At 38.3% G+C, this 144,179-nt stretch overlaps 1 protein-coding gene across 1 annotated transcript; it reads right to left on the minus strand.

The window, feature by feature from the left end:
• Window positions 1-11,384: 11,384 nt before the first annotated feature.
• LOC137725742 (uncharacterized) lies at window positions 11,385-77,410 on the minus strand (the record flags this gene model as incomplete). The annotated part of the gene is made up of 5 exons (XM_068464519.1): window positions 11,385-11,518; window positions 69,169-69,770; window positions 75,575-75,591; window positions 75,807-76,010; window positions 76,919-77,410. Coding segments are annotated over 5 exons (1,449 nt in total), but the record flags the coding sequence as incomplete, so codon positions are not given.
• Window positions 77,411-144,179: the final 66,769 nt, after the last annotated feature.

A 144,179-nucleotide genomic window follows, 5' to 3' on the forward strand; every position in this document is an offset into this window, starting at 1 on the left:
AAGAGACATGCCACGGCAGCAACAAAGTGTAAATGAGGTAAGTGCAATTTCCGACATTCAATCACAATTGGCTAATCTTACTTCTCTTGTGTCTCAGGTTGTCATGGGGTCAAAACCACAAGAAAACCAAGTGTGTGGCGTATGCTCAATGCAAGGGCATCCATCCGAGACATGCCCTCAATTGATAGAGAATGGAGGATGGGAATCTGCCAACGCCATTGGTTTCCAAGGCCAAAACCAACCCAAATATGATCCGTACTCCAACAACTACAACCCCGGATGGAGAGATCACCCTAATTTCAAGTGGAGAGAGCCCCAACAATCTGCACCACAAAGGGGAATTCAACAAAACCCCCCTGGGTTCCCACGGCCATACCAATCCAACCAACCACCATTGTCCCAAAACAACTCAGGTTCGTCCTTTGATTATTCTCAAGTTATTCAATTACTAACTACATTGGCGCAGGGGCAAGAAAAACAAGCAAAGGACATGCACAATTACGCCAATGAAGTGCAAAATCAAGCTCGAGAGGTGACTAAATTGAAGAGACAAGTGGGACAAATGGCTGAGTTCATGGGCCAATTTAGAGAGCAAGGCAAGTTGCCTAGCTCAACCATCGTCAATCCAAAAGGAGGTTTTGAAACCGCTAAGGCTATCACCTTGAGAAGTGGCAAACAAGTTGGAACGGCCTCACAACCCTCTAAATCAGCCCCAACGGAGGACGAAAAGTTGCAATTTGAGGAGGGGGAGCAAGAGCAAGCCACGGCAAGGGTAACACCACCCATGCCGCAGCCACCTAACCTGCACCATTCGGCTTCCAAGGGTAAGGAGGTTCCAAATTCGATTATTTCTAATGTTATTCCTCCAAATGCACCCTTTCCTCGTAGATTCATGCAAACAAAGAAGGAGGAAGCTGAAAAGGACATCTTGGAGACATTTAGGAAAGTACAAGTCAATATACCACTTTTGGATGCAATTAAGCAAGTTCCAAGGTATGCTAAGTTTTTAAAAGAACTTTGCACTACTAGGAAGAAAATTTCGAACAAAGAGGTTGTAAAGGTAAGTGAAAATGTCTCAGCCATCTTGCAACGTAAATTGCCCCCTAAATGCAAAGATCCGGGTAGTTTTACAATTCCTTGTGTTATTGGCAATAATCGTTTTGAACATGCCATGCTAGACTTAGGTGCATCTATTAATGTTATGCCTTACTCAATTTATGCATCTATGAACCTAGGTGAGTTAAAAAATGATGGTGTGGTTATTCAATTGGCCGATAGATCTAATGCCTATCCAAAGGGTGTTTTGGAAGATGTTTTAGTGCAGGTTAATGATTTAATCTTTCCGGCTGATTTTTATGTACTTGAAATGGAAGACTCGGTTCATTCTCCACCCTTGCCACTCCTACTTGGAAGACCATTCATGAAAACAGCTCAAACGAAGATTGATGTGGCCAAGGGAGTATTAACAATGGAGTTTGGTGGTGATATAATTAAATTCAATGTTTATGACTCTATTAAGAAGCCTAATGATGTTCGTTCTTGTTTTGCCATTGATGTGCATAAGGATATAGGGCAGGAACAATCCACACCAATCAAGAAGGATGCATCAAGAACCACCATTGAAGAGGGAATTGGAGTGGTTGCCCTAAAACCATCCAATTTGGCCGAGAGTAGCCATAGTGACTTTGTTGATATGGCTGCCACTTTTGAGCCTCCATCACAATATGTTTGTAAGTCTCCAACCCCAATTCCAATTCCCATTTCAACTAATACGGTGTTACCTTCTTTGGTGCAGGTACCCAATCGATTTCAAGGTGGTGGGAGCATTTACATGGACTTTAGGAACCAAAACACCACAATCCGGGAGGATCACTATCCCCTCCCATTCATTGAGCCATGCTATGAACACTTTGGGAAGCATGCCGTGGAGGACAGATCCCTCCATGCCGTGGGTACTACTAGTGAAGCTTAACACGGCGTATTCGTCCGGCTGGAAGACGTTACAGCAAGCGCTTCTTGGGAGGCAACCCATGTATTCGACAAGGAGAAGATGGAACTTCCATTCCAAACCCAGATTTGCGTTTCTAAACCCTTCTCCTTGCTGTTTATTTTATCATGCTTAGTTGTTTATTATTTGTTTGCTTTTATGTGAGTCTTTGTGTGAAACATTGAGGACAATGTTTGATTTAAGTGTGGGGGGGTAAACATGTGTTTTTATGCAAAAATTCGTGGGATTCTAGCACCTATCACTTCCAATGTTGTTTCTCACTGTTTTTAAGTGTTTTAGTGCATTTTAAGCTGTTTTGGTGTGTGTTGAAGTAAAAATCCGAAAATTTGAAACAAAGTTGAAAAAAAGTGTTTTGAAAAAGCCAAAAAGAGTTGTTTTTGTGTGTTTGTTTGTGTCTTAGGGTACCTTCCAACACAATGATGAGGATTTGGTTTTTAATGCATGACTGTTAAAGAGAGTTACAACAATGATGGACGTGTAAATTGCTCTTTGGTTTATGCTTGGTTGTAGTTATAGTTTACGAATTCACATGTAATCACAAAGGATAAAATCAGTTTTTGTAACATGCTTGAAGGAAGGAACTCAAACAAACGCTACATCCCTGAGAGACTTGAGCCTAAACGTTTATTTGGAGAGTTATTAATCTGTGCATTCTTGTTTTCTAAAAGTCGTTGCATGATCTCATTATTCTTTGCTTGGTTGCTACTTAGAATGCGTTTCATCACTATAGTTCCAAATACTAGAACTCATACCCGTTTTATTCAAAGCATGAAATTGATTAGCATAACAAATAACAAGATGAAGTTGTGTAGTAGTCACCACCATAGCCAAATAGCCGAATCCACCCTTGTCATTTGTATTGTAGGTCTAAACCCCTTTGAGCCTTATTTAGCCTATTTTCTTGTTAACCACATCATCCTTACCTAGCCTAGAATAGGACTTTCCATACCTTTGTTCTTAAAAGATAGTGGAGCATAACTTAGAAGGAATTCCTTTTGAGTGACAATTGTGCAGAAAACGAGTGTGGGGGAAGGGATTTTGTGAGTGTGGGTGTGCCAAAGTCTTAAAAGGGGCACAAGAAAAAGAAAGAAAAAAAAAATTTGTGAAAAAGAAGAAAAAGAAGAAAAAGAAGAAGAAAAGAAAGAAAAGGAATGAAAATAAGTGAGAATGAACTCACAAGTGAGATTGTTGAAGAAAGGGTCCAAAAAGTTGAATATGACCCTAATTTTTGTGTGACTTCCCCCTTTGGGTGATCAAAGTTGACTTCCGTGTTCTAAAGGGAATTCTAAGTGCCTAATTCAATACTTTGCTCACTATTGCTTTAAGAATGTTTGTTATCCTTTACCTTTCGTTGTTAACCAATACCTTAGCCCCGTTACAACCCTTAAACTTCTATCTTGATTGTTATGTATTTCAATATGTGGAGTTTAGAATTGGTTTGAGCATATGGTATCCCTGGTTCTCGTGTCTAGGTAGTAGCATTCCATTCATGAGATCATATACATACATGTTAATAATTCCAGAAAATGCTTTTCTTGTTCTAACATATGTGAGTGTTCGTCTACATGTTTACATCAATCTTCTCACATATACCTAGTGTAGGGAGTGTAGTCAGAAAATCTGAGTGAAAACAGAGAGTATATCCGGTGAGGAATTGAGGAAATTCTCTAAGGCATGTTACTACATTCAAAATGTTGTTTTAATTGATTAAATGCGAGCTAGTGAATTCTGACTATGATTAAGTATGCTCGAGGGTAAGGATTGCTTCAATCTGTGTGAGTGGTGATCTTTGACATGTCATGTTTCATTGGAAATCCCTGAGACGAACGTTGGAAGGTTTAGATTATATGTTTTGTTTCTTTTGTTTATTTGTTTTGCTCGAGGACTAGCAAAAGATAAGTGTGGGGGAATTTGATAGGAGCATATTTAGGCGACTTAACTACCTTATTCTTGTGCATTTGTGCTATTATTTCTTAGTTAATGTCGTATTACAACTCAATTTCGTGTGTTTGTAGGTCCTATGGGTCAAAGTATCAAGAAAGTGCATTTTGGTGCATTTTGGAGCTATTTTGGACACTATGGGGATAGCTTGCATATAGGCTAACATGGATGGACGAATTTGAACTTCAAGAGGCTAGATATGTGATAAGAAGAGGAAGGAACTAAGCTAAGGACAAAGTGGATAAGGAAGGAGCTCAAAAGAGGAAACCTTATCCAAAACATTATCTAAACATTATCCAACCTTATCCAACATTATCCAATTATCCAAAACATTATCCAAACCTTATCTCATCTTATCTTATCCAAACCTTATCATGTCTTAATCCTAATTGCATGGGGACCTAAATGGATAATTCTAGAACCTATTTCTAGAAGCATCCTATTCTAGAAGGCCCAAATCTGCCACAAAACCTATTCTTTCTATAAGCCCTAGAAAAGTGGCGCCCCAATCTATTCTAGAAGGCTTTGGCTTGCCTTGCAAGCCAAGCAACCCTCTCCCCTAAGTCAGCCGCACCTCCCTAGGCCCAATCCCTTTGGGATTCTGATTTCCAAGGCCTAATCCTTGTGGATTTGGGTATACAATTCGTTTTATAAAACTATGTGGGCCAAAAACCTCTTCCTAGGTGGATTTGACAACCCATGGCCGAATTCTAGGGCCCTAATCCACCAAATCTGCTAAGTAAACCCTAATCTAATAAACCCTAGGACTATATAAACATATTTTCAGCCACAAATTCGTACCACCCCCTTATGCTATTCAGAAACCCTTGTGCCGCACCTCCATTCTCCATTCTAAGCCTCCATAGACCTCCCTCCACATCCATACATCTCTGCCACACCCTTCCCCACCATAATCAACCATCCTCCATCCCTCTAAACAAGGAAACACCATCCAAAACCACCAATTCCAGCACCCACACCTTGTGCCGCAGCAAGGAGGAGGAAGAGGAGCCAATCTGTGCATCGAATTCATCTTGGATTGCTGAGCATTTAGGTGTATTCTTTCTTATGATTTCAATGTTTAAATTCAATACTTTTTGTTGTGCAAGCATGAGGAACTAATCCCCCCTTTGGCTAGGGGGGAATTTCGAAACCATGGTTATATTTGCATGATGATTTGATTACTTTCAGTTGTGATTTCATGAATGATGAATTCAATTTACTTATCTATTTTAATTAAAACTTGCTTATGTATATGAATTGAGAGTGCACGCTTGATTTGCATGCATAAACATGATGCTAGGATATGAGGGAACTTCACCTAATCGTTGGGAACTCACATCCATGAGTAGTTAAGATTGTTGGTCGCAATTATGTTAAGTAAATTCTTGGCATAAGTATCATGCGCTTTCATAGTTACGAATGCCTCGTCAACACCTATGATTTCCATAGAACCTAATGATCTTTGATTGTCTTTCCATTATGCGCTTTCATATAGAAAACTTTTAAGGAATAATTTGATTGCAATGCGCTAATTCCATTCAATTCAATGACCTAAGGGAAATCTGAGAGTTAATTTAAGCGTACCTAATTAACTTGGGGTGTTGAGGTTCATAAATTCATCGAATAAGCAACTGGAGATTATTTTGTATGCAAGTATGCCATGTGTGGAGAAAAACCTCCTAGCCATCTCACCATCCATTTAATTCCACCAATTTCGTCAGAATCTGCCTATTTTACATATTTGTTTTGTTTGTTTGATTTTCGTCAAAAACCAAATCCCCAAGTGTCTTAGAGTGTCTAATTGGTCCAAATATGTTTTAGATTGTGTTTTTAAGAGTTTTGAGTCAAGTTAGAACCAATTTTCGTCCAAAATTGTGTTTAGGCTCAAAACTGCCCAGATTGTGTTTTTAAGGCAGTTTTGAGTGTTTTTAGCCTATTTTGAGTTTTGTGAACGTGTTTGAGTCTTTTTAAGTGAGTTTAAGTGTTTTAAAGATTAAGTTTATTTATTTGAGTCAGTTTAGAGTGTTTAGCAAGCCCTCCTAATCCCCGGTGTAAGAACGATCCCTACTTATTTATATGCTACAATTGTCAAAAGAGGGTTAATTTGTGTGTTAAGTTAATTTTCGCATCATAGGACATGTGATATAGGAGTAGGAAAAGGATTGTGATTCCTAAACCTACAAGGAATGGTGATTTGCGGCAATGGTATGGATGAGTCTTCTAGAAACTGAAATAGGTGTTTAAATGTGTAATTGATTCTCCCTAAGTAGCTAGGTTTAGGTCCCAATCTGATTTGGATAGGATAGAATAGGATAATGTTAGAGATAGGATAGGATAGGGTTTCTAGGATAGGATAAGATAAGGTTGGATAAGGTTGGATAAGGTTCCTTGTTTCTTGCTTCTTCCTTATCTTCATTGGAGTAGAACTTCTTCCACCAGATTTGTAGCCTTTCCTAGCTCTTCTTGTCTTCAATTTCGTCCATCCTCTTTGCTCCATTGTTAAGCTATCCAATCCATGCCCAAAAATGCTCCAAATAGCCTCAAAATGCACTTTCTTGCTCCTTTTGCCATTAGGACCTAAAAACACACGAAAATACTTTAAAAGACTGAAATACATAGTAATTAACTCACTAAGTGTAAGGAAACAACACAACTAAGTAGCATAAATATGCTCCTATCACCACCAAAGCCAAATTGCCGTGTATCCTACCTCATTTTATGTTTAAGTTAACCCCGTTGAGCCTTGTTTAGCCTTTATTCTTTGTTAACCCACATTATCCTCACCTAGCCTAGTTTAGGACAGTCCACACCTTTGTTCTTAAAAGATGGTGAGCATGACTTTAATGAATTCCTTTTGAGTTACATTATGCAAGAAAACGAGTGTGGGGGAGAGAATGTTTGTTCTTAAAGTTTATATGTATGTTTTGAGATTCAAAAGAAAAGAAAAAGTTGTGAAAAACGTATGAAAAAGAAAAACAGAAAAGAAAAGAAAGAAAGAAAGGAAAAAGAGCTTGAAAAGATGTAAGAATGAGTGATGAAGTGTTGAATGTTGAAGAAAGGGTCCAAAACACCAAATCTGGCCCTAAATTGTCTAAATTTTCCGTTTTTGTTCAAAAGTTGAGTTTTCATTCAAAAGTGAATTCTAAGTTGATTCAAATGCTTTGCTCACTATTTCTTTAAGAGCCTTTGTTTTCCATATCCCTTCTTTGTTAGCCAAACACCCCAAGCCCCATTACAACCCTTGACTTCAATCTTGAGTGTTATGTGGTTCAATTTGTGGAGTTTGAACTTGGTATGAGCATATGGTGTCACTGGTTCTCGCATCTAAGTAGTAGCATTCCATTCATGAGATCATATCTAAATATGTTTATTAACTCCAGAAATTGCTTTCTTTGTGATACATATATGTGAGTGTTCGTTTTCATGTTTACATCAATCTTCTCACATATAACTAGATTAGGGTGTGTAGTTAGAAAATCTGAGTGAAAATTGAGTGCATATCTGTAAGGAATTGAGCAAATTCTCTAAGGCATGTTACTACATTCAAAACATGGTTTTAAATGCTTAATTGTGAACTAGTATGTGGTGACTATGATTAAGAATGTGCTCAAGTGTAAAGAGGACCAAAATCTGTGGGGATAATGAATTTTAACATGTCATGTGCATTGGAAATCCCTGAGGCAAATGTTGGAAGGTTTAGGTTGTGTTTTGTTCGTTTTGTTTAGTTTCGTGTTCTTTTGTTGTTTTGTCTTGCTCGAGGACTAGCAAATGCTAAGTGTGGGGGAATTTGATAGGAGCATATTTAGGCGACTTAGTTGGCTTGTTCTTGTGCATTTACGTTGTTACTTATTAGTTCTTTAAGTCTTTTAAGCCATTTTCGTATGTTTTCAGGTTCTAAGGGTTAAAGGAGCAAAGAAGTGCATTTTGGAGCCTTTTGGAGCATTTTTGGGCTAAGGATGGATAGCTTGTGCTTGGAGCCAATGTGTTGGACGAAATTGAAGACCAAGTGAGCCTAGAATCGAAGGAAGAAGGAGGAATCAAGATTTGGAAACCAGTTTCCATTATGGGGAGTTTCTATTCTTGAAAGGTTTCCAATTGTGCAAGTTTCCAAATAATGTTGGTTGTGATAGGAGCATATTTAGGCAACTTACTTAGCTTGTTTTCATGCATTTATGTTATTAATTCATAGTTGTTTTAGTATTTTAAGCCATGTTCGTATGTTTTTAGGTTCTAATGGCAAAGGGAGCAATAAAGTGCATAAACTAAACTAGACTAGGCTAGTTTAACAATGAATAAAGGCTAACAAAGCTCAACGGGGTTAAAACTTACAACAGGTACGAAAAATGGGAAGTAAGGCTATTTGGCTATGGTGGCAACTACACAACTTCATCTTGATATATGTTATGCAATTCAATGTCATGCTTTGAATGAAACGGATATAAGTTCTAGCATTTAGTTCTATCATGATACAATTGCATTCTAAGTAGCAACCAAGCAAGGAATAATGAGATCATGCAACAACTTTAGAAAACAAAGAATCACAGAAAATAACTCTCCAAAGAAGGTAATGGCTCGAGTCTCACAGGGTTGTAGTGTTTGTTTGAGTTCCTTCCTTCAAGCATGTTACAAAAACGAATTTTTCTTTTATGATTGCAATTCAATGTCATGCTTTGAATGAAACGGATATAAGTTCTAGCATTTAGTTCTATCATGATACAATTGCATTCTAAGTAATAACCAAGCAAAGAATAATGAGATCATGCAACGACTTTAGAAAACAATAATGCACAGATTTTTAACTCTCCAAATAACGTTTAGGCTCAAGTCTCACAAGGTTGTAGCGTTTGTTTGAGTTCCTTCCTTCAAGCATGTTACAAAAACGAATTTTTCTTTTATGATTGCATGTGAAGTCATACATTATAACCATAACCAAGCATATACCAAGAGTAAATCAAACTTTTTTCCATGTTTATAACTCTTTTTAACAGTCATGCAATTACAAACCAAATCCTCATCATTGTGTTGGAAGGTACCCTAAGACACAAACACACAAAAACGACTCAAAACACTCTTTTTAGGCTTTTTAAAACATATTTTTCAAATTTTTATGTGATTTTCGGAGTTATAAAACAAAACACACTAAAACACTCCAAAACAGCTTAAAAACACTTTAAAACAGCAAGGAACAACACTTGAAGTTATGGGTGATAAAATCCCACGAATTTGCATCAAATATACTTAGTTACCCCCCCCCCCCCCAACACTTAAATCAAACATTGTCCTCAATGTTTTAAACATAAACTCACACAAAACACAAGTAAACACACAAACAGCAACTAAACAACATAACATGGCAGATTAGAAACAACAACAAAGAGAAGGGTTTTAGGAACGCAAATCTGGAATTTGGGGGATTCCTAGCGATAAGTCATATTTTGCATGCATGTATAGCTTTCTTATTTGGCGTTTTTGTATTGTTTTTGGATTAAACTAGTTGCATTTTACATTATTTGGTGTTAGTGTGCAGCCAAGTGTGAATTTGGATCAAAGGGAAAGCAAATGAAGTAAAAACATTCCAGAAATGATGTGAAGTGTTAAGAGATGTAATTCAGCCATTTTGGGTGATTCTAAACAAAGCAAAAACATGGATGTCACCTATGTGGTTCCAACATCAAAACATGCATTCACATGCATGTCACAACCTTAGCCGTGTGTTCCCATATCATCCCATCAGATTATACACTTCTAAACACCAAACATGCAATCACATGCATGATAACATCCATTCCGTGCAGATTCCATGTTTTAACACCCAAAACATCCCTCACATGCATGTCCACAACCTGACCCGTGCATTCCATTTCCCTTCTTCACTTCTCTTTGCAGAAATTCACATGCATGGTGATTAAACAAGTAACTCCTTGCAGCCACCATTTCAGAAATCAAACCCATCCCTTTGCCCATGCCGTGTGTTCTTCTCATTTTCAGAATTGTATAAACATTTTCTGGTGCTCCAATTGACCTTTGCAGGTTCCACTCACTTGTGGCAGCAAGGGCACATGCATTTTAATTAAAGAAACCACATCTGTGCAGACCTTGTCCATGCAGTGAGAACAACACTCAGAAACCCATCATTCCATCTGATTTATGCTCTGCCATCTGAGTTAAACAACTCCTAGATCCAATCTGAATGTTGGGGGATCACACACACTCTATTTGCTCCATTTTCTGTCCACCATTCACACTAATTCGCCCTCTCCATTCCATTGCATTCCACTTTCTTTTCCTTGCACAGAAACTGTCCATATTCTCTCCCTTTCCCATCCGCAAGTCTTATTCTTCATTTCAGTCCATTTACACACCCATAACCTCTCCCATTTTCACTGCATTCTCTGTCCATTTCTGTCCTAAGGGCAGAAACCATTCAAACCAAACCAATCTACTTCATCCGCACCACATTTGGAGCTCCAACACCGAAGGCACTCTTCAAGGAATTCAACATCAGTTTTGCTTCAAGGGTTCCTTCTACTTCATTCTATGTTCATTCATGTTGTGTATGTTTATGTTAAATCTTTTGTAAACATGAATTGTAACTAATCCTCCTCTAGGGATTCGATGTAACCTTGCAAAGTTTGCCATGTAATTAAGTTAGAATGCTCATTTTGTCCATCTATTTCTTGTTTCATTTTCTGTTTTAATGGTGACTTAGTATGTTGATTTTAATGTTTGATCATCATTTGAATTAATCACTAAGTTGTGTAGCCAAGATTAAAGCACACATCATGCATAATCTTGGTAGATATGTGAATGAATGAAGGGAGTGTTTAGCACACATCCTGCCGAATTACTCCCTTTGGTTTTATGAAAGTTTCTTGTACATTACATAATCTTGATTATGAACCAAAGTTGCACATCACAATTAGGTTCATGATTAGAGACATTTGATCAAATCCACACATCATATGGTTGATCATATCCAAGTGAAACAAACTCAAGAAATTTGTAGATGAATGAGTATAAACTAACTTGACAAACATGGATTTAATTGAGCAATGGTGAAATCGAATCCCTAGTTTCATTTCCATTGATACTATCTCATTATATTGGTTGTTGATTCATTGATTTGTGTTTACTACATTCTCTTATGCTTTCAAGTTACAACAACAAATCTGCATAGTTTGATTAGTTTGATTCAAATCTGCCTATTTAGACTAGCTTGATTCATTTCTTAGAGTTTTAAGCAAAACAAGTAGTTACATAGGTCCAATTAGTCCCTGTGGATTCGACACCCTTGCTTGTGCCATTATACTAAATATATTCTAGCATTAGGAAGGAATTATACATCAACACCTAGGGCTTCCTTTGTTGAATGGATGGGTTGCCTCCCACATAGCGCTTGCTTTAACGTCGTACAGCCGGACGAAGAACACTTTCACTCCAAGTTGGAACCCACGGCATGCAAGGGAAGCTCTTCCACAACATGCTCCACAAAGTTCTCATAGTATGGCTTCAATCTATGCCCATTTACCTTGAATTCTTGGCCACTTTTTAAGCTTTGGACTTGGACTGCACCATGAGGAAAAACATTAGTAACAACAAGAGGTCCAATCCATTTAGAACGTAACTTACCAGGGAATAACCGAAGTCTTGAATCAAAAAGCAACACTTTCTGCCCCTTGGAGAATGTTTTGGTACGAAGCATCTTATCATGATAAGCCTTCGTCTTGTCCTTGTAGATGCGAGCATTCTCGTACGCCGCATTCCTAATCTCCTCAAGTTCATCTAATTGGAGCTTCCTATTTATTCCAGCAGCGTTTATGTCCAAATTGAAGGTTTTCACAGCCCAATGTGCCTTGTGCACTAACTCAACGGGCAAATGACATGGCTTACCATAGATAAGCCGAAAAGGTGACATGCCAAGGGGAGTTTTGTAAGCCGTACGATAGGCCCACAATGCATCGTCCAAGCGCAAACTCCAATCTCTTCTTGAGGGTCCCACGGTTTTCTCTAGGACTTGTTTGATCTCCCTATTTGAAACCTCAGCTTGCCCATTAGTTTGAGGGTGATAAGGTGTTGAAACCTTATGCGTAACTGATAGGAGCATATTTAGGCGACTTACTTAGCTTGTTTTCGTGCATTCATATTGTTAATTCATAGTTGTTTTAGTAGTTTAAGCCATTTTCGTGTGTTTTTAGGTTCATATGGCTAAGGAAGCAAAAAGATGCATTTTGGAGCATTTTGGAGCAAAATTGGACTTGGAATGGATAGCTTATGTTTGGAGCAAAAGGAATGGACGAAATTGAAGGATTCGTAATCCATTGCAGCCACATGCACCCATAATCATTCACACCTTGCAGCCACATGCATTCACTCTTCATAAATCAGCCACAAGCACATTCAATAATTCACACCAAAACCTTGCACATGCAATCCCTTTAATTAATTCAACCTAGCTGTCATTGCACATGCATTCACTCTTTAAGCCACATGCACTCTCATTCTTTAATCCATTCAGCCACAAGACATTATCATTGCACCACATTCAGCCATTCCATCTCCCATTTCAGATTGCATTCCAATCATTCCAACCAAATCACATGCATTCCCTTCATAAATCAGCCACATGCACTCATAATCATTCAACCAACCTAGCTGTCATGTTTCCCCTTTCATCATTCACTCACATTCTTTAATTCAGCCAACACATGCTTACACATGCATTTCCAACCCACATGCATCCTTTAATCATTCAAACATGCAGCCACATTCCCTCCTAGCTGTCATGTTCCCCCCATTTCACCTATAAATAAGCATGCATTACACCTCAATTCATTCTCATTCATTCTTCCACATTTCAGAAAATCATCCATTCACACCAAGAAACATCCCCTTGGCCGTGAGTTTCCCTACAAATCCAAACACCACTCCTCTTCCATTTCCATCACTCCCCAAACCATTCACACCATCAAACTATCCTTAGACCTTGTGCTACAATAAAGAGGAAGAGAAGAGGGCCTAAACGTTCATACAATTCAAGTTTGAGTTGTTGGAATGTTTAGGTGTTTCTTTGATTTCAATGTTTAAATTCAATTCTCTTTGTTTTGTATGTTTGAGGAATGGAAGAAAAGAGTGCTTAAACGTTCATACAATTCAAGTTTGAGTTGTTGGAATGTTTAGGTGTTTCTTTGATTTCAATGTTATGAAGAACTAAACCCCCCTTAGCTAGGGGGTGATTCGAAATATATGTTTATACTTGCATTTTGATTTGATTACTTCTAATTACGTTTCATAAGTTGTGAATTCAATTTGTTTAACTGTTTTATTGATAACCTATTTATGTATGTTTATTGAGAGTGCACACTTAATTTTCATGCATGAATATGACGCTAGAATATAAGTGAGTTTCACCTAATAGTTATGAACTTATATTCACAAGTAGTGGAGGTTGCTGATAAACAATCGCGTTAAATAAATTCTTGGCATAAGTTTTATGCAATCATAATAACGAATGCCTCGTCAACACTTATAGTTTTCAAAGAACTTAATGATTCTTGCTTGTATCTCTATTATGCAATTCATGTAGGGAACTTGTGGGGAATGCTTTGGGTTGTCGTATGCAATCATCCAATTCATTAACTTAAGGAAAACTTGACGGTTAATTTAAGCGGACCTAATTAACCCGGGGTGTTGAGAATTCATGGTTTATTGAAATGCAATTGGAAATTGTTTTATTATGCAAGTGTAACATGTGTGGAGATGAACCCCTTGGCTAGCATCCATTCATCCATACTTTCATCATATTCATTTTTACAATCTGTTCTAATTTTACAAAGTTTTAAGGTTTGTTTTCAAATTCGTCAAAACCTCAATCCCCCTTTACTTTAGTGTCCAATTTAGTTAGAAAGTGTCTTAGTTTGTGTTTCTAAGTGTTTTGAATCAATTTATTACCCAATTTCATCCAAAGTAGTCAAAGTGCTCAAAACTGCCCAGATTGTGTTTTTAAGGCAGTTTTGAGTGTTTTGGTGCTGTTTTGAGTCTTTTGGTTTGTTTAGTGCTTTAAGTGTTTAGTTTTACATTCTTTGAGACTAGTTTAGTGTTTTACATTGTGTTTTTACGTTTTTTAGTCAAATCCAAGTGATTAACAATCCCTCCTAATCCCCGGTCCAGAACGTTCCCTACTTACATACTTACTACAATTGATAAAAAGAGGGTTTAATTTGTGTGCGTATAAATCTCGCATCAGTAACGTTGTACTTCTTGAGCAAAGCTTCAATGGTGCGGTTACAAAAGTGAGAACCCCCATCACTAATTAAAACTCGTGGCATCCCAAACCTAGCAAAAATATTAGATTTCACAAAATTTGCAACAACCTTAGAATCGTTAGTACGGGTGGCTTTGGCTTCCATCCATGATAGGAGCATATTCATGCGACTTAAATGGCTTGTTCTCGTGCATTTACGTTATGTTTCTTTAGTTATTTTAGTACTTTAAGCTATTTTCGTGTGTTTGTAGGTCTAAAGGGCTAAAGGAGCAAAAAGATGCATTTTGGAGATTTTTGGAGCACTTTTGGGCTAAGGATGGATAGCTTATGCTTGGAGCCAAAGTGTTGGACGAAATTGAAGACCTAATTGGAGCCAAAGTGTTGGAACCTTGTTCTCTTTAGTTTTAGGACATTTAAACCTTTCCTAATCCCAATCATGCCATGCATAACACACATCCATTCTAACACATTGTCATTGCACATGCATTTCCTTCATTAATTAACCCACATGCTCCCATTACTTATCATAACCACATATCATATCACTTATCACTTATCACTTATCATCATCACTTTATCATATCACTTATCACTTATCATAACCACTTATCACATCATAACCACATATCATATCACTTATCACTTATCACTTATCATCATCACTTTAGCTTTAATTCACATGAACATTCACTCACCACAAACATTTCACATGCTTTCCTATTCAATTAAATCAGCCACATGCATTCATCATCATAACCTAGCTGTCATTCCACTTCATTGCACATGCATCTTCAAAGAAATCAGATTTCCATCATATTCACATGCATTCATCATCATAACCTAGCTGTCATTCCACTTCATTGCACATGCATCTTCAAAGAAATCAGATTTCCATCATATTCACATGCATTCCATCTTTTAATTTAATCACATGCACATTCACCTTGCTTTGCAGAAAATCCACTTCATAACACATGTATCTTGGCAGATTTCACATGCACTCATGCACATTCACCTTAATCATTCACATAGCTTTAATCCACATGCATTTCCACCTAGATTTCCACCTCACAACCACCAGAAATCAACCAAAACCGTGCATTCCCTTTCATTTCTGTCAAAGCACATCCATTTCCACCCTTTAATCACATGCACAAACAGCACATGCATCTCCCATCACCATTTCAGATTTCCACCAAGTTCCTAGCTGTCATGTTCCCCCCATTTCACCTATAAATACTCATTCATTCATTCTCATTCATACACAATCCATTCACCACAAAAATAAGGCCTTTGTGCCAGAAATTCACCCATTCCAAACACTCTTCCATAAACTCATCCATTGCAGAAATGTAGACCATCAAACCACCCCCTTTGTGCCGTGAGTCTTCCCTACAAATCCAAACACCATCCTTCCATTCCTCCACTACTACCCAAACCATTCACACCATCAAACTATCCTTAGACCTTGTGCTACAACGAAGAGGAAGATAAGAGTGCCTAAACGTTCATACAATTCAAGTTTGAGTTGTTGGAATGTTTAGGTGTTTCTTTGATTTCTATGTTTAATTTCAATACTCTTTGTTTTGTACGAATGAGGCATGGAAGAGAAGAGTGCCTAAACGTTCATACAATTCAAGTTTGAGTTGTTGGAATGTTTAGGTGTTTCTTTGATTCTCTTTGTTTTGTATCATAAGGAACTAAACCCCCCTCGGCTAGGGGGTAATTTGAAATATATGTTTATGCTTGCATTTTGATTTGATTACTTCTAATTGCGTTTCATAAGTTGTGATTCAATTTGTTTAACCGTTTTATTGATAACTTATTTATGTATGTTTATTGAGAGTGCACGCTTAATTTTCATGCATGAATATGACGCTAGAATATAAGTGAGTTTCACCTAATAGTTACGAACTTATATTCATAAGTAGTGGAGGTTGCTTATAAACAATCGCGTTAAACGAATTCTTGGCAAGAGTTTCATGCATTCATAGTAACGAATGCCTCGTCAACACTTATAATTTTCATAGAGCGTAATGATTCTTGCTTGTACCTCTTCTATGCATTCAAGTTGAGGACTTGTGGGGAATGTTTTGAATTGTCGCATGCATCATCCAATTCAATAACGTTAGGAAGATTTGAAGGTTAATTAGTGCATCACGGTTAACTTGGGGTGTTGAGAATTCATGGTTTATTGAAATGCAATTGGAAATCATTTTATTATGCAAGTATAACATGTATGGAGATGAACCCCTTGGCTAGCATCCATCCATTCATTCCATTTCATCACATTCATATATACTATCTGTCTTAATTCGAATCTGTACATTTTATTTAATTTCGTATAAAACTCAATCCCCCTTTACTTTATTGTCCAATTTAGTAGAAAGTGTTTTAGTTTATGTTTATAAGTGTTTTGATTCATTTTGTTACATAATTTCGTCCAAATTCACCAAAGTGCTCAAAACTGCCCAGAAAGTGATTTTAAGGCAGTTTTGAGTGTTTTGGGTGATGTTTGAGTCTTTTGGTTTGTTTTAATGTTTTAAGTGTTTAGTTTTACATTCTTTGAGTTAGTTTAGTGTTTTATATTGTGTTTTTACGTTCTTGAGTCAAGTTATTACTTAATTTCGTCCAAATTTGTGGTTTTGCTCAAATCTGCCCAGAAAGTGGTTTTTAGGCAGATTTGAGTGTGTTTGTGTTGTTTTGAGTCTTTTGGTTTGTCTTAGTGTTTTAAAGTTTAGCTTTGCATTCTTTGAGTCTAGTATAGTGTTTCATATTGTTATTTTACGTTTTTGAGTCAAATCCAAGTGGTTAACAATCCCTCCTAATCCCCGGTCTAGAACGATCCCTACTTATACATATACTACAATTTGACGAAAGGAGGGTTTAATTTGTGTGCGTATAATTCTCGCATCAACCCATTTGGAAACATAATCGACAGCTAGCAAGATATAAGTAAAACCAAAAGATGGAGGAAAGGGGCCCATGAAATCTATACCCCAAACATCAAAAATTTCCACAAAGGAGAGAGATTGCTGCGGCATTTGGTCCTTATGCCCTATGTTACCTATTCTTTGACACTTATCACATGTTAAACAAAACATTTTAGCATCTTTAAAGAGATTAGGCCAATAAAATCCAGATTGTAACACCTTTAGGGCTGTCCTTTGGGTGCCAAAATGTCCCCCACATGCATAAGTATGGCAGAATGTAAGAATAGAATTAAATTCAGATTCGGGCACACATCTACGCACAATCTGATCTGGGCAGAATTTCCACAAATATGGATCATCCCAAACATAAAAACGTGCATCATGAACAAGTTTATCACGTTGGAACTTGTTTAGGGTACTAGGAACTTGCTTAGACACCAAGAAATTGACCAAATCGGCATACCAAGGGGTTCTTACCTCCATGGACAGAAGTTGCTCATCCGGGAATGTTTCTGAAATGGGAACGGACTCTTCTTTACCCATCATTCGGCTAAGGTGGTCAGCCACTACGTTTTCACATCCTTTCTTGTCTCGAATTTCAAGATCGAACTCTTGAAGTAGGAGCATCCAACGAATGAGTCTTGGCTTGGCCTCATTTTTCGTGAAAAGATACCTCAAGGCTGCATGGTCAATGAAAACAATGACTTTAGTACCAAGAAGATATGATCTAAACTTATCTAATGCAAATACAATAGCCAAGAGTTCTTTTTCGGTTGTAGAATAATTTAGTTGTGCAACATTCAACGTCCGTGAGGCATAGTAGATGACATGCGGCCTCTTGTCTTTTCTTTGCCCTAAAACAGCCCCTAGAGCGTAATCAGAGGCGTCACACATCAAATCAAAATGGAGACTCCAATCAGGGGGAGCAATGATTGGTGCCGTGGTCAACAACTCCTTGAGTTGATTGAATGAAGCCGTGCACTCCTTGGTGAATTCAAACGCCACTTCTTTTTGTAGGAGACGGCAAAGAGGTTGTGCAACTTTTGAGAAGTCTTTGATAAACCTACGATAGAATCCTGCATGGCCAAGAAAAGAACGAACCTCTCTAACCGAAGTTGGAGAGGGTAAGTGACGTACAAGATCTATTTTGGATTTGTCTACTTCAATGCTGTTTTCAGAGATGATATGACCTAAAACTATGCCTTGTTTAACCATGAAATGACACTTTTCCCAATTAAGAACAAGGTTAGTTTCAACACAACATTTTAGAATCAAACTCAGATTATGCAAACAACCATCAAAAGAATCACCAAAGACACTGAAATCATCCATAAAAACTTCAATGATTTTCTCAACATAATCAGAAAATATACTCATCATGCATCTTTGAAATGTAGCAGGTGCATTACATAAACCAAAAGGCATGCGACGATATGCAAATGTACCGAAAGGGCATGTGAAAGTGGTTTTTTCTTGGTCCTCGGGTGCCATGACAATTTGATTATAACCAGAGTAACCATCAAGAAAACAATAAAAAGCATGACCCGCTAACCTTTCAAGCATTTGGTCAATGAACGGCAATGGGAAGTGGTCCTTCCTTGTGGTGGCATTTAGCTTCCTATAGTCGATGCATGATAAGTCACATTTTGCATGCATTTAAATCTTCCTTATTTGGTGTCTTAGTGATTGTTTTGGATTAAACTAGTTGCGTTTTACATTGTTTTGTGTTAGTGTGCAGCCAAGTGTGTAATTCGACCACATTGGATGGTTCTAAACAGAAAGTGATGCATTGGAGTCACTTTGGGTGGTTCTAAACAAGGCAAAAACATGCAATCACATGCATATCCACAACCTGCCCGTGCACTCCCATTTGGTTCCAAATCAGATTATGCACTTCTAAAACATCAAAACATGCATTCACATGCATGTTCATACCTTGTGCCGTGCATTCCATTTCCCTTCTCCACTTCATCATTTCAGAAATCCAACTCATCCCTTCATGTCCATACCCCATTTCAGATTATTCTAACTAGTTTCAGATTGTCCACTCAATTGTGGCAGGCTTTGCACATGTTTCTTGGATTAAATATCCATATACCTGCAGATTATGTCCATTCCTTGCATCCTTTATTCCAGAAATTCCATCATTCCATCATTCCATGCCGTGTGTTTTCTTCACATTTCCAGAATTTGCACAAACAATTCACTTTTGGCAGATTCCACTCACTTGTTGCAGCAAGGACACATGCATTTTGATTAAACAAAACACATCCTTGCAGATCTTGTCCATGCCGTGGGAACAACTCCTCAGAAACCCATTCAAGTCCAGCTCATTTGATGCCATTCCATCACTTATGCACTGCCATCTGAATTAAAAATTTGAGAGATCCAATCTGATGGTGTAAGACACATTCTTTTTGTATAAACAATGCTCACTTGACACAAAAAGGGGGGCCGCAAGTTTTCTTCTGAAACCATTCCATTACACACATTGATTTGGCTCCATTTTCTGCCCATCATTCTATCTCATTCTCCCTCTCCATTCCATTTCATTCGACACTCTCTCCCTTTCACAAAAACTGTCCATTTCTCTCCATTTATGCACCACTCACAGAAACCATTTGACATAAGTTTCTCCACCCTCATTTACAAACACATTTTGGGAGCACCAACACCGAAGGCACTCTTCAAGGAATTCAACATCAGTTTTGCTTCAAGGGCCCCTTCTACTTAATTCTATGTTCATTCATGTTGTGTATCTTTATGTTAAACATTCTGTAAACATGAATTGTAACTAATCTTTCTCTAGGGATTCGATGTAGCCTTGCAAAGTTTGCCATGTAACCAAGTTAGAATGCTCAGTTTGTCTATCTATTTCTTGTTTCATTCTCCGATTTAATTGTGACTTAGTGTGTTGATTTTAATGCTTGATCATCATTTGAATTAACCACAGGTTGTTTAGCCAAGATTAAAGCACACATCATGCATAATCTTGGTAGATATGTGAATGAATGAAGGGAATGTTTTGCAAACATCCTGCCGAGTTATTCCCTTTGGTTTTATGAAAGTTTCTTGTGCATTACATATTCTTGATTATGAACCAACGTTGCACATCACAACTAGGTTCGTGATTAGGGACATTTGATCAAATCCACACATCATATGGTTGATCATATCTAAGTGAAACAAACTCAAGGAATAGGTAGATGGCTGAGAATAAACTAACTTGACAAACATGGATTTAATTGAGCAATGGTGAAATCGAATCCCTAGTTTCATTTCCATTGATACTATCTCATTATATTGGTTGTTGATTCATTGATTTGTGTTTACTACATTCTCTTATGCTTTCAAGTTACAACAACAAATTTGCATAGTTTGATTAGTTTGATTCAAATCTGCCTATTTAGACTAGCTTGATTCATTTCTTAGAGTTTTAAGCAAAACAAGTGATTGCATAGGTCCAATTAGTCCCTGTGGATTCGACACCCTTACTTGTGCCATTATACTAAATATATTCTAGCATTAGGAAGGAATTGTACATCAACAAAAAATGGCGCCGTTGCCGGGGACTGATTTCAGTCCCTTGTAATTGCTTGTTTGCTATTTTGATTAGTGTCAAGGTTCATAACTTCTCGATTTGATAATTGGAAGTTGATTTAAGTTGCATACATTTCAGGTGTGGAAAAGAATCCCTTAGCCATTCCATTATCCATTGGTTTACATCAACTTGCTTTACAATCTGCTTTTGTTATAATCTGACCATTTAATTGCATTTCGTCCAAATACAATTTCCCCCATATTTTGTTAGGTTTTAGGCTTAGAATCTGTCTTATCTTGTGTTTTGAAGCATTTTGAGTCAAGCTCAAACCTAATTTTCGTCCAAAATTGAGTTTAGTGTCAAAACTGCCCAATTTGTGTTTTTAGGCAGTTTTGAGTGTTTTTAGCTTGTTTTGAGTCTTGTGAATCTGTTTTGAGTCCTTTGAGTCTTTGTTTTGTCCAAATTAGTTAGAAAGTGTTTTGATTTGTGTTTATAAGTGTTTTGATTCAAGTTTCCATCCAATTTCGTCCAAATTAGTGTAGGTGCTCAAAACTGCCCAGAAAGTGGTTTTTAGGCAATTTTGAGTCTTCTAGTCGCTGTTTTGGGTTTTAGGATTGTTTAAGTGTTCTAAGCGTTTAGTTCCACATCCCTTGAGTCCTTTCAAACGTTTTTAAGTTTATTTTTGTTCAGTTCATTGTTGTTTGCTAGTAGATTTTCATTCACACTTGTGTTATTTTATTTAAGGTAGTTTATGTCAAATAGGCTTGTTGAGTTAGGCCAAAGAATTGAACGGTTGAAGGGCCACACTTTGGACAACTTTGTGCCATCAAGTTCATCCCTAATCAGTGAGGAAGAGGAAAGGACTTCACCTAGTTCAACAAGTAAAGGATCTGAGCAATTTGATTGGGAAAGAGAAGAAGAGATGGCGAGCAACGAAGATGAACTTAGAGCTTTGGAGGACTTTGCTCAACCAATCATACCAAATTCACCTTCATGCATCTTGCTGCCCACAGAAGCAAGATGAACTTGAGAGTTTTTGGATTGTTTTATTTTCGTTTGTTCTTTTTATTCCAGATTCTTAATCTTATTTTGTTTCTTGTTTTAGGTACTAGTTTATGACTCGGAGTTTTCACCCGATTCGTGAACATATCCTGGAGTGATTGGGTTCTTCGTCCGGCTGCAAGACGTAAAAGAAAGCGCTACTTGGGAGGCAACCCAATGCACTGAATAAACAAAGCATGTTCAAAAAAAAAAAAAAAAAAAAAAAAAAAAAAAAAAAAAGAAAAAAAAAAAAGATACTAAACATGGAGAAAGGTGGAGCTTCACAAAGGTTGTTTACGTGAAGCCCCACTACGAGGCGTCGAAGCAGAAGGCTTTGAAGCGGGAGGCATCGGAGCGGGAGGCATCGGAGTGGAAGGCATCGGAGCGGAAGGCATCGAAGCGGGAGGCATCGGAGCTAGAGCATTCCAGGCCTCAATACTTGGCCAAGCGCTGGATGAGCCAGGAAAAAGGTGCCTCTGGAGGAAAGACGAAAACCTTTGTCGGTCACTGTGAATCCGACCTTCAGACTCTTGCAGCTCATCAAGCTTCCTCTTCATGCCCGTCGAATAGTTGTTGGCAAGCACGTGCAAACTTCTATTCTCGTACTTAAGCTGCTGGATCTCCTGCTTGAGACTTTCCACCTCTGCCATCAATGATTCCACCTGACGGGAGCGGGCAAGCAGGCGTTGGCCCATGTTGGACACAGAACTCGCACACTGAACACTAAGTGCGAGGGACTCTTGAACGGCCAACTCATCGGACCGTCCTGACAGCAGCCTACTATCTTTTGGAGTGAGGAGGTTCCTAGCTACTATTGTAGCTGTTGTGGCGTCCTGCATCACGGAGTCTTCACCTGTAAGAAGACCGTTAGAAGATAAGAAAGAAGGGCGCCATACGTTACCTTGACGCGGCGCGCCCGTATCACTGCTAAGGCTCAATTCCAAGCTAAGGTTCGATGAGTTTGCCATTTTTCAAAAGTGTTCAAAGAGAAGGGATGGAGTTAAATTTCAAAGGCCCGGAGTCGATTTTCAAGAATGGGAAAACTTCAGAGTGTGTTTGTTGTGGTGATCGATAGCTCAATAAAAAGCCAAGGCGACGCGTCCACCAATTCAAAAAGCCGGAATTTCCGGCGTAATTTAGGCAACGCTTTCTCGGCTTTTCAGAAGACGCGTTCAACTTTGTCAAAAGAATTCTTCTTTTCAGACAACACGTGGAGGCCATCACCGCAACTACACATCTTTAGCCGACAAGCGCAAAGTCCGGCGACGCTTTCTCTGCTTTTCAGAAAACGCGTGCAGCTTTGTCAAAAGGAGCCGCATCTGCACTACCACGTGTCGTTCAGAAAAAGAAAGGGCGTCGTTCAGAAATCGAAGGGGCGCCTGCTCAGAAATCGAAGAGACGTCTTCAAAGATCGAACAGACGCCACTATTTCAAAAAGCCGGATTTGCGGGATCAAAACGTTTGTCGACAAGGGTAAAAGAAGAGTATCACCACTTGATATTATCTCTATATATGTCGACCTTCGTCTTTTATGGCAAGGAAAACCTGAAGAAAATGCCCAACTCTCCCTCACCTCTGAGGGCGCACTCCCAACAAAGCCTTTCGAAATACTCAATTCTTTCTTCTTCCCCAACGATGATACCAGATGCCTGGAGTACATATGACCCAGGAGGAAACACCACAACAAATACATGTGCTGAATCATTCACCGCTTCTTCAAAAGCAAAGGTATCTCATATCATAAAGGTCAAAAGCAAAAGTATCTCATATCATGCTCTTTCCCTGTCTTTTTCTTTGTCCTTGTTCTTACTCGCATGGCAAAGTAAAAGAAGCAATCAGCCGGCACTTGGAGTCAATCTTCCGATCTGGAGCCAACTGCCTGGAATCTATTCCTGATTGCTTACCTAGCGTTGCTCTCGAGTAGTCATCTTCAACGGTTGATACACTTCCGGAGAAGGGACCACTTCTGCAAAGGGGAGCGAGTAAGGCAAGTGAAAATGATACATTGAAGCATGTGGAGACAAACATAGGCTGAGTTATCCTCCAACCCTTTTCAATACGAATTGGAAAGATTGAACAAAGAAACAGACCAAAGGGGTAAGCTCAGACCTTCGGGGAAGACCAAAAGAATCCTGCTGCCCAGTTCAATAGTAGCACAAAGGAAAATCAATGATGGGCGGAAACCAGTTCAAGAGTAAGCCTGTGGAGTCACTATGATCAATGCCTCAATGCAATCACCAAGGAGAAGAGGGAATTTACACTCCATAACCAGATTTGCGTCCCTAAACTCTTCTCTTTGTTAATTACATTTTGCCATGTTTAGTATGTTTAAGTGCTTTTTGTGTGTTTACTTATGTTTTGTGTGAATCTATGCTTAAAACATTGAGGACAATGTTTGATTTAAGTGTGGGGGGGTAACTAAGTATATTTAATGCAAATTCGTGGGATTTTATCACCCATTACTTAAAATGTTGTTTTAGAGTGTTTTAGTATGTTTTGTTTTTATAACTCCGAAAATCACATAAAAATTTGAAAAACATGTTTTAAAAAGCCTAAAAAGAATGTTTTGAGTCGTTTTTGTGTGTTGGTGTTTGTTTGAGGGGTTAGTTCTGGTTAAGAGTGTTTTTGCATGCTAATAAGAATGTATATGAGGACTATGTTTGAAAACAAACGATTGGGTTGCTGTGGAAAAGAGTTGCATCTTATTGTCATTTATAAAGTTATAACTCTTGAAATTATGATCATGGAGGTACCATACTCAAATTCTGGAAGAAGAATAGTGGAGACTACCCTAGTGAGTTATTTTGAGCCTAATTGCTTCTTTGAGAGGGTTTAAAGTGTTTCTACTCCTATTTTTTTATTTCATTTTCACTTTAAATGATCTCATTACTTCTATTTCGTTTGGATGCTAAGAATCATTCTCCTTTGCAGATACCATGTATTTAGTATCATTCATGAATGAACTCAATAAGATGATGTTAGGCTATGCATGTTTAACTACTAAAAGGCTTAAATCCTACCCAATTGTGTGCTCCATTCACCCTCGTTGCGGCCAAACACTTTAGCCCAATTCTTTCATCACCCACACCATAATCTACCCATTCTAGCCCATTACAAGCCATACCTTATAGTTTGGGGAATACCAAGGTGATGAAGACTAAAGGTAAATTGAGCTTAGAACAAGATTGTGGCATGTACCGAGGGCACCTATGTTGAAGATTCTTCTAAAAAAAAAGTTATAAAAAAAAAAAAGAAGAAGAGAAGAGAATTAAAGTGGATACAAGTTCCAAATCCCCTCATTATAAGACTTAGGGCCTGGATGCCAAAAAAAAACAAAGAAGAAAGAAAACAAATGCAAGTGAAGAGCATGATCCTCAAGAACACTTTGGTATGCCCCAAGCTCTAGTATTTCATATCACTTCTTTCGTAACCTATAACCTAAGCCTTACATTACAATCTTGAGAAAGACCTAGCTGATCATTGAGGATGTATTCATGGGTGATGGTAAGTGTGTGTATTTCTATATTCTTAGCATTTGATTCATTTCATGAGATCTACTCAGAAATTGTGCTTTCATTTCGAAATTCATATGTGAGACTTTTGATTCCCTTTACATAATTTCGCTCATATATGCTTGTGGTGAGACTAAAACCTTAGGGTCTGAGTAAGAACTTGAGTGGATTCTGTGAGGAGTAGAGTTGAGGCGAATTCTATCTTAAGCATTTGGGTATGGTGACCTTGAAGTTGTAAGACATGGAGAAATATCTTTATACGTTACAATTGATACGATTCTTTGAAGTGGCAAACTTGTGAGTTTGAATATATGACAAAATCTTCATTGGTTCTTATTAGTTTGTTTAAAGCATGTTTTAACCAAGTTGTTTGCAGTTTTTGTAGATGTTTGTGGGTTCATCGCTGTAAACCCTCAGGAGACACAACTCCTCCAACTAGGGACACCTAGGGGTTCAAAGGCTTGTTGCACATGCTCAGTGCAATCGTTTGGCCAGCGAAAGTGGTTTAGTTAGATGTTTGTATTTTGTGTGTTTTAGTTTTAAGTTTGCTCGAGGACTAGCAAAAACCAGGTTTGGGGGTATTTGATAAGTCACATTTTGCATGCATTTAAATCTTCCTTATTTGGTGTCTTAGTGATTGTTTTGGATTAAACTAGTTGCGTTTTACATTGTTTTGTGTTAGTGTGCAGCCAAGTGTGTAATTCGACCACATTGGATGGTTCTAAACAGAAAGTGATGCATTGGAGTCACTTTGGGTGGTTCTAAACAAGGCAAAAACATGCAATCACATGCATATCCACAACCTGCCCGTGCACTCCCATTTGGTTCCAAATCAGATTATGCACTTCTAAAACATCAAAACATGCATTCACATGCATGTTCATACCTTGTGCCGTGCATTCCATTTCCCTTCTCCACTTCATCATTTCAGAAATCCAACTCATCCCTTCATGTCCATACCCCATTTCAGATTATTCTAACTAGTTTCAGATTGTCCACTCAATTGTGGCAGGCTTTGCACATGTTTCTTGGATTAAATATCCATATACCTGCAGATTATGTCCATTCCTTGCATCCTTTATTCCAGAAATTCCATCATTCCATCATTCCATGCCGTGTGTTTTCTTCACATTTCCAGAATTTGCACAAACAATTCACTTTTGGCAGATTCCACTCACTTGTTGCAGCAAGGACACATGCATTTTGATTAAACAAAACACATCCTTGCAGATCTTGTCCATGCCGTGGGAACAACTCCTCAGAAACCCATTCAAGTCCAGCTCATTTGATGCCATTCCATCACTTATGCACTGCCATCTGAATTAAAAATTTGAGAGATCCAATCTGATGGTGTAAGACACATTCTTTTTGTATAAACAATGCTCACTTGACACAAAAAGGGGGGCCGCAAGTTTTCTTCTGAAACCATTCCATTACACACATTGATTTGGCTCCATTTTCTGCCCATCATTCTATCTCATTCTCCCTCTCCATTCCATTTCATTCGACACTCTCTCCCTTTCACAAAAACTGTCCATTTCTCTCCATTTATGCACCACTCACAGAAACCATTTGACATAAGTTTCTCCACCCTCATTTACAAACACATTTTGGGAGCACCAACACCGAAGGCACTCTTCAAGGAATTCAACATCAGTTTTGCTTCAAGGGCCCCTTCTACTTAATTCTATGTTCATTCATGTTGTGTATCTTTATGTTAAACATTCTGTAAACATGAATTGTAACTAATCTTTCTCTAGGGATTCGATGTAGCCTTGCAAAGTTTGCCATGTAACCAAGTTAGAATGCTCAGTTTGTCTATCTATTTCTTGTTTCATTCTCCGATTTAATTGTGACTTAGTGTGTTGATTTTAATGCTTGATCATCATTTGAATTAACCACAGGTTGTTTAGCCAAGATTAAAGCACACATCATGCATAATCTTGGTAGATATGTGAATGAATGAAGGGAATGTTTTGCAAACATCCTGCCGAGTTATTCCCTTTGGTTTTATGAAAGTTTCTTGTGCATTACATATTATTGACTATGAACCAACGTTGCACATCACAACTAGGTTCGTGATTAGGGACATTTGATCAAATCCACACATCATATGGTTGATCATATCTAAGTGAAACAAACTCAAGGAATAGGTAGATGGCTGAGAATAAACTAACTTGACAAACATGGATTTAATTGAGCAATGGTGAAATCGAATCCCTAGTTTCATTTCCATTGATACTATCTCATTATATTGGTTGTTGATTCATTGATTTGTGTTTACTACATTCTCTTATGCTTTCAAGTTACAACAACAAATTTGCATAGTTTGATTAGTTTGATTCAAATCTGCCTATTTAGACTAGCTTGATTCATTTCTTAGAGTTTTAAGCAAAACAAGTGATTGCATAGGTCCAATTAGTCCCTGTGGATTCGACACCCTTACTTGTGCCATTATACTAAATATATTCTAGCATTAGGAAGGAATTGTACATCAACAATGCACACCCTCCAACCAGTTTGAATGCGTGTAGTGATGCGAAAATAGTTAAGCACACAAATTAAACCCTCATTTTGACAATTGTAGTAAGCATGTAAGTAGGGATCGTTCTTAACCGGGGATTAGGAGGGATTGCAAATCACTTGGAAACTGACTCAAAAACGTAAAATAAAGTTCAAAACACTAAACTAGACTCAAAGAATGCGAAACTAAATGCTTGAAACACTAAAACAAACCAAAAGACTCAAACATCACCCAAAACACTCAAAACTGCCTTAAAAACACTTTCTGGGCAGTTTTGAGCACTTTGGTGAATTTGGACGAATTTGTGCAACAAATTGAATCAAAACACTTATAAACACAAACTAAGACACTTTCTAACTAATTTGGACAATAAAGTAAAGGGGGATTGAAATTTGGACGAAATTAAACTAAATGAACAAATTGTAATTTAAAGCAAAATGTAAATATGAATGTGATGAAATAGAATGATGAAAAACTAGTTAGAGGGTTCCTTATCCACACATGAACATAAGCATATAATTTGATTCCCAGTTATGACTTCAACGAACAATGAATGACAATGCTCCAAGTTAATTAGGTTCGCTTAAACTAACTTTCAGATTTCCCTAGATTCATTGGATTGAATGGAATACGCATTACAACCAAATTATTCCTAATCAAAGTCCCTAACCATGGAATACGCATGATAGAGACATTCAACAAAGATCATTAAGTTCAACGGAAATCATAAACATCGACTAGGCATTCATAACTACGGAATACGCATGTTAATCCAGCCTAGGGTTTACTAAACACAATCGTGACTAGCGATCTTTACTACTCATGAATATAAGTTCATAACGATTAGGTGAAATTCCCTTATATCCTAGCATCAAGTTTAGGCATGCAAATTAAGTGTCGACCCTCAACCCACATACATAAACAAGTTCTTAATCAAAACAGAAAAGTAAACCACATCTAAAGTTCATGAATTCATAACTGGAGTAAATCAAATCATAACCAACATATGTACATGGCTTCAAATTCGCCTCTAACTAAAAAGAAATTAGTTCCACATGTTTAATAAAATTGAACAACAAGTTAAATTAAACATAAAAACAGAAACAAGAAAAGAAAGAACTAATTGATGGAATTGAATGGATGGAAAGTTAGCTACGGGGTTCATCTCCACATATGTTATACTTGCATAATAAAACGATTTCCAATTGCGTTTCAATAAACCATTAATTAGATCCGCTTAAATTAACTTTCAAATCTTCCTAACGTTATTGAATTGGATGATTGCATACGACAACCCAAAACATTCCCCACAAGTCCCCTACATGATTGCATAATAGAGATACCAGCAAGAATCATTACGCTCTATGAAAATTATAAGTGTTGACGAGGCATTCGTTACTATGGAATACGCATGAAACTTATGCCAAGAATTCGTTTAACGCGATTGTTTATAAGCAACCTCCACTACTTGTGAATATAAGTTCGTAACTATTAGGTGAAACTCACTTATATTCTAGCGTCATATTCATGCATGAAAATTAAGTGTGCACTCTCAATAAACATACATAGATAAGTTATCAATCAAACAGTTAAACGAATTGAATCCACAAATTATGAAACGCAATTAGAAGTAATCAAATCAAAATGCAAGCATAAACATATATTTCGAATTTCCTCATAACTTTGAAATCAAAGAAACACCTAAACATTCCAACAACTCAAACTTGAATTGTATGAACGTTTAGGCACTCTTCTCTTCCATTCCTCATACGTACAACACAAAGAGTATTGAAATTAAACATTGAAATCAAAGAAACACCTAAACATTCCAACAACTCAAAATTGAATTGTATGAACGTTTAGGCACTCTTCTCTTCCTCTTCGTTGTAGCACAAGGTCTAAGGATAGTTTGATGGTGTGAATGGTTTGGGGAGTGGTGAAAATGGAAGGATGGTGCTTGGATTGTAAGGGAGAGCACGGCGCAAGGGAGTTTGATGGTCTACATTCTGAAATGGAAGAGTGAATCAGAATGAATGCAATGGATGCTTATTTATAGGTGAAATGGGGGGAACATGACAGCTAGGAGGGAATGTGGCTGCATGTTTGAATGATTAAAGGATGCATGTGGGTTGGAATTGCATGTGCAATGAATATGTGGCTGCATGTGCAAGGGGACAATCTGAAAATGCATGTGAAAGCATGTGTTGGCTGCAATGATGAAATGGATGGGAGTGCATGTGGCTTAATTAATTAAAGGGAGTGCATGTGCAATGTTTTAAAGGATGGAATGCATGTGAATATGATGGAAATCTGATGGGAACTCACGGCAAGGATGATTTCTGGTGGTGAATGGGTGTATGTTTGAATGATTAAAGGGACATGTGGGTTGGAAATGATGAAGGAAATGCATGTGAGTGACAACTAGATATGTTGATGAATGCATGTGGAATGTTTGTGGTGAGTGCATGTGCACGGCAATGAGTGAATGTGGTGGTGAATGTGGCTGATTTGATTTATGGAAGATGCATGTGGATTAAAGGTCAGTGAATGATTATGGAAGGCAATCTGAAATGGGAGATGGAATGGGATTGTGGAGATGCACGGTTTTGGGAGAGAATGGTGTGAATGCATGGCATGATTGGGATTAGGAAAGGTTTAAATGTCCTAAAACTAAAGGGAACAAGGTTCCAACACTTTGGTCTTCAATTAGGTCTTCAATTTCGTCCAACACTTTGGCTCCAAGCATAAGCTATCCATCCTTAGCCCAAAAGTGCTCCAAAAGTCTCCAAAATGCATCTTTTTTGCTCCTTTAGCCCTTTGGACCTACAAACACACGAAAATAGCTTAAAGTACTAAAATAACTAAAGAAACATAACGTAAATGCACGAGAACAAGCCATTTAAGTCGCATGAATATGCTCCTATCAAATACCCCCACACTTATCTTTTGCTAGTCCTCGAGCAAAACAAAACAACAAAAGAACACGAAACTAGACAAAACGAACAAAACACAACCTACACCTTCCAACAATCGTCTCAGGGATTTCCAATGCACATGACAAGTTAAAAATCATTATTCCCACAGATTTTAGCCATCTTTACACTTAAGTACATTCTTACTCATAGTCACCACATACTAGTTCACAATTAAGCATTTAAAACCATGATTTGAATGTAGTAACATGCCTTAGAGAATTCCCTCAAATCCTTACAAGATATGCACGCAATTTTCACACAGATTTTCTAACTCCACACCCTAAACTAGTTATATGTGACAAGATTGATGTAAACATGAAAACGAACACTCACATATATGTATCATAAAGAGAGAAATTTCTGGAGTTAATAAGCATCTTTAGGTATGATCTCATGAATGGAATGCTACTACTTAGAATCGAGAACCAGTGACACCATAAGCTCATACCAAGTTCAAACTCCACAAATTGAAACACATAACAATCAAGATAGAAGTCAAAGGGTTGTAATAGGGCTAGGGTATTGGCTAACAATGAAAGGTGAAGGATAAACAAACATTCTTAAAGCAATAGTGAGCAAAGTATTGAATTAGGCACTTAGAATTCCCTTTAGAACGCAAAAGTCAACTTTGAACACCCAAGGGGAAGTCACAAAACTTAGGGCCATATTCAAACTTTTTGGGCCCTTTCTTCAACAATCATACTTGTGAGTCCATTCTCACTTATTTTCACTCTTTTTTTTTTTCTTTCCTTTCTTCTTCTTTTTCTCACATTTTTTTTTCTTTTTCCCGTGCCTCCTTTAAGACTTAGGCACATACATATACACAAAAATCCCTTCCCCCACACTTATTTTCTGCAACATATTAATCAAAAGGAATTCATTATCCGTCATGCTTACTATGCTTCAAGAACAAGGGTACGGATGGTCCTAATCTAGGCTAGGTAAGGGGTGATAGGAGCATATTCATTCGACTTAAATGGCTTGTTCTCGTGCATTTACGTTATGTTTCTCTCGTTATTTTAGTCCTTTATGCTTCTTTTGTGTGTTTTCAGGTTCTAAGGGCCTAGGGAGCAAGAAAGTGGATTTTGAGGCCATTTGGAGCATTTTTGGGCATGGATTGGATAGCTTATCCATGGAGCCAAGAGGATGGACGAATTTGAAGGCCTTGTATTCACTTTGGACATAAAACAAAGGGCCTAGCCCATTCTCTCTTATTCTCTCCCTTATAGCCATGCAAAGAACCATCCACTCCATCAAAAACAATCCATCAATTCACATGCAAAACCACCATTAACACACATGCACCCAAACAAAGCCAACCTAGCTAACCCTATGATAGGAGCATATTCATGCGACTTAAATGGCTTGTTCTCGTGCATTTACGTTATGTTTCTTTAGTTATTTTAGTCCTTTATGCTTGATGCGAAATATATAAGCACACAAATTAAACCCTCTTTTCGACAATTGTAGTATAGATATAAGTAGGGATCGTTCTAGGCCGGGGATTAGGAGGGATTGCTAATCTAATGAAAATTGACTCAAAGATGTGAAAATATGTTTTAAAACACTTTAAATAGACTCACAAGACTCTTACTAACTTATATGACTCAAAACAAACTTTAAAGACTCAAAACAACCAAAAACAACCACAAAGACTCAATTTAGACTCTATGACTTAATTTGGACGAAAATACGCTTGGTTTTGACTCTAAAGACTCAAATAGACTCTTTTGGACAGATTTGGAACAAATAAGAAAGAGGGTTTTAATTTTGGACGAATTTAAAAGAAAACAAGTGACTTAAAACTTTAAAACAGATTTTGGACGAAAATAAGAAAAACTAATGGATGATGGGATAGCCAAGGGATACTTCTCCACACATGATACTTTCTAACATAAATTGATTTCCAGTTGCTTTTCCGATAAACCATGAACCTCAACACCCCAGATTAACCGTGACATCACTAATTAACCCTCAGATTTCCCTTAAGTTAGTGGATTGGATGACATCATACGACAACCCAAAGCATTCTTCAAAAAGTCCCCTACATGACATCATAATAGAGATACGGTTAAAGATCATTACGTTCAATGGAAACCATAAGTATTGACAAAGCACTTGTAACTATGACATCATGATACGCATGCTAGGAATTTACTTAACATGATTGTGAAAACAACCTTAACTACTTGTGAATATAAGTTTGTGACGATTATGTGAAACACCCTTATATTCTAGCCCCAAATTCAAGCATGCAAATTAAGTAGGCCTCCCTAATAAACATACAAGAATAAGTTATCCATCAAACGGTTAAGTAAATTGCATTCGCAATTTATGAAATCACAACTGGAATTAATCAAATCATATTATAATTGTAATCATGGTTTCAAAGCATCCCTAGGCTAAAACGAGTTTAGCCTCTCATGTTCATGACAAAACAAAGCAATATAGATTTAAACATTGAAAATAAAAGATAGATTACACCTAGACACGTCCAACACTCCAACTTGAATGTACAAACGCCCAAGGCTTGGTCTTCCTTCTCCTTCTCCTTGCTAGGTCACGGCACAAAGGTCTATGGTGAGTTTGTGGACGATTTTCTGGATTTTGGATGGTTTTAGGTATATATGGAGGTGCGGCAAGGGGTTATGGTGGTGTATGGAGGTTGGGATGGATGTATGGAAGTAGGGGAATGATGGATGGGTGGTTGCAAGGTCACGGCAAGGGTTGATTTCTGAAGGGATGTATGAATGTTGTGTGAAGGGATGGTGTTCTTTAAATGGCACGGCAAGGCTGTTTATATAGGCTAGTTTTGGCACACTTAGTGTAGGAAAAGGATTGCCTAATCCCATTGTAAAAAGGTTAACTCAAGGCAGAAATTAAATGGGAATGGGAATAGGAATTTCGGCTAGGAATTAGGGAGTTCTAGAAGGCTAGGTGCGGCACACATGTAGGGATAGGATTAGGTGTTCTAGAAACTGTGTTTAAGGCAGATTTCCTAATCCTAAAGGGCCTAGGACATGTGATATAGGAGTAGGAAAAGGATTGTGATTCCTAAACCTACAAGGAATGGTGATTTGCGGCAATGGTATGGATGAGTCATCTAGAAACTGAAATAGGTGTTTAAATGTGTAATTGATTCTCCCTAAGTAGCTAGGTTTAGGTCCCAATCTGATTTGGATAGGATAGAATAGGATAATGTTAGAGATAGGATAGGATAGGGTTTCTAGGATAGGAAAAGATAAGGTTGGATAAGGTTGGATAAGGTTCCTTGTTTCTTGCTTCTTCCTTATCTTCATTGGAGTAGAACTTCTTCCACCAGATTTGTAGCCATTCCTAGCTCTTCTTGTCTTCAATTTCGTCCATCCTCTTTGCTCCATTGTTAAGCTATCCAATCCATGCCCAAAAATGCTCCAAATAGCCTCAAAATGCACTTTCTTGCTCCTTTTGCCATTAGGACCTAAAAACACACGAAAATACTTTAAAAGACTGAAATACATAGTAATTAACTCACTAAGTGTAAGGAAACAACACAACTAAGTAGCATAAATATGCTCCTATCAATGCTTCTTTTGTGTGTTTTCAGGTTCTAAGGGCAAAGTATGCAAAAGGATGCCTTTTGGAGCCTTTTGGAGCAAATTAGAGATTGGAATGGATATCATAGGCTTGGAGTGATGCGAAAATTAACTTAACACACAAATTAACCCTCTTTTGACAATTGTAGCATATAAATAAGTAGGGATCGTTCTAAACCGGGGATTAGGAGGGATTGCTAAATCACTTGGAAACTGACTCAAAAACGTAAAACAAAGGTTAAAACACTAAACTAGACTCAAAGAATGCAAAGCTAAACAATAAAAACACTAAAACAAACCCAAAGACTCAAAACAGCCCCAAAACACTCAAAACTGCCTTAAAAACACTTTCTGGGCAGTTTTGAGCACTTTCACTAATTTGGACGAATTTGGGTAACAACTTGAATCAAAACACTCAAAAACACAATCTAAAACATATTCTAACTAATTAGACACTCTAAGACACTTGGGGATTTGGTTTTTGACGAAAATCAAACAAACAAAACAAATATGTAAAATAGGCAGATTCTGACGAAATTGGTGAAATTAAGTGGATGGTGAGATGGCTAGGAGGTTTTTCTCCACACATGGCATACTTGCATACAAAATAATCTCCAGTTGCTTATTCGATGAATTTATGAACCTCAACACCCCAAGTTAATTAGGTACGCTTAAATTAACTCTCAGATTTCCCTTAGGTCATTGAATTGAATGGAATTAGCGCATTGCAATCAAATTATTCCTTAAAAGTTTTCTATATGAAAGCGCATGATAGAAAGACAATCAAAGATCATTAGGTTCTATGGAAATCATAGGTGTTGACGAGGCATTCGTAACTATGAAAGCGCATGATACTTATGCCAAGAATTTACTTAACATAATTGCGACCAACAATCTTAACTACTCATGGATGTGAGTTCCCAACGATTAGGTGAAGTTCCCTCATATCCTAGCATCATGTTTATGCATGCAAATCAAGCGTGCACTCTCAATTCATATACATAAGCAAGTTTTAATTAAAATAGATAAGTAAATTGAATTCATCATTCATGAAATCACAACTGAAAGTAATCAAATCATCATGCAAATATAACCATGGTTTCGAAATTCCCCCCTAGCCAAAGGGGGGATTAGTTCCTCATGCTTGCACAACAAAAAGTATTGAATTTAAACATTGAAATCATAAGAAAGAATACACCTATACGTTCAGCAATTCCAAGATGGATTTGCTGCACAGATTGGCTCCTCTTCCTCCTCCTTGTTGCGGCACAAAGTGTGGGTGATGGAATTGGTGGTTTTGGATGGTGTTTCCTTGTTTAGAGGGATGGAGGATGGTTGATTATGGTGGGGAAGGGTGCGGCAGAGGTGTATGGATGTGTAGGGAGATGTGTGGATGTGTAGAATGGAGAATGGAGGTGCGGCACAAGGGTTTCTGAATAGCATAAGGGGGTCGTACGAATTTGTGGCTGAAAATATGTTTATATAGTCCTAGGGTTTATTAGATTAGGGTTTACTTAGCAGATTTGGTGGATTAGGGCCCTAGAATTCGGCCATGGGTTGTCAAATCCACCTAGGAAGAGGTTTTTGGCCCACATAGTTTTATAAAACGAATTGTATACCCAAATCCACAAGGATTAGGCCTTGGAAATCAGAATCCCAAAGGGATTGGGGCCTAGGAAGGTGCGGCTGATTTAGGGGAGAGGGTAGCTTGCCTTGCAAGGCAAGGTAAAGCCTTCTAGAAAGGTTTGGGCGCCACTTTTCTAGGGTTTCTAGAAAGAATAGGTTTTGTGGCAGATTTGGCCCTTCTAGACTAGGATGCTTCTAGAAATAGGTTCTAGAATGATCCATTTAGGTCCCCATGTAATTAGGAGTAAGACATGATAAGGTTTGGATAAGATAAGATGAGATAAGGTTTGGATAATGTTTTGGATAATTGGATAATGTTGGATAAGGTTGGATAATGTTTAGATAATGTTTTGGATAAGGTTTCCTCTTTTCTTGCACTTTCCTTATCCACTTTGTCCAAAGCTTAGTTCCTTCCTCTTCTTATCACATTTCCACCTTCTTGAAGTCCAAATTCGTCCATCCATGTTAGCCCACATGCAAGCTCACCACCTAGTGTCCAAAATAGCTCCAAAATGCACCAAAATGCACTTTCTTGATACTTTAACCCATAGGACCTACAAACACACGAAATTGAGTTGTAATACGACATTAACTAAGGAAAGCACTTTCTAGAATTATTCACAATGACATGTATATGATCTCATGAATGGAACGCTACTACTTAGACGCGAGAACCAGGGATACCATATGCTCAAACCAATTTTAAACTCCACATATTGAAACATATAACAATCAAGATAGAAGTCAAAGGGTTGTAACGAGGCTAGGGTATTGGCTAACAACGAAAGGTGAAGGATAAACAAACATTCTTAAAGCAATAGTGAGCAAAATATTGAATTAGGCACTTAGAATTCCTTTTAGAACGCAGAAGTCAACTTTGAACACCCAAGGGGAAGTCACACAAAACTTAGGGCCATATTCAAACTTTTTGGACCCTTTCTTCAACAATCAACACTTGTGAGTTCTTTCTCACTTCTTTTCTTTATTTTCTTCTTTTTCACGATTTTTTTTCTTTCTTTTTTTTTTCTTTTTTCTTTCTTTTTGCCGTGCCCCTTTTAAGACTTTGGCACACACACACTCACAAAATCCTTTCCCCCACACTTGTTTTCTGCACAAATGTCACTCAATAGGAATTCCTTCTAAGTTATGCTCCACTATACTTTAAGAACAAAGGTATGGAAAGTCCTATTCTAGGCTAGGTAAGGATGATGTGGTTAACAAGAAAATAGGCTAAATAAGGCTCGAAGGGGTTTAATCCTACAATACAAATGACAATGGTGGATTCGGCTGTTTGGCTATGGTGGTGACTACTACACAACTTCATCTTGTTATTTGTTATGCTAATCAATTTCATGCTTTGAATGAAACGGGTATGAGTTCTAGTATTTGGAACTATAGTGATGAAACGCATTCTAAGTAGCAACCAAGCAAAGAATAATGAGATCATGCAACGACTTTAGAAAACAAGAATGCACAGATTAATAACTCTCCAAATAAACGTTTAGGCTCAAGTCTCTCAGGGATGTAGCGTTAGTTTGAGTTCATTCCTTCAAGCATGTTACAAAAACTGATTTTATCCTTTGTGATTACATGTGAATTCGTAAACTATAACTACAACCAAGCATAAACCAAAGAGCAATTCACACGTCCATCATTGTTTGTAACTTTCTTTAACAGTCATGCATTAAAAACCAAATCCTCATCATTGTGTTGGAAGGTACCCTAAGACACAAACAAACACACAAAAACAACTCTTTTTGGCTTTTTCAAAACACTTTTCTCAATTTTTTTCAAATTTTCGGATTTTTACTTCAACACACACCAAAACAGCTCAAAATGCATTAAAAACACCTAAAAACAGTGAAAAACAACATTAGAAGTGATAGGTGATAGAATCCCACGAATTTTGCATAAAAACACTTGTTTACCCCCCCACACTTAAATCAAACATTGTCCTCAATGTTTCACACAAAGACTCACATAAAAGCAAACAAATAATAAGCAACTAAGCATGAGAAAATAAACAGCAAGGAGAAGGGTTTAGAAACGCAAATCTGGGTTTGGAATGGAAGTTCCATCTTCTCCTTGTCGAATACATGGGTTGCCTCCCAAGAAGCGCTTGCTTTAACGTCTTCCAGCCAGACGAATACGCCGTGTTAAGCTTCACTAATAGTACCCACGGCATGGAGGAATCTGTCCTCCACGGCATGCTTCCCAAATTGTTCGTAGCATGGCTCAATGAATGGGAGGGGATAGTGATCCTCCCGGATTGTGGTGTTTTGGTTCCTAAAGTCCATGTAAATGCTCCCACCACCTTGAATTCATCATTCATGAAATCACAACTGAAAGTAATCAAATCATCATGCAAATATAACCATGGTTTCGAAATTCCCCCCTAGCCAAAGGGGGGATTAGTTCCTCATGCTTGCACAACAAAAAGTATTGAATTTAAACATTGAAATCATAAGAAAGAATACACCTATACGTTCAGCAATTCCAAGATGGATTTGCTGCACAGATTGGCTCCTCTTCCTCCTCCTTGTTGCGGCACAAAGTGTGGGTGATGGAATTGGTGGTTTTGGATGGTGTTTCCTTGTTTAGAGGGATGGAGGATGGTTGATTATGGTGGGGAAGGGTGCGGCAGAGGTGTATGGATGTGTAGGGAGATGTGTGGATGTGTAGAATGGAGAATGGAGGTGCGGCACAAGGGTTTCTGAATAGCATAAGGGGGTCGTACGAATTTGTGGCTGAAAATATGTTTATATAGTCCTAGGGTTTATTAGATTAGGGTTTACTTAGCAGATTTGGTGGATTAGGGCCCTAGAATTCGGCCATGGGTTGTCAAATCCACCTAGGAAGAGGTTTTTGGCCCACATAGTTTTATAAAACGAATTGTATACCCAAATCCACAAGGATTAGGCCTTGGAAATCAGAATCCCAAAGGGATTGGGGCCTAGGAAGGTGCGGCTGATTTAGGGGAGAGGGTAGCTTGCCTTGCAAGGCAAGGTAAAGCCTTCTAGAAAGGTTTGGGCGCCACTTTTCTAGGGTTTCTAGAAAGAATAGGTTTTGTGGCAGATTTGGCCCTTCTAGACTAGGATGCTTCTAGAAATAGGTTCTAGAATGATCCATTTAGGTCCCCATGTAATTAGGAGTAAGACATGATAAGGTTTGGATAAGATAAGATGAGATAAGGTTTGGATAATGTTTTGGATAATTGGATAATGTTGGATAAGGTTGGATAATGTTTAGATAATGTTTTGGATAAGGTTTCCTCTTTTCTTGCACTTTCCTTATCCACTTTGTCCAAAGCTTAGTTCCTTCCTCTTCTTATCACATTTCCACCTTCTTGAAGTCCAAATTCGTCCATCCATGTTAGCCCACATGCAAGCTCACCACCTAGTGTCCAAAATAGCTCCAAAATGCACCAAAATGCACTTTCTTGATACTTTAACCCATAGGACCTACAAACACACGAAATTGAGTTGTAATACGACATTAACTAAGAAATAATAGCACAAATGCACAAGAATAAGCTAGTTAAGTCGCCTAAATATGCTCCTATCATGGAGCCAAGAGGATGGACGAAATTGAAGGATTCCTCCTCCATTGCAGCCACATGCACATTCAATCATTCACACCAAAACCTTGCACATGCTTTCCCATTTCATTATTCATTCACCTTGCAGCCACTCCACATGCATTTCTAGCTTTTCCTTTGCATTCCCCCTTTAATCAACACATGCATCCACTCACCAAGAAATCATTCATTCCACATGCACCCAAAACACATCCATGCCGTGAGTTCCCATTGCATTTGCAGCTTTGCACATGCATTCACTCACCACAAACAAGTCACATGCATTCATCAACATATCTAGCTGTCATTCACATGCATTTCATTCATCATTTCCACCCCCACATGTCCCTTTAATCATTCAAACATGCAGCCACACCTTCACCCACATGCACCATTCAAACATACACCCAAACACCACCAGAAATCATCATTGCCGTGGGTACCTATCCCATTTCAGATTGTCATTCCACTTCATTGCACATGCATCTTCATAATTCAACACATGCATTCATTATTTATTTACTTTGCATCCTTTAATTTAATCACATGCACATTCAAACAAACACAATCATTCCAGCCATACCTTGCATTTTCAGATTGTTCCTCCATCATTGCACCACAATGCAGCCACATGCACTTGTTCCTCTAACATTTCAGCCACTTGCACTCCCATTCTCTCCCAAAACCGTGCACATGCCTTCTCCTTGCATTTCCAGCCATTCCACATCCTATTTCAGCCACATGCACTCATAATCATTCAACCAACATGTGCACATGCAACCTAGCTGTCATGTTCCCCCCATTTCACCTATAAATACTCATTCATACACTCTTCCATAAACACTCATCCATTGCAGAAATGTAGACCATCAAACTCCCTTGTGCCGTGCTCTCCCTTACAATCCAAACACCATCCTTCCATTTCCACCACTCCTCTTCCATATCTCCACCACTCCCCAAACCATTCACACCATCAAACTCACCTTAGACCTTGTGCCACAACGAAGAGGAAGAGAAGAGTGCCTAAACGTTCATACAATTCAAGTTTGAGTTGTTGGAATGTTTAGGTGTTTCTTTGATTTCAATGTTTAATTTCAATGCTCTTTGTTTTGTACGAATGAGGAATGGATGATAAGAGGGCCTAAACGTTCATACAATTCAAGTTTGAGTTGTTGGAATGTTTAGGCGTTTCTTTGATTCTCTTTGTTTTGTACCATGAGGAACTAAACCCCCCTTGGTTAGGGGGTGATTCGAATATATGTTTATGCTTGCATTTTGATTTGAATACTTCTAATTGCGTTTCATAAGTTGTGGATTCAATTCGTTTAACTGTTTGATTGATAACTTATTTATGTATGTTCATTGAGAGTGCACACTTAATTTTCATGCATGAATATGACGCTAGAATATAAGTGAGTTTCACCTAATCGTTATGAACTTATATTCACAAGTAGTGGAGGTTGCTTATAAACAATCGCGTTAAATGAATTCTTGGCATAAGTTTCATGCAATCCATAGTAACGAATGCCTCGTCAACACTTATAATTTTCATAGAGCGTAATGATTCTTGCTTGTACCTCTTCTATGCATTCATGTTGAGGACTTGTGGGGAATGTTTTGAATTGTCGCATGCATCATCCAATTCAATAACGTTAGGAAGATTTGAAGGTTAATTAGTGCATCACGGTTAACTTGGGGTGTTGAGTATCATAGTTTATTGAAATGCAATTGGAAATCATTTTATTATGCAAGTATAACATGTATGGAGATGAACCCCTTAGCCATTCTATCATCCATTCATTCCATTCCATCAAATTCGTTTTACAATCTGTTTAGTTTATTAACTTGTTTTGTTATTTCAATTTTCGTATAAATCTAAATCCCCCTTTACTTTAATGTCCAATTTAGTTAGAAATCAATTTAGTTTGTGCTTTTAAGTGTTTTGATTCATTTTATTTCCCAATTTCGTCCAGATTCACCAAAGTGCTCAAAACTGCCCAGAAAGTGATTTTAAGGCAGTTTTGAGTGTTTTGGGTGATGTTTGAGTCTTTTGGTTTGTTTTAATGTTTTAAGTGTTTAGTTTTACATTCTTTGAGTTAGTTTAGTGTTTTATATTGTGTTTTTACGTTCTTGAGTCAAGTTATTAATTAATTTCGTCCAAATTTGTGTTTGTGCTCAAATCTGCCCAGAAAGTGGTTTTTAGGCAGATTTGAGTGTGTTTGTGTTGTTTTGAGTCTTTTGGTTTGTCTTAGTGTTTTAAAGTTTAGCTTTGCATTCTTTGAGTCTAGTATAGTGTTTGATATTGTTATTTTACGTTTTTGAGTCAAATCCAAGTGGTTAACAATCCCTCCTAATCCCCGGTCTAGAACGATCCCTACTTATACATATACTACAATTTGACGAAAAGAGGGTTTAATTTGTGTGCGTATAATTCACGCATCACCCTACATGCATTCTTTATTCACTCTTCATCATTGCATTCATTCTCCAAACACTTTCTTAATTAAAACACATTTGCACATCCACTCATTCTTTCCCCAAAGCCGTGCATTCCCAATCCCTTTCCAACATTTCACATGCATTTCCACCTTGGTCATGCTTTCCCATTTCATTATTCATTCACTTTGCATTCATTCAATCAACCCACATGCACTTTAATCATTCAAACATGTAGCCACATAATCATTCACCCTATCCATTCTTTGTCACAAAACAATGTCACATACACTCATCATCACACAAAGAATGTAAAAACACAATATAAAAACACAAAACAATGTCAAATTTGGACGAAATTAAGTAATAACTTGACTCAAGAACGTAAAAACACAATATAAAACACTAAACTAACTCAAAGAATGTAAAACTAAACACTTAAAACATTAAAACAAACCAAAAGACTCAAACATCACCCAAAACACTCAAAACTGCCTTAAAATCACTTTCTGGGCAGTTTTGAGCACTTTGGTGAATTTGGACGAAATTATGTAACAAAATGAATCAAAACACTTATAAACATAAACTAAAACACTTTCTACTAAATTGGACAATAAAGTAAAGGGGGATTGAGTTTTATACGAAATTAAATAAAATGTACAGATTCGAATTAAGACAGATAGTATATATGAATGTGATGAAATGGAATGAATGGATGGATGCTAGCCAAGGTGTTCATCTCCATACATGTTATACTTGCATAATAAATGATTTCCAATTGCATTTCAATAAACCATGAATTCTCAACACCCCAAGTTAACCGTGATGCACTAATTAACCTTCAAATCTTCCTAACGTTATTGAATTGGATGATGCATGCGACAATTCAAAACATTCCCCACAAGTCCTCAACATGAATGCATAGAAGAGGTACAAGCAAGAATCATTACGCTCTATGAAAATTATAAGTGTTGACGAGGCATTCGTTACTATGAATGCATGAAACTCTTGCCAAGAATTCGTTTAACGCGATTGTTTATAAGCAACCTCCACTACTTATGAATATAAGTTCGTAACTATTAGGTGAAACTCACTTATATTCTAGCGTCATATTCATGCATGAAAATTAAGCGTGCACTCTCAATAAACATACATAAATAAGTTATCAATAAAACGGTTAAACAAATTGAATCACAACTTATGAAACGCAATTAGAAGTAATCAAATCAAAATGCAAGCATAAACATATATTTCAAATTACCCCCTAGCCAAGGGGGGTTTAGTTCCTTATGATACAAAACAAAGAGAATCAAAGAAACACCTAAACATTCCAACAACTCAAACTTGAATTGTATGAACGTTTAGGCACTCTTCTCTTCCATGCCTCATTCGTACAAAACAAAGAGTATTGAAATTAAACATAGAAATCAAAGAAACACCTAAACATTCCAACAACTCAAACTTGAATTGTATGAACGTTTAGGCACTCTTATCTTCCTCTTCGTTGTAGCACAAGGTCTAAGGATAGTTTGATGGTGTGAATGGTTTGGGTAGTAGTGGAGGAATGGAAGGATGGTGTTTGGATTTGTAGGGAAGACTCACGGCACAAAGGGGGTGGTTTGATGGTCTACATTTCTGCAATGGATGAGTTTATGGAAGAGTGTTTGGAATGGGTGAATTTCTGGCACAAAGGCCTTATTTCTGTGGTGAATGGATTGTGTATGAATGAGAATGAATGAATGAGTATTTATAGGTGAAATGGGGGGAACATGACAGCTAGGAACTTGGTGGAAATCTGAAATGGTGATGGGAGATGCATGTGGCTGTTTGTGCATGTGATTAAAGGGTGGAAATGCATGTGTTTTGACAGAAATGAAAGGGAATGCACGTTTTTGGTTGATTTCTGGTGGTTGTGAGGTGGAAATCTAGGTGGAAATGCATGTGGATTAAAGCTATGTGAATGATTAAGGTGAATGTGCATGAGTGCATGTGAAATCTGCCAAGATGCATGTGTTATGAAGTGGATTTTCTGCAAATGCAAGGTGAATGTGCATGTGATTAAATTAAAAGATGGAATGCATGTGAATGACAGCTAGATATGTTGATGAATGCATGTGACTTTGTTTGTGGTGAGTGAATGCATGTGCAAAGCTTTTTGGGAGAAAGGTGGATGAATGTACATGTGACTTAGGTTGTGAAATCTGATGGAATGATGAAGTGGCTGAAATGATGAAAGAATGAGGGTATGCACGGCACAAGGGAAGTGTTGGGTGATGGATGCATGTGGGTTAATTAATTAAGTGTATGATATGATAAGTGATTGATAAGATAAGTGAATGATATGATAAGTGGTTGATAAGATAAGTGGTGAATGATATGTGATAAGTGATAAGTGATAAGTGATAAGTGATGATGATAAGTGGTTATGATAAGTGATAAGTGGTGATGATAAGTAATGGAAGCATGTGAGGGAATGAATAATGAATGCATGTGATAAGGGAATTGGAAAGGTTTAAATGTCCTAAAACTAAAGGGAACAAGGTTCCAACACTTTGGTCTTCAATTTCGTCCAACATTTTGGCGCCAAGCATAAGCTATCCATCCTTAGCCCAAAAGTGCTCCAAAAGTCTCCAAAATGCATCTTTTTGCTCCTTTAGCCCTTTGGACCTACAAACACACGAAAATAGCTTAAAGGACTAAAATAACTAAAGAAACATAACGTAAATGCACGAGAACAAGCCATTTAAGTCGCATGAATATGCTCCTATCAAGTTGTTGGAATGTTTAGGTGTTTCTTTGATTTCAATGTTTAATTTTAATTCTCTTTGTTTTGTATGAGGAACTAAACCCCCCCTTAGCTAGGGGGTGATTCGAAATATATGTTTATTCTTGCATTTTGATTTGATTACTTCTAATTGCATTTCATAAGTTGTGGATTCAATTTGTTTAACTATTTGATTGATAACCTATTTATGTATGTTTATTGAGAGTGCACGCTTAATTTTCATGCATGAATATGACGCTAGAATATAAGTGAGTTTCACCTAATCGTTATGAACTTATATTCACAAGTAGTGGAGGTTGCTTATAAACAATCGCGTTAAATAAATTCTTGGCATAAGTTTCATGCAATCATAGTAACGAATGCCTCGTCAACACTTATAGTTTTCAAAGAACTTAATGATTCTTGCTTGTATCTCTATTATGCAATTCATGTAGGGAACTTGTGGGGAATGCTTTGGGTTGTCGTATGCAATCATCCAATTCATTAACTTAAGGAAAACTTGACGGTTAATTTAAGCGGACCTAATTAACCCGGGGTGATGAGTTTCATAATTTATTGAAATGCAATTGGAAATCTTTTTATTATGCAAGTGTAACATGTGTGGAGAAGAACCCCTTGGCTAGAATTCATCCATTCAATTCCATCACATTCATATTTACATTCTGCTTTAATTTGCAATTTGTTCATTTAGTTTAATTTCGTTAAAATCTAAATCCCCCTTTACTTTAATGTCAAATTAGTTAAAAATCAATTTAGTTTGTGTTTTTAAGAGTTTTGAGTCTTTTAAACTTGTTTGAATCTTTTGGTTTGTTTTAGTGTTTTAAAGTTTAATTTTGCATTCTTTGAGTCTAGTTTAGTGTTTTAAACTTTATTTTACGTTTTTGAGTCAGTTTCCAAGAGATTTGCAATCCCTCCTAATCCCCGGTCCAGAACGATCCCTACTTATACTTATACTACAAATCGACAAAAAGAGGGTTTAATTTGTGTGCGTATAAATCTCGCATCAAATTTTGGCGCCTGATAGGAGCATATTTAGGCGACTTACTTAGCTTGTTTTCGTGCATTTATATTGTTAATTCATAGTTGTTTTTGGCGTTTAAGCCATTTTCGTGTGTTTTTAGGTTCATGTGGCTAAGGAAGCAAAAAGATGCATTTTGGAGCATTTTGGAGCAAAATTGGACTTGGAAGGGATAACTTATACTTGGAGCAAAAGGAATGGACGAAATTGAAGAGTTGATGTCACAAGGATTCCTACTTGAAGTAGCCACACACCTTCCACATTTCAGCCACATGCACTTGTTCCTCCATCATTGCACCAACAACAACATTGCACATGCACTCCCTTTAATTAATTAACCCACATGCACCCTTTATTCATTCATCATTCCAGCCACTCCACATCCCTCACCAAGAAATCATTCAACACATGCATCCATAATCATTTCTCCACACCAAAACTGTGCACATGCATTCCCCTTGTGAAATTCCATCATTCCACACCTCCATGGCAGCCACCAACCAACCTAGCTGTCATGTTTCCTCTTTAATCATTCAAACATTCACCCACATGCATTTCTAACCCACATGCACCCTAGATTCTAATCAGCCATTCACATTTAATCATTCATTCCCATCAGATTTCTAGCATATTCACATGCATTCCATCCTTTAAAACATTGCACATGCACTCCACATGCATTCATCCTAGCTGTCATGTTTCCCCTTTCATCATTCCCTCACATTCTTTAAATCAGCCAACACATGCATCCACCTTTCTCCCATCAGATTTCCAACATTGCACATGCAACCTAGCTGTCATGTTCCCTCTCCCATCCATCCATCTCCCTATAAAAACCATACACACTTCACACAAACATTCATTCACTCTTCCATATTCCAGAAATTCGTCAAAACCTCTCCACACCCTTGCAGCAGCCACCAAAACACTTTTCTCCTCCATTGCAGCCACTCCAACCACTCCCCAAACCATTCACACCATCAAACTATCCTTAGACCTTGTGCTACAACGAAGAGGAAGATAAGAGGGCCTAAACGTTCATACAATTCAAGTTTGAGTTGTTGGAATGTTTAGGTGTTTCTTTGATTTCAATGTTTAATTTCAATACTCTTTGTTTTGTACGAATGAGGAATGGAAGAGAAGAGGGCCTAAACGTTCATACAATTCAAGTTTGAGTTGTTGGAATGTTTAGGTGTTTCTTTGATTCCAATGTTTAAATTCAACTAAACCCCCCTTGGCTAGGGGGGATTCGAAATATATGTTTATGCTTGCATTTTATTACTTCTAATTGCGTTTCATAAGTTGTGGATTCAATTTGTTTAACCGTTTGATTGATAACTTATTTATGTATGTTTATTGAGAATGCGCGCTTAATTTTCATGCATGAATATGACGCTAGAATATAAGTGAGTTTCACCTAATAGTTACGAACTTATATTCGCAAGTAGTGGAGGTTGCTTATAAACAATCGCGTTAAACAAATTCTTGGCATAAGTTTCATGCAATCATAGTAACGAATGCCTCGTCAACACTTATAATTTTCATAGAGCGTAATGATTCTTGCTTGTACCTCTTCTATGCATTCATGTTGAGGACTTGTGGGGAATGTTTTGAATTGTCGCATGCATCATCCAATTCAATAACGTTAGGAAGATTTGAAGGTTAATTAGTGCATCACGGTTAACTTGGGGTGTTGAGTATCATAGTTTATTGAAATGCAATTGGAAATCATTTTATTATGCAAGTATAACATGTATGGAGATGAACCCCTTAGCTAGGTTCCCATCCATTCAATTCCATCAAATTCATCTTTACATTCTGTCTAGTTTATTAACTTGTTTCGTTATTTCAATTCTCGTCAATTTAAAACCCCCCTTTACTTTCTTGTTCTTTAGTGTTTAGACTTTGTTTAGTTTATGTTTTAAAGTGTTTTGATTCAATTTATTTCCCAATTTCGTCCAAATTCACCAAAGTGCTCAAAACTGCCCAGAAAGTGATTTTAAGGCAGTTTTGAGTGTTTTGGGTGATGTTTGAGTCTTTTCGTTTGTTTTAGTGTTTTAAAGTTTAGTTTTGCATTCTTTGAGTCTAGTATAGTGTTTCATATTGTTATTTTACGTTTGAATCAAGCCATTTAGTTTAAATTCGTCCAACATTGGGTTTAAGGTCAGAAACTGCCTAGTTAGTGTTTTTAGGCAGTTTTGAGTCTTTTGAACTTGTTTTGAGTCCTTTGAGTCTTTGTGAACGTTTTTAACTTTGTTTTTACGTTTTTGAGTCAAATCCAAGTGGTTAACAATCCCTCCTAATCCCCGGTCTAGAACGATCCCTACTTATCCTTATACTACAATTGACAAAAAGAGGGTTTAATTTGTGTGCGTATAAATCTCGCATCAAATTTTGGCGCCGTTGCCGGGGATTAGCAAATTTGCTAATCTCTTGGATTGTTTGTTTCTGTTATGTATTTTAGTTTTAGTTTTTGATTTGTGTTTTGTTTGTTGAATTCAAATACTAGAGAAGAACAACATGGCACTTGATAATGCTTTTCTTTTGTCACAGCTCATGGAAAGGTCTCAAATGCAAAGAGTTGATATATTGAATCTTCAATCAAGGAATAACGTGTTTTCCAATACTTACAATTCGGATTGGAGTGATCATTCAAACTCTATGTGGTGGGAACCTCAAAATGCTCAACAAGGAGGATATTGGCAGCCACCACAACCTCATATTCAATATGCCCAACAAAACTTAAGTTCGTCAATAGATTATAATCAAAAGCTTAACGAATTAATTTGTTTGGTGCAGGGCTCACAAAATCAAGACAATGAGGCTCGACAAGAAGACAAAAGGTTGGACCACTTGGAAAAGCGAATTGGGCAGATCGCGGAGTTCGTAGGACAATTTTGCGACCAAGGCAAACTCCCTAGTTCAACCATTGTAAAACCGAAGGGAGAATTTGAAGCACCTTTGCTGGAAGCACTTATTGCTCCTACGCCATCTAATTCAAGTAAGGTTGTTCCAATTAGTTCTAACCCCATTCCACCTAATATCCCTATTCCTTGCAGGTTCATGAATTCCAAGGAAGAAGAAAGTGAAAAAGACATCTTGGAAGACCTTCCAAAGGTGCAAAGTAGGGAATTTCATGAATTCATCAAAGAGGATATACTTGAGACAACAATGCCCAAAGAAGTTGAATTTGATGACATTGGACAAGTCATAACCATCACATGCAATCTGGCCAAGTCCAATATCCCTGAAACTTTCAAAGGAGTGGTGTTTGTCATTGAGTTCTTGTCAGACAAAACAAGTAAGTCATTTTTTTCAAATTCCATTACATTTTATACTAACTTGTTGTTTTTTATGAATCAGGCACCTACATTAGAATTCAAACCAATGCCGGTTCACTTCAAGTATCACCTTCCATTCAAGGACCAATTCCATGCCGTTTGATTTTATTTATGTTAAAAAAAAAAAAAATAAAAAAAAAAAAAAAGAAAAAAAAAAAAAAAAAAGATAGATACTAAACATGGAGAAAGATGGAGCTTCACAAAGGTTGTTTACGTGAAGCCCCACTACGAGGCGTCGTTCTGATATCGAAGAGACATTTGTCGACAAGGGTAAAAGAATAGTACCACCATTTGATATTATCTCTATATATGTCGACCTTCATCTTTTATGGCAAGGCAAACCTGAAGAACCATGCCCAACTCTCTCTCACCTCTGAGGGCGCACTCCCAGCAAAGCCTTTCAAAATACTCAATTCTTTCTTCTTCCCCAAAGATGATACCAGATGCCTGGAGTACAGATGACCCAGGAGGAAACGGCGGATTGAAGTGTGCTAATTCATTCACCGCTTCTTCAAAAGCAAAGGTATCTCATATCATCAAGGTCAAAAGCAAAAGTATCTCATATCATGCTCTTTCCCTGTCTTTTTCTTTGTCCTTGTTCTTACTCGCATGGCAAAGTAAAAGAAGCAATCAGCCGGCACTTGGAGTCAATCTTCCGATCTGGAGCCAACTGCCTGGAATCTATTCCTGATTGCTTACCTAGCGTTGCTCTCGAGTAGTCATCTTCAACGGTTGATACACTTCCAGAGAAGGGACCACTTCTGCAAAGGGGAGCGAGTAAGGCAAGTGAAAATGATACATTGAAGCATGTGGAGACAAACTTAGGCTGAGTTATCCTCCAACCCTTTTCAATACGAATTGGAAAGATTGAACAAAGAAACAGACCAAAGGGGTAAGCTCAGACCTTCGGGGAAGACCAAAAGAATCCTCCAGCCCAGTAGCACAAAGGAAAATCAACAAGTGGAGGAGACCAAAAGAATCCTGCTGCCCAGTTCAACAGTAGCACAAAGGAAAATCAATGATGAGCGGAAACCAGTTCAAGAGTAAGCCTGTGGAGTCACTATGATCAAAGCCTCAATGCAATTACCAAGGAGAAGAGGGAATTTACACTCCATAACCAGATTTGCGTCCCTAAACTCTTCTCTTTGTTAATTACATTCTGCCATGTTTAGTATGTTTAAATGCTTTTTGTGTGTTTACTTATGCTTTGTTTAAATCTATGCTTAAAACATTGAGGACAATGTTTGATTTAAGTGTGGGGGGGTAACTAATGTTGTTAATGCAAATTCGTGGGATTTTATCACCCATTACTTCAAATGTTGTTCCTTGCTGTTTTAAGATGTTTTTAAGTTGTTTTAGAGTGTTTTTAGTGTGTTTTGTTTTATAACTCCGAAAATCACATAAAAATTTGAAAAACATGTTTTGAAAAGCCTAAAAAGAGTGTTTTGAGTCGTTTTTGTGTGTTTTTGTCTTAGGGTACCTTCCAACACAATGATAAGGATTTGGTTTGTAATTGCATGACTGTTAAAAAGAGTTATAAACATGGAGAGAAGTTTGATTTACTCTTGGTATATGCTTAGTTATGGTTATAATATATGACTTCACATGCAATCATAAAAGAAAAATTCGTTTTTGTAACATGCTTGAAGGAAGAAACTCATAATAACGCTACATCCCTGTGAGACTCGAGCCATTACTTTCTTTGGAGAGTTATTTTATGTGATTCTTTGTTTTCTAAAGTTGTTGCATGATCTCATTATTCCTTGCTTGGTTACTACTTAGAATGCAATTGTATCATGATAGAACTAAATGCTAGAACTTATATCCGTTTCATTCAAAGCATGACATTGAGTTGCATAATATATATCAAGATGAAGTTGTTGCCACCATAGCCAAATAGCCTTACTTCCCATATTTCGTATATATTAGTTTTAACCCCGTTGAGCCTCGTTTAGCCTATTTTCTTTGCTAACCACATCACCCCTTACCTAACCTAGAGTAGGACTTTCCTATACCCTTGTTCTTGAAGTATAGTGAGCATGACTTAAATGAATTCCTTTTGATTAATATGTTGCAGAAAATAAGTGTGGGGGAAGGGATTTTTGTGTGTATGTATGTGCCTAAGTCTTAAAGGAGGCACGGGAAAAAAAAAAAAAGAAAAAAAAAATGTGAGAAAAAGAAGAAGAAAAGAAAGAAAAAGAGTTAAAATAAGTGAGAATGGACTCACAAGTGTGATTGTTGAAGAAAGGGCCCAAAAAGTTTGAATATGGCCCTAAGTTTTGTTTGACTTCCCCTTGGGTGTTCAAAGTTGACTTCTGGGTTCTAAAGGGAATTCTAAGTGCCTAATTCAATACTTTGCTCACTATTGCTTAAAGAACGTTTGTTTTCCCTATCCTTTCATTGTTAGCCAACTCCCCAAGCCCCGTTACAACCTTTGACTTCTATCTTGATCGTTATGTGTTCAATAATGTGGAGTTTGGAATTGATATGAGCTTATGGAATCACTAGTTCTCGTTCTAAGTAGTAGCATTCCATTCTTGAGATCATATCTAAACATGCTTATTAACTCCAGAAATTGCTTCCTTTGAAATACATATATGTGAGTGTTCGTTTTTATGTTTACATCAATCTTCTCACATATAACTAGTTTAGGGTGTGTAGTCAGAAAATCTGAGTGAAAATTGAGTGCATATCTTGTAAGGAATTGAGCAAATTCTCTAAGGCATGTTACTACATTCAAAATATAGTTTTAAATGCTTAATTGTGAATTAGTATGTGGTGACTATGATTAAGTATGTACTTAAGTGTAAAGATAACCAAAATCTGTGGGAATAATGATTTTTAACATGTCATGTGCATTGGAAATCCCTGAGACGATTGTTGGAAGGTGTAGGTTGTGTTTTGTTCGTTTTCTTTTGTTTTTGGTTTCTTTTGTTTTGTTTTGCTCGAGGACTAGCAAAAGCTAAGTGTGGGGGAATTTGATAGGAGCATATTTAGGCGACTTACTTAGCTTGTTTTCGTGCATTTATATTGTTAATTCATAGTTGTTTTTGGCGTTTAAGCCATTTTCGTGTGTTTTTAGGTTCATGTGGCTAAGGAAGCAAAAAGATGCATTTTGGAGCATTTTGGAGCAAAATTGGACTTGGAAGGGATAACTTATACTTGGAGCAAAAGGAATGGACGAAATTGAAGAGTTGATGTCACAAGGATTCCTACTTGAAGTAGCCACACACCTTCCACATTTCAGCCACATGCACTTGTTCCTCCATCATTGCACCAACAACAACATTGCACATGCACTCCCTTTAATTAATTAACCCACATGCACCCTTTATTCATTCATCATTCCAGCCACTCCACATCCCTCACCAAGAAATCATTCAACACATGCATCCATAATCATTTCTCCACACCAAAACTGTGCACATGCATTCCCCTTGTGAAATTCCATCATTCCACACCTCCATGGCAGCCACCAACCAACCTAGCTGTCATGTTTCCTCTTTAATCATTCAAACATTCACCCACATGCATTTCAAACCCACATGCACCCTAGATTCTAATCAGCCATTCACATTTAATCATTCATTCCCATCAGATTTCTAGCATATTCACATGCATTCCATCCTTTAAAACATTGCACATGCACTCCACATGCATTCATCCTAGCTGTCATGTTTCCCCTTTCATCATTCCCTCACATTCTTTAAATCAGCCAACACATGCATCCACCTTTCTCCCATCAGATTTCCAACATTGCACATGCAACCTAGCTGTCATGTTCCCTCTCCCATCCATCCATCTCCCTATAAAAACCATACACACTTCACACAAACATTCATTCACTCTTCCATATTCCAGAAATTCGTCAAAACCTCTCCACACCCTTGCAGCAGCCACCAAAACACTTTTCTCCTCCATTGCAGCCACTCCAACCACTCCCCAAACCATTCACACCATCAAACTATCCTTAGACCTTGTGCTACAACGAAGAGGAAGATAAGAGGGCCTAAACGTTCATACAATTCAAGTTTGAGTTGTTGGAATGTTTAGGTGTTTCTTTGATTTCAATGTTTAATTTCAATACTCTTTGTTTTGTACGAATGAGGAATGGAAGAGAAGAGGGCCTAAACGTTCATACAATTCAAGTTTGAGTTGTTGGAATGTTTAGGTGTTTCTTTGATTCCAATGTTTAAATTCAACTAAACCCCCCTTGGCTAGGGGGGGATTCGAAATATATGTTTATGCTTGCATTTTATTACTTCTAATTGCGTTTCATAAGTTGTGGATTCAATTTGTTTAACCGTTTGATTGATAACTTATTTATGTATGTTTATTGAGAATGCGCGCTTAATTTTCATGCATGAATATGACGCTAGAATATAAGTGAGTTTCACCTAATAGTTACGAACTTATATTCGCAAGTAGTGGAGGTTGCTTATAAACAATCGCGTTAAACAAATTCTTGGCATAAGTTTCATGCAATCATAGTAACGAATGCCTCGTCAACACTTATAATTTTCATAGAGCGTAATGATTCTTGCTTGTACCTCTTCTATGCATTCATGTTGAGGACTTGTGGGGAATGTTTTGAATTGTCGCATGCATCATCCAATTCAATAACGTTAGGAAGATTTGAAGGTTAATTAGTGCATCACGGTTAACTTGGGGTGTTGAGTATCATAGTTTATTGAAATGCAATTGGAAATCATTTTATTATGCAAGTATAACATGTATGGAGATGAACCCCTTAGCTAGGTTCCCATCCATTCAATTCCATCAAATTCATCTTTACATTCTGTCTAGTTTATTAACTTGTTTCGTTATTTCAATTCTCGTCAATTTAAAACCCCCCTTTACTTTCTTGTTCTTTAGTGTTTAGACTTTGTTTAGTTTATGTTTTAAAGTGTTTTGATTCAATTTATTTCCCAATTTCGTCCAAATTCACCAAAGTGCTCAAAACTGCCCAGAAAGTGATTTTAAGGCAGTTTTGAGTGTTTTGGGTGATGTTTGAGTCTTTTCGTTTGTTTTAGTGTTTTAAAGTTTAGTTTTGCATTCTTTGAGTCTAGTATAGTGTTTCATATTGTTATTTTACGTTTGAATCAAGCCATTTAGTTTAAATTCGTCCAACATTGGGTTTAAGGTCAGAAACTGCCTAGTTAGTGTTTTTAGGCAGTTTTGAGTCTTTTGAACTTGTTTTGAGTCCTTTGAGTCTTTGTGAACGTTTTTAACTTTGTTTTTACGTTTTTGAGTCAAATCCAAGTGGTTAACAATCCCTCCTAATCCCCGGTCTAGAACGATCCCTACTTATCCTTATACTACAATTGACAAAAAGAGGGTTTAATTTGTGTGCGTATAAATCTCGCATCAGCGCCGTTGCCGGGGATTAGAAAATTTGCTAATCCCTTGGATTGTTTTATTTTCGTTTGTTTTTATTTTTCCAGATTCTTAATTTTGTTTTGTTTCTTGTTTTAGGTACTAGTTCATGACTCGGAGTTCTCATCTGATTCGTGAACATATCCTGGAGTGATTGGGTTCTTCGTCCGGCTGCAAGACGTAAAAGAAAGCGCTACTTGGGAGGCAACCCAATGCACTGAATAAACAAAGCATGTTCAAAAAAAAAAAAAAAAAAAAAAAAAAAAAAAAAAAAAAAAAAAGATACTAAACATGGAGAAAGGTGGAGCTTCACAAAGGTTGTTTACGTGAAGCCCCACTACGAGGCGCAGAAGCGGAAGGCATTGAAGCAGAAGGCATTGAAGCGGGAGGCATCGAAGCGGAAGGCATCGGAGCGGGAGGCATCGGAGCTAGAGCATTCCAGGCCTCAATACTTGGCCAAACGCTGGATGACCCAGGAAAAAGGTGCCTCTGGAGACAAGCCGCAAGCCTTTGACGGTCACTGTGAATTCGACCCTCAGATTCTTGCAGCTCATCAAGCTTCCTCTTCATGCCCGACGAATAGTTATTTGCAAGCACATGCAAACTTCTATTCTCGTACTTAAGCTGCTGGATCTCTTGCTTAAGACTCTCCACCTCTGCCATCAATGATTCCACCTGACGGGAGCGGGCAAGCAGGCGTTGGCCCATGTTGGACACAGAACTCGCACACTGAACATTAAGTGCGAGGGACTCTTGAACGGCCAACTCATCGGACCGTCCTGACAGCAGCCTACTATCTTTTGGAGTGAGGAGGTTCCTAGCTACTATTGTAGCTGTTGTGGCGTCCTGCATCACGGAGTCTTCACCTGTAAGAAGACCGTTAGAAGATAAGAAAGAAGGGCGCCATACGTTACCTTGACGCGGCGCGCCCGTATCACTGCTAAGGCTCAATTCCAAGCTAAGGTTCGATGAGTTTGCCATTTTTCAAAAGTGTTCAAAGAAAAGGGATGGAGTTAAATTTCAAAGGGCCGGAGTCGATTTTCAAGAATGGGAAATCTTCAGAGTGTGTTTGTTGTGGTGATCGATAGCTCAATAAAAAAGCCAAGGCGACGCGTCCACCGATTCAAAAAGCCGGAATTTCCGGCGTAATTTTGGCGACGCTTTCTCGGCTTTTCAGAAGACGCGTTCAACTTTGTCAAAAGATTTCTTCTTTTCAGACAACACGTGGAGGCCATCACCGCAACTACATATCTTTAGCCGACAAGCGCAAAGTTCGGCGACGCTTTCTCTGCTTTTCAGAAAACGCGTGCAGCTTTGTCAAAAGGAGCCGCATCCGCACTACTACGTGTTGTTCAGAAAGCAAAGGGGCGTCGTTCAGAAATCGAAAGGGCGCCTGCTCAGAAATCGAAGAGGCGTCGTTCAGATATCGAAGAGACATTTGTCGACAAGGGTAAAAGAACAGTACCACCACTTGATATTATTTCTATATATGTCGACCTTCGTCTTTTATGGCAAGGCAAACCTGAAGAAAATGCCCAACTCTCTCTCGCCTCTGAGGGCGCACTCCCAGCAAAGCCTTTCGAAATACTCAAATTATTCTTCTTCCCCAAAGATGATACCAGATGCGTGGAGTACAGATGACCCAGGAGGAAACGCTAGATTGAAGTGTGCTGATTCATTCACCGCTTCTTCAAAAGCAAAGGTATCTCATATCATCAAGGTCAAAAGCAAAAGTATCTCATATCATGCTCTTTCCCTGTCTTTTTCTTTGTCCTTGTTCTTACTCGCATGGCAAAGTAAAAGAAGCAATCAGCCGGCACTTGGAGTCAGTCTTTCGATCTGGAGCCAACTGCCTGGAATCTATTCCTGATTGCTTACCTAGCGTTGCTCTCGAGTAGTCATCTTCAACGGTTGATACACTTCCGGAGAAGGGACCACTTCTGCAAAGGGGAGCGAGTAAGGCAAGTGAAAATGATACATTGAAGCATGTGGAGACAAACATAGGCTGAGTTATCCTCCAACCCTTTTCAATACGAATTGGAAAGATTGAACAAAGAAACAGACCAAAGGGGTAGGCTCAGACCTTCGGGGAAGACCAAAAGAATCCTCCAGCCCAGTAGCACAAAGGAAAATCAACAAGTGGAGGAGACCGAAAGAATCATGCAGCCCAGTTCAAGAGTATGCCTGTGGAATCACCAAGATCAATGCCTCAATGCAATCACCAAGGAGAAGAGGGAATTTACACTCCATAACCAGATTTGCGTCCCTAAACTCTTCTCTTTGTTAATTACATTTTGCCATGTTTAGTATGTTTAAGTGTTTTTTGTGTGTTTACTTATGTTTTGTGTGAATCTATGCTTAAAACATTGAGGACAATGTTTGATTTAAGTGTGGGGGGGTAACTAATGTTGTTAATGCAAATTCGTGGGATTTTATCACCCATAACTTCAAATGTTGTTCCTTGCTGTTTTAAGGTGTTTTTAAATTGTTTTAGAGTGTTTTAGTGTGTGTTGTTTTATAACTCCGAAAAACACATAAAAATTTGAAAAAAATGTTTTGAAAAGCCTAAAAAGAGTGTTTTGAGTCGTTTTTGTGTCGTAGGTCACCTTCCAACACAATGATAAGGATTTGGTTTCTAATTGCATGACTGTTAAAAAGAGTTATAAACATAGAGAAAAGTTTGATTTACTCTTGGTATATGCTTGGTTATGGTCATAATGTATGACTTCACATGCAATCATAAAAGAAAAAAATTCGTTTTTGTAACATGCTTGAAGGAAGGAACTCAAACAAACGCTACAACCCTGAGAGACTTGAGCCTATAACGTTCTTTGGAGAGTATAATCTGTGATTTCTTGTTTTCTAAAGTCGTTGCATGATCTCATTATTCTTTGCTTGGTTACTACTTAGAAGGCGTTTCATCATATAGTTCCAAATGCTAGAACTCATGCCCATTTCATGCAAAGCATGTTATTGATTTGCATAACATATATCAAGATGAAGTTGTGTAGTTGCCACCATAGCCAAATAGCTTCACTTCCCATATTTTGTATATATTAGTTTTAACCCCGTTGAGCCTCGTTTAGCCTATTTTCTTTGCTAACCACATCACCCCTTACCTAGCCTAGAGTAGGACTTTCCTATACCCTTGTTCTTAAAGTATAGTGAGCATGACTTAAATGAATTACTTTTGAGTTACATTATGCAAGAAAATGAGTGTTGATAGGAGCATATTCATGCGACTTAAATGGCTTGTTCTCGTGCATTTACGTTATGTTTCTTTAGTTATTTTAGTACTTTAAGCTATTTTCGTGTGTTTGTAGGTCCAAAGGGCTAAAGGAGCAAAAAGATGCATTTTGGAGACTTTTGGAGCACTTTTGGGCTAAGGATGGATAGCTTATGCTTGGAGCCAAAGTGTTGGACGAAATTGAAGACCTAATTGAAGACCAAAGTGTTGGAACCTTGTTCCCTTTAGTTTTAGGACATTTAAACCTTTCCAATTTCCTTAGCCGTGCATAACATTCCAGCCATTCCACATGCTATTTCAGCCACACTCCCACATATCATTACTTATCATCACATATCATATCACTTATCACTTATCACTCATCACTTATCTTATCATTCACCACTTATCATATCATACACTCAATCACTTATCACATATCACTTATCACATATCATTCACCACTTATCATTCACCACTTATCATATCATACACTCAATCACTTATCACTTATCATCATCACTCTAGCTTTAATTCACATGCACATTCACTCACCACAAACATTTCACATGCACTTGTTCCTCCATTAAATCAGCCACATGCACTTCCCACTCATCATAACCTAGCTGCACAAGCCACCCCACATGTCCCTTTAATCATTCAAACATGCACTCCCATTAATTAAACCATGCAGCCACACCTTCACCCACATGCACCATTCAAACATACACCCAAACACCACCAGAAATCATCATTGCCGTGGGTACCTATCCCATTTCAGATTGTCATTCCACTTCATTGCACATGCATCTTCATAATTCAACACATGCATTCATTATTTATTTACTTTGCATCCTTTAATTTAATCACATGCACATTCAAACAAACACAATCATTCCAGCCATACCTTGCATTTTCAGATTGTTCCTCCATCATTGCACCACAATGCAGCCACATGCACTTGTTCCTCTAACATTTCAGCCACTTGCACTCCCATTCTCTCCCAAAACCGTGCACATGCATTCTCCTTGCATTTCCAGCCATTCCACATGCTATTTCAGCCACATGCACTCATAATCATTCAACCAACTTTGCACATGCATTCATCATCATAACCTAGCTGTCATGTTCCCCCCATTTCACCTATAAATAAGCATCCATTGCATTCATTCTCATTGACATCCATTCACCACAGAAATAAGGCCTTTGTGCCAGAAATTCACCCATTCCAAACACTCTTCCATAAACTCATCCATTGCAGAAATGTAGACCATCAAACTCCCTTGTGCCGTGCTCTCCCTTACAATCCAAACACCATCCTTCCATTTCCACCACTCCTCTTCCATATCTCCACCACTCCCCAAACCATTCACACCATCAAACTCACCTTAGACCTTGTGCCACAACGAAGAGGAAGAGAAGAGTGCCTAAACGTTCATACAATTCAAGTTTGAGTTGTTGGAATGTTTAGGTGTTTCTTTGATTTCAATGTTTAATTTCAATGCTCTTTGTTTTGTACGAATGAGGAATGGATGATAAGAGGGCTTAAACGTTCATACAATTCAAGTTTGAGTTGTTGGAATGTTTAGGTGTTTCTTTGATTCTCTTTGTTTTGTACCATGAGGAACTAAACCCCCCTTGGTTAGGGGGTGATTCGAATATATGTTTATGCTTGCATTTTGATTTGAATACTTCTAATTGCGTTTCATAAGTTGTGGATTCAATTCGTTTAACTGTTTGATTGATAACTTATTTATGTATGTTCATTGAGAGTGCACACTTAATTTTCATGCATGAATATGACGCTAGAATATAAGTGAGTTTCACCTAATCGTTATGAACTTATATTCACAAGTAGTGGAGGTTGCTTATAAACAATCGCGTTAAATGAATTCTTGGCATAAGTTTCATGCAATCCATAGTAACGAATGCCTCGTCAACACTTATAATTTTTATAGAGCGTAATGATTCTTGCTTGTACCTCTTCTATGCATTCATGTTGAGGACTTGTGGGGAATGTTTTGAATTGTCGCATGCATCATCCAATTCAATAACGTTAGGAAGATTTGAAGGTTAATTAGTGCATCACGGTTAACTTGGGGTGTTGAGTATCATAGTTTATTGAAATGCAATTGGAAATCATTTTATTATGCAAGTATAACATGTATGGAGATGAACCCCTTAGCCATTCTATCATCCATTCATTCCATTCCATCAAATTCGTTTTACTATCTGTTTAGTTTATTAACTTGTTTTGTTATTTCAATTTTCGTATAAATCTAAATCCCCCTTTACTTTAATGTCCAATTTAGTTAGAAATCAATTTAGTTTGTGCTTTTAAGTGTTTTGATTCATTTTATTTCCCAATTTCGTCCAGATTCACCAAAGTGCTCAAAACTGCCCAGAAAGTGATTTTAAGGCAGTTTTGAGTGTGTTTGTGTTGTTTTGAGTCTTTTGGTTTGTCTTAGTGTTTTAAAGTTTAGCTTTGCATTCTTTGAGTCTAGTATAGTGTTTCATATTATTATTTTACGTTTTTGAGTCAAATCCAAGTGGTTAACAATCCCTCCTAATCCCCGGTCTAGAACGATCCCTACTTATATACATATACTACAATTTGAAGAAAAGAGGGTTTAACAATCCCTCCTAATCCCCGGTCTAGAACGATCCCTACTTATATACATATTCCAGATTCTTATCGTGTTTTGTTTCTTGTTTTAGGTACTAGTTCATGACTCGGAGTTCTCATCCGATTCGTGAACATATCCTGGAGTGATTGGGTTCTTCGTCCGGCTGCAAGACGTAAAAGAAAGCGCTACTTGGGAGGCAACCCAATGCACTGAATAAAACAAAGCATGTTCAAAAAAAAAAAAAAAAAAAAAAAATTAAGAAAAAAAAAAAAAAAATGAAGATAGATACTAAACATGGAGAAAGATGGAGCTTCACAAAGGTTGTTTACGTGAAGCCCCACTATGAGGCGTCGAAGCAGAAGGCTTTGGAACGGAAGGCATAGTAGCGGAAGGCATAGTGGCGGAAGGCATCGAAGCGGAAGGCATCGGAGCGGAAGGCATTGGAGCGGAAGGCATCGGAGCGGGAGGCATCGGAGCTAGAGCATTCCAGGCCTCAATACTTGGCCAAGCGCTGGATGAGCCAGGAAAAAGGTGCCTCTGGAGGAAAGACGAAAACCTTTGACGGTCACTGTGAATCCGACCTTCAGACTCTTGCAGCTATTCAAGCTTCCTCTTCATGCCCGTCGAATAGTTGTTTGCAAGCACATGCAAACTTCTATTCTCGTACTTAAGCTGCTGGATCTCCTGCTTGAGACTTTCCACCTCTGCCATCAATGATTCCACCTGACGGGAGCGGGCAAGCAGGCGTTGGCCCATGTTGGACACAGAGCTCGCACACTGAACACTAAGTGCGAGGGACTCTTGAACGGCCAACTCATCGGACCGTCCTGAAAGCAGCCTACTATCTTTTGGAGTGAGGAGGTTCCTAGCTACTATTGTAGCTGTTGTGGCGTCCTGCATCACGGAGTCTTCACCTGAAAGAGGACCGTTAGAAGATAAGAAAGAAGGGCGCCATACGTTACCTTGACGCGGCACGCCCGTATCACTGCTAAGGCTCAATTCCAAGCTAAGGTTCGATGGGTTTGCCATTTTTCAAAAAGTGTTCAAAGAGAAGGGATGGAGTTAAATTTCAAAGGGCCGGAGTCGATTTTCAAGAATGGGAAATCTTCAGAGTGTGTTTGTTGTGGTGATCGATAGCTCAATAAAAAAGCCAAAGCGACGCGTCCACCGATTCAAAAAGCCGGAATTTCTGGCGTAATTTAGGCAACGCTTTCTCGGCTTTTCAGAAGACGCGTTCAACTTTGTCAAAAGATTTCTTCTTTTCAGACAACACGTGGAGGCCATCACCGCAACTACACATCTTTAGCCGACAAGCGCAAAGTTCGGCGACACTTTCGCTGCTTTTCAGAAAACGCGTGCAGCTTTATCAAAAGGAGCCGCATCCGCACTACCACGTGTCATTCAGAAAGCAAAGGGGCGTCGTTCAGAAATCGAAGGGGCGCCTGCTCAGAAATCGAAGAGGCGTCGTTCTGATATCGAAGAGACATTTGTCGACAAGGGTAAAAGAATAGTACCACCATTTGATATTATCTCTATATATGTCGACCTTCGTCTTTTATGGCAAGGCAAACCTGAAGAACCATGCCCAACTCTCCCTCACCTCTGAGGGCGCACTCCCAGCAAAGCCTTTCGAAATACTCAATTCTTTCTTCTTCCCCAAAGATGATACCAGATGCCTGGAGTACAGATGACCCAGGAGGAAATGGCGGATTGAAGTGTGCTGATTCATTCACCGCTTCTTCAAAAGCAAAGGTATCTCATATCATCAAGGTCAAAAGCAAAAGTATCTCATATCATGCTCTTTCCCTGTCTTTTTCTTTGTCCTTGTTCTTACTCGCATGGCAAAGTAAAAGAAGCAATCAGCCGGCACTTGGAGTCAGTCTTCCGATCTGGAGCCAACTGCCTGGAATCTATTCCTGATTGCTTACCTAGCGTTGCTCTCGAGTAGTCATCTTCAACGGTTGATACATTTCCAGAGAAGGGACCACTTCTGCAAAGGGGAGCGAGTAAGGCAAGTGAAAATGATACATTGAAGCATGTGGAGACAAACTTAGGCTGAGTGATGCGAAAATAGTTAAGCACACAAATTAACCCTCTTGTTGTCAAATTGTAGTAAAGATGCAAGTAGGGATCGTTCTAGACCGGGGATTAGGAGGGCTTGCTAAAACCTCTAAACTGACTCAAAAACATAAAAACAAAGTTAAAAACGTTCACAAAGACTCAAAGGACTCAAAATAGGTTCAAAAGACTCAAAACTGCCTAAAAACACTAAATAGGCAGTTTCTGACCTTAAACACAATTTTGGACGAATTTAAGGTTATGGCTTGATTCAAAACACTTTAAAACATAAACTAAACAGATTCTAAACACTAAAGAACAAGAAAGTAAAGGGGGGTTTTGATTTGACGAAAATTGAAATAACAAAACAAGTTGTAAAACTAGGCAGATTGTAAAACGAATTTTGGAAACAATATGATGGATGGATTAGTTAGAGGTCCATTCTCCACACATGACACATTTATATATGAATCGATTCTCCAATTGCTTTTCATTAACTATGATGCTCAACACCCTAAGTTAACCGTGATGCACTAATTAACTCTCAAATTTTCCTTATGTTATTGAATTGGATGATGCATGCGACAATTCAAATCATTCTCCAATGGTTCTCAACATGAATGCATAGAAGAGATACAATGAGAGATCATTATGCTCTATGAAAATTATAAGTGTTGACGAGGCAATTGTAACTATGAATGCATGATACTTTTGCCAAGAATTCAATTAACGCGGTTGTGACTAGCAACCTTCACTACTCATGTTTATAAACTTGTGACGATTAGGTGAAACTCGTTTATAAACTAGCATCGAGTTTATGCATGAAGACTAAGTATGCATCCCTAATCAACATACAAAAACAAGTTTTTAATAAACATGATAATTGAATTGCAATCACAACTTAACAAATCACAATTGGAAGAAATCAATTCATATTTCAAACATGTTCATGGCTTCAAACTTTCCCCTAACTAATTAGGGGTTTAGCCACTCATGATTACAACAAACTTAGAGAGTAATAACAAAGTAAACATTGAAAACAAGAATCGAAGTACACCTAAAAATTCCAACAACTCAATCTTGAATTGTATGAACGTTTAGGCCTCTTCTCCTCTAGTTGCTGCAGCACAAGGGGTTTTGGTGAGTTTTGGGGGTTATGGATGATGTAGAATGATGTGTTTAGAGTAGGGATGGATGTAGGGGAAGGCAAGGAGTGTTTTTGGGCAGAAAATATGAAGAATGGTGGAGTATGGCTGTGTTAGAGAGAGGGAATGAATTTCTGGCGTGAATGAATGTGAATATGAGATGGTTTTCTGAATATGGAAGAGTGAGTGATTTGTGGCTGCAATGGGTGCTTATTTATAGGTGAAAAAGAGGGAATATGACAGCTAGGAACTTGGTGGAAAGCTGAAAATGCATGTGCAATGTTTTGGGAGAAAATGGGAGTGCATGTGGCTGCAATGGATTAAAGGGTGAATGCATGTGCAATGATGAAGTGGGATGGCTGAAATTGTAAGGGGAATGCATGTGGCTGAATTGGTGGTGCAAAGAGAATGAATAATGAAATGGGAAAGCATGTGCAAGGTTTTGGTGTGAATGATTGAATGTGCATGTGGCTGATATGGATTAGGAATCCTTCAATTTCGTCCATTCCTTTTGCTCCAAACATAAGCTATCCATTCCAAGTCCAATTTTGCTCCAAAATGCTCCAAAATGCATCTTTTTGCTTCCTTAGCCATATGAACCTAAAAACACACGAAAAAGGCTTAAACTACTAAAACAACTATGAATTAACAATATAAATGCACGAAAACAAGCTAAGTAAGTCGCCTAAATATGCTCCTATCAAATTCCCCCACACTTAGCTTTTGCTAGTCCTCGAGCAAAACAAAACGAAAGAAACTAAAAACAAACCAAAACACATTCTAAACCTTCCAACATGTATCTCAGGGATTTCAAACGAACATGACACAATATAGAACATCATTCCCACAACATTTAGCTTACTTTACACTTCAACAAACACTTAATCATAGTTACCACTTATTATTTCACATTTAATCAATTAAAACATCATTTTGAATGTAGTAACATGCCTTAGAGAATTCCCTCAATTCCTTACTAGAATGCACTCAATTTTGACACAGATTTTCTAACTCCACGCCCTACACTAGGTATATGTGAAGAGATTGATGTAAATATGAATTCTAACACTCACATATGTTAAATCAAAGAAAGCATTTTCTGGATTTACGACAATGACATGAATATGATCTCATGAATGGAATGCTACTACTTAGAATGAGAACCAGTGATTCCATACGCTCATACCAAATTCAAACTCCACAAATTGAACACATAACATCAAGATAGAAGTTGAGGGTTGTAACGGGGCTAAGGGTAATGGTTTAACAAAGAAAGGTAAAGTAAAACAAAGGTTCTTAAAGCAATAGGAAGCAAAGTAATGAAATTGACACCTAAACTCACTTTTAATGGCAGAAATCAACTTTTAAACACAAGGGAAGATTCATGCACAATTAGGGTCAAATTCACTCTTTTGGACCCTTCCTTCAATAACCAATACTCGTGAGATCATTCTCACTTATTTTTCAACTCTTTTTCTTTCTTTTCAACACTTTTCTAATTTCTTTTTATTTTTCCACGAAATTTTTTTTTTTCTTCCTTTTTCTTTTTCTTTATTTCATTCTTTGGCCGTGCCCTATTATCTTCCCCCACACTTATTTTCTGCAATATATTGATCAAAAGGAGTTCATTCTAAATCATGCTTCACTATCCTTTAAGAACAAGGGTATGGGAAGTCCTAATCTAGGCTAGGTAAGGATAATGTGGCTAACAAAGAAAATAAGCTTGAAAAGGCTCAAAAAGGGGTAATCCTACAATACATGTGAAAAGGGATAGGCTTTTTGGCTTTGGCTTGACTAACAACTTCATCTTATTGTATGTTATGCAATCAATATCATGCTTTGAATGAAATGGGCATGAGTTCTAGTATTTGGAACTATAATGAAATGCATTCCAAGTAGCAACCAAGCAAAGAATGATGAGATCATGCAACGACTTTAGAAAACAAGAAATCACAGATTTATACTCTCCAAAGAACGTTATAGGCTCAAGTCTCACAAGGATGTAGCTTTCGTTTGAGTTTCTTCCTTCAAGCATGTTACAAAAACTGATTTTCTCTTTTTGTGATTACATGTGAATTCATAAGCTATAACCATAACCAAGCATAAACCAAAGCACAAATCAACTTCCAGCCATGTTTACAACATTCTTTAATAGTCATGCAATTAAAACCAAATCCTCATCATTGTGTTGGAAGGTACCCTAAGACACAAAAACAACTCTTTTTGGGTTTTTTGAAACAATTTTTCAAATTTTTATGGGATTTTCGAATTTTTAAGTCAAAACACACTAAAACAGTTTAAAAACACTTAAAAACAGCAAGAAACAACATTAGAAGTTATGGTGGATAAAACCCTACGAATTTGCATCACAACACTTTAGTTACCCCCCCCCCCCACACTTAAATCAAACATTGTCCTCAATGTTTCAAGCATAGACTCACACAATTAACAAACAAACAAACAAAACAACAACTAAACAACTTAACATGGCAAAAACGAAATAGCAACAAAGAGAAGAGTTTAGGAACGCAAATCTGGAATTGGAGTGCTTTCTAGGTCTTCCTTTGTTGAATGCATGGGTTGCCTCCCAAGTAGCGCTTGCTTTAACGTCGTACAGCCGGACGAAGAACCCAATCACTCCAAATTGGAGCCCACGGCACCCAAGGGAAGCTCTTCCACAACATGCTCCACAAAGTTCTCATAGTATGGCTTCAATCTATGTCCGTTCACCTTGAACTCGTGGCCACTTTTTAAGCTTTGGACTTGGACTGCACCATGAGGAAAAACATTAGTAACAACAAGAGGTCCAATCCATTTAGAACGTAACTTACCAGGGAATAACCGAAGTCTTGAATCAAAAAGCAACACTTTCTGCCCCTTGGAGAACGTTTTGGTACGAAGCATCTTATCATGATAAGCCTTCGTCTTGTCCTTGTAGATGCGAGCATTCTCGTAAGCCTCGTTCCTAATCTCCTCAAGTTCATCTAATTGGAGCTTCCTATGAACTCCAGCAGCGTCTATGTCCAAATTGAAGGTTTTCACAGCCCAATGTGCCTTGTGCTCTAACTCAACGGGCAAATGACATGGCTTACCATATATAAGCCGAAAAGGTGACATGCCAAGGGGAGTTTTGTAAGCCGTACGATATGCCCACAATGCATCGTCCAAGCGCAAGCTCCAATCTCTTCTTGAGGGTCCCACGGTTTTCTCTAGGACTTGTTTGATCTCCCTATTTGAAACCTCCACTTGCCCATTAGTTTGAGGGTGATAAGGTGTGGAAACCTTATGAGTAACGTTGTACTTCTTGAGCAAAGCTTCAATGGTGCGGTTACGAAAGTGAGAACCCCCATCACTAATTAAAACTCGTGGCATCCCAAACCTAGCAAAAATATTAGATTTCACAAAATCTGCAACAACCTTAGAATCGTTAGTACGGGTGGCTTTGGCTTCCACCTATTTGGAAACATAATCGACAGCTAGCAAGATATAAGTGAAACCAAAAGATGGAGGGAAGGGGCCCATGAAATCAATACCCCAAACATCAAAAATTTCCACAAAGGAGAGAGATTGTTGCGGCATTTGGTCCTTAGGCCCTATGTTACCTGTTCTTTGACACTTATCGCATGTTACACAAAACATTTTAGCATCTTTAAAGAGATTAGGCCAATAAAATCCAGATTGTAACACCTTTAGGGCTGTCCTTTGGGTGCCAAAATGTCCCCCACATGCATAAGTATGGCAGAATGTAAGAATGGAATTAAATTCAGATTCGGGCACACATCTACGCACAATCTGATATGGGCAGAATTTCCATAAATATGGATCATCCCAAACATAAAAACGTGCATCATGAACAAGTTTATCACGTTGGAACTTGTTTAGGGTACTAGGAACTTGCTTAGACACCAAGAAATTGACCAAATCGGCATACCAAGGGGTTCTTACCTCAATGGACAGAAGTTGCTCATCCGGAAACGTTTCTAAAATGGGGGTGGACTCTTCCTCACGCACCATTCTACTTAGGTGGTCAGCCACCACGTTTTCACACCCTTTCTTGTCTCGGATTTCAAGATCGAATTCTTGAAGTAGGAGCATCCAACGAATGAGTCTTGGCTTAGCCTCCTTTTTGGTGAGAAGATACTTCAAGGCTGCATGGTCAGTGAAAACAATTACTTTAGTACCAAGAAGATATGATCTAAACTTATCTAATGCAAATACAATAGCCAAGAGTTCTTTTTCGGTTGTGGAATAATTAAGTTGAGCATCATTCAACGTCCGTGAGGCATAGTAGATGACATGCGGCCTCTTGTCCTTTCTTTGTCCCAAAACAGCCCCTAAAGCATAATCGGACGCATCACACATAAGCTCGAACGAGAGGCTCCAATCCGGGGGAACAATAATGGGTGCCGTGGTCAACAACTCCTTGAGTTGGTTGAATGATGCCGTGCATTCCTTAGTGAATTCAAACGCCACTTCTTTTTGTAGGAGACGGCATAGTGGTTGTGCAATCTTAGAAAAATCCTTGATAAATCGCCTATAGAATCCTGCATGGCCAAGAAAAGAACGGACCTCTCTAACCGAAGTAGGAGAGGGTAAGTGACGTACAAGATCTATTTTAGACTTATCAACTTCAATTCCTTTTTCAGAGATGATATGACCCAAAACTATACCTTGTTTAACCATAAAATGACATTTTTCCCAATTCAAAACAAGGTTAGTTTCCATGCATCTTTTCAAGATTAAAGTGAGATTATGCAAACAAACATCAAATGAGTCTCCAAACACACTAAAATCGTCCATAAATACTTCAATTATCTTTTCAACATAATCAGAGAAGATACTTACCATGCATCGTTGGAAAGTGGCCGGTGCATTGCATAAACCAAATGGCATACGACGATATGCAAAAGTACCAAATGGACAAGTAAAGGTGGTCTTCTCTTGATCATCCGGCGTTATGACAATTTGATTATAACCCGAATAACCATCAAGAAAGCAATAAAAAGAATGACCGGCTAACCTTTCAAGCATTTGATCAATGAATGGCAAAGGGAAGTGATCTTTCCTTGTTGCGGCATTTAGCTTCCTATAGTCAATGCACACTCTCCAACCGGTTTGAATGCGTGTAGGCACAAGTTCATCTTCTTCATTCTTCACCATAGTCACTCCGGATTTCTTTGGCACAACTTGAACCGGTGAAACCCAACGGCTATCCGAGATAGGATAGATCACCCCACAATCTAGAAGCTTGATAATCTCCTTTTTCACAACTTCCATCATTGGAGGGTTGAGCCGGCGTTGAGCCTCTCTAGTTGGTTTAGCCCCCTCCTCTAAAAGTATGCGATGCATGCAAGTTGTAGGACTAATACCCTTTATGTCGGCCAAGGTCCATCCTATGGCCGTCTTGTGCTCTTTCAACACCCGAATCAATTTCTCCTCCTCCATTGCTGTGAGGGATAAGGAAACTATGACGGGCAACGTCTCATTGTCTCCCAAATAGACATACTTCAAATGATCCGGCAATGGTTTAAGCTCAAGAATGGGTGCCTGAATCACTGAAGGTAACAACTTGTTAGTCGAAACAGGAATTGGACTCGGGTTTGGAGGCTTACCAAAGTGTTGTGGCAATGACTCAAGTGCAGCAACCATCTCGGCCTCATCTTCACTTCTAGGCACGGCAAAACCAGATTTTTGCCCAATTCCTTGTGCAATTGTTGTTTCAAGTGTATCCCTCTCCAAAGAATCGAGAAATTCCTGCGCCAAATCATCAATTATATCAATAGAAAAGCAAGAATGATCGTCCTTAGGAAATTTAATACTTTCAGAAAGATTGAAATCAATGACTTCCCCATCAAATTCCATCGTTAAAGTTCCTTTAAACACATCTATCTTGGTGCGGGCTGTTTTCATGAAGGGCCTCCCTAATAGAATCGGTAATGGGGTGGAATGGGGTGAATCCTCCATGTCAAGCACGTAGAAATCCGCTGGAAAAATCAAGTTATCAACCTGTACCAAAACATCTTCCAAAACACCCTTTGGATATGCATTAGAACGATCGGCTAATTGAATTATCACACCATCATTTTTAAGCTCACCTAAGTTCATAGATGCATAAATAGAGTATGGCATAACATTAATCGAAGCCCCTAAGTCTAACATGCATTGTTCAAACTTAGTATTACCAATAACGCACGGAATTGTAAAACTACCCGGATCTTTGCATTTAGGGGGTAATTGATAAGTCACATTTTGCATGCATTTAAATCTTCCTTATTTGGTGTCTTTGTGATTGTTTTGGATTAAACTAGTTGCGTTTTACATTGTTTTGTGTTAGTGTGCAGCCAAGTGTGTAATAAGATCAATTGGAAGGCAAATGAAGTAAAAACATTCCTTTTGGTAGCTGAGCATTATTCCAAACATGGAAAGGGTTCTTGGGAATTAATTTGAAGTCCAAATATGTGAAATCTAAGACTAATATGGCGGAGGAGATTCAAGAGAAGATGTGATTAGGAAAGTGGTGCTTTGGAGTCACATTGGATGGTTCTAAACAAGGCAAAAACATGCAGATTTCTTATTATTCCACATGACTTATGCCGTGGATTCCATTGCTTTCTCCATTTCATCTGTGCAGAAATCCACCTGCATGATTCAATTAAAATAACCACATGCTTGGACATTGCCCATTCCGTGCATCCATTCATTCCATGCATGTGCAGCTCCCTTATGCACTTCCACATGCATCCCCATTAAACATTCCATACCATTTCAGCACTCCTTCAAGTCCATCCCGTGCATTTCCATTCCCATGCCCAGATTATTATAACCAAGTCAGATTGTCCACTCACTTGTTGCAGCAAGAGCATGTGCTTCTTTGAATACATTAACATTTCCTTGGACATTACACATGCCGTGAGTCTTCCATCTCAGAAACACAATCATTTCCATCACTTAAGCTCTGCCATCTGAGTTAAACAAAGCCAAGATCCAATCTGATTGTCTCCCCATCATTAGACTCATTCAGAAATTCACCAAGGGCACTCACTAATTCCCCGGCAACGGCGCCATTTTTGTTGATGTATATTTCCTTCCTAATGCTAGAATATATTTAGTATAATGGCACAAGTAAGGGTGTCGAATCCACAGGGACTAATTGGACCTATGTAATCACTTGTTTTGCAAGAACTCTATGAAATGAATCAAACTAATCAAATTGAGCAGATTTGTTGTTGTTACTTAAAAGCATTAATAAAAGAAGTAAACACAACTAAATGAATCAACAACCAAAATAATGAGATAGTATCAATGGAAATGAAACTAGGGATTCGATTTCACCATTGCTCAATTAAATCCATGTTTGTTAAGTTAGTTTATACTCATTCATCTACCTATTTCTTGAGTTTGTTTCACTTGGATATGATCAACCATATGATGTGTGGATTTGATCAAATGTCTCTAATCTTGAACCTAATTGTGATGTGCAACTTTGGTTCATAAACTAGAGTATGTAATGCACAAGAAACTTTCATAAAACCAAAGGGAATAACTCGGCAGGATGTATGCTAAACCTTCCCTTCATTCATTCACATATCCACCAAGATTATGCATGATGTGTGCTCTAATCTTGGCTAAACAACCTGTGGTTAATTCAAATGGTGATCAAACATTAAAATCAACTCACAAAGTCACAATTAAATCGGAGAATGAAACAAGAAATAGATTGACAAAATGAGCATTCTAACTTGATTACATGGCAAACTTTGCAAGGCTACATCGAATCCCTACAGAAAGATTAGTTACAATTCATGCTTACAGAATGTTTAACATAAAGATACACAACATGAATGAACATAGAATTAAGTAGAAGGAACCCTTGAAGCAAAACTGATGTTGAATTCCTTGAAGAGTGCCTTCGGTGTTGGAGCTCCCAAATGTGTTTGTAAATCAGGGTGGAGAAACTAATGTCGAATGGTATGGAATGGGGAGAATGTGAGAGTGTCTAAGGGACTGAAAAATGAAGAAGTAACTTGCGGACAGAAACTGGAGCAAAATATGGTCTGTAATGGAAAAATGGATCCGAGAGAGGGAATTAGTGAGTGCCCTTGGTGAATTTCTGAATGAGTCTAATGATGGGGAGACAATCAGATTGGATCTTGGCTTTGTTTAATTCAGATGGCAGAGCTTAAGTGATGGAAATGATTGTGTTTCTGAGATGGAAGACTCACGGCATGTGTAATGTCCAAGGAAATGTTAATGTATTCAAAGAAGCACATGCTCTTGCTGCAACAAGTGAGTGGACAATCTGACTTGGTTATAATAATCTGGGCATGGGAATGGAAATGCACGGGATGGACTTGAAGGAGTGCTGAAATGGTATGGAATGTTTAATGGGGATGCATGTGGAAGTGCATAAGGGAGCTGCACATGCATGGAATGAATGGATGCACGGAATGGGCAATGTCCAAGCATGTGGTTATTTTAATTGAATCATGCAGGTGGATTTCTGCACAGATGAAATGGAGAAAGCAATGGAATCCACGGCATAAGTCATGTGGAATAATAAGAAATCTGCATGTTTTTGCCTTGTTTAGAACCATCCAATGTGACTCCAAAGCACCACTTTCCTAATCACATCTTCTCTTGAATCTCCTCCGCCATATTAGTCTTAGATTTCACATATTTGGACTTCAAATTAATTCCCAAGAACCCTTTCCATGTTTGGAATAATGCTCAGCTACCAAAAGGAATGTTTTTACTTCATTTGCCTTCCAATTGATCTTATTACACACTTGGCTGCACACTAACACAAAACAATGTAAAACGCAACTAGTTTAATCCAAAACAATCACAAAGACACCAAATAAGGAAGATTTAAATGCATGCAAAATGTGACTTATCAAATACCCCCAAACCTGGTTTTTGCTAGTCCTCGAGCAAACTTAAAACTAAAACACACAAAATACAAACATCTAACTAAACCACTTTCGCTGGCCAAACGATTGCACTGAGCATGTGCAACACGCCTTTGAACCCCTAGGTGTCCCTAGTTGGAGGAGTTGTGTCTCCTGAGGGTTTACAGTGATGACACCCACAAACATTCACCAATTCTGCAAATAACTTGGTTAAAACATGCTTTAAACAAACTAATAAGAACCAATGAAGATTTTGTCATTCATTCAACTCAAAAGATTGTCACTTCAAAGAATCGTATCAATTGTAACGTATAAAGATATTTCTCCATGTCTTACAACTTCAAGGTCACCATACCCAAATGCTTAAGATAGAATTCGCCTCAACTCTACTCCTCACAGATTTCACTCAAATTTTCACTCAGATCCTAATGTTTAATCTCTCCACAACCATATGTGAGTGAAATTATGTAAATGGAATCCAAATTCTCACATATGAAATCTGAAATGAACGCACAATTTCTGAGTAGATCTCATGAAATAAATCAAATGCTAAGAATATAGATAACACACACACTTACCATCACCTCATGAATACATCCTCAATGATCAGCTAGGTCTTTTCTCAAGATTGTAATGTAAGGCTTAGGTTATAGGTTACGAAAGAAGTGATATGAAATACTAGAGCTTGGGGCATACCAGAGTGTCCTTGAGGATCATGCTCTTCACTTGCATTTGTTTTCTTTCTTCTTTGTTTTTGGCATCCAGGCCCTATGTCTTATCATGAGGAGATTTGGAACTTGTATCCACTTTGATTCTCTTCTCTTTTTTTTTTTTATAACTTTTTTTTTTAGAAGCATCTTCAACATAGGATACCTCGGTACATGCCATAATCTTGTTCTAAGCTCAATTTACCTTTAGTCTTCATCACCTTGGTATTCCCCAAACTATAAGGTATGGCTTGTAATGGGCTAGAATGGGTAGAGTATGGTGTGGGTGCTGAAAGAATTGGGCTAAAGTGTTTGGCTGCAACAAGGGTGAATGGAGCACACAAAGGGGTAGGAATTAAGCCTTTTAGTAGTTAAACATGCATAGCCTAACATCATCTCATTGAGTTCATTCATGAATGATACTAAATACATGGTATCTGCAAAGAAGAATGATTCTTAGCATCCAAACGAAATAGAAGTAATGAGATCATTTAAAGTGAAAATGAAAGAAAACGATAGGAGTAGAAACAATTTAAACCCTCTCAAAGAAGCAATTAGGCTCAAAATAACTCACTAGGGTAGTCTCCACTATTCTTCTTCCACAATTTGAGTATGGTACCTCCATGATCATAATTTCAAGAGTTATAACTTTATAAATGACAATAAGATGCAACTCTTTTCCATAGCAACCCAATCGTTTGTTTTCAAACATAGTCCTCATATACATTCATATTAGCATGCAAAAACACTCTTAACCAAAACTAACACCTCAAACAAACACAAACACACAAAAACGACTCAAAACACTCTTTTTAGGCTTTTTAAAACAAGTTTTTCAAATTTTTATGTGATTTTCGGAGTTATAAAACAAAACACACTAAAACACTCTAAAACAATTTAGAAACTCCTTAAAACAGCAAGGAACAACATTTGAAGTTATGGGTGATAAAATCCCACGAATTTGCATTAAAATCTTAGTTACCCCCCCCACACTTAAATCAACCATTGTCCTCAATGTTTTAAGCATAGATTCACACAAATCATAAGTAAACACACAAAAAGCACTTAAACATACTAAACATGGCAGAATGTAATTAACAAAGAGAAGAGTTTAGGGACGCAAATCTGGTTATGGAGTGTAAATTCCCTCTTCTCCTTGGTAATTGCATTGAGGCTTTGATCATAGTGACTCCACAGGCTTACTCTTGAACTGGTTTCTGCCCATCGTTGATTTTCCTTTGTGCTACTTCTTGAACTGGGCAGCAGGATGGTTCTTTTGGTCTCCCCCGAAGGTCTGAGCTTCCCCCCTTTATCTGTTTCTTTGTTCAATCTTTGCAGTAGTGGTCCCTTCTCTGGAAGTGTATCAACCGTTGAAGATGACTACTCGAGAGCAACGCTAGGTAAGCAATCAGGAATAGATTCCAGGCAGTTGGCACCAGATTGGAAGACTGACTCCAAGTGCCGGCTGATTGCTTCTTTCACTTTGCCATGCGAGTAATAACAAGGACAAAGAAAAGGACAGGGAAAGAGCATGATATGAGATATTTTTGCTTTTGACCTTAATGATATGAGATACCTTTGCTTTTGAAGAAACGATGAATGAATCAGCGCATGCTTCAATCCGCCGTTTCCTCCTGGGTCATATGTACTCCAGGCATCTGGTATCATCTTTGGGGAAGAAGAAAGAATTGAGTATTTCAAGAGGCTTTGCTGGGAGTGCGCCCTCAGAGGTGAGGGAGAGTTGGGTATTTTCTTCAGGCTTGCCCTGCCATAAAAAAAAAAACGAAGGTCGACATATATAGAGATAATATCAAGTGGTGGTACTTTGTACCTTTGTCGACAAACGTTTTGATCCCGCAACTCCGGCTTTTTGAAATAGTGGCGCCTCTTCGATCTTTGAACGCCTCTTTGATTTCTGAACGGTAAAAGTAGTCACGGGTGCGGCTCCTTTTGACAGAGCTGCACGCGGTTTCTGAAAAGCAGAGAAAGCGTCGCCGATATTTGCGCTTGTCGGCTAAAGACGTGAAGTTGTGATGATGGCCTCCACGTGTCTTCGACTTTGTCAGATATCTTTTGACAAAGTTGAACGCGTTTTCTGAAAAACCGCGAACGCGTCGTCGAAATTTGCAGAGGAAAATCCGGCTTTCTGAATGGGTGGACGCGTCGCCTTGGCATTTTATAGAGCTATCTATCATCACAACAAACACACTCTGAAGAATTCCCATTCTTGAAAATCGACTCCGACTCTTTGAAAATTAACTCCATCCACCTCTTCTCTTTGAACACTTGTGAAAAAAAATGGCAAACTCATCGAACCTTAGCTTAGATTTGAGTCTCAGCAGCGATCCGGTTGCGCCCCGTCAAGGTAATGTATGGCGCCCTTCTTTTTTATCTTCTCACGGTCTTCTTACAGGTGAAGACTCCGTGATGCAGGACGCCACAACAGCTACAATAGTAGCTAGGAACCTCCTCACTCCAAAAGATAGTAGGCTGCTGTCAGGACGGTCCGATGAGTTGGCCGTTCAAGAGTCCCTCGCACTTAGTGTTCAGTGTGCGAGTTCTGTGTCCAACATGGGCCAACGCCTGCTAGCCCGCTCCCGTCAGGTGGAATCATTGATGGCAGAGGTGGAAAGTCTTAAGCAGTAATTTCCTTTGTAACACAGCAGAGACATTTTCACTTACCTGGACCACCTCCTTGTTTGAAATCCTCTTCCTCGTTGTGCAAAGCTCTTTTAAGAACTTGGCATACTTAGGGACTTGCTTGATTGCATCAAGGAGCGGAATGTTGACTTGAACTTTCCTAAAGGTTTCCAAAATGTCCTTTTCACTCTCCTCCTTCTTTGATTGCCTAAACCTGCTAGGAAAGGGCACGTTAGTGGAATAGAACTTGACAAAGTCGAATTTGGACTTACCTTAGGCATGTTGGACGGTTTTGGCACAATATGGGGCTGCGGCAAAGATTCTTTCACCCTTGCCGTGGCCTTTATTCCTTGTTCCTCCTCTTCTTGCAGCAACACGTCCTCTTCTTGACTTGTTTTGGACGTGCTTGGGGTGGTTCCGACCTCCTTACCACTTCTCAACATGATTGCCTTGGCAGATTCGAATCCTCCCTTTGGATTGACAATGGTTGAGCTAGGGAGCTTGCCTTTGTCTCGGAATTGTCCTACAAACTCCGCAATCTGCCCAATTTGTTTCTCCAAGTGATCCACCCTTTTGTCTTGGTTTTGCATGGCTTTGGTTTGATTCTCTTGCCCCTGAGACAAATTGGTAAGTAATTTAAGAAATGTTTCATTGTCCAACGACGTACCTTGATTGTTTTGGGCAGGTTGTGCTTGGTTTGGATTGGGGCCGAATGGCTTGGTGTAGAACCCCGGGGGTTGTTGTCTAAAGCCTCCTTGTTGTTGAGGTTGTTGAGGCTCCCTCCACTTGAAGTTTGGATGGTCTCTCCAACCCGGATTGTATGTGTTGGAATATGGATCATTCCTTGGTTGATTGTGGCTTGGAAATCCAATGGCATTTGCACTCTCCCATCCCCCATTCTCAATCAATTGAGGGCATCTTTCCGAAGGATGTCCTTGGATAGAACATACACCACATACAATCGGTTCTTGTATCTTCATTCCTTCGGCCATCTGAGACACAATAGAAGTAAGATTAGCTATCTGAGATTGAATATCGGATTGAGAACTTACCTCATTCAAGTGTTGCCGTGGGGGGTCCCTTTGCCCAAGTCCTTCATATTGTTGTGCATTTAGAGCACGGTTTGCGATTAGGGTCTTGGCTGCCATAGGAGTTTTGTCTACCAATGCACCTCCCGCCGAAGCATCGAGCATTTGCCTTTCAATGGGAAGAAGGCCCTCATAGAAATATTGAAGGAGAAGCTCCTCCTTCATTTGATGTTGAGGACATGATGCAACAAGGGCTTTAAAACGCTCGTAGTATGCCGGAAAAGATTCTCCTTGACTTTGTTGGATTCCGCTAATTTTCTTCCTCAAGAGGATGACTCTTGAAGTAGGGAAGAACTTCTCCAAGAACGCTCTCTTCATGCTCTCCCAAGATGTAACGGTCCCGGGTGCCAATTCATAAAGCCAATCCTTAGCCTTTTCCACAAGAGAGAATGGAAAAGCTTTCATCATTAGAATGTTCCCATCGACATTTATGGGTGTCATGCTCGAACAAACAACCTCGAACTCCTTGAGATGCTTGTTGGGATCTTCCATGGAAAGCCCATGGTATTTCGGAATGTGGTGCAACAAGCTTGACTTCAACTCGAATTCATCGGTCTTGCCTTGGGCAGCCGCGGGGTATTGAATGCATAATGGTGCGGCATTGGCCAACCCCGAGGCCGAAAGCTCTTTAATGGTCCGATTGTCCGCTGCCATTACTTCTTCTTCCACACTTTCAAACTCAGATTCGGCCTCTGAACTTGAACTAGGTTCACTAGGTTCGGGATGCCTCCTCTTTCTTCTCAAATCACGTTCAAAATCGTCGTTAAAGTCCAAGATATGTGCATGCACAGTTTGAGAACTCCGCGTCATGCACTAGTACCTAAACCAAGAAAACAAAACAAAATAAGAAAACTAGGTAAATTACACTAAAAACATACGGCAAAAACACAAGGGATTAGCAATTTTGCTAATCCCCGGCAACGGCGCCAAAATTTGATGCGAAAATAGTTAAGCACACAAATTAACCCTCTTGTTGTCAAATTGTAGTAAAGATGCAAGTAGGGATCGTTCTAGACCGGGGATTAGGAGGGCTTGCTAAAACCTCTAAACTGACTCAAAAACATAAAAACAAAGTTAAAAACGTTCACAAAGACTCAAAGGACTCAAAATAGGTTCAAAAGACTCAAAACTGCCTAAAAACACTAAATAGGCAGTTTCTGACCTTAAACACAGTTTTGGACGAATTTAAGGTTATGGCTTGATTCAAAACACTTTAAAACATAAACTAAACAGATTCTAAACACTAAAGAACAAGAAAGTAAAGGGGGGTTTTGATTTGACGAAAATTGAAATAACAAAACAAGTTGTAAAACTAGGCAGATTGTAAAACGAATTTTGGAAACAATATGATGGATGGATTAGTTAGAGGTCCATTCTCCACACATGACACATTTATATATGAATCGATTCTCCAATTGCTTTTCATTAACTATGATGCTCAACACCCCAAGTTAACCGTGATGCACTAATTAACTCTCAAAATTTCCTTATGTTATTGAATTGGATGATGCATGCGACAATTCAAATCATTCTCCAATGGTTCTCAACATGAATGCATAGAAGAGATACAATGAGAGATCATTATGCTCTATGAAAATTATAAGTGTTGACGAGGCAATTGTAACTATGAATGCATGATACTTTTGCCAAGAATTCAATTAACGCGGTTGTGACTAGCAACCTTCACTACTCATGTTTATAAACTTGTGACGATTAGGTGAAACTCGTTTATAAACTAGCATCGAGTTTATGCATGAAGACTAAGTATGCATCCCTAATCAACATACAAAAACAAGTTTTTAATAAACATGATAATTGAATTGCAATCACAACTTAACAAATCACAATTGGAAGAAATCAATTCATATTTCAAACATGTTCATGGCTTCAAACTTTCCCCTAACTAATTAGGGGTTTAGCCACTCATGATTACAACAAACTTAGAGAGTAATAACAAAGTAAACATTGAAAACAAGAATCGAAGTACACCTAAAAATTCCAACAACTCAATCTTGAATTGTATGAACGTTTAGGCCTCTTCTCCTCTAGTTGCTGCAGCACAAGGGGTTTTGGTGAGTTTTGGGGGTTATGGATGATGTAGAATGATGTGTTTAGGGTAGGGATGGATGTAGGGGAAGGCAAGGAGTGTTTTTGGGCAGAAAATATGAAGAATGGTGGAGTATGGCTGTGTTAGAGAGAGGGAATGAATTTCTGGCGTGAATGAATGTGAATATGAGATGGTTTTCTGAATATGGAAGAGTGAGTGATTTGTGGCTGCAATGGGTGCTTATTTATAGGTGAAAAAGAGGGAATATGACAGCTAGGAACTTGGTGGAAAGCTGAAAATGCATGTGCAATGTTTTGGGAGAAAATGGGAGTGCATGTGGCTGCAATGGATTAAAGGGTGAATGCATGTGCAATGATGAAGTGGGATGGCTGAAATTGTAAGGGGAATGCATGTGGCTGAATTGGTGGTGCAAAGAGAATGAATAATGAAATGGAAAAGCATGTGCAAGGTTTTGGTGTGAATGATTGAATGTGCATGTGGCTGATATGGATTAGGAATCCTTCAATTTCGTCCATTCCTTTTGCTCCAAACATAAGCTATCCATTCCAAGTCCAATTTTGCTCCAAAATGCTCCAAAATGCATCTTTTTGCTTCCTTAGCCATATGAACCTAAAAACACACGAAAAAGGCTTAAACTACTAAAACAACTATGAATTAACAATATAAATGCACGAAAACAAGCTAAGTAAGTCGCCTAAATATGCTCCTATCACTGAGTTATCCTTCAACCCTTTTCAATACGAATTGGAAAGATTGAACAAAGAAACAGACCAAAGGGGTAAGCTCAGACCTTCGGGGAAGACCAAAAGAATCCTCCAGCCCAGTAGCACAAAGGAAAATCAACAAGTGGAGGAGACCAAAAGAATCCTGCTGCCCAGTTCAACAGTAGCACAAAGGAAAATCAATGATGGGCGGAAACCAGTTCAAGAGTAAGCCTGTGGAGTCACTATGATCAAAGCCTCAATGCAATTACCAAGGAGAAGAGGGAATTTACACTCCATAACCAGATTTGCGTCCCTAAACTCTTCTCTTTGTTAATTACATTCTGCCATGTTTAGTATGTTTAAATGCTTTTTGTGTGTTTACTTATGCTTTGTTTAAATCTATGCTTAAAACATTGAGGACAATGTTTGATTTAAGTGTGGGGGGGTAACTAATGTTGTTAATGCAAATTCGTGGGATTTTATCACCCATAACTTCAAATGTTGTTCCTTGCTGTTTTAAGGTGTTTTTAAGTTGTTTTAGAGTGTTTTAGTATGTTTTGTTTTTATAACTCCGAAAATCACATAAAAATTTGAAAAACATGTTTTAAAAAGCCTAAAAAGAGTGTTTTGAGTCGTTTTTGTGTGTTTGTGTCTTAGGGTACCTTCCAACACAATGATAAGGATTTGGTTTGTAATTGCATGACTGTTAAAAAGAGTTATAAACATAGAGAAAAGTTTGATTTACTCTTGGTATATGCTTGGATATGGTTATAATGTATGACTTCACATGCAATCATAAAAGAAAAATTCGTTTTTGTAACATGCTTGAAGGAAGGAACTCAAACAAACGCTATATCCCTGTGAGACTCGAGCCATTACTTTCTTTGGAGAGTTATTTTCTGTGATTCTTTGTTTTCTAAAGTTGTTGCGTGATCTCATTATTTCTTGCTTGGTTGCTACTTAGAATGCAATTGTATCATGATAGAACTAAATGCTAGAACTTATATCCGTTTCATTCAAAGCATGACATTGAGTTGCATAACATATATCAAGATGAAGTTGTGTAGTTGCCACCATAGCCAAATAGCCTTACTTCCCATATTTCGTATATATTAGTTTTAACCTCGTTGAGCCTCGTTTAGCCTATTTTCTTTGCTAACCACATCACCCCTTACCTAGCCTAGAGTAGGACTTTCCTATACCCTTGTTCTTGAAGTATAGTGAGCATGACTTAAATGAATTCCTTTTGATTAATATGTTGCAGAAAATAAGTGTGGGGGAAGAGATTTTTGTGTGTATGTATGTGCCTAAGTCTTAAAGGAGGCACGGAAAAAAAAAAGAAAAAAAAAATGTGAGAAAAAGAAGAAGAAAAGAAAGAAAAAGAGTGAAAATAAGTGAGAATGGACTCACAAGTGTGATTGTTGAAGAAAAGGCCCAAAAAGTTTGAATATGGCCGTAAGTTTTGTGTGACTTCCCCTTGGGTGTTCAAAGTTGACTTCTGCGTTCTAAAGGGAATTCTAAGTGCCTAATTCAATACTTTGCTCACTATTGCTTAAAGAACGTTTGTTTTCCCTATCCTTTCTTTGTTAGCCAAACACCTTTAGCCCCGTTTCAACCCTTATGCTTCTATCTTGATCGTTATGTGTTCAATATGTGGAGTTTGGAATTGATATGAGCTTATGGAATCACTGGTTCTCATTCTAAGTAGTAGCATTCCATTCATGAGATCATATTCATGTTATTATACATGTTAATAATTCCAGAAAATGCTTTCCTTGTTATAACATATGTGAGTGTTCGTCTACATGTTTACATCAATCTTCTCACATATACCTAGTGTAGGGTGTGTAGTCAGAAAATCTGTGTGAAAAACGAGTGCATATCTTGTAAGGATTTGAGCAAATTCTCTAAGGCATGTTACTACATTCCAAACATAGTTTTAAATGCTTAATTGTGAAATAATATGCGGTGACTATGAGTAAGAATGTACTTAAGTGTGAAGATGACAAAAATCTATGGGACTAATGATTTTTAACTTGTCATGTGCATTGGAAATCCGTGAGACGATTGTTGGAAGGTTTAGGTTGAGTTTTTCTTGTTTAGTGTCGTTTTGTTTTTGGTTTCTTTTGTTTTGTTTTGCTCGAGGACTAGCAAAAGATAAGTGTGGGGGTATTTGATAGGAGCATATTCATGCGACTTAAATGGCTTGTTCTCGTGCATTTACGTTATGTTTCTTTAGTTATTTTAGTACTTTAAGCTATTTTCGTGTGTTTGTAGGTCCAAAGGGCTAAAGGAGCAAAAAGATGCATTTTGGAGACTTTTGGAGCACTTTTGGGCTAAGGATGGATAGCTTATGCTTGGAGCCAAAGTGTTGGACGAAATTGAAGACCTAATTGAAGACCAAAGTGTTGGAACCTTGTTCCCTTTAGTTTTAGGACATTTAAACCTTTCCAATTTCCTTAGCCGTGCATAACATTCCAGCCATTCCACATGCTATTTCAGCCACACTCCCACATATCATTACTTATCATCACATATCATATCACTTATCACTTATCACTTATCACTTATCACTCATCACTTATCTTATCATTCACCACTTATCATATCATACACTCAATCACTTATCACATATCACTTATCACATATCATTTACCACTTATCATTCACCACTTATCATATCATACACTCAATCACTTATCACTTATCATCATCACTCTAGCTTTAATTCACATGCACATTCACTCACCACAAACATTTCACATGCACTTGTTCCTCCATTAAATCAGCCACATGCACTTCCCACTCATCATAACCTAGCTGCACAAGCCACCCCACATGTCCCTTTAATCATTCAAACATGCACTCCCATTAATTAAACCATGCAGCCACACCTTCACCCACATGCACCATTCAAACATACACCCAAACACCACCAGAAATCATCATTGCCGTGGGTACCTATCCCATTTCAGATTGTCATTCCACTTCATTGCACATGCATCTTCATAATTCAACACATGCATTCATTATTTATTTACTTTGCATCCTTTAATTTAATCACATGCACATTCAAACAAACACAATCATTCCAGCCATACCTTGCATTTTCAGATTGTTCCTCCATCATTGCACCACAATGCAGCCACATGCACTTGTTCCTCTAACATTTCAGCCACTTGCACTCCCATTCTCTCCCAAAACCGTGCACATGCATTCTCCTTGCATTTCCAGCCATTCCACATGCTATTTCAGCCACATGCACTCATAATCATTCAACCAACTTTGCACATGCATTCATCATCATAACCTAGCTGTCATGTTCCCCCCATTTCACCTATAAATAAGCATCCATTGCATTCATTCTCATTGACATCCATTCACCACAGAAATAAGGCCTTTGTGCCAGAAATTCACCCATTCCAAACACTCTTCCATAAACTCATCCATTGCAGAAATGTAGACCATCAAACTCCCTTGTGCCGTGCTCTCCCTTACAATCCAAACACCATCCTTCCACTTCCACCACTCCTCTTCCATATCTCCACCACTCCCCAAACCATTCACACCATCAAACTCACCTTAGACCTTGTGCCACAACGAAGAGGAAGAGAAGAGTGCCTAAACGTTCATACAATTCAAGTTTGAGTTGTTGGAATGTTTAGGTGTTTCTTTGATTTCAATGTTTAATTTCAATGCTCTTTGTTTTGTACGAATGAGGAATGGATGATAAGAGGGCTTAAACGTTCATACAATTCAAGTTTGAGTTGTTGGAATGTTTAGGTGTTTCTTTGATTCTCTTTGTTTTGTACCATGAGGAACTAAACCCCCCTTGGTTAGGGGGTGATTCGAATATATGTTTATGCTTGCATTTTGATTTGAATACTTCTAATTGCGTTTCATAAGTTGTGGATTCAATTCGTTTAACTGTTTGATTGATAACTTATTTATGTATGTTCATTGAGAGTGCACACTTAATTTTCATGCATGAATATGACGCTAGAATATAAGTGAGTTTCACCTAATCGTTATGAACTTATATTCACAAGTAGTGGAGGTTGCTTATAAACAATCGCGTTAAATGAATTCTTGGCATAAGTTTCATGCAATCCATAGTAACGAATGCCTCGTCAACACTTATAATTTTCATAGAGCGTAATGATTCTTGCTTGTACCTCTTCTATGCATTCATGTTGAGGACTTGTGGGGAATGTTTTGAATTGTCGCATGCATCATCCAATTCAATAACGTTAGGAAGATTTGAAGGTTAATTAGTGCATCACGGTTAACTTGGGGTGTTGAGTATCATAGTTTATTGAAATGCAATTGGAAATCATTTTATTATGCAAGTATAACATGTATGGAGATGAACCCCTTAGCCATTCTATCATCCATTCATTCCATTCCATCAAATTCGTTTTACTATCTGTTTAATTTATTAACTTGTTTTGTTATTTCAATTTTCGTATAAATCTAAATCCCCCTTTACTTTAATGTCCAATTTAGTTAGAAATCAATTTAGTTTGTGCTTTTAAGTGTTTTGATTCATTTTATTTCCCAATTTCGTCCAGATTCACCAAAGTGCTCAAAACTGCCCAGAAAGTGATTTTAAGGCAGTTTTGAGTGTGTTTGTGTTGTTTTGAGTCTTTTGGTTTGTCTTAGTGTTTTAAAGTTTAGCTTTGCATTCTTTGAGTCTAGTATAGTGTTTCATATTATTATTTTACGTTTTTGAGTCAAATCCAAGTGGTTAACAATCCCTCCTATTCCCCGGTCTAGAACGATCCCTACTTATATACATATACTACAATTTGACGAAAAGAGGGTTTAATTTGTGTGCGTATAAATCACGCATCAAGTGTGGGGGAGTAAAAGTTTGTTCTTACGTTTATATGTATGTTTCGAGATTCAAAAGAAAAAGAAGAAGAAAAAAAAAAAAAAGGAGTGAAAATAAGTAAGAATGAACTCACGAGCGTTGATGGTTGAAGAAAGGGTCCAAAAAGTTGAATATGGCCCTAAGTTTTGTGTGACTTTCCCTTGGGTGTTCAAAGTTGATTTTTGCGTTCTAAAGGGAATTCTAAGTGCTTAATTCAAATACTTTGCTCACTATTGCTTTAAGAATGTTTGTTTATCCTTCACCTTTCATTGTTAGCCAATACCCTAGCCCCGTTACACCCCTTTGACTTCTATCTTGATTGTTATGTGTTTCAATTTGTGGGGTTTGAACTTGGTATGAGCATATGGTGTCACTGGTTCTCGCATCTAAGTAGTAGCATTCCATTCATGAGATCATATCTAAACATGCTTATTAACTCCAGAAATTGCGTTCTTTGTGATACATATATGTGAGTGTTCGTTTTCATGTTTACATCAATCTTCTCACATATGACTAGATTAGGGTGTGTAGTTAGAAAATCTGAGTGAAAATCGAGTGCATATCTTGTAAGGAATTGAGCAAATTCTCTAAGGCATGTTACTGATGCAAGATTTATACGCACACAAATTAAACCCTCTTTTCGTCAAATTGTAGTATAAGTATAAGTAGGGATCGTTCTTAACCGGGGATTAGGAGGGATTGCAAATCACTTGGAAACTGACTCAAAAACGTAAAATAAAGTTAAAAACGTTCACAAAGACTCAAAGGACTCAAAACAAGTTCAAAAGACTCAAAACTGCCTAAAAACACTAACTAGGCAGTTTCTAACCTTAAACCCAATGTTGGACGAATTTAAGATTATGGTTTGATTCAAACGTAAAAACACAATATAAAACACTATACTAGACTCAAAGAATGCAAAACTAAACTTTAAAACACTAAAACAAACCAAAAGACTCAAACATCACCCAAAACACTCAAAACAGCCTTAAAATCACTTTCTGGGCAGTTTTGAGCACTTTGGTGAATTTGGACGAATTTTGGGAAATAAATTGAATCAAAACACTTTAAAACATAAACTAAACAAAGTCTAAACACTAAAGAACAAGAAAGTAAAGGGGGGTTTTAAATTGACGAGAATTGAAATAACGAAACAAGTTAATAAACTAGACAGAATGTAAAGATGAATTTGATGGAATTGAATGGATGGGAACCTAGCTAAGGGGTTCATCTCCATACATGTTATACTTGCATAATAAAATGATTTCCAATTGCATTTCAATAAACTATGATACTCAACACCCCAAGTTAACCGTGATGCACTAATTAACCTTCAAATCTTCCTAACGTTATTGAATTGGATGATTCATGCGACAATTCAAAACATTCCCCACAAGTCCTCAACATGAATGCATAGAAGAGGTACAAGCAAGAATCATTACGCTCTATGAAAATTATAAGTGTTGACGAGGCATTCGTTACTATGATTGCATGAAACTTATGCCAAGAATTTGTTTAACGCGATTGTTTATAAGCAACCTCCACTACTTGTGAATATAAGTTCGTAACTATTAGGTGAAACTCACTTATATTCTAGCGTCATATTCATGCATGAAAATTAAGCGTGCATTCTCAATAAACATACATAAATAAGTTATCAATCAAACAGTTAAATAAATTGAATCCACAACTTATGAAACGCAATTAGAAGTAATCAAATCAAAATGCAAGCATAAACATATATTTCGAATTTCCTCATAACTTTGAAATCAAAGAAACACCTAAACATTCCAACAACTCAAACTTGAATTGTATGAACGTTTAGGCACTCTTCTCTTCCATTCCTCATACGTACAAAACAAAGAGTATTGAAATTAACATTGAAATCAAAGAAACACCTAAACATTCCAACAACTCAAACTTGAATTGTATGAACGTTTAGGCACTCTTCTCTTCCTCTTCGTTGTAGCACAAGGTCTAAGGATAGTTTGATGGTGTGAATGGTTTGGGGAGTGGTGAAAATGGAAGGATGGTGTTTGGATTGTAAGGGAGAGCACGGCAAGGGTGTTTGATGTCTACATTCTGAAATGGAAGAGTTTATGGAATGGATGAATTTCTGGCACAAAGGCCTTATTTCTGTGGTGAATGGATCCCCCCCTTTGTGGCTGCAATGAAGGGTTATTTATAGGTGAAATGGGGGGAACATGACAGCTAGGAGGGTGGTGGAAATCTGGAATGGTGATGGGAGATGCATGTGGCTGATTTATGCATGTGATTAAAGGGTGGAAATGCATGTGCTTTGAATAAGTGGCTGCATGTGCAAGGGGACAATCTGAAAATGCATGTGAAAGCATGTGTTGGCTGGAATGATGAAATGGATGGGAGTGCATGTGGCTTAATTAATTAAAGGGAGTGCATGTGCAATGTTTTAAAGGATGGAATGCATATGAATATGATGGAAATCTGATGGGAACTCATGGCAAGGATGATTTCTGGTGGTGAATGGGTGTATGTTTGAATGATTAAAGGGACATGTGGGTTAGAAATGATGAAGGAAATGCATGTGAGTGACAACTAGATATGTTGATGAATGCATGTGGAATGTTTGTGGTGAGTGAATGTGGTGGTGAATGTGGCTGATTTGATTTATGGAAGATGCATGTGGATTAAAGGTGAGTGAATGATTATGGAATGCAATCTGAAATGGGAGATGGAATGGGATGTTTTGCATGTGAATTAAAGAGTAAATGCATGTGAATTAAAGAGTGAATGCATGTGCAATGACAGCTAGGTTGAATATGCATGTGGAATGGCTGATTTATTTGAAGATGCATGTGCAATGAAGTGGAATGACAGCTAGGTTATGATGACGAATGCATGTGGCTGATTTAATTGAATAGGAAAGCATGTGGATTTAATGGTTTAAAGGGTGAATGCATGTGGATGCATGTGTTGATGAATGGGATTAGGAAAGGTTTAAATGTCCTAAAACTAAAGGGAACAAGGTTCCAACACTTTGGTCTTCAATTAGGTCTTCAATTTCGTCCAACACTTTGGCTCCAAGCATAAGCTATCCATCCTTAGCCCAAAAGTGCTCCAAAAGTCTCCAAAATGCATCTTTTTGCTCCTTTAGCCCTTTGGACCTACAAACACACGAAAATAGCTTAAAGTACTAAAATAACTAAAGAAACATAACGTAAATGCACGAGAACAAGCCATTTAAGTCCCATGAATATGCTCCTATCAGTTACTACATTCAAAACATGGTTTTAAATGCTTAATTGTGAACTAGTATATGGTGACTATGATTAAGAATGTACTTAAGTGTGAAGATGACTAAAATCTGTGGGAATGATGATTTTTAACGTGTCATGTGCATTGGAAATCCCTAAGACGATTGTTGGAAGGTTTAGGTTTTGTTTTGTTTTTTTTTTTTTTTGTTTTGCTCGAGGACTAGCAAAAGATAAGTGTGGGGGAGTTTGATAGGAGCATATTCATTCGACTTAAATGACTTGTTCTCGTGCATTTACGTTATGTTTCTCTCGTTATTTTAGTCCTTTATGCTTCTTTTGTGTGTTTTCAGGTTCTAAGGGCCTAGGGAGCAAGAAAGTGCATTTTGAGGCCATTTGGAGCATTTTTGGGCATGGATTGGATAGCTTATCCATGGAGCCAAGAGGATGGACGAATTTGAAGGCTGATAGGAGCATATTTATGCGACTTAAATGGCTTGTTCTCGTACATTTACGTTATGTTTCTTTAGTTATTTTAGTACTTTAAGCTATTTTCGTGTGTTTGTAGGTCCAAAGGGCTAAAGGAGCAAAAAGATGCATTTTGGAGACTTTTGGAGCACTTTTGGGCTAAGGACGGATAGCTTATGCTTGAAGCCAAAGTGTTGGACGAAATTGAAGACCTAATTGGAGCCAAAGTGTTGGAACCTTGTTCTCTTTAGTTTTAGGACATTTAAACCTTTCCTAATCCCAATCATGCCATGCATAACACACATCCATTCTAACACATTGTCATTGCACATGCATTTCCTTCATTAGTTAACCCACATGCACTTATCACTTATCATCACCACATATCATATCACTTAATCACTTATCACTTATCATCACCACTTAACCACTTATCATATCATAACCACATATCATATCACTTATCACTTATCACTTAACATATCATCCACCTACTTCACCTACAACATCCACCTACTTCACCTACAACATCCACTTCACCTACAACATCCACCTACTTCACCTACAACATCCACTTCACCTACAACATCCACCTACTTCACCTACAAATGACATAGCCATATGTTCCCTCCACTACTCCTATAAATACCCTTGCATTCATTCATTCATGGACATCTCATTCACAACACAACACCCCTCAAACACTTCCATTATTCCCTAGCCGTGAGCTTCCCATCTTCCCCTTAGAATCCAAACCGTGAGTCCCCCTTCCACCATTCCTCATCCATTTCCATAATTCCCCAAACCTCACCTTAGACCTTGTGCTACAACAACGAGGAAGATAAGAGGGCCTAAACGTTCATACAATTCAAGTTTGAGTTGTTGGAATGTTTAGGTGTTTCTTTGATTTCAAAGTTTAAATTCAATTCTCTTTGTTTTGTACGTATGAGGAATGGAAGAGAAGAATGCCTAAACGTTCATACAATTCAAGTTTGAGTTGTTGGAATGTTTAGGTGTTTCTTTGATTTCAACGTAATGAGGAACTAAAACCCCCTTTAGCTAGGGGGTGATTCGAAATAAATGTTTATGCTTGCATTATGATTTGATTACTTTTAATTACGTTTCATAAGTTGTGAATTCAATTTGTTTAACTATTTGATTGATATCCTATTTATGTATGTTTATTAAGAATGAACGCTTAATTTTCATGCATGAATATGACGCTAGAATATAAGTGAGTTTCACGTAATAGTTATGAACTTATATTCACAAGTAGTGGAGGTTGCTTATAAAAAATCGCGTTAAATAAATTCTTGGCATAAGTTTCATGCAATCATAGTAACGAATGCCTCGTCAACACTTATAGTTTTCATGTTGCTTAATGATTCTTGCTTGTATGTCTATTATGCAATTCATGTAGGGAACTTGTGAGGAATGCTTTGGATTGTCGTATGCAATCATCCAATTCATTAACTTAAGGAAAACTTGACGGTTAATTTAAGCGGACCTAATTAACCCGGGGCGTTGAAAATTCATGGTTTATTGAAAAGCAATTAGAAATCGTTTTGTATGCAAGTATAACATGTATAGAGATGAACCCCTTAGCTAGCTTCCCATCCATTCATTTCCGTCAAATCCATATTTACAATTTGTTTTGTTTCCAAGTATTCATTTTAGTTTAAATTCGTCCAAATCCAATTCCCCCCTATTTCGTTGAAGTCTTAGTCTTAATCTTTCTTATTTTTAGTTTTGCTTTCTTCGAGCATTAAATAGTGTTTTATATTGTGTTTTTATGTTTTTAAGTCAATTTAGAAGGTTTTAGCAAGCCCTCCTAATCCCCGGTCTAGAACGATCCCTCACTTATCCATTCTACTACAATTGTCAAACGAGGGTTTAATTTGTGTGCGTATAAATCACGCATCAAATTTTGGCGCCGTTGCCGGGGATTAGCAACTTTGCTAATCCCTTGGTTCTTTTTTTTTTTTTTTGTTTAGTTGTTTTCGTTTTAGTTTCTAACTTAGTGTTGTTTTCTTTGTTTGTTGTTACTTTTGATATTTGATTTAGTTATCTTTCTTTGATTTTAGGTACTAGAGAAGTAAGATATGGATTTTGCTAGCATTCAAGCTCAATTGGCAAATCTTACTTCTAAATTGTTGCCGTATGCCGAAAGGACCACAATGCAGAGTGTCCCTACATTTGGTGCTTCATATAGGCAAGGATTTCAAGCCAATCAATGTCCACAAAGAGATTGGAGGGATCATTCAAACTCTATATGGTGGGAAGATCAACAAGTTCAACGTGAAGCATATTGGCAACCATATGAGGAGTTCTATTCAAGACCTATGCAGCCACCACAACCTCCCCCACAACAATTCCAATCAAGTTCAAGTATGTCCATGGATAATGATAAAAATTTTCAATTACTAACCTCTTTGACGCAGGACGAACAAAATCAAGACAAGAAGTTGGGTAAATTGGACGAGCAATTTGGGCAGATTATGGAGTTCATGAAACAAATTCAAGAGCAAAGTGAACTTTCCAACTCAACTATTGAAAACTCGAAGGAAGATTTTGAAATCCATAATGCTATCACTTTGGGACGTGCTATGGAGGTTGGAGCTGACCTAAAAATGTCCAAACATAGCCTAGAAGTGGATGAAGAGCTGCTAATTGAGGAGGAGGAAGAAGACATGCACACGGCAAGGGTAGAACAACCCTTGCCGCAGCCCCCTAAGCCCTCTAAACCACCCACCACCAGTAAGGACGTCCCAATTCCATGTTATTCTGATGTTATTCCACCCAATGTCCCTTTTCCTAGCAGGTTTTTGATTCCCAACCAAGAAGAGAGTAAAAAGGACATCGTGGAAGCCTTCCCAAAGGTGCAAAATGCTATTCCAATTCTTGGTGCAACACAACAAGTTTTAGATGGTGTTGAATTCTTCAAAGGACTTTGTACACCAAGAAGAATGATTCAAGAGAAGGTAGTGGCTGGAGAAGATGTAGAAGGCATCAAAGAGGACATATTTGAAACCACAATTCCCAAGGAAGTTGGATTTTATGACACGGGACAAGTCATAACTTTCGAAGGGGTGTTTATTCTGGAGTTCATTTTGGAACACACAGGTAAGCAGCCTCCCCGAATTTCAATTTTCTTTTATACTAACATGTGGTTAATGATTCAGGCACCCAATCTGGAATTTAAACTATTACCGGATCATTTCAAGTATCACCGCCCATTCAAAGATAAATTCCATGCCGTTTGATTTTATTTATGTAAAAAAAAAAAAAAAAAAAAAAAAAAAAAAGATACTAAACATGGAGAAAGATGGAGCCTTCACAAAGGATGTTTACGTGAAGCCCCACTACGAGGCGTCGAAGCGGAAGGCATCGGAGCGGAAGGCATCGGAGCGGAAGGCATCGGAGCAGAAGACATAGGAGCAGAAGGCATCGGAGCTGGAGGCATCGAAGATAGAGCATTTGAGGCCTCAATACTTGGCCAAACGCTGGATGATCCAGGAAAAAGGTGCCTCTGGAGGAAAGACGAAAACCTTTGACGGTCACTTTGAATTCGACCTTCAGACTCTTGCAGTTCATCAAGCTTCCTCTTCATGCCCGACGAATAGTTATTTGCAAGCACATGCAAACTTCTATTCTCGTACTTAAGCTGCTGGATCTCTTGCTTAAGACTCTCCACCTCTGCCATCAATGATTCCACCTGACGGGAGCGGGCAAGCAGGCGTTGGCCCATGTTGGACACAGAACTCGCACACTGAACACTAAGTGCGAGGGACTCTTGAACGGCCAACTCATCGGACCGTCCTGACAGCAGCCTACTATCTTTTGGAGTGAGGAGGTTCCTAGCTACTATTGTAGCTGTTGTGGCGTCCTGCATCACGGAGTCTTCACCTGTAAGAAGACCGTTAGAAGATAAGAAAGAAGGGCGCCATACGTTACCTTGACGCGGCACGCCCGTATCACTGCTAAGGCTCAATTCCAAGCTAAGGTTCGATGAGTTTGCCATTTTTCAAAAGTGTTCAAAGAAAAGGGATGGAGTTAAATTTCAAAGGGCCGGAGTCGATCTTCAAGAATGGGAAATCTTCAGAGAGTGTTTGTTTTGGTGATCGATAGCTCAATAAAAAAGCCAAGGCGACGTGTCCACCAATTCAAAAAGTCGGAATTTCCGGCGTAATTTAGGCGACGCTTTCTCGGCTTTTCAGAAGGCGCGTTCAACTTTGTCAAAAGATTTCTTCTTTTCAGACAACACGTGGAGGCCATCATCACAACTACACATCTTTAGCCGACAAGCGCAAAGTTCGGCGACGCTTTCTCTGCTTTTTAGAAAACGCGTGCAGCTTTGTCAAAAGGAGCCGCATCCGCACTACCACGTGTCGTTCAGAAAGCGGAGGGGCGTCGTTCAGAAATCGAAGGGGCGCCTGCTCAGAAATCGAAGAGGCGTCGTTCTGATATCGAAGAGACATTTGTCGACAAGGGTAAAAGAACAGTACCACCACTTGATATTATCTCTATATATGTCGACCTTCGTCTTTTATGGCAAGGCAAACCTGAAGAAAATGCCCAACTCTTCCTTACCTCTGAGGGCGCACTCCCAGCAAAGCCTCTTGAAATACTCATTTTCTTCTCCCCCAAAGAAGATACCAGAAACCTGGAGTACAAATGAGGCAGAAGGAAACGGTCGATCGAAGCATGTGGAGACAACCACAACAAATACATGTGCTGCTTCATTCGCCGTTTCTTCAAAAGCAAAGGTATCTCATATCATCAAGGTCTAAAGCAAAAGTATCTCATATCATGCTCTTTCCCTGTCTTTTTCTTTGTCCTTGTTCTTACTCGCATGGCAAAGTAAAAGAAGCAATCAGCCGGCACTTGGAGTCAGTCTTCCGATCTGGAGCCAACTGCCTGGAATCTATTCCTGATTGCTTACCAAGCGTTGCTCTCGAGTAGTCATCTTCAACGGTTGATACACTTCCAGAGAAGGGACCACTTCTGCAAGGGGGAGCAAGTAAGGCAAGGGGAAAATGATACATTGAAGCATGTGGAGACAAACTTAGGCTGAGTTATCCTCCAACCCTTTTCCATACGAACTGGAAAGATTGAACAAAGAAACAAACCAAAGGAGTAAGCTCAGACCTTCGGGGGAGACCAAAAGAATCCTGCTGCCCAGATCAAGAGTAGCACAAAGGAAAATCAATGATGGGAGGAACCCCTGTGGAATCACCAAGATCAAGCCTCAGTGCAATCACCAAGGAGAAGAGGGAATTTACACTCCATAACCAGATTTGCGTCTCTAAACTCTTCTCTTTGTTAATTACATTCTGCCATGTTTAGTATGTTTAAATGTTTTTTGTGTGTTTGCTTATGTTTTGTGTGAACCATATGCTTAAAACATTGAGGACAATGTTTGATTTAAGTGTGGGGGGGTAACTAAGTATATTTAATGCAAATTCGTGGGATTTTATCACCCATAACTTCAAATGTTGTTCCTTGCTGTTTTAAGGTGTTTTTAAGTTGTTTTAGAGTGTTTTAGTATGTTTTGTTTTTATAACTCCGAAAATCACATAAAAATTTGCATTAACATGTTTTAAAAAAAGCCTAAAAAGAGTGTTTTGAGTTGTTTTTGTGTGTTTGTGTCTTAGGGTACCTTCCAACACAATGATAAGGATTTGGTTTATAATTGCATGACGGTTAGAAAGAGTTATAAACATAGAGAAAAGTTTGATTTACTCTTGGTATATGCTTGGTTATGGTTATAATGTATGACTTCACATGCAATCATAAAAGAAAAAAATTCGTTTTTGTAACATGCTTGAAGGAAGGAACTCAAACAAACGCTACAACCCTGAGAGACTTGAGCCTATAACGTTCTTTGGAGAGTATAATCTGTGATTTCTTGTTTTCTAAAGTCGTTGCATGATCTCATTATTCTTTGCTTGGTTACTACTTAGAAGGCGTTTCATCATATAGTTCCAAATGCTAGAACTCATGCCCATTTCATTCAAAGCATGTTATTGATTTGCATAACACATATTCAAGAAGAAGTTGTGTAGTGACCACCACCATAGCCAAATAGCCTTACTTCCCATACTTCGTATATGTTGTAAGTTTTAACCCCGTTGAGCCTCGTTTTGTCTTTATTCCTTGTTTACCCACATCACCCCTTACCTAGCTTAGAGTAGGACTTTCCTATACCCTTGTTCTTAAAGATAGTGAGCATGACTTAATTGAATTCCTTTTGAGTTACATTATGCAAGAAAATGAGTGTGGGGGAGTAAAAGTTTGTTCTTACGTTTATATGTATGTTTCGAGATTCAAAAGAAAAAGAAGAAGAAAAGAAAAAAAAAAAAAAAAAAAAAAAAAAAAGGAGTGAAAATAAGTAAGAATGAACTCACGAGCGTTGATGGTTGAAGAAAGGGTCCAAAAAGTTGAATATGGCCCTAAGTTTTGTGTAACTTTCCCTTGGGTGTTCAAAGTTGATTTTTGCGTTCTAAAGGGAATTCTAAGTGCCTAATTCAAATACTTTGCTCACTATTGCTTTAAGAATGTTTGTTTATCCTTCACCTTTCTTTGTTAGCCAAACACCTTTAGCCCCGTTACAACCCTTGACTTCTATCTTGAGTGTTATGTATTTCAATTGTGGAGTTTGAACTTGGTATGAGCTTATGGTGTCACTGGTTCTCGCGTCTAAGTAGTAGCATTCCATTCATGAGATCATATCTAAACATGCTTATTAACTCCAGAAAATGCTTTCCTTATTATAACATATGTGAGTGTTCGTCTACATGTTTACATCAATCTCTCACATATAACTAGTGTAGGGTGTGTAGTCAGAAAATCTGTGTGAAAATAGAGTGCATTCTAGTAAGGAATTGAGGAAATTCTCTAAAGGCATCTTACTACTTTCGAAATGTGTTTTAAATGCTTAATTGTGAACTAGTATGTGGTGACTATGATTAAGAATGTACTTAAGTGTAAAGATGGCTCAAATCTGTGAGAATAATGATTTTTAACTTGTCATGTGCATTGGAAGTCCCTGATACGATTGTTGGAAGGTGTAGGTTGTGTTTTGTTCTTTTTGTTTTGTTTTTCTGTTTTGCTCGAGGACTAGCAAAAGCTAAGTGTGGGGGTATTTGATAGGAGCATATTTATGCGACTTAAATGGCTTGTTCTCGTACATTTACGTTATGTTTCTTTAGTTATTTTGTACTTTAAGCTATTTTCGTGTGTTTGTAGGTCCAAAGGGCTAAAGGAGCAAAAAGATGCATTTTGGAGACTTTTGGAGCACTTTTGGGCTAAGGACGGATAGCTTATGCTTGAAGCCAAAGTGTTGGACGAAATTGAAGACCTAATTGGAGCCAAAGTGTTGGAACCTTGTTCTCTTTAGTTTTAGGACATTTAAACCTTTCCTAATCCCAATCATGCCATGCATAACACACATCCATTCTAACACATTGTCATTGCACATGCATTTCCTTCATTAGTTAACCCACATGCACTTATCACTTATCATCACCACATATCATATCACTTAATCACTTATCACTTATCATCACCACTTAACCACTTATCATATCATAACCACATATCATATCACTTATCACTTATCACTTAACATATCATCCACCTACTTCACCTACAACATCCACTTCACCTACAACATCCACCTACTTCACCTACAACATCCACTTCACCTACAACATCCACCTACTTCACCTACAAATGACATAGCCATATGTTCCCTCCACTACTCCTATAAATACCCTTGCATTCATTCATTCATGGACATCTCATTCACAACACAACACCCCTCAAACACTTCCATTATTCCCTAGCCGTGAGCTTCCCATCTTCCCCTTAGAATCCAAACCGTGAGTCCCCCTTCCACCATTCCTCATCCATTTCCATAATTCCCCAAACCTCACCTTAGACCTTGTGCTACAACAACGAGGAAGATAAGAGGGCCTAAATGATGCGTGAATTATACGCACACAAATTAAACCCTCTTTTCGTCAAATTGTAGTATATGTATAAGTAGGGATCGTTCTAGACCGGGGATTAGGAGGGATTGTTAATCACTTGGATTTGACTCAAAAACATAAAAACAAAGTTAAAAACGTTCACAAAGACTCAAAGGACTCAAAACAACACAAACACACTCAAATCTGCCTAAAAACCACTTTCTGGGCAGATTTGAGCACAAACACAAATTTGGACGAATTTGTGTAACAAAATGACTCAAGAACGTAAAAACACAATATAAAACACTAAACTAACTCAAAGAATGTAAAACTAAATGCTTGAAACACTAAAACAAACCAAAAGACTCAAACATCACCCAAAACACTCAAAACTGCCTTAAAATCACTTTCTGGGCAGTTTTGAGCACTTTGGTGAATTTGGACGAAATTGGGAAATAAAATGAATCAAAACACTCATAAACACAAACTAAGATACTTTCTAACTAAATTGGACAATAAAGTAAAGGGGGAATTAGATTTGATGAAATTAAATAAAATACACATATTGTAATTAAAACAGATTGTAAAGATGAATTTGATGAAAATATGGATGGAATTGAAATGAATGAATGATAGAATGGCTAAGGGGTTCATCTCCATACATGTTATACTTGCATAATAAAATGATTTCCAATTGCATTTCAATAAACTATGATACTCAACACCCCAAGTTAACCGTGATGCACTAATTAACCTTCAAATCTTCCTAACGTTATTGAATTGGATGATGCATGCGACAATTCAAAACATTCCCCACAAGTCCTCAACATGAATGCATAGAAGAGGTACAAGCAAGAATCATTACGCTCTATGAAAATTATAAGTGTTGACGAGGCATTCGTTACTATGGATTGCATGAAACTTATGCCAAGAATTCATTTAACGCGATTGTTTATAAGCAACCTCCACTACTTGTGAATATAAGTTCATAACGATTAGGTGAAACTCACTTATATTCTAGCGTCATATTCATGCATGAAAATTAAGTGTGCACTCTCAATGAACATACATAAATAAGTTATCAACCAAACAGTTAAACGAATTGAATCCACAACTTATGAAACGCAATTAGAAGTATTCAAATCAAAATGCAAGCATAAACATATATTTGAATCACCCCCTAACCAAGGGGGGTTTAGTTCCTTATGATACAAAACAAAGAGAATCAAAGAAACACCTAAACATTCCAACAACTCAAACTTGAATTGTATGAACGTTTAGGCACTCTTCTCTTCCATGCCTCATTCGTACAAAACAAAGAGTATTGAAATTAAACATAGAAATCAAAGAAACACCTAAACATTCCAACAACTCAAACTTGAATTGTATGAACGTTTAGGCACTCTTATCTTCCTCTTCGTTGTAGCACAAGGTCTAAGGATAGTTTGATGGTGTGAATGGTTTGGGTAGTGGTGGAGGAATGGAAGGATGGTGTTTGGATTTGTAGGGAAGACTCACGGCACAAAGGGGGTGGTTTGATGGTCTACATTTCTGCAATGGATGAGTTTATGGAAGAGTGTTTGGAATGGGTGAATTTCTGGCACAAAGGCCTTATTTCTGTGGTGAATGGATTGTGTCTGAATGAGTGTGAATGAATGAGTATTTATAGGTGAAATGGGGGGAACATGACAGCTAGGTTGCATGTGCACATGTTGGTTGAATGATTATGAGTGCATGTGGCTGAAATAGCATGTGGAATGGCTGGAAATGCAAGGAGAAGGCATGTGCACGGTTTTGGGAGAGAATGGGAGTGCAAGTGGCTGAAATGTTAGAGGAACAAGTGCATGTGGCTGCATTGTGGTGCAATGATGGAGGAACAATGGCAATGATGATTTCTGGTGGTGTTTTGGGTGCATGTGGAATGAATGATTTCTTGGTGAGTGGATGCATGTGTTGATTAAAGGGGGAATGCAAAGGAAAAGCTAGAAATGCATGTGGAGTGGCTGCAAGGTGAATGAATAATGAAATGGGAAAGCATGTGCAAGGTTTTGGTGTGAATGATTGAATGTGCATGTGGCTGCAATGGAGGAGGAATCCTTCAATTTCGTCCATCCTCTTGGCTCCAAGCATATGATATCCATTCCAATCTCTAATTTGCTCCAAAAGGCTCCAAAAGGCATCCTTTTGCATACTTTGCCCTTAGAACCTGAAAACACACAAAAGAAGCATAAAGGACTAAAATAACTAAAGAAACATAACGTAAATGCACGAGAACAAGCCATTTAAGTCGCATGAATATGCTCCTATCACTAAACGTTCATACAATTCAAGTTTGAGTTGTTGGAATGTTTAGGTGTTTCTTTGATTTCAAAGTTTAAATTCAATTCTCTTTGTTTTGTACGTATGAGGAATGGAAGAGAAGAATGCCTAAACGTTCATACAATTCAAGTTTGAGTTGTTGGAATGTTTAGGTGTTTCTTTGATTTCAACGTAATGAGGAACTAAAACCCCCTTTAGCTAGGGGGTGATTCGAAATAAATGTTTATGCTTGCATTATGATTTGATTACTTTTAATTACGTTTCATAAGTTGTGAATTCAATTTGTTTAACTATTTGATTGATATCCTATTTATGTATGTTTATTAAGAATGAACGCTTAATTTTCATGCATGAATATGACGCTAGAATATAAGTGAGTTTCACGTAATAGTTATGAACTTATATTCACAAGTAGTGGAGGTTGCTTATAAACAATCGCGTTAAATAAATTCTTGGCATAAGTTTCATGCAATCATAGTAACGAATGCCTCGTCAACACTTATAGTTTTCATGTTGCTTAATGATTCTTGCTTGTATCTCTATTATGCAATTCATGTAGGGAACTTGTGAGGAATGCTTTGGGTTGTCGTATGCAATCATCCAATTCATTAACTTAAGGAAAACTTGACGGTTAATTTAAGCGGACCTAATTAACCCGGGGCGTTGAAAATTCATGGTTTATTGAAAAGCAATTAGAAATCGTTTTGTATGCAAGTATAACATGTATAGAGATGAACCCCTTAGCTAGCTTCCCATCCATTCATTTCCGTCAAATCCATATTTACAATTTGTTTTGTTTCCAAGTATTCATTTTAGTTTAAATTCGTCCAAATCCAATTCCCCCCTATTTCGTTGAAGTCTTAGTCTTAATCTTTCTTATTTTTAGTTTTGCTTTCTTCGAGCATTAAATAGTGTTTTATATTGTGTTTTTATGTTTTTAAGTCAATTTAGAAGGTTTTAGCAAGCCCTCCTAATCTCCGGTCTAGAACGATCCCTCACTTATCCATTCTACTACAATTGTCAAACGAGGGTTTAATTTGTGTGCGTATAAATCACGCATCAAAGGCCTTGTATTCACTTTGGACATAAAACAAAGGGCCTAGCCCATTCTCTCTTATTCTCTCCCTTATAGCCATGCAAAGAACCATCCATTCCATCAAAAACAATCCATCAATTCACATGCAAAACCACCATTAACACACATGCACCCAAACAAAGCCAACCTAGCTAACCCTACATGCATTCTTTATTCACTCTTCATCATTGCATTCATTCTCCAAACACTTTCATTAATTAAAACACATTTGCACATCCACTCATTCTTTCCCCAAAGCCATGCATTCCCAATCCCTTTCCAACATTTCACATGCATTTCCACCTTGGTCATGCTTTCCCATTTCATTATTCATTCACTTTGCATTCATTCAATCAACCCACATGCACTTTAATCATTCAAACATGTAGCCACATAATCATTCACCCTATCCATTCTTTGTCACAAAACAATGTCACATACACTCATCATCACACAACCTAGCTAACCCTACATGCATTATTTATTAACTCTTCATCATGCATCAACATTTTAAATCATCAAAAACCAACCCATTGCCGTGCATAATCTCTCATCATTTCAGCCACATTTTTAACTCACATGCATCACATTCATTTCCAAACAACAATCACTTCAAATGCCATGCATTCACATGCATTTACATCACCAAAAACCCCTTTGCCGTGGGCTTTCAATGCCTTTCTAGCTTTCCCTTTTATTTTCCAGCTTTCATTCTTCATCATTGCAGCCATTCCACATGCAATTCTTCATCATTGCACCACAAATCTTCCCATACATTCAAATGCCATGCATTCACATGCATTTCCAGCAAGAAAACACCTAACCCGTGCAAACACACCCCATTTCCAGCTTTCACATGTTGTCCTAGCTGTTTTTCCATCATTCCTCCACACAAACACCTTAAACAAACAACCATATACATCTCCACTCCTCCTATAAATACCCTTGCATTCCCATCATTCAAAATCATCTCATTTCATACACAACACACCACAAACACATCCCTTTCTCTCTTAGCCGTGAGTCTCCCTTAGAATCCAAAAACCATCTTTCCATTTCCATCACTCCTCACTCCATTCCACACTTCCATTCCCCCAAACCAACTATCCTTAGACCTTATGCTACAATAAAGAGGAAGAGAAGAGGGCCTAAACGTTCATACAATTCAAGTTTGAGTTGTTGGAATGTTTAGGTGTTTCTTTGATTTCAATGTTTAATTTTAATTCTCTTTGTTTTGTATGAGGAACTAAACCCCCCCTTAGCTAGGGGGTGATTCGAAATATATGTTTATGCTTGCATTTTGATTTGATTACTTCTAATTGCATTTCATAAGTTGTGGATTCAATTTGTTTAACTATTTGATTGATAACCTATTTATGTATGTTTATTGAGAGTGCACGCTTAATTTTCATGCATGAATATGACGCTAGAATATAAGTGAGTTTCACCTAATCGTTATGAACTTATATTCACAAGTAGTGGAGGTTGCTTATAAACAATCGCGTTAAATAAATTCTTGGCATAAGTTTCATGCAATCATAGTAACGAATGCCTCGTCAACACTTATAGTTTTCAAAGAACTTAATGATTCTTGCTTGTATCTCTATTATGCAATTCATGTAGGGAACTTGTGGGGAATGCTTTGGGTTGTCGTATGCAATCATCCAATTCATTAACTTAAGGAAAACTTGACGGTTAATTTAAGCGGACCTAATTAACCCGGGGTGATGAGTTTCATAATTTATTGAAATGCAATTGGAAATCTTTTTATTATGCAAGTGTAACATGTGTGGAGAAGAACCCCTTGGCTAGAATTCATCCATTCAATTCCATCACATTCATATTTACATTCTGCTTTAATTTGCAATTTGTTCATTTAGTTTAATTTCGTTAAAATCTAAATCCCCCTTTACTTTAATGTCAAATTAGTTAAAAATCAATTTAGTTTGTGTTTTTAAGAGTTTTGAGTCTTTTGAACTTGTTTGAATCTTTTGGTTTGTTTTAGTGTTTTAAAGTTTAATTTTGCATTCTTTGAGTCTAGTTTAGTGTTTTAAACTTTATTTTACGTTTTTGAGTCAGTTTCCAAGAGATTTGCAATCCCTCCTAATCCCCGGTCCAGAACGATCCCTACTTATACTTATACTACAAATCGACAAAAAGAGGGTTTAATTTGTGTGCGTATAAATCTCGCATCAAGGGGTGATGTGGTTAGCAAAGAAAATAGGCTAAACGAGGCTCAACGGGGTTAAAACTAATAACAAATACGAAATATGGGAAGTAAGGCTATTTAGTTATGGTGGCAACTACACAATTTCATCTTGATATATGTTATGCAATTCAATGTCATGCTTTGAATGAAACAGATATAAGTTCTAGCATTTAGTTCTATCATGATACCATTGCATTCTAAGTAGCAACCAAGCAAGGAATAATGAGATCATGCAACAACTATAGAAAACAAAGAATCACAGAAAAAAACTCTCCAACGAAGGTAATGGCTCGAGTCTCACAGGGTTGTAGCGTTTGTTTGAGTTCCTTCCTTCAAGCATGTTACAAAAACGAATTTTTCTTTTATGATTGCATGTGAAGTCATACATTATAACCATAACCAAGCATATACCAAGAGTAAATCAAACTTTCATCCATGTTTATAACTCTCTTTAACAATCATGCAATTACAAACCAAATCCTTATCATTGTGTTGGAAGGTACTGATAGGAGCATATTTATGCACCTTAGTTTAGCTTGTTTTTGTGCATTTATAGTGTTTTTCCTTAGTAAAGTAGTCTTTTAAGCTAGTTCTATGTGTTTTCAGGTTTTAAGGGCAAAGTATGCAAAAGGATGCATTTTGGAGCCTTTTGGAGCAAATTAGAGCTTGGAATGGACATCATATGCTTGGAGCCAAGAGGATGGACGAAATTGAAGACTTGAAGATGATGATTCCTACTTGAGCAAGGTTTCCTAGTTGAATTAGGATTCCTAGTTAAAATGGGTTTCCTAGTTGAATTAGGATTCCTAGTTAAAATGGGTTTCCTAGTTGAATTAGGATTCCTAGAAGAACAAAGTTTCCTACTCAAATAAGGTTTCCTACTTGATAAAGGAAAGTCAAAGTCCAAATGGTCTCAAGTGAAGCAACAAAGAAGTTTTCCAAGTCCAAGAAGGAAAAGGAGTCCAAGATGAAGAAGGAATGATGAAGACAAGGTTTCCTAATCCTAATAGGCAAAGTTTCCAAGTGCAATGAGGAGTCCTTATCCATTTAGGGCACCTTATCCATTTAGGACACCTTATCCTAATCCTATAGGGATGCCATGCACTTTACCTTATCTTGGAGGGTTTCTAGAAGCCTTAGATGCCCTATCCTATCTTTGCTGTGGGTTTTATCCAAATCCCCTTAGTTTTTAGGCTTTCTAGAAGCCCTAACATTATCCCTACAAAGGTGCCGCACCCTTATCCCTTTTTCCCTACAAATTTGGCCCTTAAAACATGTTTCTAGGAACCTTATCTTATCTCCTACAAAGGTGGCGCCCCAAATCCTTCTAGAAAGCTGATTTCCCTTGCCTTGCAAGGCATTCTAGAAGCCTTATCACCTTATCTCCTTACCTGCCGCACCTAGGAAGCATTATCCCCTTCTATTTCTGATTTCTAAGCCTATTTCCTTGTGGATTTGTGTTATTCAAGTCCATATCTGATTACCCTAGGGTTTTAAGTGCCTATATATACTCATATTAGCCCCTAGATCAGATCACCACCTCTCATACACATTTATTAATTCCAGAAATTCGTCCAACCCTCTCCACACCCTTGCCGCAGCCACCAAACACCTTTCTCCTTAGTTTTAAGCCTTGCCGCACCATCCCCTTCCCCTAAACACTACTACATCCCACCATAACCATGCATCCACACACCTAAGGCCCTAAACCTGTCCCTAGACCCTTGCCGCACCAAGGAGGAGGAGAAGGAAGCTCGGAAGTTCAGGCAATTCGAGTTCGCATCGCTGGAATTTCTAGGTGTTTCTTTTCCTTTGAATTCAATGTTTAATTTCAATTCTCTTTGTTTTGTGCGTATGAGGAACTAAACCCCCCCTTGGCTAGGGGGGGATTCGAAATACATGTTTATGCTTGCAATATGATTTGATTACTTCTAATTGCGTTTCATAAGTTGTGAATTCAATTTACTTATCTATGTGAATTACATTGATTTGTGTGTGTTGGTTAAGAGTGCACGCTTAATTATCATGCATAAATTGGATGCTAGGATATAAGGAAATTTCACCTAATCGTTATGGAATTATATTCACAAGTAGTAAAGGTTGATGATCTCAATCGCGTTAAGTAAATTCTTGGCATAAGTTTCATGCAATCATAGTAACAAGTGCTTCGTCAATGCTTATGGTTTTCATAGAACTTAATGATTCTTGCTTGTATCTCTATTATGCAATCATGTAGGGGACTTGTGGGGAATGTTTTGGGTTGTCGTATGCAATCATCCAATTCAATAACGTTAGGAAAATCTGAAAGTTAATTTAAGCGAACCTAATTAACTTGGGGCGTTGAGAATTCATGGGTTATTGAAAAGCAATTGGAAATCGTTTTATATGCAAGTATAACATGTGTGGAGATGAACCCCTTAGCTAGCTTCCCATCCATTCAATTCCATCAAATTCGTTTTACAATCTGTTCTAATTTAAAAAGTTTGTTTTGTTTTTAAATTCGTCCAAAACTAATCCCCCTTTACTTTGTTGAGTCATAGTAGTTAGAAATCACTTTAGTTTGTGTTTTTAAGTGTCTTAGGTCAAGTTAAAACCAATTTTCGTCCAAAGTTGTGTCTAGTGTTCAAAACTGCCCAGATTGTGTTTTTAAGGCAGTTTTGAGTGTTTTGGTGCTGTTTTGAGTCTTTTGGTTTGTTTTGGTGATTTAAAGTTTAGTTTTGCATTCCTTGAGTCTAGTATAGTGTTTTATATTGTGTTTTTACGTTTTTGAGTCAAATCCAAGTGATTAATAATCCCTCCTAATCCCCGGTCCAGAACGATCCCTACTTACATTCTTCACTACAATTGATAAAAAGAGGGTTTAATTTGTGTGCGTAAAAATCTTGCATCAGGTACCCTAAGACACAAACACACAAAAATGACTCAAAACCCTCTTTTTAGGCTTTTTAAAACATGTTTTTCAAATTTTTATGTGATTTTCGGAGTTATAAAAACAAAACATACTAAAACACTCTAAAACAACTTTAAAACACCTTAAAACAGCAAGGAACAACATTTGAAGTTATGGGTGATAAAATCCCACGAATTTGCATCAAATATACTTGGTTACCCCCCCCCCCCCCCCACACTTAAATCAAACATTGTCCTCAATGTTTTAAGCATAGATTCACACAAAACATAAGTAAACACACAAAAAGCACTTAAGCATACTAAACATGGTAGAATGTAATTAACAAAGAGAAGAGTTTAGGACGCAAATCTGGTTATGGAGTGTAAATTCCCTCTTCTCCTTGGTGATTGCATTGAGGCTTTGATCTTTGTGATTCCACAGGCTTACTCTTGAACTGGTTTCCGCCCATCGTTGATTTTCCTTTGTGCTACTCTTGGACTGGGCAGCAGGATTCTTTTGGTCTTCCCCCGAAGGTTTGAGCTTCCTCCTTTTATCTGTTTCTTTGTTCAATCTTTCCAATTCGTATTGAAGAGGGTTAGAGGATAGCTCAGCATATGCAGTTGTTCCTTGTCTCCACATGCTTCAATGTATCATTTTCACTTGCCTTACTTGCTCCGTTGAAGATGACTACTCGAGAGCAACGCTAGGTAAGCAACCAGGAATAGATTCCAGGCAGTTGGCTCCAGATCGAAAGACTGACTCCAAGTGCCGGCTGATTGCTTCTTTCACTTTGCCATGCGAGTAAGAACAAGGACAAAGAAAAAGACAGGGAAAGAGCATGATATAAGATACTTTTGCTTTTGACCTTGATGATATGAGATACCTTTGCTTTTGAAGAAGCGGTGAATGAATCAGCACACTTCAATCTAGCGTTTCCTCCTGGGTCATCTGTACTCCAGGCATCTGGTATCATCTTTGGGGAAGAAGAGGAATTTGAGTATTTCGAAAGGCTTTGCTGGGAGTGCGCCCTCAGAGGTGAGGAAGAGTTGGGCATTTTCTTCAGGTCTGCCTTGCCGCAAAAGATGAAGGTCGACATATATAGAGATAATATCAAGTGGTGGTACTGTTCTTTTACCCTTGTCGACAAACGTCTCTTCGATCCCACAAATTCGGCTTTTTGAAATAGTGGCGCCTCTTCGATTTCTGAATACGCCTCTTCGATTTCTGAGCAGGCGCCCCTTCGCTTTCTGAACGACACGTAGTAGTGCGATGCGGCTCCTTTTGACAAAGCTGCACACGTTTTCTGAAAAGCAGAGAAAGCGTCGCCGAACTTTGCGCTTGTCGGCAAAAGATGTGTAGTTGCGATGATGGCCTCCACGTGTTTTCAGCTTTGTCAGAGACCTTTTGACAAAGTTGAACGCGTTTTCTGAAAAGCCGAGAAAGCGTCGCCTAAATTACGCCGGAAATTCCAGCTTTTTGAATCGGTGGATGCGTCGCCTTGGCTTCTTATAGAGGTATCGATCACCGCCAACATACACACTCTGAAGATTTCCCATTCTTGAACATCGTCTCCGGCCCTTTGAAATTTTAACTCCATCCACCCCTTCTCTTTGAACACTTTTGAAAATGGCAAACCCATCGAACCTTAGCTTAGAATTGAGTCTCAGCAGTGATACGGGCGCGCCGCGTCAAGGTAACGTATGGCGCCCTTCTTTCTTATCTTCTAACGGTCCTCTTACAGGTGAAGACTCCATGATGCAGGACGCCACAACAGCTACAATAGTAGCTAGGAACCTCCTCACTCCAAAAGATAGTAGGCTGCTGTCAGGACGGTCCGATGAGTTGGCCGTTCAAGAGTCCCTCGCTCTTAGTGTTCAGTGTGCGAGCTCTGTGTCCAACATGGGCCAACGCCTGCTTGCCCGCTCCCGTCAGGTGGAATCATTGATGACAGAGGTGGAAAGTCTTAAGCAAGAGATCCAGCAGCTTAAGTACGAGAATAGAAGTTTGCATGTGCTTGCAAATAACTATTCGTCGGGCATGAAGAGGAAGCTTGATGAGCTGCAAGAATCTGAGGGTCGAATTCAAAGTGACCGTCAAAGGCTTGCGGCTTGTCTCCAGAGGCACCTTTTTCCTGGGTCATCCAGCGTTTGGCCAAGTATTGAGGCCTGGAATGCTCTAGCTCCGATGCCTCCCGCTCTGACGCCTTCCGCTCCGATGCCTTCTGCTCCGACGCCTTCCGCTCCGATGCCGTCCGCTCCGACGCCTCGTAGTGGGACTTCACGTAAACAACCTTTGTGAAGCTCCATCTTTCTCCATGTTTAGTATCTTTTTTTTTTTTTTTTTTTTGAACATGGTTTGTTTTATTCAATGCATTGGGTTGCCTCCCAAGTAGCGCTTTCTTTTACGGCTGACGAAGAACCCAATCACTCCAGGATATGTTCACGAATCGGATGAGAACTCCAAGTCATGAACTAGTACCTAAAACAAGAAACAAAACAAGATTAAGAATCTGGAATAAAATAAAAACAAACGAAAATAAAACAATCCAAGGGATTAGCAAATTTTCTAATCCCCGGCAACGGCGCCAAAATTTGATGCGTGAGGGAATATGACAGCTAGGAGGTTGGTGGAAAGCTGGAAATGCATGTGGAGTGGCTGCAAGGTGTGAATGATTATGAATGCATGTGCAATGTTTTGGGAGAAAATGGGAGTGCATGTCAATGATGGTGTTTGGTGCTAAAAATGAATGTGTTTGCATGTGAATTAAAGCTAGGGTGAATGATGATGAATGCATGTGGATTAAAGAGTGAATGGTGGTTGCAAAGTGAATGAATAATGAAATGGGAAATCATTTTATTATGCAAGTGTAACATGTGTGGAGATGAACCCCTTGGCTAGCATCCATTCATTCCATTTCATCAATTTCATATTTACATTCTGTTTTAATTAGAATCTGTGCATTTAATTTAGTTTCGTCAAAACCTTAATCCCCCTTTACTTTAGTGTCCAACTTTGTTAGAAAGTGTTTTAGTTTGTGTTCATAAGTGTTTTGATTCAATTTATTACACAAATTCGTCCAAATTCACCAAAGTGCTCAAAACTGCCCAGAAAGTGTTTTTAAGGCAGTTTTGAGTGTTTTGGGTGATGTTTGAATCTTTTAGTTTGTTTGAGTGTTTTAAAGTTTAGTTTTGCATTCTTTGAGTCTAGTATAGTGTTTTATATTGTGTTTTTACGTTTTTGAGTCAAATCCAAGTGATTAACAATCCCTCCTAATCCCCGGTCCAGAACGATCCCTACTTATACTTATACTACAATTTGACAAAAAGAGGGTTTAATTTGTGTGTCAAGTTAATTTACACATCAAATTTTGGCGCCGTTGCCGGGGATTAGCAAATTTGCTAATCTCTTGGATTGTTCGTTTCTGTTATGTATTTTAGTTTTAGTTTTTGATTTGTGTTTTGTTTGTTGAATTCAAGTACTAGAGAAGAACAACATGGCTATAATGCTTCTCTTTTGTCACAGCTCATGAAAAGGTCCCAAATGCAAAGCGTTGATATATTTGATCTTCAATCAAGGAATAACGTGTTTTCCAATACTTACAGTTCAGATTGGAGTGATCATTCAAACTCTATGTGGTGGGAACCTCAACATGTTCAAGAAGAAGGATATTGGCAGCCATATGAGGAGTTCTATTCAAGACCTATACACCCAACCCACGGCAAGGGTGGAAACACCTTTGCCGGAGGCACCTATTGCTCCTACGCCATCTAATTCAAGTAAGGTTGTTCCAAATTTAATTAGTTCTAACCCCATTCCGCCTAATATCCCTATTCCTTGCAGGTTCATGAATTCCAAGGAAGAAGAAAGTGAAAAAGACATCTTGGAAGCCCTTCCAAATGTGCAAAGTAGGGAATTTCATGAATTCATCAAAGAGGACGTTCTTGAGATAAACAACCCCAAAGAAGTTGAAATTTATGACACAAGACAAGGACCAATCCTCACATCAAATCTGACCAAGTGCAAAGTCCCTGAAACGTTCAAAGAAGGGGTGTTTATTCTTGAGTTCTTATTGGATCACATAAGTAAGTGATAGGAGCAGATTCATGCGACTTAAATGGCTTGTTCTCGTGCATTTACGTTATGTTTCTTTAGTTATTTTAGTCCTTTAAGCTATTTTCGTGTGTTTGTAGGTCCAAAGGGCTAAAGGAGCAAAAAGATGCATTTTGGAGACTTTTGGAGCACTTTTGGGCTAAGGATGGATAGCTGATAGGAGCATATTTATGCGCCTTAGTTAGCTAGTTCTTATGCATTTTTGTTATGTTTTCTTCGTTAAAGTAGTCTTTTAAGCTACTTTCATGTGTTTTCAGGTTTAAAGGACATATTACATGAAATGATGCAATTTGGAGCTTTTGGAGCAAAAACTGAGCTGGAATGTGGTGTATGTAAATGGAGCACGAGGAATGGACGAGGTTGAAGGTAAAAGGAGCTTAAGAAATGAAGAAATGAAAGTGAAGAGCAAAGAAGTCGGAATTGGCAACCAAAGTTTCTAAAGTTGGAAGTTTCTATTCTTGGAGGTTTCCATTATCGTGAGTTTCTATTCTTGGCTTTGGGCTTTTAGATGACCTAAACCCTAAGCCCATGCCGCACCTAAACCCTAATCCTAGCCCACTTAATCAGCCGCACCCTAGGGCCTAATCATTTAATTTCTGCCAAGTTAAACCCTAATCCATCTACCCTAAGCCCATGCCGCACCTAATGTTCTAGAAACCCTATTTTCTGGTGGATTTCCAACCCTTGCCGCACCCAAACCCTAGCCCATTTGTCTAACCTGATTTCTTTAGGGTTTGGCTGCCTATATATATATGTTTTACCACCATGCCGCACACACAACCCTCTCCACAAATCAGAAATTCGTCAAAATATATTCAGCCCCCTTGCCGCAGCCTTCCTCCACCAATCTGCCATATTTTCACCCTTTGCCGCAACCCCCATGTCCCCTAAACACTACCATATCATTCCTTACCCACTCATCCATCTAAATAACCCCTAGAACCTGTCCTAGTTCTTGTGCCGCAGACAAGAGGAGGAGAAAAAGCTTGGGACGTTCATGCCATTCTATTGAGGATTGCTGGAACGTTTTAGGTGTTGTCTTTCCGTTGAATTCCATGTTTAATTTTGATATTCTTTGTGTTGTGAGTATGAGGAACTAAACCCCCTTGGTTAGGAGGGAATTCGAAACCATGTGCATGCTTGCAATATGATTTGATTACATTCAGTTGTTATTTCATAAGTTATGGATTCAATTCGTTCATCTATTTGATTGATAACTTATTTGTGTATGTTGATTGAGAGTGCACGCTTAGTTCTCATGCATGAATATGATGCTAGATTATGAGGGAGTTTCACCTAATAGTTACAATCTTATAATCATAAGTAGTGAAGGTTGCTTGAAAACAATCGCGTTGGATGAATTCTTAGCATAAGTTTCATGCAATTCATAGTAACGAATGCTTCGTCAATGCTTATGTTTTTCATAGAACTTACTGATTCTTGCTTGTATCTCTATTATGCAATTCATATAGGGAACTTGTAGGGAATGTTTTGAGTTGTCGTATGCAATCATCCAACTTAATAACTTGTGGAAAAACTGAGGGTTAATTAGTGCAATTCACGGTTAATCTGGGGCGTTGAGTATTTATAATCTATTGGGAGAACAACTGAAAATCGTTTTGTTTGCAAGTGTGACATGTGTGGAGAAGAACCTCCTAACTAGCCTTTTATCCATCCTTTTTATCCAAAAACATTCTACAATCTGTTTAGTTTAAAGTTTCTGTTTTATGTTAAATTTTCGTCCAAAACAAATCCCCCTTTAATTTGAAGTCTTAGATTAGTTAGAAAGTGTTTTGATTTGTGTTTCTAAGTATTTTGATTCAAGTTTTCACCCAATTTCGTCCAAATTAGTGTAGGTGCTCAAAACTGCCCAGAAAGTGGTTTTTAGGCAGTTTTGAGTCTTCTAGTTGCTGTTTTGGGTTTTAGGTTTGTTTAAGTGTTTTAACTTTTAGTTTTGCATTCTTTGAGTCGAGTTTAGTGTTTTAAACTTTGTTTTTGAGTTTTTAAGTCAGTTTCCAAGTGTTTAGCAATCCCTCCTAATCCCCGGTCTAGAACGATCCCTACTTACATCTTTACTATAATTTGACAAAAAGAGGGTTTAATTTGTGTGCTTATTTATTTCGCATCAAATTTTTGGCGCCGTTGCCGGGGATTAGCAACTTTGCTAATCCCTTGGATTGTTATTTTCTGTTTACTTTATTTTTGTTAAGTCTCTGACCTAGTTTTGTTTTCCTTGTTTTAGGTACTTGTTTATGACTCGGAGTTCTAATCCGGTTCACGAACATATTTTAGACTTTGACGACGATTTTGAGCGTGAGTTGAGACGTAAGGGGAAGAACCCGGAACCTAGTGAATCAAGTGCAAGTTCCGAGTCCGTCCCTGAATTTGAAGAAGAGGAGGAGGAAGCCACGGCAGGGATATTTGAAGAAGTCCAAGGCATGGCGGTGGGCAACCGTACACTCAAGGAGCTTGCAGCTTCGGGATTGGGTAATGCCGCACCCTTGTGCATTCAATACCCCACGGCTGCCCAAGGTAAGACGGATGAGTTTGAATTAAAGTCAAGTTTGCTTCATCATATTCCTAAATACCATGGCTTGTTCATGGAAGATCCTAACAAACATTTGAAAGAATTTGAAGTAGTTTGCTCTAGTATGACTCCCGTCACTGTTGACGGAAATATCTTGAAGATGAAGGCTTTTCCATTCTCTTTGATGGATAAAGCCAAAGATTGGTTATATGAGTTAGCTCCCGGCACTGTCACTTCGTGGGAGAGTATGAAGAGAGCGTACTTGGAGAAGTTCTTTCCAACTTCTCGCATCATCCTCCTACGCAAAAAGATAAGCGGAATCCAGCAAGAAGAAGGTGAGTCTTTTCCTACGTATTATGAACGATTTAAATCACTTGTTGCTTCTTGTCCACAGCATCAGATGAAGGAGGAGTTGCTCTTGCAATATTTCTACGAGGGTCTCCTACCTCTAGAACGTCAAATGCTTGATGCTTCGGCGGGTGGAGCATTGGTGGACAAGACGCCCAGGGATGCCAAGGTCTTGATCGCTAACCGAGCATTGAACGCTCAACAATACGAAGGCGTTGGACAGAGGAGTACCCCACGGCAACACCAAGTCAATGAGGTAAGTGCCATAACCGAACTTCAAAATCAAATGGCTAACCTTACTACGTTGATTTCTCAGGTGGTGGAAGGTCCAAAAGTTAAAACCGTAGCTTCTTGTGGCGTATTGTTAAGTCACATTTTGCATGCATTTATATCTTCTTTATTTGGCATCTTTGTGATTGTTTTGGAGTAAACTAGTTGCGTTTTACATTGTTTTGTGTTAGTGTGCAGCCAAGTGTGTAATAATATCAATCGGAAGGCAAATGATGGAATGTGGTGCAATTCGACCACATTGGATGGTTCTAAACAGAAAGTGATGCATTGGAGTCACTTTGGGTGGTTCTAAACAAGGCAAAAACATGCAATCACATGCATGTCCACAACCTGCCCGTGCACTCCCATTTGGTTCCAAATCAGATTATGCACCTCTAAAACATCAAAACATGCATTCACATGCATGTCACAACCTTGTGCCGTGTATTCCCTTGCTTTGTCCAACTCCCATTACTTAAACCATTCAGCAATATTTACACCAAAACATGCATTCACATGCATGTTCAAACACTTTGCCGAACTCACATGCAATTCCATTTCCCTTTTGCATTCATCTTTACAGAAATTCACATGCATTGTGATTAAACAAGTAATTCCTTGCATCCTTTATTCCAGAAATTCCATTTCATGCCATCATTTCAGAAATCCAACCCATTCCTTTGTCCATGCCGTGTGTTCTTCCCATTTTTAGACTTGTATAAACATTTTCTGGTGCTCCAATTGACCTTTGCAGGTTCCACTCCCTTGTGGCAGACTTTGCACATGCATTTTGATTAAACAAAACACATCCTTGCAGATCTTGTCCATGCCATGCGTCCACTATCTCAGAAACACAATCATTCCATCACTTATGCACTGCCATCTGAATTAAACAAAGCCAAGATCCAATCTGATTGTCTCCCCATCATTAGACTCATTCAGAAATGCACCAAGACTTAGGGATTTTCGGACTCAGATCAGGGGGGATCACACACAGCCTATTACACTCCATTTTCTGTCCATAACACTCACTAATCTCCATCTCGGATCCATTCCATTACATACACCATTTTGCTCCATTTTCTGTCCACCATTCACTCTCATTCCCCCTCTCCATTCCATTGCATTCGACACTCTCACACTTTCACAGAAACTGTCCATTTCTCTCCATTTATGCACCACTCACAGAAACCATTCGACATTAGTTTCTCCACCCTCATTTACAATCACATTTGGGAGCTCCAACACCGAAGGCACTCTTCAAGGAATTCAACATCAGTTTTGCTTCAAGGGTTCCTTCTACTTCATTCTATGTTCATTCATGTTGTGTATGTTTATGTTAAATCTTGTGTAAACATGAATTGTAACTAATCCTCCTCTAGGGATTCGATGTAACCTTGCAAAGTTTGCCATGTAATTAAGTTAGAATGCTCATTTTGTCCATCTATTTCTTGTTTCATTTTCTGTTTTAATGGTGACTTAATGTATTGATTTTAATGTTTGATCATCATTTGAATTAATCACTAAGTTGTGTAGCCAAGATTAAAGCACACATCATGCATAATCTTGGTAGATATGTGAATGAATGAAGGGAGTGTTTAGCACACATCCTGCCGAGTTACTCCCTTTGGTTTTATGAAAGTTTCTTGTACATTGCATAATCTTGATTATGAACCAAAGTTGCACATCACAATTAGGCTCATGATTAGAGACATTTGATCAAATCCACACATCATATGGTTGATCATATCCAAGTGAAACAAACTCAAGAAATAGGTAGATGAATGAGTATAAACTAACTTGACAAACATGGATTTAATTGAGCAATGGTGAAATCGAATCCCTAGTTTCATTTCCATTGATACTATCTCGTTATATTGGTTGTTGATTCATTTAGTTGTGTTTACTTCTTTTATTTATGCTTTTAAGTAACAACAACAAATCTGCTCAATTTGATTAGTTTGATTCATTTCTTAGATTTCTTGCAAACAAGTAGTTACATAGGTCCAATTAGTCCCTGTGGATTCGACACCCTTGCTTATGCCATTATACTAAATATATTCTGCCATTAAGAAAGGAATTATACATCAACACGTATGCTCCATGCAAGGACACCCTACGGACAAGTGCCCACAATTAATCGAGAATGGAGGGTGGGAGACACTCAATGCCGTGGGATATGGCAACCAATACCAATCACGTGGTGATCCGTTCTCTAATACTTACAATCCCGGTTGGCGTGATCATCCGAATTTCAAATGGCGAGACCCCCAACAAGGTCAACAACAAAGCGGATTTAGGCAACAACCCACGGGTTTCTATCAAAAACCGTTGGCACCACCACAAGCCCAAGCACAACCTGCTCAAAGCAATGTAGGTAATTCAAGTGATAATGATAAGATTTTTCAATTACTTACTACTTTGACGCAGGAAGTCCAAACTCAAAACAAAGAGAGGCAAATCCAAGACAAGAGGGTGGACAACTTGGAGAAGCAAGTGGGACAGATTGCCGAGTTCATGGGGCAATTTCGTGAGCAAGGAAGGTTGCCTAGCTCAACGGTGGTCAATCCGAAAGGTGGATTCGAATCTGCAAAAGCTATGCATTTGCGAAGTGGAAAGCAAGTCGGATCTGACCTCAAACCATCCAAATCACGTTCCAACGAGGAGGATGAGTTGAGAATTGAAGAGGAGGAGCAAAGGCCACTCACGGCCAAGGTGGAACCAAATGTGCCGCAAGTTCCAAGTGATCCTAAACCGTCCAATTCACCCAATAAAGGTAAAAACGTGTCAAGTTCAGTTCCTACTAATGCTTTTCCTTTGAATGTTCCTTTTCCTAGTAGATTTAAGCAAACAAAAAAAGAGGAAGCGGAAAAGGACATTCTCGAGACGTTTCGCAAAGTTCAAGTCAACATACCTTTGTTAGATGCAATCAAGCAAGTTCCGAGGTATGCTAAGTTTTTGAAGGAGTTGTGTACCACTAGGAAGAGGATGTCGACTAAGGAAGTGGTAAAGGTAGGTGAAAATGTGTCCGCCATCTTGCAACGCAAACTACCTCGCAAATGCAAGGATCCAGGTAGCTTTACCATTCCTTGTGTCATTGGGAATACTAGATTTGAATCTGCCATGCTTGATTTAGGTGCTTCTATAAATGTTATGCCATATTCCATTTATGCATCTATGAACTTAGGAGCATTGAAAAATGATGGGGTAATAATACAATTGGCCGATAGATCTAACGCCTATCCAAAGGGAGTTTTGGAAGATGTTCTTGTGCAGGTTAATCATTTGGTCTTCCCGGCGGATTTCTATGTCCTCGAAATGGATGAATCGGACCATGCTCCTTTGCTGCCCATTCTACTTGGAAGGCCATTCATGAAGACGGCCCGGACGAAGATTGACGTGTATAGTGGAACTTTGTCCATGGAATTCGATGGGGAAGTTGTTAATTTTAATCTTTCTGATTCCATTAAATACCCTAGTGAGGACCATTCATGCTTTTCTATTGATATAATTGACTCTTTGGCGCAGGGATATCTCGACGATTTGAATGACGATGCGCTTGAAAAAGTCATTACACGAGGCATGGAACTCAAAACAAAGGGGGCAGATTGCATGCACGCCCACAGCATACAAGAGTCATCCCATGCCGTGCCCCCTAGTGAGGAATTACTTGAAGTTGTGGCTGCCCTTGAGTCCTCACCTAAGCTTGATGGTAAGTATACTAACCGTGAGTCCATTCCCATTTCGACTAACAAATTGCTTCCATCTATAGTTCAGGCACCTACCCCTGATCTCAAACCATTACCGGGCCATTTGAAGTACATTTTCTTGGGGGAAAAGGAGACATTACCGGCCATCATTTCTTCATCACTCACGGCACAAGAAGAGGAGAAACTAGTGCGTGTTTTGAAGGAATTCAAATCTGCCCTAGGTTGGACATTGGCCGATATCAAAGGTATTAGTCCCGCCACATGCATGCATCATATATTTCTTGAGGAGGGGGCCAAACCAACTAGAGAGGCTCAACGCCGTCTTAACCCTCCGATGATGGAAGTTGTGAAGAAGGAGATAATCAAGCTGTTAGATTGTGGAGTTATCTATCCTATCTCGGACAGTAAGTGGGTTTCGCCTATCCAATGCGTGCCGAAGAAATCTGGAGTGACGGTTGTGGAGAACGCAGAGAATGAGCTAGTGCCCACTCGAGTCCAAACCGGTTGGCGCGTATGCACTGATTATAGGAAGATAAACGCCACCACGAGGAAGGACCACTTCCCATTGCCGTTCCTAGATCAAATGTTGGAAAGGTTAGCGGGTCATTCATTTTATTGTTTTCTTGATGGATATTCTGGTTATAATCAAATTGTTATTGCCCCGGATGATCAAGAAAAGACTACTTTTACATGCCCCTTTGGTACATTTGCTTATCGTCGCATGCCATTTGGGTTATGTAATGCACCTGCTACATTTCAAAGATGCATGATGAGCATATTTTCAGATTATGTTGAGAAAATTATTGAGGTTTTTATGGATGATTTCAGTGTGTTTGGTAATTCATTTGATGATTGTTTGAGTAATCTTAGTTTGATTTTGAACCGTTGTGTTGAAACAAATCTTGTGCTTAATTGGGAAAAATGTCACTTCATGGTTAAACAAGGTATTGTTCTAGGACATATTATTTCTGAAAAAGGCATTGAAGTAGATAAATCTAAGGTAGACCTTGTTCGTCACTTACCCTCTCCAACTTCGGTTAGAGAGGTTCGTTCGTTTCTTGGTCACGCAGGTTTTTATAGGCGGTTCATAAAGGATTTCTCGAAGATTGCACAGCCACTATGCCGATTGCTGCAAAAAGAGGTGGCGTTTGAGTTTGATGATGCATGCTCCACGGCATTCAAGCACCTCAAGGAGGCTCTCACTTCGGCTCCCATTATCACACCTCCAGATTGGAGCCTTCCATTCGAGTTGATGTGCGATGCTTCGGACTATGCGATTGGTGCTGTTTTGGGGCAGCGAAAGGACAAACAACCTCATGCTATTTATTATGCTTCTAGAACATTAAATGATGCTCAATTAAATTACTCAACAACTGAAAAAGAATTACTTGCTGTGGTATTTGCATTAGATAAGTTTCGGTCATACTTACTTGGAACTAAAGTCATTATTTTTACTGATCATGCAGCTCTCAAGTATTTGCTCACAAAAAAAGAGGCCAAGCCTAGACTAATTCGATGGCTGTTGCTTCTACAAGAGTTTGACATTGAGATTCGGGATAAGAAGGGCGTGGAGAATGTGGTGGCTGACCACCTAAGCCGCATGGTGCATAATGAGGAGTCCCTACCCATTGCAGAGACATTCCCCGATGAACAATTGCTATCCATAAAGGTTAGTACACCGTGGTATGCTGATATAGTTAATTTTTTGGTGTCAAAACGTATTCCAAGTGAGTTCAATAGGCACCAACGTGACAAACTTAGGCATGATGCACGGTTTTATGTGTGGGATGATCCATACTTATGGAAATTTTGTCCCGATCAGATTATACGTCGTTGTGTGCATGATTCTGAATGTCATTCAATTTTGAGTTTTTGTCATACATATGCATGTGGAGGGCACTTTGGCACACAACGCACGGCCCTCAAAGTGTTACAATGTGGATTTTATTGGCCTAGTATTTTTAAGGATGCTAGAACGTTTTGCTTAACATGTGATAAATGCCAAAGAATGGGTGGAATTAGTGCAAAGGACCAAATGCCGCGTTTCTATCCTAAATGTTGAAATTTTTGATGTTTGGGGTATTGATTTTATGGGTCCCTTCCCTTCATCGTATGGTTTCATGTATATTTTGCTTGCGGTTGATTATGTGTCAAAATGGGTGGAAGCCAAGGCCACCCGGACTAATGATTCTAAAGTGGTTGCAGATTTTATTAGAACTAACATTTTTGCAAGGTTTGGAATGCCACGAGTGATCATTAGTGATGGAGGGTCACACTTTTGCAATCGGACCATTGAAGCGTTATTGAGGAAATACCATGTCACCCATAAGGTTTCTACACCTTACCATCCTCAAACGAATGGCCAAGCCGAGGTTTCCAACCGAGAGATCAAGCAAATACTTGAGAAGACCGTTGGGCCAACAAGGAAGGATTGGAGCTTACGGTTAGATGATGCACTGTGGGCGTATCGTACGGCGTACAAAACCCCCATTGGGATGTCCCCCTTTCGACTTGTCTATGGCAAGGCGTGCCATCTTCCCGTGGAGTTGGAGCATAAAGCTCTTTGGGCCGTGAAGAAGTTCAACATGCACTTAGATGAAGCGGGAAGTCTTAGGAAATTCCAATTGAATGAGCTTGATGAAATACGGCACGAGGCATATGATAATGCAAGCATTTACAAGCAAAAGACCAAAGCCTTCCATGACAACATGATCCGTGGGAAATCATTCTCAATTGGGCAGAAAGTGCTATTGTTCAATTCCCGTTTACGTTTGTTTCCCGGTAAGTTACGTTGTAAGTGGATTGGACCATTTGTTATTACTAATGTTTTTGTTCATGGTGCAGTCCAAATCCAAAGCTTGAAAACGGGACACGAATTCAAGGTGAACGGGCATCGTTTGAAGCCCTATTATGACACCTTTGTGGAGCATGCCGTGGATGACATACCCTTGGAAGCCGTGGGCCCTAGTAAGGAGTGAATGAGGTCTTCGTCCGGCTGTACGACGTTAAAGCAAGCACTACTTGGGAGGCAACCCATGCATTCAACAAAGGAAGACCTAGAAAGCACTCCAATTCCAGATTTGCGTTCCTAAACCCTTCTCTTTGTTGATTCTTTCTAATCTGCCTATTTAGTTGTTTTACTTGCTGTTTGTGTGTTTCTTTGTGTGATTCTATGCTTAAAACATTGAGGACAATGTTTGATTTAAGTGTGGGGGGGTAACTAAGTGTTTTTCATGCAAATTCGTGGGATTTTATCACCCATTATTTCAAAACTTGTTCCTTGCTGTTTTTAAGTGTTTTTAAGCAGTTTTGGTGTGTTTTAGTATGTTTTGAAGTAAAAATCCGAAAATCAAAGAAAAATTTGAAAAATTTGTTTTAAAAAAACCCAAAAAAGAGTTATTTTTGTGTGTTTGTTTGTGTCTTAGGGTACCTTCCAACACAATGATGAGGATTTGGTTTTTAAATACATGGCTGTTAAAGAGAGTGATTAACATGGATGAAAGTTTGATTTACTCTATGTTTATGCTTGGTTGTGGTTATAACTTATGAATTCACATGCAATCATAAAAGAAAAAAAATCAGTTTTTGTAACATGCTTGAAGGAAGGAACTCAAATTAACGCTACAACCTTGTGAGACTTGAACCTAAACGTTTATTTGGAGAGTTAAAATCTGTGCATTCTTTGTTTTCTAAAGTCGTTGCATGATCTCATTATTCGTTGCTTGGTTGCTACTTAGAAGGCGTTTCATCATTTAGTTCCAAATACTAGAACTCATGCCAATTTCATTCAAAACATGTTATTGAATTGCATAACACATATTCAAGATGAAGTTAGTAGTGACCACCATAGCCAAATTGCCATATTTCCCTATTTCATTTGTTTGTAGGATTTAACCCCGTTGAGCCTTGTGTAGCCTACTTTCTTTGTTAACCCACAATTATCCTCACCTAGCTTAGAGTAGGACCACCCATACCTTTGTTCTTGAAGCATAGTAAAAGCATAACTCAAAGATGAATTCCTTTTGATCATTGCATTGTAGAAAACAAGTGTGGGGGAAGGATTCTTGATATATATGGGTGTGCCAAAGTCTTGAATGAGGCACGGCAAAAGAAAGAAAAGAAAAAAAAAAAGAAAAAAGAAAAAAAAAAAAAGTTGAAAAGTTGAGAAAAAGAGTTCCAAAGTATTGTTTGTTGAAGTAAGGGTCCAAAACAATGAATTCGGCCCTAAGGAGTTGTCTAAATCTTTCCCTTGTGTTTTAAAGTTAATTTCTGCAATCTAAGTGAATTCTAAGTCTCAATTTCATTGCTTTGCTTACTATTGCTTGAAGAACGTTTGTTTTCCCTATCCTCTCCTTGTTAACCAACACCCCAAGCCCCATTACAACCCTTAACTTCTATCTTGAGTGTTATGTGTGTCAATTTGTGGAGTTTGGATTTGGTATGAGCATATGGTGTCACTGGTTCTCGCATCTAAGTAGTAGCATTCCATTCATGAGATCATATCTAAACATGCTTCTTAACTCTAGAAATTGCATTCGTTGTGAAACATATATGTGAGCATTCGTTTTCATATCTACATCAATCTTCTCACATATGACTAGTATAGGGTGTGGAGTTAGAAAATCTGAGTGAAAATAGAGTGTATATCTTGTAAGGAATTGAGGGAATTCTCTAAGGCATGTTACTACATTCAAAGCATTGTTTTAATTGATTACTCGTGAACAAGTGAGTAGTGGCTTTAATTAAGTATGTGCTTGTGTAAAGAGGACTCAAATCTGTGGGGATAACGATCTTTAACATGTCATGTGCATTGGAAATCCCTGAGGCAAACGTTGGAAGGTTTAGGTTATGTTTTGTTTGTTTTGTTTCGTCTTGTTTACTTTAGTTGTTTTGTTTTGCTCGAGGACTAGCAAAAGCTAAGTGTGGGGGAATTTGATAGGAGCATATTTATGTGCCTTAGTTAGCTAGTTCTTATGCATTTTTGTTATGTTTTCTTCGTTAAAGTAGTCTTTTAAGCTACTTTCATGTGTTTTCAGGTTTAAAGGACATATTACATGAAATGATGCAATTTGGAGCTTTTGGAGCAAAAACTGAGCTGGAATGTGGTGTATGTAAATGGAGCACGAGGAATGGACGAGGTTGAAGGTAAAAGGAGCTTAAGAAATGAAGAAATGAAAGTGAAGAGCAAAGAAGTCGGAATTGGCAACCAAAGTTTCTAAAGTTGGAAGTTTCTATTCTTGGAGGTTTCCATTATCGTGAGTTTCTATTCTTGGCTTTGGGCTTTTAGATGACCTAAACCCTAAGCCCATGCCGCACCTAAACCCTAATCCTAGCCCACTTAATCAGCCGCACCCTAGGGCCTAATCATTTAATTTCTGCCAAGTTAAACCCTAATCCATCTACCCTAAGCCCATGCCGCACCTAATGTTCTAGAAACCCTATTTTCTGGTGGATTTCCAACCCTTGCCGCACCCAAACCCTAGCCCATTTGTCTAACCTGATTTCTTTAGGGTTTGGCTGCCTATATATATATGTTTTACCACCATGCCGCACACACAACCCTCTCCACAAATCAGAAATTCGTCAAAATATATTCAGCCCCCTTGCCGCAGCCTTCCTCCACCAATCTGCCATATTTTCACCCTTTGCCGCAACCCCCATGTCCCCTAAACACTACCATATCATTCCTTACCCACTCATCCATCTAAATAACCCCTAGAACCTGTCCTAGTTCTTGTGCCGCAGACAAGAGGAGGAGAAAAAGCTTGGGACGTTCATGCCATTCTATTGAGGATTGCTGGAACGTTTTAGGTGTTGTCTTTCCGTTGAATTCCATGTTTAATTTTGATATTCTTTGTGTTGTGAGTATGAGGAACTAAACCCCCTTGGTTAGGGGGGAATTCGAAACCATGTGCATGCTTGCAATATGATTTGATTACATTCAGTTGTTATTTCATAAGTTATGGATTCAATTCGTTCATCTATTTGATTGATAACTTATTTGTGTATGTTGATTGAGAGTGCACGCTTAGTTCTCATGCATGAATATGATGCTAGATTATGAGGGAGTTTCACCTAATAGTTACAATCTTATAATCATAAGTAGTGAAGGTTGCTTGAAAACAATCGCGTTGGATGAATTCTTAGCATAAGTTTCATGCAATTCATAGTAACGAATGCTTCGTCAATGCTTATGTTTTTCATAGAACTTACTGATTCTTGCTTGTATCTCTATTATGCAATTCATATAGGGAACTTGTAGGGAATGTTTTGAGTTGTCGTATGCAATCATCCAACTTAATAACTTGTGGAAAAACTGAGGGTTAATTAGTGCAATTCACGGTTAATCTGGGGCGTTGAGTATTTATAATCTATTGGGAGAACAACTGAAAATCGTTTTGTTTGCAAGTGTGACATGTGTGGAGAAGAACCTCCTAACTAGCCTTTTATCCATCCTTTTTATCCAAAAACATTCTACAATCTGTTTAGTTTAAAGTTTCTGTTTTATGTTAAATTTTCGTCCAAAACAAATCCCCCTTTAATTTGAAGTCTTAGATTAGTTAGAAAGTGTTTTGATTTGTGTTTCTAAGTATTTTGATTCAAGTTTTCACCCAATTTCGTCCAAATTAGTGTAGGTGCTCAAAACTGCCCAGAAAGTGGTTTTTAGGCAGTTTTGAGTCTTCTAGTTGCTGTTTTGGGTTTTAGGTTTGTTTAAGTGTTTTAACTTTTAGTTTTGCATTCTTTGAGTCGAGTTTAGTGTTTTAAACTTTGTTTTTGAGTTTTTAAGTCAGTTTCCAAGTGTTTAGCAATCCCTCCTAATCCCCGGTCTAGAACGATCCCTACTTACATCTTTACTACAATTTGACAAAAAGAGGGTTTAATTTGTGTGCTTATTTATTTCGCATCAATAGCTTATGCTTGGCGCCAAAATGTTGGACGAAATTGAAGACCAAAGTGTTGGAACTTTGTTCCCTTTAGTTTTAGGACATTTAAACCTTTCCAATTCCCTTATGCCGTGCATCTCCACCTTTCTCCCAAAACCATACACATGCATTCATTATTCATTCTCTCACATGCTCCCATTACTTATCATAATCACATATCATATCACTTATCATTCACCACTTATCATTCATCACTTATCATTCACCACTTATCACTTATCTTATCATTCACCACTTATCACTTATCATATCATTCACCACTTATCATTCATCAAACACATGCATTCACATGTTTTCACAATCTGCCATCATTCCAACCAAAACCGTGCACATGCTATCACCATGCATTCACATGCACTTGTTCCTCCATCATTCCATCCTTTAAAACATTGCACATGCACTTTAATCATTCAACACATGCATTCACTTCATCATTGCAGCCACACATTCACCCACATGCTATCCCATTTCAGATTGCATTTCATTCATTTCACATGCATTCCATCCTTTAATTCACTCACACACACTCATAATCATTCACATTTTGCAATCACATGCACTTCCTTTAATTAATTCATCCTAGCTGTCAAAGCACATGTACACTCACCCTAATCATTCACATAGCTTTAATTCACATGCAAACACATTGCATTACCATTCACCACAGAAAAACACCATCATTGCAGCCACATTTCCACTCACATCCATTTAATTCACATGCTTTCACATGCATTTTCAGCCATGCACATTCACTCTTCCATATTCCAGAAATTCGTCAAAACCTCTCCACACCCTTGCAGCAGCCACCAAAACACTTTTCTCCTCCATTGCAGCCACTTCAACCACTCCCCAAACCATTCACACCATCAAACTATCCTTAGACCTTGTGCTACAACGAAGAGGAAGATAAGAGGGCCTAAACGTTCATACAATTCAAGTTTGAGTTGTTGGAATGTTTAGGTGTTTCTTTGATTTCAATGTTTAATTTCAATACTCTTTGTTTTGTACGAATGAGGAATGGAAGAGAAGAGGGCCTAAACGTTCATACAATTCAAGTTTGAGTTGTTGGAATGTTTAGGTGTTTCTTTGATTCCAATGTTTAAATTCAAATAAACCCCCCTTGGTTAGGGGGTGATTCGAATATATGTTTATGCTTGCATTTTGATTTGATTACTTCTAATTGCGTTTCATAAGTGTGGATTCAATTCGTTTAACTGTTTGATTGATAACTTATTTATGTATGTTTATTGAGAGTGCACACTTAATTTTCATGCATGAATATGACGCTAGAATATAAGTGAGTTTCACCTAATAGTTACGAACTTATATTCACAAGTAGTGGAGGTTGCTTATAAACAATCGCGTTAAACAAATTCTTGGCATAAGTTTCATGCGTATTCCATAGTAACGAATGCCTCGTCAACACTTATAATTTTCATAGAGCGTAATGATTCTTGCTTGTACCTCTTCTATGCATTCATGTTGAGGACTTGTGGGGAATGTTTTGAATTGTCGCATGCATCATCCAATTCAATAACGTTAGGAAGATTTGAAGGTTAATTAGTGCATCACGGTTAACTTGGGGTGTTGAGTATCATAGTTTATTGAAATGCAATTGGAAATCATTTTATTATGCAAGTATAACATGTATGGAGATGAACCCCTTAGCTAGGTTCCCATCCATTCATTCCATCAAATTTTGGCGCCGTTGCCGGGGATTAGAAAATTTGCTAATCCCTTGGATTGTTTTATTTTTGTTTGTTTTTATTCCAGATTCTTAATCTTGTTTTGTTTCTTGTTTTAGGTACTAGTTTATGACTCGGAGTTCTCATCCGATTCGTGAACATATCCTGGAGTGATTGGGTTCTTCGTCCGGCTGCAAGACGTAAAAGAAAGCGCTACTTGGGAGGCAACCCAATGCACTGAAAAAAAAAAAAAAAAAAAAAAAGTTTCATATATTAAATAAAATACTAAACATGGAGAAAGGTGGAGCTTCATAAAGGATGTTTGCGTGAAGCCCCACTACGAGGCGTCGAAGCGGAAGGCATAGAAGCAGGAGGCATCGGAGCGGAAGGCATCGAAGCGGAAGGCATCAGAGCGGAAGGCATCGGAGCGGGAGGCATCGAAGCTAGAGCATTCCAGGCCTCAATACTTGGCTAAGCGCTCGATGATCCAGGAAAAAGGTGCCTCTGGAGGAAAGACGAAAACCTTTGACGGTCACTGTGAATCCGACCTTCAGACTCTTGCAGCTCATCAAGCTTCCTCTTCATGCCCGTCGAATAGTTGTTTGCAAGCACATGCAAACTTCTATTCTCGTACTTAAGCTGCTGGATCTCTTGCTTAAGACTTTCCACTTATGCCATCAATGATTCCACCTGACGGGAGCGGGCAAGCAGGCGTTGGCCCATGTTGGACACAGAACTCGCACACTGAACACTAAGTGCGAGGGACTCTTGAACGGCCAACTCATCGGACCGTCCTGACAGCAGCCTACTATCTTTTGGAGTGAGGTGGTTCCTAGCTACTATTGTAGCTGTTGTGGCGTCCTGCATCACGGAGTCTTCACCTGTAAGAAGACCGTTAGAAGATAAGAAAGAAGGGCGCCATACGTTACCTTGACGCGGCGCGCCCGTATCACTGCTAAGGCTCAATTCCAAGCTAAGGTTCGATGAGTTTGCCATTTTTCAAAAGTGTTCAAAGAGAAGGGATGGAGTTAAATTTCAAAGGGCTGGAGTCGATTTTCAAGAATGGGAAGTCTTCAGAGTGTGTTTGTTGGCGGTGATCGATACCTCTATAAGAAGCCTAGGCGACGCGTCCTCCGATTCAAAAAGCCGGAATTTCCGGCGAAATTTAGGCGACGCTTTCTCGGCTTTTCAGAAAACGCGTTCAACTTTGTCAAAAGATTTCTGACAAAGCTGAAAACACGTGGAGGCCATCATCGCAACTACACGTCTTTAGCTGACAAGCGCAAAGTTCGGCGACGCTTTCTCTGCTTTTCAGAAAACGCGTGCAGCTTTGTCAAAAGGAGCCGCATCCGCACTACCACGTGTCGTTCAGAAAGCAAAGGGGCGTCGTTCAGAAATCGAAGGGGCGCCTGCTCAGAAATCGAAGAGGCGTCGTTCTGATATCGAAGAGACATTTGTCGACAAGGGTAAAAGAATAGTACCACCATTTGATATTATCTCTATATATGTCGACCTTCGTCTTTTATGGCAAGGCAAACCTGAAGAACCATGCCCAACTCTCCCTCACCTCTGAGGGCGCACTCCCAGCAAAGCCTTTCGAAATACTCAATTCTTTCTTCTGCCCCAAAGATGATACCAGATGCCTGGAGTACAGATGACCCAGGAGGAAATGGCGGATTGAAGTGTGCTGATTCATTCACCGCTTCTTCAAAAGCAAAGGTATCTCATATCATCAAGGTCAAAAGCAAAAGTATCTCATATCATGCTCTTTCCCTGTCTTTTTCTTTGTCCTTGTTCTTACTCGCATGGCAAAGTAAAAGAAGCAATCAGCCGGCACTTGGAGTCAGTCTTCCGATCTGGAGCCAACTGCCTGGAATCTATTCCTGATTGCTTACCTAGCGTTGCTCTCGAGTAGTCATCTTCAACGGTTGATACACTTCCAGAGAAGGGACCACTTCTGCAAAGGGGAGCGAGTAAGGCAAGTGAAAATGATACATTGAAGCATGTGGAGACAAACTTAGGCTGAGTTATCCTCCAACCCTTTTCAATACGAATTGGAAAGATTGAACAAAGAAACAGACCAAAGGGGTAAGCTCAGACCTTCGGGGAAGACCAAAAGAATCCTGCTGCCCAGTTCAACAGTAGCACAAAGGAAAATCAATGATGGGCGGAAACCAGTTCAAGAGTAAGCCTGTGGAGTCACTATGATCAAAGCCTCAATGCAATTACCAAGGAGAAGAGGGAATTTACACTCCATAACCAGATTTGCGTCCCTAAACTCTTCTCTTTGTTAATTACATTCTGCCATGTTTAGTATGTTTAAATGCTTTTTGTGTGTTTACTTATGCTTTGTTTAAATCTATGCTTAAAACAATGAGGACAATGTTTGATTTAAGTGTGGGGGGGTAACTAATGTTGTTAATGCAAATTCGTGGGATTTTATCACCCATTACTTCAAATGTTGTTCCTTGCTGTTTTAAGGTGTTTTTAAGTTGTTTTAGAGTGTTTTTAGTGTGTTTTGTTTTATAACTCCGAAAATCACATAAAAATTTGAAAAACATGTTTTAAAAAGCCTAAAAAGAGTGTTTTGAGTCATTTTTGTGTGTTTGTGTCTTAGGGTACCTTCCAACAAAATGATAAGGATTTGGTTTGTAATTGCATGACTGTTAAAAAGAGTTATGAACATAGAGAAAAGTTTGAATTACTCTTGGTATATGCTTGGTTATGGTTATAATGTATGACTTCACATGCAATCATAAAAGAAAAATTCGTTTTTGTAACATGCTTGAAGGAAGGAACTCAAACAAACGCTACAACCCTGTGAGACTCGAGCCATTACCTTCTTTGGAGAGTTATTTTCTGTGATTCTTTGTTTTCTAAAGTTGTTGCATGATCTCATTATTCCTTGCTTGGTTGCTACTTAGAATGCAATTGTATCATGATAGAACTAAATGCTAGAACTTATATCCGTTTCATTCAAAGCATGACATTGAATTGCATAACATATGTCAAGATGAAGTTGTGTAGTTGCCACCATAGCCAAATAGCCTTACTTCCCATTTTTCGTATTTGTTGTAAGTTTTAACCCCGTTGAGCTTTGTTTAGCTTTTATTCATTGTTAAACCACATTATCCTAACCTAGCCTAGTTTAGGACAGTCCACACCCTTGTTCTTAAAAGATAGTGAGCATGACTTAAATGAATTCCTTTTGAGTACATTATGAAAGAAAATGAGTATGGGGGAGAGAATGTTTTGTTCTTAAGCGTTTATGTATGTTTTGAGAGTCAAAAGAAAAGAAAAAATTCTGAAAAACATATGAAAAAAAAGAAAAAAAAAAAAAAACAGAAAAGAAAAGAAAGAAAGAAAAAAAAAAAAAAAGAGCTTGTTCCCCCTTGTTGTTCAAAAGTTGAGTTTTCATTCAAAAGTGAATTCTAAGTTAATTCAAATGCTTTGCTCGCTATTTCTTTAAGAACCTTTGTTTTTCATATCCCTTCTTTGTTAGCCAAACACCTTTAGCCCCTTTTCAACCCTTATGCTTCTATCTTGATCGTTATGTGTTCAATAATGTGGAGTTTGGAATTGATATGAGCTTATGGAATCACTGGTTCTCATTCTAAGTAGTAGCATTCCATTCATGAGATCATATTCATGTCATTATCGTAAATCCAGAAAATGCTTTCTTTGTTATAACATATGTGAGATACTAGTCTTTCATGTTTACATCAATCTCTCACATATAACTAGTGTAGGGTGTATAGTCAGAAAATCTATGTGAAAATAGAGTGGATTCTAGTAAGGAATTGAGGAAATTCTCTAAGGCATGTTACTACATTCGAAATGGTTTTAAATGCTTAAATGTGAACTAGTATGTGGTGACTATGATTAAGAATGTACTTAAGTGTAAAGATGGCTAAAATCTGTGGGAATAATGATTTTTAACTTGTCATGAGCATTGGAAATCCGTGAGACGATTGTTGGAAGGTGTAGGTTGTGTTTTGTTCGTTTTGTCTAGTTTCGTGTTCTTTTGTTGTTTTGTTTTGCTCGAGGACTAGCAAAAGATAAGTGTGGGGGTATTTGATAGGAGCAGATTCATGCGACTTAAATGGCTTGTTCTCGTGCATTTACGTTATGTTTCTTTAGTTATTTTAGTCCTTTAAGCTATTTTAGTGTGTTTGTAGGTCCAAAGGGCTAAAGGAGCAAAAAGATGCATTTTGGAGACTTTTGGAGCACTTTTGGGCTAAGGATGGATAGCTTATGCTTGGCGCCAAAATGTTGGACGAAATTGAAGACCAAAGTGTTGGAACTTTGTTCCCTTTAGTTTTAGGACATTTAAACCTTTCCAATTCCCTTATGCCATGCATCTCCACCTTTCTCCCAAAACCATACACATGCATTCATTATTCATTCTCTCACATGCTCCCATTACTTATCATAATCACATATCATATCACTTATCATTCACCACTTATCATTCATCACTTATCATTCACCACTTATCACTTATCTTAACATTCACCACTTATCACTTATCATATCATTCACCACTTATCATTCATCAAACACATGCATTCACATGTTTTCACAATCTGCCATCATTCCAACCAAAACCGTGCACATGCTATCACCATGCATTCACATGCACTTGTTCCTCCATCATTCCATCCTTTAAAACATTGCACATGCACTTTAATCATTCAACACATGCATTCACTTCATCATTGCAGCCACACATTCACCCACATGCTATCCCATTTCAGATTGCATTTCATTCATTTCACATGCATTCCATCCTTTAATTCACTCACACACACTCATAACATTCACATTTTGCAATCACATGCACTTCCTTTAATTAATTCATCCTAGCTGTCAAAGCACATGTACACTCACCCTAATCATTCACATAGCTTTAATTCACATGCAAACACATTGCATTACCATTCACCACAGAAAAACACCATCATTGCAGCCACATTTCCACTCACATCCATTTAATTCACATGCTTTCACATGCATTTTCAGCCATGCACATTCACCTTGCATTTGCAGAAAATCCACTTCCTTTGCACATGCATTCATCATCATCACTCTAGTTTTAATTCACATGCATTTCAGATTGCATTCCATTCATTCCACCCTTTAATCACATGCATCTTGGCAGATTTCACATGCACACACAAGCATTGATGCGAAATATGTAAGCACACAAATTAAACCCTCTTTTCGACAATTGTAGTATAGATATAAGTAGGGATCGTTCTAGGCCGGGGATTAGGAGGGATTGCTAATCTAATGAAAATTGACTCAAAGATGTGAAAATATGTTTTAAAACACTTTAAATAGACTCACAAGACTCTTACTAACTTATATGACTCAAACCAAACTTTAAAGACTCAAAACAACCAAAAACAACCAAAAAGACTCAATTTAGACTCTATGACTTAATTTGGACGAAAATACACTTGGTTTTGACTCTAAAGACTCAAAAAGACTCTTTTGGACAGATTTGGAACAAATAAGAAAGGGGGTTTTGATTTTGGACGAATTTAAAAGAAAACAAGTGACTTAAAACTTTAAAACAGATTTTGGACGAAAATAAGAAAAACTAATGGATGATGGGATAGCCAAGGGATACTTCTCCACACATGATACTTTCTAACATAAATTGATTTCCAGTTGCTTTTCCGATAAACCATGAACCTCAACACCCCAGATTAACCGTGACTTCACTAATTAACCCTCAGATTTCCCTTAAGTTAGTGGATTGGATGACATCATACGACAACCCAAAGCATTCTTCAAAAAGTCCCCTACATGACATCATAATAGAGATACGGTTAAAGATCATTACGTTCAATGGAAACCATAAGTATTGACAAAGCACTTGTAACTATGACATCATGATACGCATGCTAGGAATTTACTTAACATGATTGTGAAAACAACCTTAACTACTTGTGAATATAAGTTTGTGACGATTATGTGAAACACCCTTATATTCTAGCCCCAAATTCAAGCATGCAAATTAAGTAGGCCTCCCTAATAAACATACAAGAATAAGTTATCCATCAAACGGTTAAGTAAATTGCATTCACAATTTATGAAATCACAACTGGAATTAATCAAATCATATTATAATTGTAATCATGGTTTCAAAGCATCCCTAGGCTAAAACGAGTTTAGCCTCTCATGTTCATGACAAAACAAAGCAATATAGATTTAAACATTGAAAATAAAAGATAGATTACACCTAGACACGTCCAACACTCCAACTTGAATGTACAAACGCCCAAGGCTTGGTCTTCCTTCTCCTCCTCCTTGCTAGGTCACGGCACAAGGGTCTATGGTGAGTTTGTGGACGATTTTCTGGGTTTTGGATGGGTTTAGGTATGTATGGTGGTGCGGCAAGGGGTTATGGTGGTGTATGGAGGTTGGGATGGATGTATGGAAGTAGGGGAATGATGGATGGGTGAATGCAAGGTCACGGCAAGGGTTGATTTCTGAAGGGATGTATGAATGTTGTGTGAAGGGATGGTGGTGATTAAATGGCACGGCAAGGCTGTTTATATAGGCTATAGTTTGGCACACTTAGTGTAGGAAAAGGATTGCCTAATCCTATTGAAAAAGGGGTATCTTAAGGCAGAAACCAAAGGGGATTGGAAATAGGGAATTCGGCTAGGATTTAGGGATTCTAGAAGGTTTTTGGTGCGGCACATGTATAGGGCTGAGATAAGGTTTCTAGAAGGGAAGGTTTAGGGCAGATTCCTAAACCTAAAGGGCCAAGGATACATGATATTTGTGTAGGAAAAGGATTGTAGTTCCTAAACCTACAAGGAATGGAGTTCTTGCGGCAATTTAGTGGATAAGGCTTCTAGAAACTGAATTATGTGCTTAAATGTGTAATTGATTCTCCCTAAGTAGCTAGGTTTAGGTCCCAATCTGATTTGGATAGGAGAGAAAAGGATAATGTTAGAGATAGGATAGGATAAGGTTTCTAGGATAGGATAAGATAAGGTTTCTAGGATAGGATAAGATAAGGTTGGATAAGGTTGGATAAGGTTCCTTGTTTCTTGCTTCTTCCTTATCTTCATTGGAGTAGAACTTCTTCCACCAGATTTGTAGCCTTTCCTAGCTCTTCTAGTCTTCAATTTCGTCCATCCTCATTGCTCCATTGTTAAGCTATCCAATCCATGCCCAAAAATGCTCCAAATAGCCTCAAAATGCACTTTCTTGCTCCTTTTGCCATTAGGACCTAAAAACATACGAAAATACTTTAAAAGACTGAAATACATAGTAATTAACTCACTAAGTGTAAGGAAACAACACAACTAAGTAGCATAAATATGCTCCTATCAAATTCCCCCACACTTAGCTTTTGCTAGTCCTCAAGCAAAACGAAATAAATCAAAAACAAAACAAAACACATTCTAAACCTTCCAACATGTATCTCAGGGATTCCCAACGAACATGACACATTAGAGAACATCATCCCCACGGTTTTTAGCTTTCTTTATACTTCAACAAACACTTAATCATAGTTACTACCTATTAGTTCACATATAATCAATTAAAACAATGTTTCGAATGTAGTAACATGCCTTAGAGAATTCCCTCAATTCCTCACTAGAATGCACTCTATTTTCACACAGATTTTCTAACTTCACACCCTATACTAGTTATATGTGAGAAGATTGATGTAAATATGAAGACTAATACTCACATATGAAAGCATTTTCTGGATTTACGACAATGACATGAATATGATCTCATGAATGGAATGCTACTACTTAGAACGAGAACCAGTGATTCCATATGCTCATACCAAATTCAAACTCCACATATTGAACACATAACATTAAGATAGAAGTCGAGGGTTGTAACGAGGCTAAGGTATTGGCTAACAAAGAAAGGTAAGGATAAACAAACGTTCTTAAAGCAATAGTAAGCAAAGTAATGAAATTGACACTTAAACTCACTTCTAATGGCAAAAAAAAACTAACTTTTAAACACAAGGGAAGATTCATGCAACATTTAGGGTCAAATTCACTCTTTTGGACCCTTCCTTCAACAACCAACACTTGTGAGTTCATTCTCACTTATTTTTCAACTCCTTTTCTTTCTTTTGAACACTTTTCTATTTTCTTTTGATTTTTCTACGAATTTCTCTTTTTTCCTTCTCTTTTTTTTTTTTCTTTTTTTTTTTTTTTTTCTTTCGTGCCCTATCATCTTCCCCCACACTCGTTTTCCACCATATATTGACCAAAGGAGTTCACTCTAAGTCGTGATTCACTATCCTTTAAGAACCAAGGTATGGAAAGTCCTATTCTAGGCTAGGTGAGGATAATGTGGCTAACAACGAAAATAGGTTTTGAAAAGGCTCAAGAGGGTTAATCCTACAATACATATGAAAAGGGATAGACTTTTTGGCTCTGGCTTGACTAACAACTTCATCTTATTGTATGTTATGCAATCAATATCATGCTTTGAATGAAATGGGCATGAGTTCTAGTATTTGGAACTATAATGAAATGCATTCTAAATAGCAACCAAGCAAAGAATGATGAGATCATGCAACGACTTTAGAAAACAAGAAATCATAGATTATACTCTCCAAAGAACGTTATAGGCTCAAGTCTCTCAAGGATGTAGCGTTAGTTTGAGTTTCTTCCTTCAAGCATGTTACAAAAACTGATTTTATCTTTGTAATTACATGTGAATTCATAAATTATAACCATAACCAAGCATAAACCAAAGCATAAATCAACTTCCAGCCATGTTTACAACATTCTTTAATAGTCATGCAATTAAAAACCAAATCCTCATCATTGTGTTGGAAGGTGACCTAAGACACAAACAAACACACAAAAACAACTCTTTTTGGGTTTTTCAAAGCAATTTTTCAAATTTTTATGGGATTTTCGGATTTTTAAGTCAACATACTCTAAAACACTCTAAAATAGCTTAAAAACACTTAAAAACAGTGGGAAACAAGTTTAGACATGTTAGGTGGTAAAACCCTACGAATTTGCATGAAAAACACTTTGTTTACCCCCCCACACTTAAATCAAACATTGTCCTCAATGTTTCACACAAAGACTCATATCCAAACAAACAATATAAACGAACTAACATGACAAAATAAAAATAATAAAGAGATAGAGATTGAGGAACGCAAATCTGATTTTGTAGCTTGAATTGGTGAATTGCCCACATCCTCTCTCGTTGAATGCATGGGTTGCCTCCCAAGAAGCGCTTGCTTTAACGTCGTGCAGCCGGACGAACCTTCTTCTTATCCTCATTTGGAGCCCACGGCATGGAGTGTGATATCCTCCACAACTTGCCCTTCAACATTTGCATAATAGGGCTTCAAACGGTGCCCGTTCACCTTGAATTCTTGGCCATTCCTCAAGCTTTGGATTTGAACTGCGCCATGTGAAAAAACATTAGTAACAACAAAAGGTCCAATCCATTTAGAACGTAACTTACCAGGGAATAAACGAAGGCGGGAATTAAAAAGTAAAACTTTGTGCCCTATGGAGAATGTTTTGCTTCGGATCATCTTGTCATGAAAAGCTTTGGTCTTTTCCTTGTAAATGCACGCATTCTCATATGCTTCACGCCTAAGTTCCTCAAGTTCATTCAATTGCAACTTCCTATGCATTCCAGCCGCATCTATGTCCATATTGAATGTCTTGATCGCCCAATGAGCCTTGTGCTCTAATTCCACGGGGAGATGACATGGCTTGCCATACACTAGCCGAAAAGGGGACATGCCTATTGGTGTCTTGTATGCCGTCCTATAGGCCCATAAAGCATCCTCCAAACGCACACTCCAATCTTTTCTTGTTGGTCCAACGGTCTTCTCCAAGATTTGCTTGATTTCTCTATTGGACACCTCGGCTTGGCCATTGGTTTGGGGATGATAAGGTGTTGAAACCTTATGTGTGACTTGATACTTCTTGAGTAGTGCTTCAATGGTACGATTACAAAAGTGAGAGCCTCCATCACTAATATCCCAAATCTAGCAAAAATGTTAGTCTTTATAAAATCTGCAACAACTCTAGAATCATTAGTACGGGTGGCTTTGGCTTCCACCCATTTTGAGACATAATCCACCGCAAGCAAAATATAAGTAAAGCCAAACGAAGATGGGAAAGGACCCATGAAATCAATGCCCCAAACATCAAAAATTTCAACGTTAAAGATAGGTGTTTGCGGCATTTGGTCCCTTGCACCAATATTTCCCATTCGTTGGCAACGATCACAAGTTAAACAAAATGTTCTAGCATCTTTAAAGATTGTTGGCCAATAAAAACCACATTCTAATACTTTAAGGGCAGTGCGTTGTGTGCCAAAGTGTCCACCACAAGCATAAGTATGACAAAATGTTAGAATCGAATTAAACTCACAATCATGCACACAACGACGCACAATCTGATCTGCACAAAACTTCCACAAATATGGGTCATCCCATACATAAAACCGTGCCTCTTTCTTTAACTTATCACGTTGGTGCCTTGCTAGGGTACTTGGAACACGTTTTGACACCAAAAAATTGACCAAATCGGCATACCAAGGTTCACATACCTTAATGGACAGCAATTGTTCATCGGGGAAAGTCTCTTGGATGGGTAAGGAGTCCTCATTGCACACCAAACGACTTAAATGGTCAGCAACTACGTTCTCACTCCCTTTCTTGTCTCGAATTTCAATATCAAACTCTTGGAGAAGAAGCATCCATCTAATGAGCCGTGGTTTAGCCTCCTTTTTAGTGAATAAGTACCTAAGAGCTGCATGGTCAGAAAATACAATCACTTTAGTGCCAAGTAAATATGAACGAAACTTATCTAAAGCAAATACAACGGCAAGAAGTTCTTTTTCAGTGGTAGAATAGTTTAATTGAGCATCGTTCAAGGTCCTAGAAGCATAGTAGATGGCGTGGGAATGCTTGTTCTTCCTTTGACCCAAAACAGCCCCTATTGCATAATCGGATGCATCACACATGAGCTCAAAAGGCAACGTCCAATCAGGTGGAAGGATGATAGGTGCCGTGGTAAGCTTGTCCTTGAGAAGCTTGAATGCCTTCTCACACTCCTCGTTGAATTCGAACGCCACTTCTTTTTGTAGGAGACGGCATAGGGGTTGTGCAATCTTGGAGAAATCCTTGATAAATCGCCTATAGAATCCTGCATGGCCAAGAAAAGAACGAACCTCTCTAACCGTAGTAGGAGAGGGTAAGTAGCGTACAAGATCTATTTTAGACTTATCAACTTCAATTCCTTTTTCAGAGATGATATGGCCCAAAACTATGCCTTGTTTAACCATAAAATGACATTTTTCCCAATTCAAAACAAGGTTAGTTTCCATACATCTTTGCAAGATTAAAGTAAGATTATGCAAGCAATCATCAAATGAGTCCCCAAAGACACTAAAATCGTCCATAAATACTTCAATTATCTTTTCAACATAATCGGAGAAGATACTTACCATGCATCGTTGGAAAGTGGCGGGTGCATTGCATAAACCAAATGGCATACGACGATATGCAAAAGTACCAAATGGACAAGTAAAGGTGGTCTTTTCTTGATCATCCGGTGCTATGACAATTTGATTATATCCCGAGTAACCATCAAGAAAGCAATAAAAAGAATGACCGGCTAACCTTTCAAGCATTTGATCAATGAATGGTAAAGGGAAGTGATCTTTCCTTGTTGCGGCATTTAGCTTCCTATAGTCAATACACACCCTCCAACCGGTTTGAATACGTGTAGGCACAAGTTCATCTTCTTCATTCTTCACCACCGTGACTCCGGACTTCTTGGGAACCACTTGGACCGGTGAAACCCAACAACTATCCGAGATAGGATAGATGACGCCACAATCAAGCAATTTGATGATTTCCTTCTTCACTACTTCCATCATTGGTGGGTTGAGTCGACGTTGGGCTTCCCTTGATGGTTTGGCGCCTTCTTCCATGAGAATTCGATGCATGCATGTGGTAGGACTTATACCCTTGATATCGGCCAAAGTCCACCCAATGGCCGTCTTGTGCTCTTTGAGAACCCTCACCAATTTCTCCTCCTCTTGTGCCGTGAGTGATGAAGCTATAATGACGGGCAATGTGTCTTGCTCGCCCAAAAACACATACTTCAAGTGATTTGGCAACGGTTTGAGCTCAAGTGTAGGTGGTTGTTCTATAGAAGGAAGCAACTTATTAGTCGTAATTGGAATTGAAATTGGACTAGGGTGCTTACCTTGGAGCCGTGGCAATGACTCTAGGGCTGCCACGGTCTCAATTACATCTTCATCAAAGGCCACGGCATGGGTGTTCAATTGTGTGCCGTGGGTTGCTATGGTGGCAGCCATGTGATCCTTCAATTCTATGCCATTTGTAATGACCGTTTCAAGTGCATCGCCATGTAATTGATCAAGGTGTGCCTGCGCCAAAGAATCAAGAATATCAATAGAGAAACATGAGTGATCATCATTAGGAAATCTCATAGTTTCAGAAATATTAAAATCAATCACTTCCCCATCGAATTCCATTGTTAAAGTGCCTTTAAACACGTCTATCTTAGTTCGTGCTGTCTTCATGAATGGCCTCCCAAGAAGAATCGGCAAGGATGGAGCATGGGTAGTTTCCTCCATTTCAAGGACATAGAAATCCGCCGGGAAGATCAAATTATTCACCTGCACTAAAACATCTTCCAATACTCCCTTGGGATAGGCATTAGATCTATCGGCTAATTGAATAATCACACCATCATTTTTCAATTCACCAAGGTTCATTGAAGCATAAATAGAGTATGGCATGACGTTAATTGAAGCTCCTAAGTCTAACATAGCATGTTCGAACTTAGTTTGACCAATAATACAAGGGATTGTAAAGCTACCTGGATCTTTGCACTTTGGTGGTAATTTTCTTTGTAAAACAGCGGAAACATTCTCACTTACCCTTACTACCTCTTTATGTGATGGCCTCTTCCTTGTAGTGCACAATTCTTTCAAGAACTTAGCGTATTTGGGCACTTGCTTTATGGCATCTAGGAGTGGGATATTGACTTGAACTTTCCTAAATGTCTCAAGAATGTCCTTCTCATGCTCCTCCTTCTTTGTTTGCAAAAATCTGTGAGGAAAAGGAACATTGGGTGGAACGGGGTTAGAATTAATCAAATTTGAACCTATCTTACCTTTGGTGGCCGAATGGGATGTATTGGATGAAGTAGTGTCCTTAGATACTTGCGGCAATAGATGTTGTGTCCTTGCCGTGGGCATGTTTGGAGCCTTCTCTTCATGTTGCAACGCCTCATCTTCATTAGGACTTGTTTTGGGTGGTGTGGATGTAGTGCCAACTTCTTTTCCACTCCTCAAAGTAATTGCTTTGGCAGATTCGAACCCTCCCTTTGGATTGACAATGGTTGAACTTGGAAGCTTGCCTTGGTCTCGGAATTGTCCCACAAACTCCGCAATCTGCCCTATTTGCTTTTCTAAGTGGTCCACCCTTTTGTCTTGGTTTTGCATTGCCTTGTTTTGATTTTCTTGCCCCTGAGACAAACTAGTTAGTAACTTAAGAATTGTAGCATTATCTAAAGATGTACCTTGATGGTTTTGGGCGGATTGGGGTTGGTTTTGGTCTTGGCCGTGGGGTTTGGTGTAAAACCCCGGGGGTTGCTGCCTAAAGCCTCCTTGTTGGTAAGGTTGTTGAGGCTCCCTCCACTTGAAATTTGGATGGTCTCTCCAACCCGGATTGTATGTATTGGAATATGGATCATTCCTTGGCTGATTTTGGCTTGGAAATCCAATGGCGTTTGCACTCTCCCATCCCCCATTCTCAATCAATTGAGGGCACTTTTCCGAAGGATGACCTTGAATAGAACATACGCCACATACAATTGGACTTTGGATCTTCATTCCTTCGGCCATCTGAGACACAAGAGAAGTAAGATTAGCTAATTGAGTTTGAATGTCGGATTGAGAACTTACCTCATTCACTTGTTGCCGTGGGGGGTCCCTTTGCCCAATTCCTTCGTATTGTTGTGCATTGAGAGCCCGGTTTGCAATAAGGTTCTTGGCTGCCATAGGGGTTTTATCCACCAACGCTCCTCCCGCCGAAGCATCAAGCATTTGTCTTTCAATGGGAAGAAGACCTTCATAGAAGTATTGAAGTAGAAGCTCCTCTTTCATTTGATGTTGAGGACATGATGCAACAAGGGTTTTAAAACGCTCATAGTATGTTGGAAAAGACTCCCCTTGACTTTGTTGAATTCCACTAATCTTCTTTCTCAAGAGAATGACTCTTGAAGTAGGAAAGAACTTTTCAAGAAACGCCCTCTTCATGCTCTCCCAAGAGGTGACCGTTCCGGGTGCTAGCTCGTATAACCAATCTTTGGCCTTCTCCAAAAGTGAGAACGGGAAAGCCTTCATCTTCAAAATGCTACCATCAACGTTAACTGGAGTCATGCTTGAACACACTACCTCGAACTCCTTCAAATGCTTGTTGGGATCTTCCATGGATAATCCATGGAATTTTGGAATGTGGTGCAACAAGCTTGACTTCAATTCAAATTCGTCGGTCTTGTCTTGAGCTGCCCTTGGGTATTGGATGCACAAGGGTGCGGCATTGGCCATTCCCGAAGCCGAAAGCTCCTTGATTGTACGGTTGTCCACTGCCATGGTTTCTTCCTCTTGTGCCGTGGGTTCTTCTTCCTCCCTTGGCGTTGGCTCTTCCTCCTCCTCAAGGTTGGGAGCCGTACTAGATTCTGGGTTCTTCTTCTTCTTCCTCAAAGTACGCTCAAAATCGTCGTCGAAATCCAAGATGTTTGCACTAACGGGTTGAGAACTACGAGTCATAAACTAGTACCTATAAACAAGAAAAGAAATTAGGTCAGTAGCTAAAACAAAAAGAAAATACAAAGAAACAAAAAGAAACAACGGGGGATTAGCAAAATTGCTAATCCCCGGCAACGGCGCCAAAAATTTGATGCGAAATATGTAAGCACACAAATTAAACCCTCTTTTCGACAATTGTAGTATAGATATAAGTAGGGATCGTTCTAGGCCGGGGATTAGGAGGGATTGCTAATCTAATGAAAATTGACTCAAAGATGTGAAAATATGTTTTAAAACACTTTAAATAGACTCACAAGACTCTTACTAACTTATATGACTCAAACCAAACTTTAAAGACTCAAAACAACCAAAAACAACCAAAAAGACTCAATTTAGACTCTATGACTTAATTTGGACGAAAATACACTTGGTTTTGACTCTAAAGACTCAAAAAGACTCTTTTGGACAGATTTGGAACAAATAAGAAAGGGGGTTTTGATTTTGGACGAATTTAAAAGAAAACAAGTGACTTAAAACTTTAAAACAGATTTTGGACGAAAATAAGAAAAACTAATGGATGATGGGATAGCCAAGGGATACTTCTCCACACATGATACTTTCTAACATAAATTGATTTCCAGTTGCTTTTCCGATAAACCATGAACCTCAACACCCCAGATTAACCGTGACATCACTAATTAACCCTCAGATTTCCCTTAAGTTAGTGGATTGGATGACATCATACGACAACCCAAAGCATTCTTCAAAAAGTCCCCTACATGACATCATAATAGAGATACGGTTAAAGATCATTACGTTCAATGGAAACCATAAGTATTGACAAAGCACTTGTAACTATGACATCATGATACGCATGCTAGGAATTTACTTAACATGATTGTGAAAACAACCTTAACTACTTGTGAATATAAGTTTGTGACGATTATGTGAAACACCCTTATATTCTAGCCCCAAATTCAAGCATGCAAATTAAGTAGGCCTCCCTAATAAACATACAAGAATAAGTTATCCATCAAACGGTTAAGTAAATTGCATTCACAATTTATGAAATCACAACTGGAATTAATCAAATCATATTATAATTGTAATCATGGTTTCAAAGCATCCCTAGGCTAAAACGAGTTTAGCCTCTCATGTTCATGACAAAACAAAGCAATATAGATTCAAACATTGAAAATAAAAGATAGATTACACCTAGACACGTCCAACACTCCAACTTGAATGTACAAACGCCCATGGCTTGGTCTTCCTTCTCCTCCTCCTTGCTAGGTCACGGCACAAGGGTCTATGGTGAGTTTGTGGACGATTTTCTGGGTTTTGGATGGGTTTAGGTATGTATGGTGGTGCGGCAAGGGGTTATGGTGGTGTATGGAGGTTGGGATGGATGTATGGAAGTAGGGGAATGATGGATGGGTGAATGCAAGGTCACGGCAAGGGTTGATTTCTGAAGGGATGTATGAATGTTGTGTGAAGGGATGGTGGTGATTAAATGGCACGGCAAGGCTGTTTATATAGGCTATAGTTTGGCACACTTAGTGTAGGAAAAGGATTGCCTAATCCTATTGAAAAAGGGGTATCTTAAGGCAGAAACCAAAGGGGATTGGAAATAGGGAATTCGGCTAGGATTTAGGGATTCTAGAAGGTTTTTGGTGCGGCACATGTATAGGGCTGAGATAAGGTTTCTAGAAGGGAAGGTTTAGGGCAGATTCCTAAACCTAAAGGGCCAAGGATACATGATATTTGTGTAGGAAAAGAATTGTAGTTCCTAAACCTACAAGGAATGGAGTTCTTGCGGCAATTTAGTGGATAAGGCTTCTAGAAACTGAATTATGTGCTTAAATGTGTAATTGATTCTCCCTAAGTAGCTAGGTTTAGGTCCCAATCTGATTTGGATAGGAGAGAAAAGGATAATGTTAGAGATAGGATAGGATAAGGTTTCTAGGATAGGATAAGATAAGGTTTCTAGGATAGGATAAGATAAGGTTGGATAAGGTTGGATAAGGTTCCTTGTTTCTTGCTTCTTCCTTATCTTCATTGGAGTAGAACTTCTTCCACCAGATTTGTAGCCTTTCCTAGCTCTTCTAGTCTTCAATTTCGTCCATCCTCATTGCTCCATTGTTAAGCTATCCAATCCATGCCCAAAAATGCTCCAAATAGCCTCAAAATGCACTTTCTTGCTCCTTTTGCCATTAGGACCTAAAAACATACGAAAATACTTTAAAAGACTGAAATACATAGTAATTAACTCACTAAGTGTAAGGAAACAACACAACTAAGTAGCATAAATATGCTCCTATCAAGCATTAGCACATGCAACCTAGCTGTCATGTTCCCCCCATTTCACCTATAAATACTCATTCATTCATTCTCATTCATTCACAATTCATTTCACAACAGAAATTGGTCCCTTGGGGCCGTGCCCTTCACAAAGTCCATCCATTCCATTCAAACACTCATCCATTGCAGAAATGTAGACATCAAACCACCCTTGTGCCGTGCCTTCCCCTACAAATCCAAACACCATCCTTCCATTCCTCCATCACTACCCAAACCATTCACACCATCAAACTATCCCTAGACCTTGTGCTACAACGAAGAGGAAGATAAGAGTGCCTAAACGTTCATACAATTCAAGTTTGAGTTGTTGGAATGTTTAGGTGTTTCTTTGATTTCTATGTTTAATTTCAATACTCTATGTTTTGTACGAATGAGGCATGGAAGAGAAGAGTGCCTAAACGTTCATACAATTCAAGTTTGAGTTGTTGGAATGTTTAGGTGTTTCTTTGATTCTCTTTGTTTTGTATCATAAGGAACTAAACCCCCCTTGGCTAGGGGGTAATTTGAAATATATGTTTATGCTTGCGTTTTGATTTGATTACTTCTAATTTCGTTTCATAAGTTGTGATTCAATTTGTTTAACTATTTGATTGATAACTTATTTATGTATGTTTATTAAGAGTGCACACTTAATTTTCATGCATGAATATGACGCTAGAATATAAGTGAGTTTCACCTAATAGTTACGAACTTATATTCACAAGTAGTGGAGGTTGCTTATAAACAATCGCGTTAAACAAATTCTTGGCATAAGTTTCATGCGTATTCCATAGTAACAAATGCCTCGTCAACACTTATAATTTTCATAGAGCGTAATGATTCTTGCTTGTACCTCTTCTATGCATTCATGTTGAGGACTTGTGGGGAATGTTTTGAATTGTTGTATGCGCTAACCCATCCAATTCAATAACGTTAGGAAGATTTGAAGGTTAATTAGTGCATCACGGTTAACCCGGGGTGTTGAGTTTCATGGTTTATTGAAATGCAATTGGAAATCATTTTATTATGCAAGTATAACATATGTGGAGATGAACCCCTTAGCCATTCTATCATCCATTCATTCCATTCCATCAAATTCGTTTTACAATCTGTTTAGTTTATTAACTTGTTTTGTTATTTCAATTTTCGTATAAATCTAAATCCCCCTTTACTTTAATGTCCAATTTAGTTAGAAATCAATTTAGTTTGTGCTTTTAAGTGTTTTGATTCATTTTATTTCCCAATTTCGTCCAGATTCACCAAAGTGCTCAAAACTGCCCAGAAAGTGATTTTAAGGCAGTTTTGAGTGTTTTGGGTGATGTTTGAGTCTTTTGGTTTGTTTTAATGTTTTAAGTGTTTAGTTTTACATTCTTTGAGTTAGTTTAGTGTTTTATATTGTGTTTTTACGTTCTTGAGTCAAGTTATTACTTAATTTCGTCCAAATTTGTGTTTGTGCTCAAATCTGCCCAGAAAGTGGTTTTTAGGCAGATTTGAGTGTGTTTGTGTTCTTTTGAGTCTTTTGGTTTGTCTTAGTGTTTTAAAGTTTAGCTTTGCATTCTTTGAGTCTAGTATAGTGTTTCATATTGTTATTTTACGTTTTTGAGTCAAATCCAAGTGGTTAACAATCCCTCCTAATCCCCGGTCTAGAACGATCCCTACTTATACATATACTACAATTTGACGAAAAGAGGGTTTAATTTGTGTGCGTATAATTCACGCATCAATTTTTGATGACGCTAGAATATAAGTGATGCGAAAATATATAACACACAAATTAAACCCTCTTTTTGACAATTGTAGTATAGATATAAGTAGGGATCGTTCTAGGCCGGGGATTAGGAGGGATTGCTAATCTAATGAAAATTGACTCAAAGATGTAAAAATATGTTTTAAAACACTTTAAATAGACTCACAAGACTCTTACTAACTTATATGACTCAAAACAAACTTTAAAGACTCAAAACAACCAAAAACAACCAAAAAGACTCAATTTAGACTCTATGACTTAATTTGGACGAAAATACACTTGGTTTTGACTCTAAAGACTCAAAAAGACTCTTTTGGACAGATTTGGAACAAATAAGAAAGGGGGTTTTGATTTTGGACGAATTTAAAAGAAAACAAGTGACTTAAAACTTTAAAACAGATTTTGGACGAAAATAAGAAAAACTAATGGATGATGGGATAGCCAAGGGATACTTCTCCACACATGATACTTTCTAACATAAATTGATTTCCAGTTGCTTTTCCAATAAACCATGAACCTCAACACCCCAGATTAACCGTGACATCACTAATTAACCCTCAGATTTCCCTTAAGTTAGTGGATTGGATGACATCATACGACAACCCAAAGCATTCTTCAAAAAGTCCCCTACATGACATCATAATAGAGATACGGTTAAAGATCATTACGTTCAATGGAAACCATAAGTATTGACAAAGCACTTGTAACTATGACCTCATGATACGCATGCTAGGAATTTACTTAACATGATTGTGAAAACAACCTTAACTACTTATGAATATAAGTTTGTGACGATTATGTGAAACACCCTTATATTCTAGCCCCAAATTCAAGCATGCAAATTAAGTAGGCCTCCCTAATAAACATACAAGAATAAGTTATCCATCAAACGGTTAAGTAAATTGCATTCACAATTTATGAAATCACAACTGGAATTAATCAACTCATATTATAAATGTAATCATGGTTTCAAAGCATCCCTAGGCTAAA

The sequence above is a fragment of the Pyrus communis genome, chromosome 1 (assembly GCF_963583255.1).
Source record: "Pyrus communis chromosome 1, drPyrComm1.1, whole genome shotgun sequence".
Lineage (NCBI taxonomy): Eukaryota > Viridiplantae > Streptophyta > Magnoliopsida > Rosales > Rosaceae > Pyrus > Pyrus communis.